At 36.3% G+C, this 144,179-nt stretch overlaps 4 protein-coding genes across 5 annotated transcripts; all 4 read right to left on the reverse strand.

Annotated features, from left to right (window-relative positions):
* Positions 1–11,386: 11,386 nt before the first annotated feature.
* LOC150038821 (GTP-binding protein At3g49725, chloroplastic-like) lies at positions 11,387–43,448 on the reverse strand. The gene is made up of 13 exons (XM_090308298.1): positions 42,851–43,448; positions 31,151–31,215; positions 31,003–31,065; positions 30,725–30,814; positions 18,494–18,606; positions 18,300–18,368; positions 16,650–16,794; positions 16,503–16,558; positions 16,351–16,401; positions 16,191–16,245; positions 16,049–16,105; positions 12,259–12,378; positions 11,387–12,169 (listed from the first exon to the last, which is right to left on the reverse strand). The coding sequence occupies exons 1-13, from the start codon at positions 43,245–43,247 to the stop codon at positions 11,663–11,665; spliced, it is 1,788 nt and encodes a 595-aa protein (XP_090164424.1). The 5' UTR covers positions 43,248–43,448; the 3' UTR covers positions 11,387–11,662.
* A 20,731-nt stretch (positions 43,449–64,179) lies between these two features.
* On the reverse strand, positions 64,180–68,683 carry LOC120087985 (polyadenylate-binding protein-interacting protein 12). Of its 2 annotated transcripts, XM_039045010.2 has the most exons (12): positions 68,377–68,683; positions 68,084–68,216; positions 67,370–67,988; positions 66,929–67,039; positions 66,791–66,835; positions 66,618–66,690; positions 66,429–66,541; positions 65,817–65,876; positions 65,653–65,700; positions 65,472–65,540; positions 64,722–64,783; positions 64,180–64,608 (listed from the first exon to the last, which is right to left on the reverse strand). In XM_039045010.2, the coding sequence occupies exons 3-12, from the start codon at positions 67,937–67,939 to the stop codon at positions 64,551–64,553; spliced, it is 1,209 nt and encodes a 402-aa protein (XP_038900938.1). In that variant the 5' UTR covers positions 67,940–67,988; positions 68,084–68,216; positions 68,377–68,683; the 3' UTR covers positions 64,180–64,550. The 2 variants fall into 2 exon arrangements, with proteins under 2 accessions (XP_038900938.1, XP_090166015.1); XM_090309889.1 differs by lacking the exon at positions 68,377–68,683 and having other exon boundaries at positions 68,084–68,219.
* Positions 68,684–95,464: 26,781 nt separating this feature from the next.
* LOC150038822 (uncharacterized) lies at positions 95,465–97,610 on the reverse strand. The gene is made up of 3 exons (XM_090314569.1): positions 97,166–97,610; positions 96,061–96,210; positions 95,465–95,793 (listed from the first exon to the last, which is right to left on the reverse strand). The coding sequence occupies exons 1-3, from the start codon at positions 97,608–97,610 to the stop codon at positions 95,465–95,467; spliced, it is 924 nt and encodes a 307-aa protein (XP_090170695.1).
* A 35,890-nt stretch (positions 97,611–133,500) lies between these two features.
* On the reverse strand, positions 133,501–134,025 carry LOC150038823 (protein FAR-RED ELONGATED HYPOCOTYL 3-like). The gene has a single exon (XM_090314578.1). The coding sequence runs from the start codon at positions 134,023–134,025 to the stop codon at positions 133,501–133,503; it is 525 nt and encodes a 174-aa protein (XP_090170704.1).
* Between the last annotated feature and the right edge of the window lie 10,154 nt (positions 134,026–144,179).

A 144,179-nucleotide genomic window follows, 5' to 3' on the forward strand; every position in this document is an offset into this window, starting at 1 on the left:
TTTCAATAAAATTAACATGCATATTATCAATCAATTAAAACCAAATTAGCATGTAGAGGAGGATAAGAAAACACACAAAAGTACGAACGTCCTCCCCCACCCCAAACTTAAGAATAAGCATTATCCTTAATGCATAAGAAATATAGAAATACAAGCCTAGGAGTGTATGGGAATCCATCAAATAGGCTTGAGGACTGAGTACTTTTTGTGTTGAACAAAGAACCTGAAAAATATGAAATCTATGAGTGACTCTAAGATTTTAAAAGAAAACAACTAACGCAAAATAATAATAATAACAACAACAACAACAACAATAACAACAAGAAAATAAGAAAAGCAACAAAAATTGGGTTACTTCCATACAAGCGCTTGGTTTAACGTCTTATAGCTAGATGGGGCTTATTTATCATGTCGGATCACAATGGAGTTTTTTCATGTCAAACCTAGAAAATTTTGGAATAAAAAATTTTCACCCACACTGACATTCAAAAAAAACAATCATCATTTAATTTAACATTGCCAGTAAAAATATCATGCACCATTTTTTATCCTTAATCTCGACATTTCCTTTATGCACATAATCAATAACATACAATGGCGTACAATCATTACGAGTATTGACAATAATAGAGACCTCATTCAATTTAGCCTTACATTCACCACCCACTCTATCATTACCACTCACCTTAGAAGGCTCACCATTCAAAGAATCATCATTCAAAGGGTATTTATTAGGAGAAAGGAAAGTATGAACAAACTTACAAGTCTCTTGAGGCTCAATATCCACTTGCTTAAAAGTTTTGTAAAGATCGAATTTTACCTCTTCCTCATTGAGTCTAAATGTTAGCTTACCATCTTGCACATCAATGAGAGCCCTACCGGTAGCCAAGAATGGTCTTCCAAGAATTATTAGAATGTCGACATCTTTTTCCATATCAAGTACCACAAAATCTCCCAAAAATATAAACTTGTCTACCTTAATCAACACATCCTCTACAATTCCATGAGGATGAGCATAAGATCGATCATCTAATTGCAAGGAAATCGATATTGATTTCATCTCTTCAATGACGAGTTTCCTAAAAATAGATAAAGGCACTAAATTAGTTGAAGCTCCAAGATCACACAAAACTCCTTATGATATAAAACCATGAATTTCTAGATCCACGTTCCTGATTAGTTAGAAAATGCAGTGAACTACACACCATCATAGAAACATCGCAAAACAGTGCAATCGGAAAAAAGAGAATTTCAAAAGGATAAGGCATACAAGATAACAAGAAAAGACCTTAGGTGGAACAATGCATGCACTCATGTGTTGGAATCCATGTGATTGAAGCCATGCGTTGAAGGGTGAAAGAAATTCTTCAGTTGAACTATGAACTGAGGAGACTTATTGTTGCACCTACAAGAGCAAACGTACCACAACCAAGGAAGCAACCATATATCCAAAATAACAATAAAAATAAAATAAATAACCTATACTAAGAAAGTAAAGTAAAGATAGAGTGGAAGACATCCCTCGAAAAATAGGAGTGTTGTCACCGCAAGGAGTCTTCCATATAGGAGATGGCTCTCAACTGCTTGGGTCAAGTTGTCCTGACCATTGGAACTTCCAGCAATTGTTGGGCGCATACGGCCATCATGAGCTTAGAATCACCTTCAGCTCTTTTGCGACTGATTGCCCTTCTACCTTGGGGTCAACATTGGTTTTCAGCGCATCGTTTATACTTCAATATTGTTTGCAACCTGGTCGCACAAGCTGCAATACACCCAAGATAAAAAAATTTCTCGCAGAGACACAAAATTTAACAAACATTTAGCTGCAAAGTCCCCGGCAGCGATGCCAAAAACTTGATGGCGGGAAATTAGAAGGTCAATTTTACTCGACAACTAAAATCCCGTGGATGCGGTATGCAATGTATATTCCTAAGATATGCGTTGATAGTCATGCATCGATGGTCATGCGTTGGACTGATAATGCGTTAATGAATGTATGCGATGACCATGTGTCCTGCCGCAAGTTTTCTTACGCTCACGCCAAGTATAACACGAACACAAGTTTCTCGGGTAATCCGAGGTCGAACACAGGGACTTGTAGCTATATGTTTGCGGTGATATGCATGCGACGGTTTAAATAAAAGAATAGAGGGGACGTTGCTAAGTTAATCCTACTCCTACTCCTATCTAACAGACAACGCAATGAGAATATGCATGAAAGGTAAAGATACGAAAAACCTTGACATGAAATAAATGTATGGGAAAATAGATAAAATGCGGAGATATTTTCATTGCAACCCTTAAGAGTGATTGCGAGGGCAACCCTAGTCAACGCAAGCCAATGCGATCATGCTACACTCATGCACAGCAAATCATTTTCCAATGCAAATACGGTGCTCCTAAGTCTAGGACGCATGTGTTGAATGCAAAGGTGTCTATAGAGCTTATTCCTAAGTCTCTACTCTTGTCCTATGCGATGATGCAAAATGCATAAAAGCAAGGTAACCGCATACAATCGTGTCCTATCTCTAGGATGCATGCGATGGGTTAATAGCAAACAGTGCTTATTCCTAAGCTCTTATCTCTTGTATTATGTGTTCTAATCTGACTCTCCCGAGCCTAGATTTTGACCTGACCTTCCCAAGCCTAGATTCTGTCCTTAGACTACCCTCCCGAGTATCCCTAATGGATGAATGAAGCATACATACTACAAGAAAATCGCATGAACTTGGTTGATGCAAGATTGTTACTATCCCTAGTGAACAATGCATACATTGCTTAATGCATCCAACCACTTACCCTCCCGGGTAGTTGATTGTTGTTGACTTTACTTATAGACAAATGCGTTAGCCTATAGACAGGCATTGCAGCAGCTTCACACTAAGAAAATAAGGTTATAACACACTCGCGCAACGCACACCTCTCGGTGGGTTGCTACATGCTTCATATTCCTAATCCACATGATTAAGTATGCAATACTCAAGCACTTCAAGTAAAGATGCTAAGCCAGAAGATGGAGATGGAGTCGAAGGAATAGAGAAAGGCATTGAAAACAGATTGTATTAATTCCTTAATTCAAAATGTCATACAATACAATATAGGAAAAGAAAGGAAAAAATGACCAGCTGGAAGCAAAACTTTGCTTCCAGTGGATGTGCATCAAGGCTGCCGGTGGTGCCATGGATGGGCAGAGGAGCTGACTCTCTCGAGATCTAGCTCCGATCGAAGGCTCCGGTCGTCACTCGGAATGGATGAAGGAGGTGAAGAACTCTCAAGCGTCTCCTCATGCATTTTGTCTAGATCGCGGGGAAAGTCCCCGGTTCACAAAGATCCTCCCCCGGATAACTTGAATTTTAGCTCATCGGCTTCTATTTATAGAGCTTGGGTCGCCGACAGCATTAATTGAACTGCTCTAAGTCTGACGTTTGGTGCGTTAGTCCTTTTCTGAACCTCTGCCACCAACGGCGTGGTAGGTGAAATGTCAACATCATCTTTTGGATTTTCTCGAGGTAGATGTGTTGATGCGTTCATTACACCTACCTTGCATTGATCCCATTAGTTTGCGTTGTCGCATAGCCGCAATCATTCAATGGCCGCATTCGCTTAATACCGCAACTCTACATGATGACCGCAATCGCCTGACGAGCGCAATCCCCATGCGATGGACACATGTGGCTGATCACCGCAACACCCATGCGTTGATCTAATGTGTTTGCCTTGCGATGGAGAGTTTCTCCGCATGCGGTCGTCTATGCGGTGGTCCAGTTTCTGCATTTGCATTCATTTCCTGCATTAGCTACAAAAATAGAACATTGAACGCATAATTAACACAAAATAATGGGTTAGCTGAGATTCGACATGCTGATCGACGCAAACTCTTTTTCTCATGAATTCCTATTATGATTGCCGCATATTCTGCCTAACAACCTTCATAATTCTAAGTAAAACGCCTAAGATGACATGCATTTCTCCATGTCATCAGTTCCCCAGGTAAAAAGGCCCTATCGTCCAAAAACAAACATGGAACCCTGAAATAGCCAAGGGAAACCACGTGTGGAAATAACTGAGTCTTAGGCCTCATTTTTCAACTTTACCACTAGGGATGTCAAATTTTGATGATAGTTAGTTCAACCTTTTGTTAAAAAAAAATTAAAATACTTTCTTGATTGCCGAAATTGGTCATTTTTCTAGGCATATTACTAGGGTCACTTTCATCTTTTTTTTTTTTTTTTTTTGGCGGGGGTTAAGTTGACCCCTTCTAAAGTGCCCCCTCCTCTCCCTTAATTTAGGGTATATTGGCCTAGCCTTTCTCAAGTTATATAACCATGAATTTCTAGACCCACATTTCCAAGGTAAAAAGGCCCTATCGTCTAAAAGCAAAGGTGGAACCCCAAAACAGCCAAGGGAAACCACTTAAGGAAAAACTGTGTCTATGGCCTCATTTTTCAACTTTACCACTAGGGATGTTAAATTTTGATGATAGTTAGCCCAACCTTTTGTGACAAGAACTTTCTCGATGGCCGAAATTGGTCATTTTTTCTTGGCATTAATCTAGGCCCATTTTCGTTCGCTTTTTTTTTTTTAATTTTTGGGAGGGGGGTTAAGTTGGCCACTTCTAAAGTGCCCCATCCTCGCCCTTAAATTAGGGTACATTGGCCTGGCCTTTTTCTGGAATAAAACTATGAAATTCTAAATCGGTTCCCTAGGTAAAAAGGCCCTATCGTCCAAAAACAAAAGTGGAACCCCAAAATGGCTAGAGGAAATCATGTTGGAGAAAAACTAAGTCTAGGGCTTTATTTTTTAATTTTACCTTTTGGGATGTTAAAGTTTGATAATGCATAGGCCATTCTTTCGTTACAAATAATTCTTTTAAAAAAATCTAGATGGCTAAAATTTGGTCATTTTGGAAGGATTTAGTACTAGCCCATTTTCATCCATTTTTGGAGGGTAAAGTTAACCCCTTCTTAAGGTCCTCTACTCGCCTTTTGTTTATGGTATATTGCTCTAGCCTTGTCCAGGGTATAAAATCAGGAATTTCTAGACTTGCATTCCCCATGTAAATAGGCCCTTATCGCTAAAAAACGATCATAGAACCCAAAACGGCCTGGGAAACCACATTAGGGAAAAAATGAGTATGGGCATCATTTTCCAACCTTCGACCCTAAACCCTAAATTCTAAACCCTGAACCCTAAAAACGTAACCCTAAAACCCTAAAACTCTAAGCCCTAAACCCTAAACCATAATTTGTATTTCATCCTCATTATAGCAATGCTTTCTGTCTTCCCATATACCACCATATTGCATGAATAGATACTTCTTGTCCATCCTTTGAAAAAATCATACGAGTTAGAAAATATACAGTTTCTATAAAAACGTCGTTGCTCACTACCTCACTACCCATTACTTGATCCTCTGCACGCTGCTCAATGTTTACTGAGTCATTACCCTTTTTCTTTCCTCTTTGAGACATGTCACTAACAGTTATTGGTTCACTGCTAGTGATCAAAATGCACACTCACACTCACATCCTCACACACACTCATCCATTTATCGTTCAAACGTCTCACATTGGGTCGAAAAAATAAAAAAGAAGTTTGTAAGTGTACATTTACGTACGTGATGAAGGAACTCTTATTCAATACAACCAGTGAGCGGAAACAAGATCGATCCAAATGCATTGTGACAAAATTAAAGACATTCACGAACATACAGAACAATTATGCATCTTAAAACAAATTACAGCATGCTTTGGTAACTAATAACAAAAAGAACGGGAGACATACTTTTGAAGAACTCTTCTTCTGTGAAACTCTCGCTCTCATGAAGACTTGGACAACAACCCCTTGCTCTCATTCAGATTGCCAACCCAATCGCCTAGTGATCACGAACAGTCTTCTCTATGAACAAACACCCTTCGACACCACCACTCGACAACCTTAGTATTCTTGGAGTGAGAATCTAGGAGGTGTGGGCTCTGTTGGATTTGATAGAGGGATGGAGGAAGGAAACGATCAAACTATATGATCAAGCAAGTGGGAGAATGTACTGTTTATCGCATAGACTGTGTATGCTTGATTGTTTGGTAAATCTCGGTTGGTATAGGATCATTTAGTAAAACACTCTTGATCGTTTAAATGATTTTTTAGTAAAAGGCGTTGAGCACGTGATCGTTCAGTAAATCGCTTTGCACGATCGTTTAGTAAATTGTTAGTACACCGTCATTTAGAAAACTCATTTGAAGGCTATTATATAGTCTCTCGTGAGCTAAACGATTAGTAATGCACACAATGAAGCGATATCATGACAAAAATGAAAACTCTTTTCATTTTATTCTTCAGTTATTAAAACTGAACATAACCTCCCACTTTCACGGTTAATAGAGAAAATAACCAACCACAATTATCTCATAATTGTTTAATTATAAATAAATATAATAACTAACTTATCATATTATATTTATAATCTATAGTTTTAATATCACATCATATGTAATATTTAAACCATAGTTCCTTTCTTCTTTATTTAATATAAATCATATTTATATCAAAATCCTCTAATTAATGTATCTCATACATCATATCAATTATAACACATATAATTAAACCGGTTTAGTTATATCATATATAATCAAACTCCCTCTTGTTAATTGAACACTTCAAACTAACCCAAAATTGATTCTCAACTTGAATCCATTGACCTACCAAGGGGACCTTATGGACATGTAGCTTGAAGCTCCAACGATACATGAATAACTGATTAAACTCTTTAATCACGAGATCCACCATCCGTTAATTATCGGGCACTCCACTAAAGACCGACAGTTGCACTCTTCTCACTACAGATATATTTCTGTGTCAATTGGATATAACCAGTCAACAGTACGATAACCCTTCACAGATCGCTCATAAGTACAATTGGGTCAATTTACCATTTTGCCCCTGTAATTACATCTAACTTCTTAAGTACCACTGATTTCTCTAATGAACAATACATCATAATCCTACTATGAGTGAACACCTCTTGGAACATGAAAAAGTGTGTGGCGCCACATCGTTCAAGCCCCAGAATCAGCCTTTAAGGGAGCAATCTATCTACTTACCTCTGCTTCAAGAAAGGAGTGAATTTCATCTTGTGTAGCTAAGTTCCCAGCTCCCCAATCAAACGAATCCCCAAAGTAGTAGGTTTGAGTCAGCAATTTGACCACTCACACCCATGTAAATCAAAGAACCACCCTCATAGGCAGGAGTTCCCAACTCACTCAGGATTAAGGTCATGTTACCTATGGTCATCCTAGTGAAATGAAAGTCTCTGTCATTAACAACATTATATAATGAGACTAAAAACTTTGTGGTCTGATCTTATATAAACTCTTTTGTATAGGACACCCCCACTGGCATGTCTCCACCTGAATGATCAGAATCAGACCATCTGTAGCACTTTACAACACTTGTAACATCTACAAACTGGGTCGTATCCGTAGTGTCACCAGGATAAGGTTTTCCTCCTTTATCCATATACTACAGACCATTTAGTTTATCACTTAAGGCATGATCCACTTGTATGTCTCCACATACATGCTTAAATTATAACAACAACCAGGGATCTTAGTTTATTGGTTTGTGGTAAATGCAACTAAAATATCTCATATTTCATAGACAACAGTGAAGAAACTCGCTCGGTGCCTAAAGCGCACTATGCTCCCCTTCAACAAATGAGAATTCATGGCCTATTTTTTGATGATCTCCCTTTCGTATTCATTCGACCTGAGGCAAAAGAGAAGTCATACAAAGAAAGGTTCTTTCATGCAATGCATAACGGCCGGGCCTCCTATGGGTTCCTCCAACTCATTGAATGAAGGGAGGAGTATGAGGAAGGTAGAATTCAAGTTCTGGATAAGGGATCCCTTACTCTAGCTCGGGATGTACTGGAAAAAAGGACTCAATTATGTAATGAGAAAACTAAAAAATACTATTTACCAAAAACATATGATCCGTTGTTGAGCGGACCTTACCGCAGACAAATCCGTTTTGTTTTTTCATTCTCAATTATAAATGAAACTTCTAGAAAAAATTATAGTGAGAACGTTTGGACAAATAAGATTCATGCTATCTTTCTTAATACTAATTACCCACAAATTATCTCATATTATTACATCATTTGTTCATATAGGTGTTTACAAACTACAGGACCTTACAAGATTTAGGACATCTACCCCAACACTTGAGTCATGTAATAAATAGTCTACGATGATCCAAATACCTTCGAATCTATTGATTTTTTCAAAATATTGCAAGTATGTGATAATGGGCTTTTTGGAGGGAACGTGCGTGAGTTTAATTGTTTTGAGAGTAATTTTCAAATAGTGTGTTGTGTTTGTTCTTTATTAATAGAATAATTATTTCACTTTTTTTTATTAAATTGATTTAAAAGGATCGTGGAAATTATCAAGAATTTTTCCTAATTATGTATGTTTGTACAAGAGCATTACAAAGCAAAAGGAACATGGTGTAAGTCTCGAACTTTTTTCATTTCCTAAGTTTAAAAATTATGTGAATGACTCACTTTGGACTTCAGTAAATTAAGGTAACCTTAGTTAAAGGCAAAGTTTGAAATTTGGGATTAAATGACCTAATTTTAATAAGAGAAAAAGTGGATAAATGGGGAAAGTTGGAAGTTAGGGCTAAAATTAATATGAATATGGAATTCTTGTTTAAGATTTGATGTTGTGAATTGGGTAATGGTCAAAATAGGACCCCGCATACCTACCCATTCAAAGTTTGTTAGAAACTTAAGTTAATTTAGGGATGAAACTATTAAGTAAAGGAAAATTGTTTGGTGTAAGTGAGAGGAAAAATATTTAAGTGACAAATGGAAAAATTAAAAAGGGAAATTGAACTAATATTCACAGATTTCTCTTAAACTAAAAGAAAACGGATGAAAGTGGGCTGAACTCACGTGAGGATGGAGGAGCTGGTAGTGGGAGATTTATTGAAGAATTGAGCCGGTCAGCCAAATATAAAAGTTGAGGAAGACTTAGTGTGAGGAATTTTACATGCAAAACGGAAAATTCTGCTGACATTTGAGAGAGAGACGAGGGAGGAAGATGATCATAGGCTGCTGGTGAGTTTGGAGTATCGGAAGGTTGCTAAACTGACAGAAAATAGAAGGCTGGTTGGAAAATTCAGAAAAACAAAGGTTGTTGGATTGGGAGCTGTTCAGAGGATTTCGAAGCTTCAAATTTGGAAAAGGGTAAGTTTTAAGGTTGATTAAGAGTTTTATATAAGTTATTTGAATACAAATTGGCCGGAATAGAAGAGATCAGTGTTGATATGCTCTCCGCAAAACAGGGGAAAGGCGAAGTAGGTGGCTTTCGAGAGGTTGAAGACGACCGTACGTCGAGCATGGGCGTGCTGCTACCATCTGTGCGCGCCTCATGCACTTGCTGCTCGCACGCCGCGAGTACCAGCCATCTATTCGCCTGCTGCCGCACGCTTGTCCTGCATTCATGCGCATCTACCACCCAACGCGCCTAAATGGGTGTTTTTAGGATATTTTAGCACTAAATCGAATAAAATTGGATACTAAAGTAGTTTTAGGATGTTTTGGAATAATCTAGAGAATAATATACAAAAACCTTAAATTGGAACTAATTAAGGGTTAAAGGGAAGTTAGGGTTAGTATGGGTGTTGTTATGGATCAATTAGGGGGCTATGGCCGAATGATTATAGACTATGTTTCAGGTCAAAGTTGAATTCGAAAAGTTAGTAATCCAAGAGGAGCTGGTCTGAACTTTGAGTGGTTTATTTTTAAGTATTTTGATTTGTAATATATGTACCTAAGGTACTATATATATATGATTTGTGATCGAAACTTTGGCATGATCTGTTTTATTGGTCAATGTTTCATTGTCGATTTTCTTCACTATTTTATACGTGATTTCAACAATGTTGATCCGTTTGAACAAAAACTGTTTTAGCTGGAGTTTATGAGCAAATGTACTCGTAATGAACTTGATGAAAGGTAAAGAATTTGAGGTGAATTATGTTCTTAATAATGTGGTTTATAGGAAATAGATTTCAAACCACTAGATTATATACCCAAAAAATGTCATAACACCCTGTGCACATATGACGGAAAATGTTTAAATGTGTACATAAGATAGGATATTTTGATGTTGAATATATCTGTACCAACGGGGTAATGGGTACATGTTTAGTGTGGTTTCTTAATAGTTACTATGTGTGGTTTTCTAGCAACTTATGTAGGTTTCAATTCTGGATATATTTAAGGGAACTATGATCATGCCATTTATAAGTTTTATATGTCTCAAGATTATTGGCTGATTTGATATGTTCTTAAGGTTTCTCTAATGATAATTATGCTTTGAAACTATATTGAATGTTTTAATACCTTGCTATTGGTTTGAGATCAATTTAAATGAATTCTATAAATACCACTCATTAGGTTCCCAACTCATCCCCCAAATCAGTCTTCTCTACCACTACATCACTATTTTATCTAGTTCAAGTCATTTTAGACTTTTGTATGTGTATAGCTTTATGGCTGGACAAGTAAAAGAAGCATATGGATGAGGGAGATGGATAGTTTATGATTGTTATAGATCTGATGTTGGGGTTGTGAAATATGGCCTTGTTTTAACTTATGCCTATGTAAATTATCAAGTTAATAGAGACAGGTAGACAGTAGATATCACAAAAGAATTGGAATTGGCTATCTTCACAACCTAGGAGGTGCGAGGCAAGTGCAGACAAGCATCGAGGAGCAAGTATTTGACAGGTACGCATTGAGGAATGAGCACTTAGCATATTCTATTGAGACGGGTATGTACTTAATCATTTAAGAAGTCAATAAGTATCATGCATCGTGTGACCTTCTCAGTATGCAGGCACGTAAGTGGATCTCAAGGGGGAATTGGTCAATTCACATGGTACTCATACAAGCAGAATGCCACTTTTAATTCAATTTGAAAAAAAGTGAACATTTTTTGGGTGAAAAGACATAGCAAACTCAAAGTATAAACAACAAATTCTTTTGTAAATATAACAAAATTTAGATCCAACTCTCAAAGTATATCAATGATAGACTATAACGCTAATAGGAGATTTTGACCGAAATTTTAATTTATGTATACAACTTAATTATTTACTTTAGATTGAACTTTACTTTATTAATTCACAAATTTTCATCAGTTGTAAATAATTTTCTAAATTGTTGGATATCATGATTAAAAATGAACATTAATATTCTTCGTTTCATTGATTAACTGAAACAATTTTTAGCGATTTTCATAATTTTCACAAATTTTTCCGACATTCCAGCAACATTTCCATCAACGTCAACCCTTTAAACATCAAACATTATAAGTGAGAACTTAAAGGAGCCAAAAGGCTTTATTATTATTATTATTCCAAGACAATTTATCTGTACAAGACCTGAAGTTGCAAGCTAGATCATCCCAGTATAACGTTTTGCAAAAAGAATTTTTTTTAAAAAGAAAAAAGAAAAATCAACATTGGCTGGAAATGTAAGCAACAGAACAAGACCTGCATAATTTTTAACTAATATTTAGTGCTTCATCGAGATGATTGCCACACACATACATGCTTATTGCAGATGCAAGGAAGCATAATCTTTTCAAAATTAATCTGCCTCTATCTGAGATGGCCTCCATTTACGTTCAAAAACATTCCTCTCTAAAACATTTTGAGCTTTCAGCTTCTCATCCTGAACCTTCAGCTTGTTATCTATGAGTTGTAGCAACTCTCGCAAACCAACTCCTAACGTAGCTGATATTCTGACATGTGGACCAGATTGATCACCTGAAGCCTGTACATCTTCTCCCATCCGCTGCCCTTCATCAATCCAAGGGTTTTGATTTTGATCATCATCATCTGCCAACCAGTCTTCACAACAATCGCTCTCTTGTCCCTCCATTCTGTTTCCAAAATTTTCTTGAGAAATGACTTCAGTTGCTTGCTTTTTCGTAATATCACCCTTTTCCAGTTCAATAAAATTGTTAGTTCCAGCATCATCTAGCACAGATGATAGCTTTCCCCCTATACTATCTTCTCCTGACGAATTGCCAGCCTTCCCATTATCATCATCACAAGACTCATCTATACTTTTGCCTTCTTCATGATAATCAATCTGTCCAAATTATTTCACGCATCATGCACTACACAGCAAATTGCAATATTTCCCTTCTTCTGGAGAAGAAATAAGTAAAATAGAATTACCTTGTTCCAAACCTCAATCATATCTTCAAGCTTCATTTTAGAAACTCCTATCTGCTGAAGTACTTGAAAAACAGTCAATCGGTGCTCATCAAGGTTGGGGGCGGTACAATCCACCACATGCTGCAATAATCAGGATAAAAACATTGACGTCTCATATTAGTACCCTATATCCATCGAAGATCCTGAACGTCTATTTTGAAATTAAATTTTACTATCCATTCGGTATCGTACTATCATATAGTGGGATCGTATGATTTTTTAAATATAATTCAATTGTGACGAGGCAATCATGGTTTCCAGGAACCATTTTAAGACATTATGGCACAACAAACGAGGAAACTGCTAGGAATAAACATTTTCTACAAAATAAGAATTTCGGTTCAATATTAGTAAGGCATACACCATTAAATTAAATTAGTATAAAAAATAAAACTAATTTTTTGAACACAATCTTGAAGAACTCTTTTATTACTCCGATAATTAATGTCTCTTACAACCTAGGGAACCTTACTTAAAAGGCTACAAACCAGCCTTTGAAAGATTGAAACCAACTGTAAGGCCCCTAATTAGGGAAATAGTAAGATTATTAATGGAATATTAATGTAGATATTAGGAGGGCATATTAGTAATTAGCTAGAAGATTTGTTAGGGCTTTTTAGTTATAAATAGAGGGAATGGGTTGAGAGGAAGGCAAGAAGAATTTTGTGGGAATTTCTTTTGGGGCATTGAAGGAGAGAGTAGCCCTCTCGAAAGGCTATGGTATATTGTAGTTTCATTATTGATATTGCAATATAAATCTATCTTTTACGGTTCTTATTTGTTTTTGGTATCAAAGCTGTTCTTTCTTGGATACTGTTTTATTTTGTTGGCAATGAGGGAAGAACCATCGACATGGGAGTGGCTGCATAAATAGACTGCTGATCATAACCATGAGGCAACAGAGAGGGGAGAAACTCCATGGACATGGGAGCAAATGAAAAAATGGATAGCAGATTGCGTGAAAGAATTGAAAGAGAAATCCGAAAGAAGTTGCAAGAAACTCAAGGAGAAGAAAAGAAAATTATTCAAAAAACATTGGAAGAGAGGGTAGATGCTGCTAGAAGGGAGATTGCTAAGCTGAAAGCCTTAACGCAAGAAATGCCCGAGAAAATCGAGCAGTTGTCAAGGGTAGTCAATAGGTATTGGTGCTCAAGTAGAACGCCCAGGGGTGAGATCAAGGGCTCAACCTCAATTGTGGATGGACCTTCACAGACATGGAAATTCCATGAGGAGATTGAGGAAACCAAACGAGGAAGGGAAAAAGCAAACAACTGGCTGGAAGGTAGGGCAGAGAGCGAATAGAGTACTTATTGGGGCCATCGGTGTCGAAGAGAAGGAGAAGAAGGTTGGAAAGTTAAACAACATGAGGGTAAGATTTTTCCATATAGATTTAGATTAATTGTTTAATTCTAGGTCTTTGATTAAGAAATCTTTTGTATATATGTGAGGGTTTTCTCACCACTCAAGAATAAGAAATATCACTTTCTTATACATAGCTTCGGATAGAATGAATGGAAGAACTTCGTTCACTACCGAAAATAAATAAAAGAGATTTATCGTATCTTTTTATTGTGTATCAAATTAATTGGGTGTGCGAGTGTGATTTTTTTTAAAAGGATATCAAACTTCTCATTAAGAAAATGAGACTAATGCCCCAAACTACAAAGAGGTCAATCAAAAGAAGAAGTTGAAAACTGAAAATGAACAAAAGTACAAAAACGAAATAGCAACTAAAAGGAGACAATGAAACTCTCCAAATATATGTTCAGATCTTGAATAGAGCAACCCTTAAAGCATTCAGATAATGAGCACCAAGAAGAAGACTTTAAGTGCAATAAATCAAAGCATTCATCACATGACCGAGAAGAATCCATAAATATGTGCTGATGTCTTCCGTTCTATAACTTGGATAAAAAACCCTTAGCTACATTGGTCCACGAATATTTGTGATTGATGACATAAACTCCCAAATATCTATGGCGCAGATTAGTGAAGACAGAGCTCAATGGTGTATATGGCTAAATGTATGGCGTGTCAGCAAGCTAAGTATCTTTTGCTTCCTCCAGGGGATTTTTTTACAGCCACAACCCATTTCAAAGCAAATTTGTCATATATGGTTAAATTTAATGGCTATTAGAAAATTCTTGTGGTCATTGATTGATTGGTCTACTTCACACAAGTTTTGTAGTTTGAGTCTTCACCTTCATCACTGCTATTTCTTCGTTGTGTGGATTCTTTTTCTTTGTGCACTCTAGGTTGATCACTTCTTTTTCAATTTTTCCCCCATCCTGTTCGCACCACAATTTCAACCCTGAATCTTCAAATGTGTCTTCTGTTTGTGTTGAATTCTTGCCATTTTAACGAAATCTGATCCAAGTATCTTGAAAAGAATGATTCAAATTTTAAGTTAATGGCTATGAGAAAATTCGTGTGGTCGTTGATCAATTGGTCTACTTCACACGGGTTTTATAGTTCCTGATAGTCAATAAAGGTTTCTTGAAAAGAATGATTCAAATTTCGGGTCAAGCTTTTTATAAGAATACCACTTTCATTGAGAAAAAATGAAATAATATAAGGGCAACAAAAACCCGTCCACAAAAAGAACCCTCTATACGAGAGGGGTCCAACTAAGCAAAATAACACCTATGGAATAATTACAAAAGACCTTCGAATTCAAAGCCCAAAGAGAAACATGATAACGCACAAGGGACCAAAACTCACAGGGGTCCCTCTCCACTCCTCTAAAATTCTATTGTTTCGCTGGCCCACAACACCCACAAAATAGTGCACACCCCCGCAAGCCATAGAAAGCGAGCCTTCTCCCCCGAGGCGGGTTGAGAAGGGACCCTCAAGCAACACAACCACGTCTCTGTGATGGGCCCCCAAAAAGCCGAACACCAGGAGAAAAGTCTGTGTTTGGTTGAAGGTGGCATATGAAAAGAAATAAAAATATAATATAAAGTTAATTTTTTGCCAAACTTATGTTAAAACCTCATGCCAACGCAGCCAAGCGTTATCTTATAATTAGATCAACTAAGCCCAAAGTCTATTTAAAACTCTTTCCTTTTTTCTTTCCTTAATGAAAAAGCCACATTCATTGAGAATAGAATAAAAGAATATACGGGCAACAAAAAACCAGCCCACAAAAAGAGGAGACCCCTCTATAAAAAGGGACTCCAACTATGCACCTAAAGAATAATTCCAAAAGGCCTTCAAAATGAAGCCCACAAAGAAACATGATAATGCACAAGGGACCAAATCTCACAAGGGTCCCTCTCCACACCCCTAAAAACCCTATTGTTCCGCTCACCCCACACCACACACAAGATAGAACGCACCCCAGCAAGCCAGAGAAAACACCAACGTCTCCACACCCCTAAAAACCCTAAGCGGGTTGAGAAGGGACTCCTCGAGCACGATCCCGACATCTCTGTGACGAGCCCCCGAAACACCAAACGTTTGAAAGAGATAGTCCCAAACTGAACTGGAAAACTCACACCAACCGAGAAAATGGTGAAGGTCTTCTTCTGCCTTCCGACAGAGAATACAACAGAAGGAGCCCACAACCGTGGGTAACTTCCTCTTAAATCTATTTAAAACTCTTTCTGAAATCTACCAAAAGTGAAATTTAAATTTGGCCCAGAGTCTATCATTCACATGAGATCACAATTCAACGGTACTGAAGATACAAACTACAAAGATATGTGAACTTTCTGCGCATAAAAAAAGAGTCAGAGCAAGCTGATCATACCACTAACAAGTCTGCTTCAACAACTTCTTCTAAAGTTGCATGAAATGCTTCGACCAACTACAGAAAATTTCTCTGTCTTAGCTAGAAAGATTGAAAAGAATAAATTGTAAAGGAGAAAAGTGATAGATCATGCTTTCAATACCTGCACAGGCAAATCTGAAATAAATCCCACCGTATCACTTAGTAGTACTTTTCTCCTGAAAATTATATAGACAGCAAAAGATGATAGAAAAAACCTATGAAAATTAAACGATAGAAATCAACACAGAGTATCACTTCCAATACATTAGAGATCCTATTACCCAGAAGGAAGAAAAACACTTCTTAATCTGGGATCGACAGTTGCAAACAATCTGCATAAATCCAGATTCCAGTGATGAAATCAGATGGAAAATATTGACCGAAAGGTATCCGAACCATTAGTCAGTAACAACTGGAAAGCACTTTAAGATACCTAGAATCACTATAGAGATAGTTGTCTGAGAGTGCACTGACTAATGTTGACTTCCCCTGTTAAATGGATGGTACAAAAGCTGTTTAGATTTTCTTCCCATCATGGAACACAGGAAACCATCATACATAATTGGAACTGAGCACCTACAGCATTAGTGTATCCAACAACCGCAACAGTAGCTAAATGTTGGCCATTTGAACCTCCATGCCTCTTTCGAGAAGCACGTTGCAAAGAACGTGTACGACGAACCTCTTCAATTTGGGAATAAAGATGATTTCTTCGTTCCAAAATTCTGGAAGAATAGTTACGGCACTTAAACTACAGAAAGAAGTGAAAATCAAATACAAGGAGAAAACAAGGGGTACAATACAGCTTCTCCGTTTCCAGATTCTTTTGAAACAATTTTTAACAAAAGGAAGAATTTCATACATGATATGCAATTTCAAAAGTGGGGAGGAAAACAAAGCCTCAAGTCAAAAAGAGATTACAAAAAAAATACTTTTTCAATTGGCCAAAGGCATACTTGCTTTTATTTAAAGGGAAAAATTCAATTTTCACCTTTAAACTAGTCAAGTTGTAACAATTTTTACCCTGAACTTTCAATTTCATCACACTGCACCCTAAACTTAAAACAGTGTTGCAATCTTAACTTTAAACTTGAAAAGATGTTGCCATTTTTACAATCAGATGAAACGGAAATAAGACTTTTTCATTGAATTAGTCTAATGCTCGAAATTAGTCTAGTGCTCGAAATAAAACAAATAATGAAAAGAGAAAATACAACAAAGAAAATGGGGCAAAACAGGAACAAAAAGAAAGTATAAGACATATATATGGGAAAATTTGAAACTAAAATAAAATTTATGAGTTTTGGCAATGTTGTTCAATGGTTAAGTTGTGGATTATTCAAACTTGAATGTGTGTAAAACTTGATATTATTGAAATGGGTGACTTAACATAGATTTTTATCTTGCTTTTTGATAAAATAAGTGGGTGAATTAGTAGCAATTGAATCGAAGGTAAAAATTGCAACATAATTAAGTCTAGGGCCCAATTTGATGGAATTGAAAGTTTATGGAAAAAATTGATACAACGTGACAAGTTGGAAAAAAAATGGATCTTTCCCTTATTTAAACTATAATTGTTGGTAGGTGAGATAAGTTTACACCAAGATAGAGCTTTAAAAAATCTTAGAAACCATCAAAAGAATTCTCCTTGTGGAAGATTCTATAGTTACATTCAATTCAAGCCACAAGCTCACAAGAAAATGCCCGGGTGAATTGAAGCCAAAACACATTTTCTCTCTTGAAAAGGTGTCCACCATTGTCAATAATATAGGGATATTTGTGTCCATGTGGAGGGCAACATACCAACTAAGAATGGAGAGATTATAATTCCAAGATTCCAGCAAGAAGCAATATAAGGACAGATGGCCACTCAGTCTCACAGATTCTTCTTCCCCAAGGGAACGACGTCCTAGAGGATAAAGCACATATTGGGAGTCTATTTTATTTTCTATATAAAATAAAATAAACTATAACACTTGCCAGGTTTTTATTCTTTCACGAATAAGCTTCCAAAGTTTAGTACCAAACAAGCTCGAGTCTCCAGGTATTAAATTTATATTTTTGCACGTTTGTTTGGACAATGAGGTTGGAGTTCCCCGTTGTCCCATTGTTTTGCCTTTATTGGGCTTGAGGACTCTTTATCCTCTAATTATTATTTCATTTTTAATTATATTGTTTGTAAGAAATGAGTTCCAAATAAGTTACGAGTATTTAGCATCACAGATTCAACCTTCGCCGCTGGAGTTGAAGTTCAGTCTCTCCTGCACCACTTATAAAGCCACGCCCCCCACTCCCTCTCCTGCAATTAGATAACTTCACAAATAAAATACTCACTACATCAATTGATGAAAAACCACACAGAAATGACAACTTGGATTGTTACTGTTTTTCTTATTGCAAAGCTGTAAATGCAGCACACTATACCCTCTGGCACTAACAACTTCGGCTTCTCCCGTGGCACCAAATGTATAACGTCCATCAAGGCCACGCACACGAACCAGTCTCGATTTTTTATACATTAAAGCAGCCAGTTCAGCCTATACATAATAAAAAGGAACACAGCAATTAAATAGGTGAGATGATTTATCAATGTGCAGATATTCGTGGTCTTTTTTCTTCCTGGTGAAGCATAAGAAACGGTGAAAATGTTAGTATTGTCCAGGAATTTAAAGATAAATTCTAAAAATCTCTTGATCTCTGGAAAACATAATTTAAAATTTCAAGCACCATATCTCCGACGGTGCTTGTTAAATAGGTTGAAACTAGAAATCCAAGTAGATCAATTGAGGGCAGGAATTATGTTTCCTACCAAAGTTTTGCAACAGAAGATAGAGTTTATGTCAAACTAATGTTGATTTTTTAGCCCTTAATCTTAAATTAATTAATTAATTAATATTTTGATGATAACAAACCTACTTTTATTCATTAAAATTTTGAGTGCTTTAAAGTGTTTATTGCGTAGAACTCGGAACAACGATTCCAACACAATTTGAATTACTCAAATCGGAATTTAAACGAAGAATATATGGTCAAAACAAGCTTATCGGAAAAATCTTGACCTGATGACATGGCAAAAATTTTCTAGTCAAAGTGGGTCAATTGAAAGGTGTCACTTGGAGCAATGGAGGAATGACACATGGTGGAATTTTTATTTTTGGATTGATTTTAAAAAGAAAATGAATTTAATATTATTTTTTGTTTGTGTTTAACGATTAATTTTGGACACATGGTGGACATTTGCTTATTGTTGAGTTTAAAAAAATTGATTTTAAAAGATGTATATTATTATATTATTATAATATTATATTAAAAATTGAATTTTTCTCCACCATTCAATTTTCTTTTACCAACATCCAATGGCCCAAATTGAACTTGGTTTTCACCTACCCCATCTCTTTTTAAACTCTTCTCCAAAATTAAAACAACTTTCATTATTTTTCAATCCTCCATAATTCACTTAGAAATATATTACAATATGCTATAATATCATAGAAAAGTAGCAAGATAACCACTAACCTTTCGAAAGGGCTAGACTCTCCCAAATTCCCACATTAGAAAAACCCACAAAATGCTTCACACCCCAACCATACTTTCTCATACTATTTATAACTAAAAAAAAACCCAACAAACTTAATGTCTAATTACCAGAATGCCCCTTACTACTCATACTAATTATCCCAATATATTTCTAACTAGGGTTCATACTACCTTGGTTCCTAACACCTTCCAACAGAGAATGCAACAGAAAGGACCCATAAGCAAGGGAATCTTCCTCTTAAGATGATCCATAGTGTTAGCACAGTCGTGTAAGACTTGCCAGTTAAAGAACCTCACTTTCCTAGGGATTTTAATCCTCCACAACACCGAAAACACGGACAAACCTAAGGGAGAAGGATCAATCAACTGTAAGGGATCAAGAATCCAAAACCTCACATCACTTCTCCCACACCTAAAAGGGTGACCCTCAAGTAAGGAAAGAAGATAAGTCATCTCCATCGTTTCCCTAATGGAAAGAGCGCGACAGAACCCAAAAGAGAAGGAATAAGAGCTCCCTAACCACACAAGCAAATCACAAAAAAATGGTTTTTAAGATCCAACAAATGATACAAATGGGGAAACAAGAAATAGAAAGGTCTCTCCCCCACCCAGTAGTCATCCCAAAAATAAGTCTCTCTCCCATTCCCCACCAAGCAATGAACAAATTGAACAAAAAAAGGGACCTCCTTAGAAATAATCTTCCATAAGTTCCGGTGAGAGCCTTTAAACCCCTTTAGACAGCCACTCAAAAGGGTGGGTGTAACAGTGCAAAATTTCAATAAACTGTATTTATTTATCTTGCATTATTCGGATTATATTTAGGATTTTAGGGATTTGGAATTTGTTTATGATGGATGGATAAATCAATACAAATTAATCTTGGTGAGAGATATGGATTTAATTCAATTATTGAGAATTGAATTTAAACTTTGGTTTAATTGGATTAATGGTTGAGATTTTATTTCCTTTGGAATTTTATTTGAATTTTGGAGATAATGAAATTGATTGGAGTTGTTGTGATTTGGTTTGATGCGCCGCTGCTCACGCCGACGCTTCCTACTAGCTGTTCTTGCGTCAGACCTAGCCACCTGACATTTTCAACCGCGTCGGCCTTTTCCGCTCTGCCAGAAACTTGGAGTTTGGGTGAGATTTAAGGTTTTTTTTTGTTTTATTTAATGGGTTTGAATGCCCATTAATTTGGTCGGACTCAAGTTATACCCATGATGTGTTGTTGCTCAGGTCGGGGTTTCAAGGTGTTTTTCCGCTTTGTCCAGCAGCTTCAACGGTGAATTTGGGGCTGTTTCGGCACACTTTGTGGGTAAGACAGTAATTCTTGGGTGGTTCTGTTTGGGCTTTAACCTTGGAATTTGTGTCATGCTTAAGGATTGGGTTTTTGGCTATCATTTGGATGTAATTGAGAGTCACTACGATTTGGGTAAATGATTCGAGACGGGTTAAGATAATTTTTTTGGATGGATTTAAGCCTAATAGGTTCAATTGATTTTTGGTTCAGGTAGTAGTGTTGACTTATGGCCTCTCAAGTTAAAGGGGTGATAGCTCTCAAAAAGAGCTATTATTTTGTAGGTATCAAGCAACCAAGAAGTAGAATGGGCGATTTGGAGCCGATTGGGGTTAATTTGAAGCAATTTGGAGTTTATTTGAGCATCCAGGCTTCAAAGGAGTTGAAATTACCAAATTGTCATCGAGTACCATCGAGTATTCTATATATTTATTAATGGCATCGAGTATAATCAAGTAAATTGTCATAGAATAAAATACTTCAATTGAGCGTCGAGTATCGAGTAAAGGATCATCGTGCATCGAGTATTAAGTTTTTGACAGAATGCTCAACGTTGCAACGTTTTCCCCGATGCCCGTGGCCCTTTTCTGTCGACAGCGTTGCAACGCTGCGATGATTTCTATAAATAGCTCCCTTCATCTTTAGGTCAAAGAGTGCTGAATTTTGGAGGCCGAAGTTAAACTTCATTCTTCTTCCTTTCCCTTCAAAATTTAGTGTCTTTAGGTTAGTTTTTCTTTTTGTTTTTGGTTGTAATCGACGGATTGGATGTGTATCTCAGATTTGTCTATGAATTAGGAGGTAACTCCTATCTAATTTCTTTTGAGCAAGAGTCCTATGTTTATTTTCTTGAAGGTTTTCTAATTAATTTAACTGAATTGTTGTGAACTCTTTGGGTGGATTCGTTTTAATATTAATAATAGAGTTTCGACGAATTTTTTTGACAAATTAATTTGTTGAAATTCTTGTTTGCAAAATCATTCTAGCCTATGCATTTTTGATTGATTAAGTTGCATGTATTAGGATCGCATGTTTAGGGTCTAGACTTTGGCCAAACTCATGTATACCCTTATATAATCTTTTCCAAATAAATCATGCTATAAGATATGGCTTTTCCGGCTTGTAGTATGTCTCAACAATTGAACCCTTTCGTAATGCAGTTCAATTTTAACTTGTATGTCGCTAAGAAGGAAGAGTTGTAAATTGAATTAGGGCTAATTTGATTTAATATCGAATTTGGCAAATTGGGCTATTAGATTTTCTAATAGGTTGAGGGATTGACAAATTCAGTGTAATTAATTGATGCCTAATGAAAGAAATTGCATAGGAAACTCTCTTGCTCTAGAAATTAGATAGACACCTATTCTAGATTACATTTACCTTTTGATTTTCAATTTCACGCATACATCTCTTCCACACAAAACCCCCCATTTACCGCTCTAGTTAGAAAATTAACTTAACGAAACAAATCGCGCTTCCTTGCGGATCGACTCGGACTTACCATTTTTGCTACGTCTTTGTAGTGAAAGGAGTAGTTCGGTATATACAAATTTTCTTTTGATCAAGTTTGAAGCTTCTTAACGACATAAGTTTCAGACTCTATCAAAAATGGCATTGGCGGGGAAGCCATTGATGTTTCGTTAGTTAAATTTCTAGTTAGAGTCTTCTTTTGCTTTTGATTTGTTTTCCCTTTTTGTGTCAAGCATGGACAAATATCATCAACAAGGATGGGGACAATCGAGTGAAGCATCTCGGCTTAGTGACGAGGTTCATGACCTTCGAGGTTAACTTGCTGAGTTAACTTCTTTGGTTAGCCAATTGGTTGCAGGTAACCCGCAGCAGGTGCAAACATGTAGGATTGATCACCCTAAGCAAGCATGCCCAAGTTTGTAGTGAAGCCCTATGCCACGAGACTACTCCATGGGAGGGTATCCTAGTTATATGGATGATGATTTTCATTGGCCTAAAAAGGAGGAGTCTTATGGCTATGGAAACCTAGGATGGGGCCAGTTCCACTATGATTCACACCCTATGACATCCGACATGACGATGCATGCTTACACCACCGACTCAAGTATCTCATTAGCAGATATGATTAAGACAACTTGCTATTAACTATATTGCTTTTTAGCAGGAGATTCGCAACCTCCACGAGAGCTTTAGTCTTCAGACTGAGGTTGGAGCTGATCTTCAGAGTTTAATATCTCTGAATCCATGGCAACGGCGCCATTTTTGACAAGTCGGAGATTCGGGCGTCGTTTATTCCCAAACTCCAAACTTGATCAAAAGAAAATTTGTAAATACCGAACTACTCCTATCACTACAAAGATGTAGCAACAGTGGTAAGTCCGAGTCGATCTGCAGGGAAGCGCGATTTGTTTCGTAAGTTAATTTTCTAACTAGAGCGATAAATGGGGGGTTTTGTGATTCATGGGCCCAGATACAACCTAATCCAGGCTAAACCAACCCATGCCCACCTTTCCCCCGCCTTTTCCATAACTCTGGCGACCTCTTCGACCATTCCTCGATCCTAAACTCATGGAGGTGAAAAGTTGTAGCATCGAAGAACATTTCTTCTGTATGTGGAGAGCGAGCAAAGGATTCTACGTAGAATATATGAAAAAAGGGCAGAAAATACAATTCTCAGTGTCTATGGCGCAATGGTTAGATGAAAGCTTGAAAAAGCTACTAAACGGTCCAACGTTTGAATTCTTCCTACTAAAGGAAAGAGTCGATCAAAGTGTCATCCGCCTTTCAAAATATCGTGCTAACAAAGGATGGTTTGTGGAGTGTGCGGTCTGGCCCTCAATAGGAGGAAGAAAGAACATTCACATTCCTTACAGGGATGGAAAGCCCGGTTGGCAAGACTTCAGTGACATGGTTAGCGTTTGTATCAAGGAATCCTTGGCCCTCTGGTTCGTTCAGAGTCTATCCAACCTTCAACAAAGGATGAAAAGTATATCTCTGCGGAGAAGATTGGTAAACATCCTTCAGATAGACCACCTCTAAGTCAGAAAATGAGAAGTTAAAAGGACTCCAGAACCTCTGTTTCAGCACTAGAAAAATAGAGTTCCAAGGTCTCGATTCTCCTGCTCGAAAAACAGAGTATGCAACATCATTGGGTTATCAAGAATTCAGAAGTGTTCGAAGCAGATTTTAATAACTTATGGGTTGTCTCACGCCTCTTTGAGTTTGATACCTAGTTAGATATCAGTAATACGCTCAAATTATACTTTCAATCTAATGTCATTATCAACCCATTATTTGCAGAAAATGCACAGGTGGCTTTGGATAGAGGCGCAATGGATGAATCAATCGAGAACCCAGACAAATGGCAGAAGTTTGGTTCCTTCCACCTCAAATTCAAAAATTGGGACAAATTCATAGTAGACCATTGTATTCAAAAGGCTAGCTCTCAATCAAAAATCTTCCTCTGGACTACTGGAACGAACAAACATTCAAAGCAATTGGTGCCTATTTCAGAGGCTTGGAGAGCATTGCAATTGAAACTTTAAATCTACTTAATGTCTCAGAGGTCAAAATCCAAGTTAAGAAAAATTTATGTGGTTTCATTCCTACAACGATAGAAATTACAGATGAAAAGAGGGGCAAGATCTTCTTGAACTTTGGTGATATTTTGTCGATCAACCCACCAAGCAAGGTTAGAGGAGATCTATTCATGTTCGATTTTACAAATCCAATTGACATTGTCCGTTTAAGCCAAGTTGTGAAAGATGAGGAAATATTAAGTAATCCTTTAGATTCCAAGTTTGAATTTCTCTTCCCTTCAAGGTGTAAAACAAAATACTCCAGAAGTCCAGGCATCAAAATGGAGGAAAAGTTTAAGCACAACTCTCAATTCGATCCAATGTCTAATCAGAAAAGTTGTTGTTGGTCCAGTCATGGAAGTTCACTTACAAAGTTCATTCACTCAAGAAATAGCCAAAGTGAATACTAATGAGGAGAAGAAGAAAGAGAAACAAAAAATACGAACAGGGATCCGTTCGAAATCCGAACCACCTCCTAGAAAACCTCTCGAGTTCCCGAAAAATGAGACCCATTTTTATACTTTATCAGAAGTGTTATTAAAGAAGAGAGAGAACGTTACTAAAAGGAAGTCCAAAAGTTGCAACCGTCCAACATCCCCCCTAAAAGGCGCTAAAGAATCAATTCAAAAGAACTTGTCAAATGACTCTTCGTATTCTCACTAGGAAGACAAAACAGCACCATTCATTAAAGAATTGGATGACTCACGCAATCAAAGTGGTTATTCCAAGCAAGCATCAATCTCAACTTTTGAAGTCTCCAGCCAACCCAAACAATGAAGAAATGATTCCAAACTCTCTCATTAAAGAAAGCATGGAACCAGGCCTCAATAATCTCTCCCTTCTTGTTACCAATCAGGAGGAAATTGCAAAGCAGTAGGATCTTGCATCCCTTCGGCCCCAAGACCAGAAAGTCAACAAATTTCACAAGGCTCTCAAAGCAGTTATAAAAAAATCATTTGGGATCAGACCATTCCCTAGACACTTCGCCAGGAAGCAAACTTCTTTTCACAATCCATGGACTGCCATCACACAAACCCAGACCTACTCGAGTTATGTTGTGCAAAACCCAGACCTTCAACAAAGGATGAAAAGTATATCTCTGCGGAGAAAAAGTTAGGTCAGTATCCTTACCTTCTTCCAACAGTTTCTTTTCTCATTCTTTAAGCAAATCTAATGAGCATTTCAACCCGATTGCACGAGGTTCTCATTGCAAGTCTACTCTCTCATCCAATTAAGACACTGAAGACTTTGAAGACGAATTGTTGGTTAGTGTAAGCAGTGAAGAGCCTGATCAAGAGGAAGTCGAAGAATCCAACACTTTTGAAGACAATCTAGAGGGCATGGACTACTCTTTGAATCAATTATTTCAACCAACAAAAGCTCCTACACAAGTCAGCAGTGAAGTCTTTCCATTTCCTCCTCTAAACCTGATGGATATCCCACAAATTATGCACTCCATCCTGAATGATTGCGATATTGCCCTGGCCTGATCAAAGGGGCAAGAAGTGTCAAGGAAATGCTCCATCCGTAGGGTGTTTTATAATGAAGATATTGTTATGGAATACAAGAGGGCTCGAGGATTTTTCTAAGAGATTGACCCTTAAAAGATTTCTGAAAAAGATCAATCCGAATCTAATTTTGATTCAAGAGAAAAAAAGAGACAGTTTCGAAGGAGTATTTATCAAAAGCCTATGGAGTTCGAAAGATGTAGGATGGACCTTTGTGGAAGCTAAAGGAAGATCAGGAGGTTTGCTGACAATGTGGGATGAAAGTAAAATTTCAGTTGTTGACACAATCAAAGCTGAATTCTCCTTAACAGTCAAGTGTCAGACAATAAATAAGAAAAGTGTTGGATTACGAACGTATATGGCCCCACAGATTATAGAGAAAGAGGAAGATTGTGGGCAGAATTATCTTCCCTTGCTGTAGAGCATGCAGAACCTTGATGCATTGATGGAGATTTTAACAACATTCGAAGTTGTGAAAGATTCCCAATAGGAAGAGCAACAAGATTTTAACAGCATTCGAAGAAGAAGTGAAAGATTCCCAATAGGAAGAGCAACAAGATTTTAACAGCATTCGAAGTTGTGAAAGATCTCCATCCTAATGGCTCGGTGTCGGATCATTGGGATAAAATTACATCTTCTTGGTTCATCTCATTTAGAATACTACTGAAAGAGGAAGAAATCTCAGATTTTCAAGTTTTGTTAAGCTTAGTTGCAACAAAAGATGTGAAGGACTGCTTCTACAAACGCTCATGGTCACTGGATTCTAATGGCTTGTTCACTGTTAAATCACTAGTCATTCATCTTCGCAAGCCCTCCCAATCAATAAATCTTAAGACAAGAACTTTGGAAGTCTAAAAGCCCGAGGTGAGTAAATATTGTCTTATGGATAATGCTATTTGGTACTCTAAACTGTTTTGTTGGATATGATGAGGGCGCTATGGGAGTGTCAACCTAGTTGAGATGCTCGAGTGCGCCTACTGATCCTTTGGTTTCATTTTTTTGTTATATGTATTCGCCTTTATTTCCAAGTACACATCTCTTGTACTAAATCTTAATGATTAATAAAGGCCGTTTCCTTTTCAAAAAAAAATCAGCTTTTAGAACTATCCTCATGTCAAGCTCCATAGGGAAGGAGTCATGGTTTTCTGCCTGGTTATATCTTTTGTTAATCTCTTCTAGGAGTCTTTCTTCCTTTTTTTTTTCCCTTTTTTCATTGCTTTCAAAATCTGAATGACATTTCTTTAGGACAGATTTTAAACTTCTCAATGTTGAGGATATGACAAACCAGCCCAACCTTGGTGAGTATTACAGCTCAGATGTCTTTCTATTACCCAACAACAATCATTATTTAGCAGTCAACTGTTACAAAATCGAAAGGGTGAGGGGCCCCATTCAAAAGACCCAGCTTCAAGTAATAGGGGAAAAGGATCTGAAATAGTGCGTACAACGTACCTTTTTAGTAACTCTAAAATTTTCGAAGGCCTCATCCCAACCATTTAATACTAAAAACCGATCAATAAGTGAACGAGAGACCACCCTCCCATCTCTGGACCATGAGTAACGACCATTAGATAAAGGGATTTCTAGTAGCTATGAAATTATTGAATTTCCTCATCCCTTTTGTTACCTTCCCACAGGGAATCGTTCTTGAACTCGAGTTATGTTAAAATCAGCACCAAGGCACCAAGGTTCTTCACAATATGAGGAGAGGGAAGATAGCTCGGGCCAAACATACTCTCTCTTTATAATTAGTTGGTCCATAAACATTAGTGATCCAACAAACTCTCTTACTAAAAGTTGTACATTTCACCAATAGTGAATATCCTCCTTTAAGTACTTCTGTCACAGTCGGCTTACTTTCATCCCACATAGTTAATATGCCTCAGGATCTGCCATATGCTTCAACACATGCCCAACCCACATCTTTTGAGCACCATAAGGCCTTAATGAATTTGGTATCAAAATGTTCTCTTTTTGTCTCCTGAATAAGCACCATATCTGGGTTTATTTTTCTTAATTGACATTTAAGCACTAATTGTTTAGATGAGTCATTGAGGCCTCTTGTATTCCACGTGATTCGAGTCCTTTTCTCGAGGTGGTTTGATACCAAATTTGATGGAAAATGAAATCTGGAAGTGACTTTTATTCATACGCCAACCGAACCACAACCTAACTGTCCTCTGAACGGAAATCAGAACACGAAGATTGGTTGAAAGACTTAATACTAAATACAAACAATCTTAAAGAATCAAACATAAAGATTCTTGGTAAAAACTAATTACCCTAAAATAATGACTAACCACCCTAACCACTCAAGAAACATTACAAGATCCTCAATAGACAGCTACAAGATCCTCAACAGGCAGCCCAAGATAGTACAAGACTTTCATCAATTTGTTTCAGGTTAGATACTTGGGTTGCTGATTCATTTTCTCGGTTGTTCAATATTGCTTCTCTTCCTAATGATTCAATTTTTGAACGTTAGGATGGTACTACATGCCCTTAGAATATTTTCTTTAGAAGACTTCTTAGAGATGATGAGATTACTAATTTTCAGCAGTTGGCTTAATTGGTTAACAAGTAAAAAAAGGTTTCTAACAGGTCAAATTCTCGATGTTGGTCTCTTGATTCATCTGGAAAATTTACTGTGAAATCTTTAAGAAAGCATTTGACAGAAGCTTCTTCTCCTATTTGTAAGGAGGAGTTGATTGCTCTATCGCAATCCAAAGCTCCTAGAAGATATTTTTTTAAAAAAAAAAAAAACGGAAACAAACTTTTCATTAATGAAATGAAAAGAGACTATCGCTCAAGATACAATGAGACAAAGAAAGCAAAGAACACTTAGAAATTTAGGAGGCAGCAGACGCACCCGGATATTTAAATTAGGTTGACACAACCTTAGCACTCTCATCATATCTCGATACAAAATACATCCTAAAGATCAATTCAAAGTACAAAGCATCATGATAACATTAATACATAGATTGATTAAGAATGAATGAATACATTCCAATTTAAGCTAATATCTTGAATGGAGTAATCTGTATATGATTTGGATAGAGAACACCAAGAGGAAACTTTGACTTGAGCAATCTCATCATGATCCATCCAAGATAGGGCCTTGCTTTGAAAAATTCTTTGGTTCCTTTCAAACCAAATTCTTGAGAGAATCACTTTGACTCCATATACCCACAAAAGGTGAGGAATAGCTTTTAAAGAGAAGAAGAATTAAGAGAACTACTTCTTTAGCCACTGGATTTGAGTGTGTTAATGAGGTTCCTTCATCTTTACCCAATGCTCAAAACTTCTTTCAGCGGACAACAGTGAACTTGCGTGTGGAGCTGGTGAAACATCCTTATCTTCCAACACACGCCTTCCAGTGACCAATGAGCACACCTTCCCAACTGCTGAAAAAGCTGTTTCGGACACGTTGTACACTGATGGACAGTCAGAATTTCTTGACCATTAACAGCCCACTCTATCACCTATCCCATCATTACCTATGGCCTCATCCTACGCCATGTTGGGATCAACTTGTCCTCATTTATTGGTGGGACTAGTCGTAGCATCAAAGTCAAAAGTTTTATGGGGTAATTCAGTGAAAGCTTTATTATCAACGTTCTTGTTTGAGTCAATCAGAGAGTTGTCCCTTTATTATGGGATGATCGGTTTGGTTCTTCCCATCTGAAGGCCTCTTCATGGTGCTCTCCCTCCAAAAGCTTTGCAAGATATACTATTCAAGATATTTGTCTTAACTCGAATGTCTTTATGCTACCATATTAAATTATTTTTTAATTACGTTTATTTTATTACTTGTTTTTCTTTCTTGTTTCCCCTCATGGGGGGTTCTTGTACTTTTGAGCATTAGCCTCTTTTTATTTCATCAATGAAAAGTGTTTGCTTATTTCTTTTTTTTTTTAATTTAAAAAAAATATCTATGATTGCAACCCATGAAGCACGGACATCTCACTTTTGGAGAAGTGTCAATGTTGGACACGGATACATCCGAACATGCTCCAGACACATGTCAGACACGCAAAAATCCATGTCCCCTTTTATTTATTCATCGAACACCTATAGACCAAAACAAAAAAAAAAAGAACTAACTAACTTCCAAACCAACCTGCAGCGTTAGAGAGGCGTGGTCGGCATGCAACTTCCGCATCGGGGGGAAGAAGGAGGGCAACTGTGCGTGCGTGGAAGAAGAGAGTAATGCAAGAAGAAAAAGGAAACATTATTTAGGCTTTGGGCTTTGGGATTTGGGCTTTGGGCTTAGGGCCTTATTACATCCATTCCATGTTATGTGGCCATAGGTTTTTTTCTTATATGGGCTCTTGGTTTTTTTTCCTATTTTAAATGACCTTTTCTATTTCTTCATTAATAAATAAAAAAACCGTTATTTTTAATAACTAAAAAAAACTAGTATTAATTATTTTCAGTACTTATAAAAAAAATAGTATTTTAAATAATTAGAAAAAAAAATATATTATTTTTCATAATTATACATATATAATTAAAAAGTAATGTGTCCTCAAACGTGTCATGTCCTATATTTTTAGAAATTGGCATGTTGCCATGTCGTGTAAGATCATGTCGCATGTCTCTGCTTCATTTCAGAACCAAGTAGAAACAGCAACAACAAAATGCAAATTGAACTCTATCCCTTAATGACTATAAGTATACTCTAGCAAGAAAAAGGCAATGATGCATTTAATTGGGACCATGAAAACAAAAAATAAATAAATAAATAAATAAATAAATAAACCTGTAACTTGGCCTCCTTCGTGTAGGCATGAGCATTGAATATCTCTATTATGAGACCCACGCGATCCAATACAGGTTTATCCCATGCCCGCTGACAAAAATAGTGTAGCAAGCATTCAAAAACAAAGATTATTGCAAACGCACGCGCGAACATATATATATATATCCTATTGAGAACACAATATAACACAACCTAAACTTTTTCCACAAGACCATGAGTATGTAATTGTTCATGGTAGAACTAACAGGCTGGAAGAAAATGAGTATACACAAGCATACCTCCAGATTCCTTTGCTGAATACCAGAGAGAATGGCATTCACAAAAATAGCATCAACTTCACTCTGATAAGATTTTAAACTGATAAGATTTAGTTTAATGATCACACTGTACAGCTATTTGCACGGAAAAAAACCAAATTACCACTACCTTCGACTCTGCCGCATTCAAATGGCATTTGATGGTATCCACAGTCCCTGGTCCAAAGTATGTATCTGACAAATAAAACACCATGAGAAGAAAAAGAAAAAAAAATGACATGATGCAATGGTTAACCATCGGGATCATAGACTATCCAATTAACTTGACATCTAAAAATAAAAAGGTCTATTTCTCTTATAACATTCGATATCAAAAAAGAACTAGAATTACTGGAAAAGAGTAGGGACTAGGGCCAAAGGCCTAACCAACAGGTAGGAAACAGATTACACAAAAGCTTTCAACCAGAGAGTTCGGGATTGAAGGATTACTTCAGAAATTATTGTGGCTATTAATGCTTACAAGAAAACTACCAGCCAGCTATAGATATGCTCCGGAAGTGTCTTTTTTTCTCCCTTCTGGGAGGATGCTCCACGAAAAGAAATTATGAGATATCCCAAGGGTAAAGAAGACGAATCATCTCCCTTTACAGAAGAATTCGAGTGTGTCAATGGAAGTAGAAGAGTTTCCTCTCTTTCTACAGCAAAAGAAACATTTAAATCAGCCGGTTGGTGAACATTTAGATGAAGAATCTGAACAGCCACATTTATTGAGGAAAGAGAAAGAACCAGTGGATTTAATGCCTAACGTTTCCCCCCCTCTTTCAGCGGAAAAGTCCAAAAAGACGGCTCTCCCTCAATTATTATGAGCCGTCACACTCTCTCTCTTCCATTTGAAAAGTCAGGCTCCATCATTTCAGTAACAGCAGGGGAAAAATCATTAAAGATTAATGACATTGAGGCTGGTTCTGCAGCCAGCCCTTCACAAATCAGCCAGCCAAGAGAAGTTAATGACATTGAGGCTCCTGCAATCTCCGAAAAAGGCTCACACCTTTTCAAACCGTTCCCCAATCATTTTGTGCGAAGGCATAAATCATTTACCAACTCGTGGTCCTCCATCTCTAATTCTGATTTAATTGAGGACTATTGCATAAGCCTTCAACTCCCAGAAATCAAATCAAAAAGGTCAGTTTTTTGTTCTACTAATTGGCCTCCCCTTAATCATCCATCTTTCAAGGATTCAGATCCAAATATCTCTCTTTTGCAAGGATCTCCATTCCATGGAATCTCTCATGACTTCGAAGATGCATCAATAACAAGTGTAAGCAGTGAAGAACTTGAAAAAGACATCCAGGAAATTGAACAAACTTCAGCAGAAGACTTAATTAGCAGGCAGTGGGGATGCTTTAAAGTTTCTTTTCCAAATAGAGGAAGATCAGGGGGTTGAAAGGAAGAGTTCCCTGTTTTCACCACCATTTATCAAAGACTGCATACCTCAGGAGCTCAATTCATTAATTGAAGAGTGTGAACTTACTCTGGGTTAATCAACTGTCCGGAATTCAATAACCATAAAAGCAATAATGAAGATTATTTCATGGAACATCAGAGGACTTGGTGACAAAAATAAAAGGTTGGCAATCAAAAGACTCTTGAAAAAAATAAACCCTGACATAGTTCTTCTCCAAGAAACAAAAAGATACAACTTCGATCTACCTTTTATTAAAAGCTTATGGAGCTCTAAAGAAGTTGGCTGGGCTTTTGTGGAAGCTTCGGGTAGGGCAGGAGGTATTTTATCAATGTGGGATGAAGGCAAAATTTCAGTTTCAGAGATTTCAAAAGCATCATACTCTTTGACCTTAAAATGTCAAACAATTTGTAGAAAAAGTTGCTGGATAACAAACGTGTACGGTCCGAATTGCTACAGAGAAAGGGACAACCTATGGTCTGAATTATCTTCCATATTAGATTCTTGTGATGTTCCATGGTGCCTTGGAGGAGACTTTAATCGCATCCGAAGAAGACAAGAAAGATTCCCAATAGAAAGATATTCAAGAGAAATAAGAAACTTCAATAAGTTTATTCGAGAGTCAAATCTAATTGAAATTCGTATGTCCAATGGAAAATTCTCTTGGTCAAGAGAAGGAGTGATGATATCAAGATCCCTCATCAACAGATTCTTTGTTTCTCAAAATTGGGATGAGTTCTTTGAAGATTCAAGAGTGTCAAGACAAGCTCGAACTATTTCAGATCACTTTCCTCTTCTTTTTGAAGCTGGTGCTTTTGAGTGGGGTCCCTCCCCTTTTAGATTTTGTAACAGTTGGCTAAAAAATAAGGAATGTTGTCGGATAATTGAAAATTCTTTGTTGATAAAAGGGCAGCAGGATTGGGCTGGTTTTGCCTTATATTCCAGACTAAGAAGGGTAAAACATAGTGTTAAAAGATGGCTGGTAGAGCACGAAAAAGTCTAGAAAATCAGAGAAGAATCTCTGCTGAAAGAAATCAATGAAAAAGACCTCCAAGCCGACAGCCTTGAGAACTTTTCAGCAGAAGAAGATGTGAGAGTGTCTTTAAAGGCTGGCCTATTATCTCTTTACCCAGCAGAAGAAAGAGACCTAATTCAAAAAAGTATGCTGAATTGGCTACTTCTGGGGGATGAGAATACTTCTTTTTTTCATTGTTTCCTTGCAGCTAAAAGAAGGAAGAATCTTATTGCTGAATTATTCAACGACCAAGGATTGCCAACCAAATCTTGTAGAGAGATAGAAACAATCATATTGGATTTCTTTTCCAATTTATACACAAAATGCACGGGTACTCGTTCAATACCTTTGTATATGGCTTGGTCAAGAGTCTCAACTGAAGATAATACTCATTTGATTGCAAAATTCAATATAGCAGAAATTAAAACTGCTATTCAAGCCTTAGGTAAAAATAAGGCTCCTGGACCAGATGGCTTCACAGTGGAGTTTATTCTTCATTTCTGGAACTTGTTGAAGGATGGATTTAAAGATGTCTTCGAGGAATTCTTTCACAACGGTAAACTCAACTCATGTATTAAGGAGAATTTCATTTGTTTAATTCAAAAGAAGGAGGAAGCAGTATGGATAAAAGACTTTCGACCTATAAGCCTTTCTACTATTGTTTATAAGATAATAGATAAGGTGCTTGCAGAAAGGCTCAAAGTGATCATGCCAAGCCTAATAAATTCAACTCAAAGTGCCTTCATAGAAGGAAGGCAAATTCTTGACCCAATTCTTATAGCAAATGAGGCTGTTGAGGAGTATAGAGTCAAAAAGAAGCAAGGTTGGATACTAAAACTTGATTTGGAAAAAGCCTTTAATAGAGTTGATTGGGAGTTTCTTGAAAAAATTCTCCATGAAAAAGGCTTCCATCCAAAGTGGATCTCATGGATTGTGGGTTGTATATCCAATCCTAAATTCTCCATATTCATCAATGGAAGGCCTAGAGGAAGAATTATGGCAACAAGAGGAATTAGACAAGGAGACCCTCTTTCTCCTTTTCTTTTCCTTTTAGTAAGTGAAGTTCTTACAGCCTTGGTCAACAGAATTCATGAAAAATGTTTGTTTGAAGGATTTGTGGTAGGAAAGGATAATATCCATATTTCAATTCTCCAATTTGCAGACGACACGCTCTTATTTTGTAAAAATGATGATGGAATGTTAGAGATTCTCCGAAAAACTCTTGCATTATTTGAATGGTGCTCCGGTCAGAAAATAAATTGGGAAAAGTCAACCATATGTGGAATTAATATTGAAGATTCCAAGCAAGAAGCCGTGGCCTCAAGGTTAGGTTGTAAATCTTTGCAGCTGCTTTTTTATATTTAGGTCTTCCTTTGGGCGAATATCCAAAAAAAGTAGACTTTTGGCAACCGGTGATAGACAAACTTCAGAGTAAACTTGACAAATGGAGAAGGTATAACCTCTCAAGAGGCGGTAGGGCAACTTTATGCAATTCAGTTCTTTTAAATTTACCAACCTATTATATGTCTTCCTTCTTAATGCCAGAAAAGGTTATTTCCTCTATAGAAAGAATTATGAGAAATTTCTTTTGGGAAGGACATAAAGGAGGGAAGCTAAATCATTTGGTAAAATGGGAGATTGTATCAAAAAAAGTTGAGGATGGGGGACTGGCTCTAAGAGGATTAAAAAGAAGAAATTTGCCACTTCTTGCCAAATGGGGGTGGCGATTTATCCATGAGAATTCTTCTCTATGGACACAAGTTATAAAGAGTATTCATGGTAGAAATTTTGGTGAATGGCACACTTCTGGAAAGTCATTTTGTAGTCTTCGTAGTCTTTGGATCAGCATATCAAAAATCTGGTTGAAAGTAGAAGCCTTGGCAGTCTTCAAACTGGGAAATGGAAGCAGAATAGCCTTCTGGCATGACTCTTGGACTAGTAACACACTCCTTAAACTTAGTTTTCCCTCTTTATTTAAAGTTGCTTCCAACCAAAATGGATCTATTTTGGATCATTGGATTCTCAAACTCTCTCTTGGTCTCTACCCTTCAGAAGACTATTAAAAGATGAAGAAATACCAGACTACCAGACTTTGCTCTTCTTTATTTCCAACATAAAGCCTTCTTTCATACCTGACTCTCGATCTTGGTCCTTAGAAGCAAGTGGTTCATTCACGGTAAAATCTTTGTCCAACCATCTTGCCTTGGCCTCACCTCTTAACACCCACCTTTTAAAAGCTTTATGGCAGACTAATAGTGATCGAAGAGTGAATATTACGGTTTGGATCTCGCTTTTTGGAACCCTAAACAGCGCCTCAGTTCTGCAACACAAGCTGCCCTCCCATTTTCTTTCTCCTAATCAGTGTGTTTTATGTAAATCAGCTGGAGAAGATTTACAACACTTGTTCTTTGACTGCTTCTTCGCAAGAAATTGTTGGCTAGTCCTTTTTAAATCGCATAAACCTCAGTGATACGGGGCCTATCAAATTCCAATGTTAATATGAGTGAGTAGTGAGGAAATTCATCCTTTTTTGGCTTCAATTTTAGAGAAGCCATTTCGGAGGAACATTTCGGGGAAGCTTACTATGCTTTATTTCAACAAAAAGACAGTAATTCCGTGCAAGTGAGTGATTCTTACTAATCTCCTTCTCAAATTCCTTCAAAATTCTCATCTATTTTGTGGATGCTTGTGGTTTTCAATTACAAGAAATTCATCCCCCTCTTCTGCACAGCTGCCTGTTTGAATTTGTTGCCTTGAAACATGATTTTTTTATTGTATTAAGTATGGAGTTCAAAGGCGCTTTGTTGGATTTTTATGGAAGCTTTTGAATAATTGGGTAGTATTCATATCTGGGTTGATATTTTGGTGACCCTTGGATTTCTTAAAGGCAGCTACACTTTTTCAGTCAATTAAATCTAACAAGGATCGTGTAAGCTTTTGGACTTCTAAAGATAATTTGTTGGGTGTGTACTGTATTTGGAGCTACTGAGAGAAGATTTCTTTGGCTGGAATTCATCCTAATGTCTTGAACCTCGGTGTTTTGGGGGGACTTTTAACTTTTCTCAGTGGGCCTAAGTTTGCTCCAACCTTGGGAGTTGATGTAGGATTTTTTTTTTTTTGAAAGGAAACAAGTATCTTCATTGAAATAATGAATTGAGACTAATGCTCAAGATACAAAGAGAGATACAACAACACTAAAACCTAAGGATCAGTGAATGCACCCGGGCATCTCAACTAGGTTAACACCTCCTTAGCACTCTCATCATATCCGGAACATTAATAGAATTAAACAAAACAAAATAAGGCCGAAAAACCTTCCCATCACAACAGTAATTCACTCCTAATACAATGGACCAAAACGTTAAAAAAAATACCTAGCTATTACAAGGGACGGCAACCAAGCTATTACATGATGAACTCTAATACAAGGGGGTGAAAAACAAAATCTGAAACTAGTATGCTGGAAAAATAAAAGCCTTCCAATTTAGACTTAGATCTTGAATGTAACATTCTTCCTTTATTGAATGTTTTTAATATTAGTTGATGAATTAATGTAGCTTTTATGCCTTTGTAAACCGGCTGTGAAAAGAAGTTGTAATCCCTTTATAAACCGGTTACTTCAGGGGGTTGACCTGCTACCTAGCTGTCCAATCACCTTATGTGTATAAATAGGCCTATAATGCCTACAATCTTATTCATTAATACAAGATTACTCTTTAAATTCTTAGAGCATACATCAAGTGGTATCAGAGCACCCATCCAACACGCATTCCTTTTGGATCTCAAACTTCATGGACGTGGAAGCATCCTCATCAACAACAGCCATGGAAGCCCGAATGTCCTCGATAGAGAAGTCAGTCAACGAGATGAAGGTGAAAATGGGAGAAATCTGTTCCATGTTAGCCCAAGTCTTACTCCATATGAACATTTAATCCGGAGAAGATGGTCAAGAACATGTTAACCTACAAAACAAGGGTGGATTAGAGTCCAAGAACCTCAAGATTCTGGTGTGAACACAGCAAAACTTGAAGACCATGCCATTTTGGAAAGGCAAGAACCAGCAAGAAACCCCAGGAAAGCCAAGATTAGTGAACCGCCTTATCAAGAACTTAGGCAGAGCAAGATTTCAGCTCCAAGAAACATGTATCAAGCAAGATTTCGACCCCAAGAAAACTGTGGATGGGGCTATATGATGCAAGACTTTGATTCTTCAAGCGAAGGTGAAAACTATTACTGTGGAATCCAAGAAAGATTGGGAATGCATCAAGGAAGACACCAATTTCATCAAGACGAGACCGAATACAAGATGAAGATTGACCTCCCTAGCTTTGATGGTCAGATGGATGTCGAAGAATTTTTGGATTGCGCTTCAAAGGTTGAAAATTTCTTTGAATATTCCAACATCCCAGATGAAAAGAAAGTCAAATTAGTGGCCTTCAAATTTCAAATAGGTGCACCGGCTTGGTGGGAGCAACTAGAAACCAATCAGGGATACTATGGAAAACCTCCAATAAAACCTTGGCCGAAGCTTTTGAAGATGATGAAGAAAAGGTTCCTCCCATTAAACTACTAGCAAAGACTATACAACCAATACCAACTTTCCAAGCAAGGGGACCGATCTATCTTTGATTATACGAAAGAATTCCACCACCTAGGCACACGAAATAACCTACCTGAAACAGAATAGCAATTGGTGTCAAGATTTGTTCTTGGCCTTTGATCAAAGAAGCTGTCAAATTACACCCAGTGGCATATTTGGCAGATGCAATTATCCTAGCTACTACAATTGAAGAGAGTGCAGAGCCAAAACCGACAAAGACCTACCAAAGAAGGCAACCAACAACCATTCAAAAGAGTCCCAACAAACAAACCACAGCAGAGTACTTCAGGAACAATGGCAAACCAACAACATAAAAAGGATGATGTTCCTCCTAAACAACCGAATGCCACAGGAGCTGAAAACAACACTCCCAAGAGATTCAAATACTTATCAGCGAGCAACTTTGGGCAAATGTTTTCGATGTGGACAGCAAGGCCACCTCTCTAATGAGTGCCCCCAACGAAGAACATTGGCAATCCAAGAAGAAGATGCCTTTGATGAAACCGACTTTGATGAAGATAACATGGATGACCTTGCTTATATTCAACTGGTCGATGGTGACCAACTTTCGTGTGTTCTTCATCCTCAACGGCATGCTCTCTTCTGCACTCGGTGCACAATCAATGGGAGAGTATGTCAAGTGATTATAGATAGTGGGAGCACCGAGAATATTGTCTCCAAGAAGCTTGTTTCTGCTCTAAATCTCACAATTGAACCACATCCAAATCCGTATAAAGTAAACTGGATTACAAAGAAGGGAGAAACTGCTGTCAAGGAAATTTGCACAGAGCCTTTGTCTATAGGCAACCTAAACCAAGATCAAATTGTATGCGATGTCCTCGAGATGGATGTGTAAAAAATTCTCTTGGGATGCCTAATATGACAACAAGGCATTCCACAATGGTCGAGACAAAACATATGAATTCAGTTGGATTGGTAAAAAAGCAGTTCTCCTTCCACTCGGAAAGCAAATTACTATAGGTCCACAAGCAAGGTACCCTCTACCAGAGCTCGACCGGTGGTGATCAAAGGAGCCCCGACACTAGCCCGGATGGAAATCTCTCCTAAGATGTTAGCCAAGACGTGGCAGCCAGAAGACCAAGGGTTTTAGGTTGACTTTCAAGCCCTAGGGATTCCGCGAGAGGATGAGAGTTAGTGGTTACAAAGACCATAGCAGAACTCCAACTAGAGCTCCACCAGTTACAACGAGAGTTTGATGATGTATTCAATATGCCAAATGGGTTACCTCCCGTGCGACAGATAGATCATCGCATTCAGCTAAAAACGAATACTGATTCAATCAACGTAAGACCCTAACGTTGCATGTGCAAACGACGAAAATCGAAAGATCGATTAATGAAATGATGGCGTCGAGGATTATACGACCGAGCGTTAGTCCATTTTTCAGCCCAATGATTTTAGTGAAGAAGAAAGACGGGAGTTGGCGTTTCTGTATGGACTACCGGGCGTTGAATTGTGCCACGGTGTCGAACAAGTTCCCTATTCCTATGATTGGCGAGCTGCTGGACAAGCTATATGACGCACAGATTTTTCGAAAATAGACTTAAAATCGAGGTACCATCAGATAATAGTGCGGCAAGAGGATGTGAAAAAGACAACATTCCGAACGCACGAGGATCACTATGAGTTTCTCGTCATGCCGCTTGGTTTGACCAACGCACCAGCAACGTTTTAGGCACTAATGAACCAGGTTTTTCACCCCTACCTTCTAGATTTTTACTCGTTTTCTTTGATGACATTCTTGTATACAGCATTGATATGGCCACGCATTTGGAACACCTAACGATGGTTTTTCGGTTCCTTTGTGAGCATTATTTGTATGCTAATAAAAAGAAGTGCCAATTTGCGAAGGATCGGATTGAGTATCTAGGTCATTGGGTGTTGGCTAGAGGGGTCAAAGCAGATAAGGAAAAAATTTGTGCCATGGTGCAATGGCCCATTCCACGTAATGTGAAGGAACTTTAGGGATTTCTAGGCTTGACCGGTTATAACAGGCATTTCGTGACGAACTATGGAGCTATTGCCACACCGTTGACGAGGTTGACAAAAGAGAATGGGTTTGTCTGGTCCGACGAGACCACGCAGGCATTTGAATCGTTGAAAAACGCCATGATCACCTTGCCGGTGTTAGCACTCCCAGATTCCAGTGTACCGTTTGAGATTGAAATGGACGCCTCCAGAACCGAGTTAGGGGCCATTTTGTCCCAAAATAAAAGGTCCATAGCCTTCTTTAGCCAGAGCTTATCGTCGGCGGCCGGAGAAAAGTCTACATACCGAGAATTGATGACCATTGTGTTGGCAATGGAAAAATGGCATCATTACTTGTTAGGTCATCACTTTACGGTGTAAATCGATCAAAAGGCGCTCAGACATATATTAGAATAGCGGGAAATCCCACCAGGAGTTCAGAAGTGGGTCACGAAATTGATGGGATACGACTTTGAGATCCTTCATCGGGCAGGGCCTGAAAACAAGGTTGCAAATGCCTTATTCCAAATACCCGACGAGGCCCAATTGAATATCATTTTTGTTCCTTCCCTGATTGACTTGAGTGTGGTGAATAAAGAGGTGTCGGGGGATTCAAAACTGAAGGCCATTTTTGATCGAGTGTCTGAGGATAGTGATAGTGTGCCACAATATACAGCGCGCCAAGGAAAGTTGTTTTGCTAGGAACATTTGGTTCTTTCTTGGAATTTCTGTTTATTGCCCACGATACTCCATACCTTCCATGACTCGGTTATTGGGGGACACTCGGGGTACTTGCAAACATACAAACAACTATCTGCTGAATTGTATTGGGATGGAATGAAATCGGATGTGAAGAAGTATGTGGCAAAGTGCGCAATCTGTCAAAGGAATAAAACACAGTCCTTGTCTCCCCCGGGTTATTGCAGCCTCTACCCATTCCCAGTCACACGTGGGAAGATATTTCCATGGACTTCATGGAGGGCCTCCCTCGCTCGAAGGTGTACGACGTTGTTTTTGTCATGGTGGACCGGTTGAGCAAATATGCCCACTTCATCACCTTGTCCCATCCGTACTCTGCAAAAATCGTGGCCACTCTGTTTGTGAAAAAAGTGGTGCGACACCATGGTTATCCCAGGTCAATTGTGTCGGATTGGGATCGGGTATTTCTCAATCATTTTTCGGAAGGAGCTTTTTCAAATGCAACATTTGAAGTGCAATACGGCATACCACCCCCAAATGGACAAACAACGGAGGTAGTCAATAAGAGTTTGGAACTCCATTTGCATTGTTTGTGCAGTGAGAAACCAAAATCCTAGAGTGATAGCTTGTTGTGGGTAGAATTTTGGTACAACACAACATATGCTTCGGTTAAGACTACTTACTCCTTATCAGGTACTATATGGCCAATCCCCACCACCAATTATATCCTACGAGCAGTCTGAAAAATAGTGAATTACTCAATTGAGCAATGGTCACAAACCAGAGACAAGACCTAGCGGCCGTAAAAGACAACCCGATTCACGCACAAAATCAAATGAAGAAATTTGCTAATGCCCACCACGGCGATGTGGTTTTTGACATAGGAGATTGGGTTTATCTGAAGATTCGGCCCTACCACCAGAAATCATTGGCTAAGAAATGTGGTGAGAAACTGGCCCCCAAATTTTTTGGTCCTTTCCGTGTCATGAGCCGTGTTGAAGAGCTTGCTTATTTATTGGATCTTTCGTCCATGACCCAAATCCATCCGGTCTTCCATGTCTCTCAGTTGAAGAAGGCAATCGACAACCACCACATCATGCAGCATGATCTCTCCCTTTTGAATGATGAATTAGAATGGGTCTTGGAGCCGAGCAAAGTGTCACAGATGCACTGGAATGAGGCTGAACAGGAGTGGGAATGCCTTGTAGAGTGGAAGGGGCAGGTTGATCATGAAGCTACTTAGGAGTCCCATGCGTTATTCCGATAGCAATTCCCAGATTTCCACCTTGAGAACAAGGGGGCTCTTCTAAATAGGGGTAATGCTAGGCCATCCATTAAGAACATGTATAGAAGAACGGGTAAAAAGGGATTTGCACCCCAAATAGAGGGTAGTTGGTTGTGGTCCCATGTTGTACTTGTTGCAAAGGAATGTTGGTATTTCTATTTTTGTTTTGGCTAGGGTTAGTTATCTTGTTTTCTGTGTAGGAACATTAGTTCACTGTGGAGAGAACAGCCCTCTTAGTTGGTTGTGTTGCGTAGTGTTCTTATCTTGTTGTGTAGTCAAACTCATTTCCCCTGTGTTTGGCTTATTACCATATCTAAATATTAAATGGTAAGGAAGAAACCTTACATAATATAAGGGTTGTATGATTACTCTCTTTTATATCTTCCGGAAACCCATCAACAAACCTAGCTAATGGTTCTCGACATCAACTAGGTTATTTTTGGCACAAATCTATGGAACTCTTCTGAATAATCAGCTACAATCTTAGTCCATTGGTTGTAATGTTGATACTGGTAGGAATCAATTCTTCATCAACTTTAGCATCTTCTAACTAATGGAATGCTTGCCATACCATTGTCGATTAGTCCCCGTGTCTTTTTAAATCAAATTTAACATAGCTAGGAAGAATCCTAAAATAACAAGACCTGATTGAGGCTATAAATATTGAAGTGACTAATAAAACATGTGGGAGGAAGGACCCAATTCCAATTTCTACAAGTATTTCACTGGCAGTTAGATAAATAGTGCAATTTATAAGCAAAGAACGAACAGAAAGAAAAGGGTGATTCCTGCAACAGAATTCACATCTCTTTGACTCACCAGCCCGGGCCCCTCTTGCAGAAGGATTTTGAACTACGACGTGAGGGGGTATGTCCTTGTCGAAGAAATCAATATGAAAATACCCATCTCGTTGTTCTTCTAGAGAATTTGCAAGACACAAAGCCTCGTTTAGCTTTGCTTGCAGAAATGCATTAGGACGAAGACGAGGTTGAACCACGAAGAGTTTCGGCGGAGCTGTTGGGTCTCTATTGAAAAGGGAAACAACGTCGTAGCTACCTTCCTTCTGTTTGGATAAGTGGGAGAATGGCGAAGAGAGAATCGAAATCCAAGGAGCCAACAGCCTGGTTGGAGAATTAGATGGCAGTAGATAGCTTGTTGAGGCGGAACAAACAGTGGATACGTAATGGGCGAGAGGCTTGATGATGATTCTCAACATTTGGAAGAATCAGTCGTACGATCTCCTTTCACCAGTATCCACACCTTCGGTGTCGCTAAGTTGCTCTGCCCAGAGTTGCCTTTGCGCTCGCTTAGAGCATGTTCCAAAACTATTCGATCGTACATGGTAAGATTTTTACCCTACCTAAAACCGGGAGATAACCCAGATTGAATTTCATGGGAGGTGGTCGGTCGGTTTATTAGGGTGACTTGGTGCAGAAAAAATATTAAAATATTTAGGGAAAAAAAAACAACAAAAAAAAAATTTGTTAGAACAATTTAGTAGGATCACAATGTAACAACACGATTTTTCAAGATCTCTAGTTGGATTATTACTACCATGCATAAAATTTTGAACCAAAACTAGTCGATCGTGTAAACTCAAAAATAAAGATTTTCTAAATAAATAAAATTTCATTAGAATATTCTAAAGTTTTCTATAACAAAGTTTAGTTCGAGATCCCTAAAACATTGAAAATAAATAAATACATTTGAATTTAAAACATTAAAAACTTCTTAAAAACATGACATTAAGCGGAAGCATGATCACTAGTCCCAAGACCTTGTCATGGATCCTCTCATCATGCGCTCGGTACATTCGTTCCTTTACCTGAAAAAAATATAGAGAAAACGATGAGTATTAGAATACTTAGTGTGACGACCCGAGTTCATGAGGGTATATGAATGAACCGATATCACATCCGAATGAGAGGAATCCTGAGAACATGGAAGTATGAATAAGAAAGGCTTAAAATAATTAAAAGTTACTACCTATACCAACAAGATGTACCTTGGCTCAATCATAAGAACTTCAAAGCATGCCGAAAGATTCAGTGTTACAATTCCTTCTTTAAAAATGGTTTATTATTATTATTACTAAAAATTAAATTTAATAATAAACATTAATATATGTATGTATGTATTTGTGTGTCATAACTACTTTATCATATAATATATATTAAACTATATGTTACAACAAATATAACATATAACATATAGTTCAATATTGTATCCAATACAATATAACTTATGGTTTAATTCTCTCAATAACGATATTTAATATAAATCCCATTATATTAAATTTAATTATATGAATCCAATTCACATAATTAATATTTGAATCATATTCAAATATTAAATTTCTCTCAAATAAATACTTAATAGTATAATGTATCAAATACATTATAGTAATTATATCATATATATAATTAAAATTTAATTAATTATATCATATATAATTAATTCCCTCAATTAACCTGAACAATTCAAATTAATCTAAAAACTGATTCTCATTAAATCTCGTTGAGCTACCGAGGGGACCTCGTGAACCTATAGCTTGAAGCTCTAAAGGTACATGAATAATTAATTAAACTCTTTAATTAAATTATTCATCGTCCGTTAACTATCGGACATTCTACTAAAAACCGACAATTGCACTCTTCGCACACCAGATATATTTCTGTGTCCATTGGATATAACCAATCAATAATACAATGAACCTTCACAAATTGCTCGTAAGTACAACTGAACCAAAATTACAGTTTTGCGTCTGTAGTTACATCTAACTTCTTAAGTATCATTGATCCCTCTAATGAACAATAAATCATAATTTAGCTATGACCAAACCCCTCCCAGGCCAGGAGAGGGTGTGACGCCACAATGTTCAAGCCCCGAAATCAGTCTTAAGGGAGTAATTTATCTACTTGCCCCGACATTGGGGAATGAGTGAATTCCTTCTTATGTAGTTATGTTCCCGGCTCCCCAATCAGACAAATCCCCAAAATAGTAGACTTGTTGAGTCGACAATCTAGGCACTCTCACTCATATAAAAAAATGACCGATTTCATAGGCAGAAGTTCACAACTCACTCAGGATTCAGGTCATGTTAACTATGGTCATCCCGGTGAAATGTAAGTCTCTATTATGAACAACGTTATATAATGAGACTAAACATTTCGTGGTCTAGTCTTATACAAACTCCTTTGTATAGAATATCCCGCTCACATGTCTCTATATGAATGATTAAGATCAGATCATTTGTAGATTTTACAACAATTATAACATCTATAGAGCATGTTATACTCGTGGTGTCACTAGGATAAGGTATCCAACCTTGTCCATTTACTACAGCTCATTTAGGTTATTACTTAAACATGATCCACCCATATGTCTCTACATATATATTTAAACTATAAGATAACCTTGGATGTTAGTTTATTGATTTGTGGTTAATGCAACTAAATTTGATAGAAAACATCATATATTTTATTACATAAATAAAATGTTTGTACAATACAATTACAATCTATAGGATCCTATGAGATTTAGGACATCAACCCCAACACAAATCCTTAGAGTCATACACGAGCATGTAGTCCCTCGTTCTCAAAATATACTTAAGGATGTTCTCGACAACAATCCAATGACTATATCTAGGTTAGACTGGAATCTACTGACTATTTCGACTGCAAAGCATATGTCGGGGCATGTGCACAACGTGACGTACATTCAGCTCCCCTACTGATGCATATGAATTCTTTTCATATTCTTAATCTCTTGAGATGTTTTAGAACATTGTTCCTTAGACAAATGAATTCCATGTCTAAAAAGTATTAAACCTCTTTTGGAATCATGCATGTTATATCTTGGCAACGTTTTGTCAATATAAGATGCTTAAGATAGTGCTAGCATTTTATTCTTGCGATTTCAAACTATTTGGATCCCAAGAACATATTGTGCATCTCTTAAATCTTTCATTTGAAATTGTGATGTTGGTCATCTCTTTACGTCGGCAAGGAATCTAATTTCATTCCCAATGAGAAGGATATCATCAACATAAAGTACCAGAAAAGCTACAGTCTTGTTGACTATTTTCTTGTAAACACAAGGTTCTTCAACATTCTGTTCAAAGTCATAAGATTTGATCGCAGTGTCAAATCTTATATTCCAGGACCGAGATGCTTATTTTAACTCATAAATGGATCATTTAAGTTTGCAAACCTTCTACTTTTGACCTCGTTCAATGAACCCTTATGGTTGAAACATATAAATACTTTCTTCAAGATAACCATTCAAAAAGGTTGTCTTGACATCCATTTGTCATATTTCATAATCATAAAAAGCAACGATAGATAAAAGTATTCTAATATATTTAATCATGGTACCAGGAGAGAAGGTTTCTTCATAGTCTACCCTCTCTCTTTGGGTAAAACCTTTTGCCACGAGTCTAGCTTTATAGGTTTGTACCTTACTAGTTTGGTCTCGTTTTCTCTTGTAGATCCACTTATAACCAATAGGTTTTACCCCATCTGATTGATCTACAAGTTCTCAAACATAATTGAAGTACATAGATGATAACTTGTAGAAATACAAGTTATTGTCTCTTGAAAGTTCGAACAATCAGGATTCTTAATGATAAAATCTCTTCTTTCTTAAAGGAAAACACATAGAATCCTTCAAACATAATTAACCTTTACAAAAACATTCTTTTTGATAAAATTGCATCACTAACACATCTTATCATAGGATTTCAGTAAATTTTACTAAGTGTCATAGGCGGAACTAATGCAAAGGCATGCATTTGAAGAATTCCAACGCAGAGCAGATACATTAGTTCGAGCTATTCCTGTCAAATCACCACTTGCAAGTATGGATATCTGAATGTCGGTGTTTGAAAAGCAACTGAAATTGCAGGCGATTGACCAGGGTATGAGAATTAATGATATCATTTTCGAGGTTGATGTCCTAAAGTCTCGTGTCCTGTAGTTTGTAAACAGTATATATGAATACCTGTGATTGTTAATATATGATATTTACTTCACATCTTGTTGTTTTGCTCATTTATTTGTTTTATTTGCTTTACCACAAACCAATAAACATAAAATCCCTGGTTATCTGTATGTGACTCAAGTATGTATGTGGTGACATACAAGTGGATCATGTATTGAGTGATAACCAAAATGGTTTGTAGTATATGGATATAGGAGGGAAACCTTATCTTGGTAATACTACGGATGCGGCCCGCTTTGTGGAATGGTCACAAGTGTTGTGACTTGCCACAAATGATTTGATCCTGATCATTTGTGTTGGGGACATGTGAGTGGGGCGTCCTATACAAAGAGTTTATATAAGACCTAACCACGAAGTGTTAATGTCTTGTTATATAACACCGTTCATGACAGAGACTTCACTTCACTAGGATGACCATAGGTAACATGACCTCAATCCTTAGTGGGTTGGGAACTCCTACCATTGAGGGTGGTCATTTGATTTGTATGGGTACGAGTGGTCATGTCTCTGATTCAAACCTACCATTTTGGGGATACGTCTAATTTGGGAGTGGGAACTCAACTACACAAGATGAAATTCACTCCTTCCCTGAGGCAGGGGTAAGTAGATAGATGGCTCCCTTAAGGGCTGATTCCGAGGCTTGAACAATGTGACACCACACACCTTCTCTTGGCCCGAGAGGTGTTCACACATAGTTGGACTATGTTGTATTGTTTGTTAGAGGAATCAGTGGTACTTAAGGAGTGAGATGTAACTATAGAGGCAAAACGGTAAATTGGTCCAGCTGTACTTATGAGCATCTGTGAAGGGTCATCGTACTCATGATTGGTTATATCCAATGGATACAGAAATATATCCGTGGTAAAAATAGTTCAACTGTTGGTCTTTAGTGGAATCACTGACAGTTAACAGATGGTGAATCTCGTGGCTAAAGAGTTTAGTCAGCCATTCACGTACCGTTGGAACTTCGAGCCACAGGTCCATTAGGTCACTTGGGTAGCTTGGATAAATTCGAGAACCAGTATTTGGATTAATTTGAAATATCCAAATTGACAAAAGGAAGTACAATTATATATGATATAATTGGAATGATTAATTATATATGATATAATTGGCTAAATGTATGAGATACATTATTTTGGAGAAAATTAGATATAAATATGATTTATATCAAGTAGAGGAAAAATACTATAGTAGATATATGATATCAAACTCTAGGATATAAATATAATATGATTATATTTATTAAATAAATTAATTGATTAATTATTTAATGATTAACCAATTATTTCACGTATGAACGTGGGAACGTGGGGGCCACGAAGGTTAAGATAACCGGCGAGTTGAAATATGAAAATAGTTTTCATTTTGAGTTTTTTTAATTCATTTGTGCAATCGATATCATGTGCCCCAAAAGAAACCGTGAAAGAGCGATCGCCGAGAGCCTATACGATAGATTCTCATTCGTCTAAACGATCGTCTAGTTCACGCGTTCCCTAAACGATCGTATACCACTTTCCTAAACGATCGTCCAATTTTTCCTAAACGGTCGTGTAGTTCTATTATACGATAACAGAGTTCTTCTTGTGTGCGCTTGTCGTCTACACGATACCCTTTCCTTCGTCCTCTACCAAACTCACCAGAGCCTACACTTTGGGTTTTTGACGCTAAGGATACCTGGGTTTCCCTGGTGGTTGTGTTGTCCCCACGTTCAGTATCGTGCAGTAACAGTCAAGAGACTCGTCGGGTGCTGGTAGATCGGTGGAGTTTTCCACTACTGTGGGTTCACACAAACGAAGAATGTCTTCCTTTGGTATGAACCCCTTTTACTATGTTTTATTGTATTCTGAGCATGTTGTTGATGAGTTTAATATGCATAATTATTAGTATAGAATGTATATCATTTATGTTTCGGTCACTGTGAAATCGGAGCGATCTAAGCCTACTCATGGAACTCTCGTATTGAGATCCTTCAGTCATATCACAAGTTGCTGAGGGAAAACGCCTATAAATAGAAAACTTGCAACCGAAAAATTCAACATATAGCATAGAAAGCATAGTATTATTGGGAATGTTCTAGAATTCATAGTTCGTAAATTTCGTGTTAAACACTCTATTTATCAATAAATATTATTGAGTATCTTATTCGATAAAGTTGTTGATATTACATTCTATTATGAAAATCCAATAAACATATCGATGGCTATAGTATAAATACTTTATCTCTATAAAGTGACACAAACAGGATCAAGTTAATAATATATAGCCTAAATGGTCTATAAGTATATGGATGAAATTGGATATCTCATCCTAGTAACACTATTGGATGCGACCAATTTTGTATAGGTAATATAAATGATGTGATCCACAGATCATTCACGTAGAGACATATGAGCGGGGGCATCTTATGCAATGAGTTTTCATAAAAACTGGACCACGAAATAGTCACTTTTCTTTATAACGACCGTTTATTGTTAAAACTGACTATTTCATAATAAAGTAACCTAGGATAACTCGATCTTAATCCTAAGCTAGCGATGAACTCTTGTTTATTCAGGATTGTCCTTTGATTTGCATGGCTGAGAGTAGTCCAACAACACTGCTCAATAAGCCTTCCATTTTAAGGATAAGACTGGATAAATAATTGGGGATGTAGTCTTGCGAGATGAAATTCACTCTTATCCGTTTTAGGATTAGCAGATAGGTTGTTCTCTTAAGTGTTGAATCTTGGTCTTGAACAATCAAGGCTCCGCTCTCTCATGGTAGGGAGGGACATGATTCATAAGTGGTGTTATGAATCATTTGTTCATTAGAAGGTCAGTGAAGATGTATTTACAGGGTTAAAATGATAATTTTGAGACAGTTGTAAATACGAATGACCTGTGAATGATTGACTTACTAATTATGGTTAACATGGACAGAAACACATCTACAGTGAGGAGAGTGCAACTATCGAGCTATAGTGGTGTGTCTTGATGGTTAACGAAAAGTAATTAATTCAGTTTAAAGAGTTTAACCAATTGATTACAAATCGTTGGAGCTCATGATCTGTAGGTTCAATAGGTTTCTCTACTAGCTCATAAATTGGAATAACAAATTGAGTATTAATTGGATGAATTTTGAATTTAGGGTTATGAATTTGAAATGTTCAAATTCAGTTTTAGGGTTTGCAATTAATTGTATATGATGCAATTAAAAACGTTTAATTTAGATGAAATTAAAATGAGAATGGAGAATCAATTAATATTTAAATTATGATTTAAATATTGATTATATGAATTTGAATCATATTGGTAAAATTTATTTTTTATTAATTTAATATTAAAGATATTAAATTAATTAAATTAGTTTATTTAAAGTAATTTTGAATTAAATTTTATAAAACTAAATTTTAAATCAAATAGTTTTATTTAAAAAGAAAAATCAATTTCATTGAAATTGATTTAAGTTAGTGGATTTTTCCCAAAATTGGAAAAATCCACTACATCACTCTGGTGCTTTATCACCACATTCCACCATGAGTTATTCAATCAATACCAAGTAGGAGTTACCCTACATGCAGCATGTTCTAATGCATGAAGTGAGTCTATATAATGAAGCTTTATGCATGAAATTTAGGGAGATCTCTGAGATTTTTATCCAAGTTGCTACAAAACTAAAAACCCTAACACCCTCTCTCAAGTTCATCTTCAATTTAGCTTCTTTATAGTGTTTCCACCATATATTTCTTCTTAAGTATAATGGAGAAGATCTTGTTGATGGTTTATCTGAAGAATCCAGCTCAAACTTGTGAAGATTCTACTGATATCGTGAAGAGAACTACAAAGGTAATGTCTTATTCAAACCCTCTTATGAAAAACTCATGAGTAGCATGTTTAAAACTCAAATTAAGTTTAGTTTAAGTGCTTATTGATTCTGAATTCTTTCGTTGCATGTTATATTACTCCTTCAAGTATAACATAGAAAGAGCTTAGAATAGAGTAGTGTTGCTGCTACAAGAAGATCACAGGAGGAAAAGAACCATCACTATTGTTCATCAAGGAGAATTGAAAAGAACCAAGCTCGAGAGAGAACTTTTCTTCATTTATTTAACAAATTGGATGTACACACATTAAGATCAAGCTAAAGAGAACAAGAAATTGAACTCTGCGGCTTGACTTTTTTCTTTTTACTTTATTTCCATTCATCATTCATGCAATTAAGTGTGTTATTGTAAAGATAATTTCAATCATTATAAAATCGTGCATTTAATCCATTCACTTGCCACTACTTACAATCTACTGTGTTAAATGCATTTGTGACTTTGTGCCTGCTAAAATTCTAAAAGCGTTAATCATTCAGATCATTTGGTTGAAGTTATCTCAGCTAAACTATTCAAAAGAATAGGATAGCTAGAAACGCATCAAGTCATAATGCACAGTAGTTTTAGAGAAAAAGATACTTGTGGTTCACTGTTTTCTGTATCCAACGTATGCACCCTAAAGATAGGAACATGTGGCATTTGCATTGAGAAATATTAAATGATTAGATAGACAGAAACCCAACGCATTGACATACACCTGATTGTAAACACGTATCCTTCATCTTCATTCTTACCCCCTATTTCTTGTCCATCTTACTTGGATCAACGCATTCACTTATCACTTAGCACCGTTCCTTCATTGAATTTTATATTTCACTTGAACTTGTTTTCTTCTTGTACGCATGTCGTTAAAGTAGTGAAACTTTTTCAACATTTATTTAGAACCCCTCTACATCAATGCAACGCAAGACTTGCATTAGTCTGACCTAAATCCCTAGACTTACCAGGAATCTGAATGAGATTTATACTTGGATCTATCTCAGGTAAAGCTTGTACGCATGCATCATCCATTCTTCTCACCTAGAGAAGCCATTCACCATTCATCTTCATTCACATAGATCTTATCTTCCATTTCTACTCATTATACACTTTTAGCACACATCACGAAACCACGAACAATAGACTTCATGTTAAGGTCCATAGCTTTTATCCATTGATCTCTACCTATATTTTCCATTGCTTGTATAAAAGTCAATGGATCCTCTAAGCCATCATCAGGTATGATGGCTTGAGTTTCTGTTAAACCCATATATCGGTCAGGCTGTTGAACAACCATCCCACTACGTCAAGGCATTCTCAATTCATGAGAAGAATGTGATGGACCAATTTCATTAACAACTTTTGTTGAAGAACTAGTTTGATCAACAACTTTTGTTGATTTATCTATAGACTCTCTAGATATCTCATTTAATACCAGTTTACTGCGAGGTTGATGCTTTCTAATGTGATATTCCTCTAAGAATGTAGCATTTGTTGATACAAGTATTTTGTCTTCTTAATGATCATAAAATAGACCACCTTTTGTTTCTTTATGGTATCCTACAAATAAGCATATTTTTTTAACATCGTTCTAATTTCTTAGGATTTTGCATCAACACATGTATCAGATATCCCCAGATTCTGAAGTGACATAAATTACCTTTACGTCCTCTTTACAACTCGTAAGGTGTTTCTGAAACACTTTTTGAGGGAACCATGTTCAAAATATATATAGCAGCCTGCACTGCATACCCTTAAAAGGACTGAGGTAACTGAACATAACTCAGGATCAGACCATCTGTGACAAGTTACAACACTTGTGATCATTCCATAAAGCGGGCCGCATCCATAGCGTTACCAGGATAAGGTTTCCCTCCTATATCCATATACTACAGACCATTTTGGTTATCACTCAGGATACGATCCACTAGTATGTCACCACATACATGCTTAAGTTACATACTGATAACCAGGGATTTTATGTTTATTGGTTTGTGGTAAAGCAAATAAAACAAACAACTGAGCAAAAATAAGAAGTGAAGTAAAATATCATATATTATACAACACAAACGTTCGTACAAACTGTTTACAAACTACAGGACACGAGACTTTAGGGCATCAACCCCAACACTTCTTTCATGCGGGAATTATAAACGTATTTTATAGTATCATGTCGTACTGATGAGGACGACTGTCTAAACATCCCTTGTAACGAATCCATGATCTCCCGAGCGGTGACCATGGTTTCATGCTTTTTAGTAAGCACATCAAATATGCTTGCTAAAATGTAGGCTCAGACCTTTTCATTAGCCCTGACCCATATGTTAGAGGTGTTCATGGGTTGAGTTGAAAGACTTTTTAGACCCAACCCAATTGTTCGAGTTTTAAATTTCTTCAACCCAAATAACCCTTATTAAAAAATGAACCCAATCCAACCCAACCATGAAATATTTGGGTTGGGTTGGTTCGGGTTAATCGGGTCATTTACTTAAAACTTTGTTCTAAAAGAAGCAAAAGATAAATATGTAAAAATCTAATTTAATTATTTTCATATATTGAATTAAGATTAACAACTCAATTTCAATTTATATGGTAAAAAATTTCTTTCTAAAATGCAAAGAAACTATTTTAAGAGTTGTTGAAAAATAAATTATTAAAAAAATATTGGAATTAAATAAAATTAAAATCAATATATGTATAAATAATTAGGTTATAAATCATAAAAAAAAAATATATTTTAAAGTCAATAATAAATTCGGGTTGGTTTGGGTTATATTAGGTGAATCCATAAACCAACCAAATCCATAAAATTTTCATTTATTTGAACCCAACCCAACCCAAATGAGTTTATAACCCAACCCAAACTGCACGGGTTGGGTTGGGTTAATCGATTTTTTCGGGTCATCGGATTTTTTGAACGCCCCTACCATCTGTCATAGGCATCCCGAACATTTCGGTTTGCATTTGAACTGGGAAGAGGAGGACATTCCTCCGTTAATACGAACCCCAGGTCATCAACAAGTAGTATCATATTTATGTTTGATTTCCAGTTCGAGTAACACTCGCCATTGAATTTACTGGAAGCTAAAAATTGAATTATCGAGTTCGACATGCTGAAATATAAACAAATTCTATGAGAAAATTACATCTAAATTCAATTTTAGCAAAAGTAATAAAGTACCCAGATTTCTTTATTTATTCGCAATGATACTTGAGTGAGTAAGAATAGATGCTACCGAGGGACAGTCAAATACTCATTCACTGAAGTAAGACATTCTTGACTAAATACTAACTCCAGAATAACTCTTTATTCTATTAGTTATTTAGTTACCGTTTTCGGTCAAGAATTTACTAGCTTTTAATAACTCTTGTAAGTGTGACCCTCAATTTTCAGATTTCATTAAACAGTATGAACAAACATAAGTCATTGAGTAGCAAAAATTGAGTCTTACATGCTATGATTTTTAAGTCTAGTCTTTGATCGTAAATTGTTTGATTTGATTTAATTCAAGGAACTAAGTTAATCAAATTGGCTATCCAATTAATTAACTTCACAATAGAAACCTAGAACTTAGTGCAAGTGTTAATTGGTTCTTCTCGATCGCTATCGAATTTGGTTGAATTGATTGCACTTAGTTAATTAAGGCCTCATTAGAAGTTTTAGTTTAATTCATGTCACTTGTAAGATTTAGTCTTAATTAGTTGTCCGCCTTTGTAGATGCTAGTTAGAGGTTAGTCAAACAAGTGTTGTGTTAAGCATAATCAACATGAGTTAATAAAAACAATCCGATGACGGGAAATTACATAGGAATCATTTACTCTCAAGAGCTAGAATATCTAATCCTTGATATATTTACCCACTTTATTTTACTTTCTTGCACGTTTATTCTCATCCACACCAAACCTCCACCCATTTACCGCTTTAGTTAGTAAATTGGCTTAACGAAACAAATTGCGCTTCCCTAACCACTATTGCTACGTCTTTGTAGTGATAGGAGTAGTTTGGTATCATGAATTTTCTTTTGATTTGTGACTCTTTTCGAGAATTAAACGACACCGGAATAGGACCGATCAATGGCTTTTACTCTATTTGCAGTTTTAGATATAGGGCAAATGTGCAGGTTTTTTGTGCATATGAAAGCTTTGTGTAAACTTTTTTATAGAACAATTTGATGGTGCCCAAGATGTAGGCCATTAATTTAATTGTAATAGACTTTACTTTATTGACCATTGTGGCCTTTTGTTAGAAATGATAAACAACTCACTTTAACTTTATTATTATTATTTTTTTGGAAGTGATTATATAACTTTGTTCTTTGTGGCACCACTAATGCACCATTCCCATTCCTATGGCAATTTCCATTCCCATTCCTATGGCAATTTCTCAACAATGAGATAACGTCTCTATGAACTGAGTGGCCTGAGAGCTTTTGAAACAATCAGGATCTCATTAGTTCCTTTTGAGGCCTTAGTTTTATGTTTCTATCTTTCCGATGCTCCTTTGATTTGTAGCACTTCTGTGCTGCTTATTTTGCAACGTGGTTGCTATTACTACACATAGTAGATTCCAAAATTGAAGCCCAAATGTGTATACACATGTTAGAATCGGTAAAATTCATTCACACAAGACAATATACATTTCATTTCATTTCAATAAATCCACCTTCCTGAAGTATGGTTTTACATCAAATAATCAAACTTGGAACAAATAAAATGGTCAATCAAATCAAAATCTTGAATGGTTTAACTGTAAGAGTATACAACGTACGTGTAGAAGCAATCAGGATCTTAAACACTCTAATTTCATTAATTTTAGGATCAACCATGCAAGTTCACTTAGAAAATTAGGGTTTGAGATACAAAATTTGTAGAAATACCAAATTGATGCAATCCCTTACATGAATCTGATCACGAACACTTCGTGAATCACCATTAATGTCTTCACTGCTATTCTCTGACCGTAGAATAAATTGTAGGCTCCAATTTCTGGTGAGATTGAAGGAAATTTAAAACTTGGAAGAGTTTATGTGTGTTGAACTTTTGAGAAAACAATACTCTCTTTTTTCTATTTAAAGAAGATTTCATGCAATCAAAATTACATTACCAAGTGATACCTAAATCAAGCATGCAAAGCGAGATTTTGAGGTGTTTAGAGTTAGTGGGAAAATTTGGATTTTTCCACTAACTTGATTTTTGTTTTTAATTTGAATTTCAAAAATTCAATTCAAAATGAATTTTGATTTTAAATAAAAGTAATTCAAACAATTAATTTTAAATAAAATTTATTAAAATCAATTTTTAAATAAAATCAATTTTAATAATTAATATTAAATAAATAATTAAACAACTTAATTAATTAAAAATAATTTAATATCAAATATTAAATTATTAAAACACCAATCTAATCATAAATCCCTATTCATGTATATAATATTTAAATCATATTTAAATATTTCTAACTCTCCAATTTGTTTGATTCGATAATTAAACTATAAACGATTACATCAATTATATCGCATATAATTTAAAGTTTATTCCCTAAACCGAATTTGAACGTTTTAAATTCTCATTATACCGTTCTAAGTTTTAGTCCGATATGAGTTAGCAGGGAACCTAATGGACTTACAGATCATGAGCTCCAATGATTTGAGATTAACCTGCCAAACCCTTTAACCTAATTAACCAATATTTGTTAACTATCGGGACACTCTACTAAAGCCCAGTAGATGTACTCTCCTCGCTGTTGATATATTTCTGTCCACTTGATTTAATCATTATTAGTAAGTCAATCTTTCACAGGTTGTCAAAATTACTGTTTTACTCTTGTAATTACATCTTGCTCCTTAAATCTCACTGATCCTCTATTGAATAATTGGTTTGTGGTCCAACCACCAAACCAAGTTCCTCTCGAGTCAATGAGAGGACGGGCCCCTTGTTCAAGACTTGGAATTAGCATGTAAGAGAATAACATATCTACTATCCCTAGAATTTAGTAGGAGCGAATTCTATCTTGTAGGACTATGTCTCACGCATGCAAATTAAGGGATAATCCCGAATAAAAAGAGTTCATAGTTAGCTTAGGATTAAGTTAAGTTGTCTAGGTCACCGAATTGAAATAGTTAGTCTTGACAATTAATGGCGTTATAAAGTAAAAGTGACTATTTCGTGTTCCAGTATGGTCTTGTATTATGCAAATTCATTGCATATGATATCCCACTCACATGTCTCCACATGAACGATTTAGGATCACATCGTTTGTATCAAATACAAAATGGACTACATCTATAGTGCTCCCAAGTTAAGGTACTCAACCTTATCCCTATACTATAGACCAGATCGTTTTAGCTATATATTCGATTCGAATTTGATCCACTTTTATGTCTCCAAATATAGTTAAAATATTCATGCTATAGCCAGAGGTTCTTAATTTATTAGATTTAAGGTTAAAAAGGGGCAATTCACATATTCAATAACATCTTTACTGAATAACTTTAATAACAACTTTATTGTAAAACATAATATGTTTAATATTTACAAATCACGAGTTTTAGGACATATAACCCAACATTAACAAATCGAGATATTCATCCTCTCTTTTACCTTCAAGAGTGCACTTTTGATCCAAAGAAATAAAGGAAATCCACTATCCATCAACCCCTCTTTCCCAACCCCACAATCTCCATTTTTCTCTTGAAAACAAGAAATCAATCTACCATTTTGTATATAAGAATATGCAAACGTTTAAATAAGACAAATGAAGCAAATAAAAACTATATGTCAAAGAAATCAATTCATCTGAATCTTTGGTTCAACAATTCCAGCCTGCTTGATGAAGTTAAAAAAAAAATCACTTCCAAAGAAACTATTAATGAAACTAGATAACTAAAATCATTCAGCCGCTTCCATATAAAAAACTTCTTGTACCTGTTTTATGTGATGACCATTGCCAGAATCAGATGAATAAATATTACGAAAAACAATCACAAAGCAATCATAAAACATTATGAGCCCTAAATCTAGGCCTAACAGAAGAAACCCATAAGTTTCGAAGTTCTAACTCTCAATCAAATTAGAAAAAAAAAAACAACCACCTTCATTTTCAATTTTATGCAATTGTTAAAAAAAAGGGGAAAAAAAGCCTCCAATTTCAGTTTTCTGCAAGTTTAAACGGGGGAAAAAAAAAGAGAACGGCAATCGCCAGAGGAAGTACAAAGCCAAAAAAACATTCAGAATTCCAACTAAAAGTGGGAGAGTTTGACCCCAAATCAAAAACCAAAAATAGATTTTCTTCCCCCCATCTGTTTGTTTGCACTGGTTACTTCACCAAACTTCTATTAGACAAAAAACCAAAAAAAAAAAAAACAAAAAACAAAAAACAAAAATCGAAAGGTTGTTTTGATTGTGGGGGAGAGGAAAAAGGAAAAGCAATCACCAGAGGCTGTTTTGAATTTGTGAAGAATCTGCAAATCCCAAAAGATTTGGAACTTTCTATTTTTACAGGTTGCGGTTGCATCTCAAATGCAAGCAATTTTGACTCTTCCCAGCTACTTTGGACTCTGTTATCTAAAGGCTTGCTATCACATCTCGGACACATTTCAAACAGCTTTCTACAAATAACATGGAAAATTTCACGAAATGATCCACAATATTTTTTTTTTTTTTTTAATGAATGACCTCTTACTCAAGACTTATCTATGACTGAAAATGTAAATTTCTCGAACACATTCTTCACATCCTTGTCATTTGGGTCCTTTGGTCCAAGAATGAGTTGTAACAGCCTCTCATTGCTTGTTTCTTTTTCTACTATTTCGACCAAAATCCAGTTATTAAATTAAAATCATCTTGGGTGATTGTTGCCTTCTTCCCCAGTATGTTAATGATATAACGCCTGGGTTCGCATCAGTTACATCCCTCAATAAAAAATGGTAAAAAAGTTACCCATTAAAATACAAGATCTACGTCCAACAATGGATCAAAGGCCATTGTCCTAAACATTGCCATTTGTCATTTGTTCTTCAGTCAACTTATTCTTAATAATTGGCATAGTTTTGTGGACTTGGCAAGAAACTGTAGTAGCGAAATATTTCTCAACAGGGACGACCATCTCAACAACTTGTAACAACAAACGTATACATTAGTACAAAAACTAAACAATCACATAAAAAAACTAAATATCGAATAAAAAAACAAAACAACCACATAATAAAAACTAAACGATCGCATAACAAATAATTAAACGATCGCGTAACAGAAAACTAAACAATCAAATAACAAACAACTAGACGATTGTGTGGCAAATAACAAAACGATCGCATTACAAATACCTAAAAGATCACGTTATAAACAACTAAATGGTCACATTATAAAGAACTAAATGATTGCATAAACAAAACTAAACGATCACACATCTTTATCTAAACGATCGTTTAAAGAATACTAAATGCTCATCTAAGATTATCTAAACGATCGATTAAGAACGAATACATAATCATTTAGCAAAAGTTGAGAGATTGTTTAACAAAAGATAGACGTGAACCCTAAATGACCAGTGAGAACCCTAAACGAATATCAACATGTATTCAAGGAGAAGAGTCATATATCTTTCAGAGATCGATGACGATGGAAAATATGTACAAACGACTGGCGAGAAGGTGGTCAAACGCTTAGATGAAGATGAGAAACGACAAGAGAAAACGAGAGAAACTTGAGAGCCAAAATCGCACTGTGAGAGATGTAAGTGAAAAAGTGGGGTGATGGATCCTTCGACATGCATTCGTAAAGCGGTCTGAAGAATTTTTTTAATTGGAGGTAAAATTGATATTTCACATGGACAAATAAGTTTTTAGGAAGAGGTCATTCATAGGATAGCTTTTGAGATTTGGGTCATTTTGCAAAATTTTCAAATAATATGAACACAAGAATAACTAAAAAATGGACTCTGTTTATAGATAGCATACACTATTTCACTAATCATGGGTAAGACATACCTGACTTATTTTTGCATACAATCACTCATAAAACTATCAAATATAACATTACTTGCGTACTTTTTACATGGTAACTTAAAGCCTTTTTCTTTATTGTGGCTTACCGCTGGCCCACTAGATAAAGTGACAAATTTCATAAGAAAATTGAACGGTGGAAAAGATTTACCCTTTCATGGGGAGGTCGTTTGGGTTTGTGCAGCTCGGTTCAGTCAAATATCTATACCCATTACATGCCACTCCTTCTTATGCGTTGTTCCGTTAGTATGGAGATTGAATAGTTGGTGCACAATTTTTTCTAGGAAGAAAACGATGACAGCAAGATAAATCACTTGGTTAGATGGGATTTGGTGTTGAAAGCAAAGATTTAATGGTGGGCTCGGTATTGGGTCTTTTCATTTCAGGAGCCAAGCTCTTCTCGCCAAATGGGATTGGAGATTCATAAAAGAACCTAATGCTCTTTGGAGACAGGGTATTATTGGTATTCATGGTTATAATGGATTTGTTTGGCATACAAAAAATAATGGGCTTGTAGCCTCCGGTGGCCATAGATTAGCATTTCCAAAGCTTGGAAAATGGTAGAAAGTCTTGCGCTTTTAAAAGTTAGAAATGAAATGGTACTCAGTCTTTTATTTTGGAGGGATCATTAGCTTTGTGATTCTATTCTTAAGGTTAAACTTCCCAAGATTATGTCACGATGCTTGTTTTTGGGCTCTTTAACCTTTAGGATTGTTTTAGGTAAAATCATTACCTTGCCACATTTCTTCTTCAACAATGATGGATAATGCCTCGTTTAAAGCAATCTGGAAGTCAAAAAGTCTCAATTTGGATCAATTTGGAAAGTTAAAGGAAAACCAATATACTTATTTGGATCATGCTCAATGGCAGTCTCAATTTGGCTGAAATGTTGAAGAAAAAGACGTCATTAGAGTGTCTTTTACCATCAATGTGCTCTTTATGTTTCAAGGAAGCCACATATATTTTAGCGTGTGTACTTGCAAAGTTAAGGAAAATGTATTTAAGCTTCTTTGTAGCATTCAGTGGAATTCACAACCATATTTAATTTGGGTTAATATTGTGAAGGTCATTCTTTCGGAGCTTTGGTTGGAAAGAAACTAATGTCTTTCAAAATTATGTGCAAACTCCTTATGCTCATTTTGATCTCGAGGGTTCTCAATTTAGGATATATAGTGGTTGGAATGCTTTTAGGATGTGTTTGGTGTGTGATAAAAGTAAAGAGCTGAGTTGAGTTGGTAATTATTATCTAGAGAGTTAAATTATCTATGTTTGTTGTAGAGTTGAGTTGAGTTAGTAATTATTGTCTGTGTTTGTTGCAGAGTTGAGTTGAGTTAATAATTATTATCTGTGTTTGTTGTGCAGAATTGAGTTGAGTTGAGTTGGGGGTTCTGATGCAGTTTTTTGTGAATGAGATTAGTTTTTTTTTTTTTTTTTTTGTTTTTTTTTTTTTTTTTTTTTCTGTTTGTTTTTTATTTCATTTTTTTTTTAGTTTTATGTTTTGCTATTGTTGATCAATTTTCAAATATATACGTATTTTCTTAAATCATTTATGACATAGACGGGACAATCTCAAATTTTTTTCTCAATTTGTAGAACATAATAGATTATTTTTCATATATTATTTTAAAAAACTGTAATAATTCTAATTCAAACATGCCAATAAAATACATTTAATATTGTTGCTCAATTAATTGGTATATTGTATATTGTATATTGTATATTGTATATATATATATTGAATCTTGCTAACATTATTATTTCACATATCATATAGTTTATTTTTATATAATATGGATAGTATATTTGGAATTGAAATTGTACATAGGATAATTACCTTTCATTTGATTATGATGGTGAGAATGTGATGTAGTACAGTAACATTTTTCATAAGATCACAAAAATAATATGAACCGACCGAACATGTGGCCGTTTCCAAAAAAAATTCACAAAATATATATTCTTTTCGATACTTATAATATCTGTGTCATAATACAAACACAAAAATTACATGTCATGACGTATGCACAAGTTATCATTCTTTTCGACATGATAGTCCATTGTCCATTTGCTGTTATCCAAGAGAACTATAAACAAAATATAGGGGTACTGGTTCAAATATCAGAGGTCAGTCTACATGTTTCTTCCTAGTAGACAGAGGCAGTACCTCTTCCGTGCGTGTTCAATATATATTTGGTCTGTAAGGAAGCAATCTGTCTTTTAAATATATGTGACAAGGAGGTCAATAAGGGTGACCCGATCATCCTCATGAACCAAATCATCATATCAAATTTTTGTAAAACTAAAAAGTAAGCTGAAAACAAATTTAAATGAACCGGAAAAAAATATTTATGTAATATAACACAAAAAATCTATTAAATTAGCTACCAAATTTGAAATGAAAATCATATTAGGATGTATAAAGAAAAAATAGATGTAAACAAAGTACAAGATAAATATAAAAACATGAGGAAAGAAATCAAAAAATAGAACAAAAATCCGAAATAACAGCCGTGGAAAGAAAATGGAAGAAGAAAAGGGACGCGAAGAGATAAGATGAGGGAAGAAACCAAACCGTGAGAGAAGAGAGAAGATGATGGAAGAAACCGAACAGCGGGGCATCAGAAGAAGAGAGAAGGAAAAATGACGTAAAAAAACACCAGAAGATTCCTGGGGATGATAAAAAAAAAAAAAAACAGATCTGGGAGAGAATCCAAACGACAAAGATGAGAGAAGAGAGAAAAAAAAATGAAAAATATCACTCGTTTTTAGGGCTAGTTTTAAGTGGATAAAAAATGTGGTTTTAATAACTCACAAATTTTCTTTATTAGTTTAACAAACATGGATATTAAATACCCACCCAACCTAACAATTTATATCCATTTATCAAATACCCCCTTAATATTCCTTTCTAATATTGGAATTTGGTTTTTTAGTTGTCTTTGTTTTTTTATCCACCATCAACTTGAGATTGAGTAATTGACTTCCACATCACAAGATGGATGATTTTGCCTCCACTATTCCTTATCCAAAAGTTCCTCACAGAAGGTGGCTAAGTCACATTTGAGATTAAATAGATATGTGCCATATTAAAAGAGAAAGGAAGGAAAGGACAAATACGTTTTTTTGAAGTACAATATAAAGATGAGAGAACACAAACATCTTTGTTGTTAAAACATATTTTATGTCAATTGAGCGAAGTTCACTTCGATAAAAAGACAATCACTCATTACGCGAAAAAATTGTAAAACGAATAGAACACATTATATTTAAAACAAATCTTATCCATTATATTTCATTCTTATCCTGAAAGAGTGTGAATTGGGAAATGTGGTATTTCTTTCTAGCCAAGACCTCAAAAAAGTGAATAATACAAAGAATTTGAGAAAATTGCCAAATCGCTCAACAACAGAAAATAAGGACTTCTAATAATATAACCCAACCTTTTTCCTCGTTACCCTCCCTGCTCACTAGGAGCTTCTAAACTTGCCCCACATCCCTTTTTGTCTTTTTTGCTTTTGTCTTCTCCCCTCTCTGATGGGTTCTCTTTATTCCTTCTTTATTCTTTATTCCTAGAGACTCATTGTTCCTGTTTTTCTCCCTCAAAAAACCTTCATCAAACTCAAATTCTGACTCTGTTTATTCGTCTTCCAAACATATTCGAGAATCAGAGTTTAGTTTCTTCTATTTTGTGATTTCCCAAACTTATTAAATGGATTGTTTTGGTTGAGTTGAGAATAAAACAAAAACATTGATAATTACAACTATAGTCTCACAAACAAAAGATGGATTTAAGGCATAATTAGTAATGGATAAGAAGAAACCAACCAAAGAGCCTCAATAAATTATGAAAGGATTAGTCTTGTGGTAGTAACGTAGAGTTCCGTAGAGCCAAAGAGACTTGCCTGAAATAATGCATAACCTGCCGACATTGACCAAACTCTTCATTTTCTTAACTTCAACGAAGATAAAAACGATTTCAACTATATATTCCTTTGACCAAGCATTCAACTAAAAACAAAGATCAAGTTTTTAATATCAACACACATCTCCACATACTCCAAAACACCAAATGATTTCAGCCGTTTGAAAGGGAAAAAAATAATGGAAACTTTCAAAACGGGCAGGCTGACTATCAAAATCTATTCGCATGAGTGGGTTATTTTACCTCTAGCTATTTGGAACTCAAAGACAGTTGTACAGAAATCTAGTTCGAGTAAAGGTCACATTCTATATACTATCTATGCAGCAGCAGAAGAATGAACAAAATAAACAGAGCATCCAGATTGCAGGTGACAATAGACTCGAGAAAAAGACTAAAGAGCGGAGAGTTGATTAAGAGTTTCCAGTTAGAAACATTGAAAGAAAGATCCAAGTGTACCCAGGGACCAACCCTACAGAATCCACCGGTGCATCCACCATAACATCATCAGAGATAAACGACTAAGAGCCTCAAAATGCCATCCACTCTATAAAAAACTAAACAAATATCTCATTCACCAACACCTAGTTCAAGGTACAAAAAGGTACCGACTCCACTGCAGAGGATCCATGCATCACCAAAGCCCACAACCCCTTCTGAACATATCTCTATAACCATAATATATATATATGCAATATATATAAATATATCTATCGAGCACCAGACCAACATGGGACGGATGCAGGGCCGCATTCAGTTCAGCTGGGCACGAGGAGAGCGAGGACGAACTGGGGTCTTTGATGGGCTCACCCTGAAAATGAACCCATAAGAATCAGAATTGTTATACCTTTCAGAACAAAAAACACAACACGTGTTTCAAAATATCCAATTCCAGAAAGGGAAACGAGAATGAGCTACAATAACCTTATTGGCAGGGAACCCAACACCACTCCACTGCAATTAAGTGCAGCAATTGCACTCTCAGCCTGCAAATTAAAAACAAATGCACACTTTCATGCAAGCTGTGGAGAGGTTTACAGCCAAAAATACAATAACGTTCACGTGACTGCACGAGTAAACCATAAAGATTCGTGCACCTACATGGGTAAAACACCACTGTTCTCCAAATAGACTTTTAGGGCATAGCTAATGCTTTGTTATTCACACAAACATGAAACACTGAAGTCACTCAAATGAAAAGGATCATATCTTAGATGATTTTAACAGATGAAACATGCATTGCAAGTTGCAACAATATTTTACATTGCTCGACAGCAGTGAAGTGAACCTTAAAGACATCAATCAAGTGTTGTCCATCATTTAAGTTTACCGATAGAAAAAATAAGAGAAGCAGGTACTCTAAACATATTCTTTACACGACAAAAACAAAGATGTATTGGTGAGTGGTAAATAGAAGAACCACAACAGACTGGTTCATAAGGAAAACCACATCCATTATTAGGTCTACCAATAGATATGAAAAGTACAGTAGGTACTGTAGATGCATTCCATACCCCACCAACGCAAAGATGGACTGGTGAGGGAGAATGGTAAGAGTAGAAGAACCACACACACACACACACAAAAGAGAGAGAGAGAGAGAGGGGTATACCCATGGCACGAGAAAAGTTACAAAGAAAGCAACAAAATCAACGGAAGAGAACATAAGATTACCATTGTAAACTCAACAAATGCTATACGAGTGGAATGATGATAATCTCCAAGTAACCTAAGGCGCTGAACCTAACAGATAACATGGATTAAGTCAACTAGAGAATATAAATAAAAGCACTGTAAGGAGAATCTAATAAAAGTCTGAAGAAATACGATATCTGTTATAGGAGAAAGTGCAAACCTCTCCACATAGTGATTCAAAGAACAGCTTGACCTCTGCTTGAGTAACCTGCAGGACATGAAACAATCAATATAGCAATCTACAATATTGAAATTCTTTCATCTTTCCTCTTCCAAAAACACAGTTCGCAAATACATTCAGAGATTTCTCACTTCCAAACCTACCTTCTTGTCAATATTTGTACAATAGATAGTTCTTGAGCACATCTCACGTTCATCGTCCGACTAGAAACAACAAAACACAAGAAAGTCAATTTCAAGAGAAGTAGAATAAATTAAAATGAGTTGATAGCATCGCTAACAACCTAAGAAGCACAAATATAGATACAAGACACAAATACGACATGACATGGACACGACGATACGTCATTTTTTAAGAATCTAGGATACGACACGGCAAGGACACGTTTACTCAAATTTAAATATATATTTTAAAAAATATATACCATTTTTATACCAAAAGAAAATTCCAAAGTAAATGGGTTGATGCATTCATATGTTTAAAAAACTTAGTTTTATGTATTTCACACTCAAAATTTATTAATATTGCCATATATGTGTCTTTTTAGTCTATTCAACAAGTGTTCCATGCATGTCTAACGAATTTGTTCTATTAACAAGTGTATGATACGTATCTAATAAGTGTTGGAGTGTCCAAGTGTCCGATACATGTCGGATACGGACACGCTAACCAAACTAAAGTGTCTGTACTTCTTAGCTAACAACAAATTAGAATGTAGTAAAAATACATGAATGCCATTGAGGGCAGTCAATTACCCTGGGTAAGAAGTCAGGATTGACCGGAGCTATTGCAGTTTTTGAGGGCAGCACTCTGACTGGATAGAAACCAAGCACGGTCCCTGAAAGATTCAAGGAAGCCCTTGCACCCTCTGCTAGCATGAAGTAAATTAAATATGATAGCAAGTAAGAAATGCATCTATGAATATACTGAACTTGGGATTGTACCTTCATCAGTGAACTCGATGAAGGCAAAATGAAGAATGGAGTTGGGATCACCACAGATACGACAGTCAACAACCTATTGAAGAAGACAGCATTAAGCTAGCAGTAAGATGCCAAAAATCATATCAAATGGGGAAAAAAAAGAACAAAAAAACAAAGAGAGAATAATCAGTCACCTCTCCACAGCTAGCAAAGACAGTAGCAAGTAGCTCTTCAGTCACCTACAATCCATTTCCATGATACAAAAATGAATATGTAAAAAAAGGACAAGGCAAGGCACATAAGCAGGTGCGTTTGGGGTGGAGGCCTCTTACCTGCTGATCGATGTCTGATACATACACTGTCCTACGGGTCATCTCATCCCGCTTCACTGCATTCATCTTATTATTCATCCTCCGTCTCCCTTGACTAAAACCATTCTTCTTCTAAGCAAAACGAATAAAGAGAGAAAAGGAATACAAATCAATATGATAATTATGCAATGTGAACAAAAGAAATAGAACAGATTTCTCAAATGTCCACTAGCACTAAAATGTGCAATCAAGTAATACTCTTATAGCAGGTTCACAGCACTTAAAAAAGAAGACCTAAAAATATATAAATTCCAATACTTCCACCCTACAAAACCATCAGGCATGTTAAGTCTGAGGGAATTGGTTCTCCAGAAATCAAACAAAGTGCACATCATTCAAAGATTAATAACAAATGTAAATAAGGTTTCCACATCTTTCAACAGAAAAAACATCCCCACATACCCTTCGACTATTATTCCCTTCGTTGTTGACAGAATTAGCTTGCAATAGAAAGTCGCTAGTATACCCAAGGCCAGCACCCCCGAAGTAACCAGAAAAGTTCTTGGCTAGTGAAGGAGGGACAAATTCCTCAGCCATGGGATTCAATTTGGACAGTAACTCCTCCAGATCCCTCATATCTCTCTTAAAGGTGTCCCCTCCATCGGCTCCATTTATGACTCCATTAGGCCTCTGATTCATCCCATAACCAGAAGCAGACTTCACCATCAACGACTGGCCATTAGTTTCAAACCCGTTCTGCATCTGACCCATTTGGGCCTTGAAATTGGGCGAAGGAAGTGAAAAAGAAGTCGCAGCAGCAGCTCTCTCCTGAAGATGTACCTTCTTTTGCATATTCTGATCATTGGCGTTGGGATGAAAGTCGGGTTCTGCATTCATCGGAAGCGTAGAATCGTTCTTAGGCTTCTGATTTTCAACATCCTTGGGGTCATTAGAATCGGAGGAAACCATAGTGTTTTCCAAACTTTGACTTGGAGAGCCGATTTTGGGTCCAACATTCTCAGCAACCGCCATGATGAGAGATAGGTTTATGCAACAAGATCGTTGTTTTTGCAATCTTATTCTGAAAAATCAAATGAATCGTATGATCGAGATATCCGTCGGGGTCGAAAGAAATAAAGAAAAGAAAAAGCGGTCAAAGAAGTGGTTGCCCGTTACCTGAGGGGGGAGGGGGGGCTTATCAATACATTTCCATTGGTAAACGAGGAAACCCAGCAGGAGATCGTGGAGTGGCAGAAGTAAGAGAGCAGAAACGAAATTGAAGAGGATCGAAATGAAAACGAGAAACCCTCTGTGCGAATTAACAAAAGTTAGAGAGAGAGAGAGAGAGAGAGCGAGGCAAAGTCTCACTTTCCTCTATTATCAAAAAAAGAAAAAAATATATATATGTGAAGGGCGATGATGGATTGGTAATTAGTGTAGATAGAGAGAGAAGGATTAGGAGTGTGTACGTTGGTTAGGCCGCCGTTGAGATCGTCGGATTGCGGTGGAGTGGGTTTGGCTTTGCCTTTCACAGCATCCCAGAAGAAATGACCGATGAGATGAATCTTTTCGTACGACCCCTTCCCCCTTCCTCTCAACATATTTCAGGGACACCAAACCCAGTCATCCAAACCAAACTTTTCATAATTCCTAAATTACCCATCTCCTTCCCATTACCCCATGCATGAATGAACAATCACCATGCATCATGCATTTCCTTCTTTCATCTTTTCTCTATATGACCCTCTCATTAATTTCATTATGTATATCTCTCTCTTTATCCCTTTTTATTTTTCCCCATTATAAATGGAAATATCATTCATCACCCACTACCAACTTTTCTTTTTACCATTTTTCACTTTTTTTTCCTTTAATTTAAATTACATATAAAATTACAACACATATTAGAGACTTATTATCACCAAATCCGTTGTTCGGATCTCCAACCACCAATTATACTATAAAAAAATACATATTAAAATTATACTTTGTCTACTACACCCCCTTTTTTTTTAATAAAACTCTCTTCCAACTCTTTTTTTAATCGTTTTATATGTCAAAACGAATATAACTCGACTATATGTTAATACACTTATGTTTCAATTCATCTCCAATAACTAATCTATTAAACTTTAAACAAAATTTGAAGTACAAAAATGTATTAGACATCTTTCAAATTTAGATACCTATTAGACCAAAAATCAAAGTTCAAATATCTTGTTGAATAATTGATAATGATATCTTCATTGATCTAAATTGAGCAAGTTCTTGTGAATTTAATGTTTAAACGTGCTTTGAGACAGTAAATTGATCATAAGAGGTTGATGGATGTTCCAAATGCAATTCGGGTCAAACACAGAACATTTAGGAGTCAAATGGAGCAATTGGGCTCAAAAAGGTGTAAAAAACCAATATACCGTTGAAGAACAACGTCGCAAATGCTACAAAACAGTAATTTTGACACCACAACGTGGTTCAAAACTGCAAGTCGTTGGGCCATTGTGAATAGAGCCGTGACGCTCTCGAGCTAGTTTCAATAGTTCCTTTTCATTTCTGGGTCATTTATCTTAGGCCTTCAACCTTTCTCCTTGATTCCCTCTTCCATTTTCTTAGTATTCAAGTTTTGTCTTCAATTTTTACTTGCAATTGAGTTGGACGATAGCAGATTTTAGCTTCCTCGTCACCATCGGGAGATAAGCATGTTTTCTAAAAATTTGTGCAGAATTTGTGCTTAGCTCCACTTTTTTTACTATAAGTATCTTTAGTCCATGTTTGAATTCTTTACCATGTGTTTATTGATTACATTGACAACCTAATTGTGATTACATTAAAATTATCCTAAAACTCACCGTTCGTATTCATGGAAACATACTCTATTTATCAATAAAAGTATTATTGAAGAATTTATTCAATAAAAGGGTTATTGAAATTGAAATTGCATTATGTTATAAAATCCAATAAACTAATCCATGACTATAGTATGCATATTGTAACATAATGTAGAGACATAAAAAAGGATCAAGTTATGGTATATAGCCAAAAAGATCTATAAGTATATGGATGAGATTGGGCACCTCATCTCGGGGATTATGAATACGACTTACTTTGTATACTGTTACAAACGATGTGATCCCGAAATCGTTCATGTGGAGACATGTGAGTGGAGGCATCTTATGCAAAGAGTTTTGCATAAGATCGGACCATGAAATAGTCACTTTCTTTTTTTTTTTTAATAACAACCATGTTAAAACTGACTATTTCAATTCGATGACCTAGGGTAACTCAATCTTAATCCTAAGCTAATTATGAACTCCTCTTTATTTGAGATTATCTTTTGGTTTGCATAGTGAGAGTAGTTCCACGACACTGCTCAACAAGCCTCCCATTTTGAGATCAGCCTCCCATTTTGAGATAAAATCAGATAGATAGCAGGGGACATAATCTTGCAAGATGGAATTCACTACTACCCAAATTAAGGTTAGTAGATAGGTTGTTCCAAGTAGTCTTGAATAAAGGGGCCCCACCCTCTCATGGCCAAGAGGGACATAGTTTATTAATTGGCCTATAAACCAATTGTTCAATAAAGGATAGTGGTAGGATGTATTTACAGGGGTAAAACGATAATTTTGACCTAGTTGTAAATACGAAGAACCTGTGAAGGATCGACTCACTGATCATGATTAATTCAAGTAGACGGAAATATATCTACAATGAGGAGAGTGCAACCATCGAGTTTATGTGTCTCGGTGGTTAACGAATATTAATTAATTTAGTTTAAAGAGTTTAGCCAATTAATCTCAAATCATTGGAGCTCATGATATGTAGGTCCATAAGATTCTTCTACTAGCTCGTAAAATATTACATCTTGGACAATAATATTGAGTGAATTTGGAGTGTTCAAATTCGAAATTAGGGTTTGAATTTGAAATTTTCAATTTCAATTTTTAGGATTTGGATAATTATATTCGATATAATTAATGTTTAAATTTATCGAAATTAAATGTAAATTGGAGAGTTTAAAATATTTAAATATTGTTTACATGAATAGGGATTCATGTTTAAATTAGGTGTTTTATTAATTTAATATTTAATATTAAATTATTAATTAATTAATTAAATTGGTTGAATTAATTAATTAAAATTAAATCAAATTTTCATTTTTTAAATTCAAATTATAGAAATTGAATTAATATTTAAACTATTCTTAAAATGAATTAATTTTAGTTGAAAAAAAATGAAAATCTAAGTGGATTTATCCTAAATTTGGGGTTTTTAGTGGATTTTTTTCACAAATCAACACCTTGCCCACTCAGTTAGTACTAATTGAAGTGCTCAAAGACTAAGTGCTTACATGCAACTTGTTAAATACTTCAATTTCATAAACTTTAGGGGAGATGCATGCTAATTTATTGAAAATTCTGAAACTCTCTCCAATCCCTTATCCAATTTCTTTTATTTTTAAGTTTCCATCACTCAATCCAAGACTGAGGATAGTAGAGAAGATACTCTTGGTGGTCTACTAAGAATTTTAAGGTCAAATTCATAGAGTTCAGAAAGGATCAAGAAGAAATCAATAAAGGTATATACATTGAAATCCTTTTTCTGTTAAAATTTGTTTTAAGCATGCTTTTGATTCAAATTAAATGTAATTAGAGTGCTTAATGATTTTGTTTACTTCCGTTTTATGCACTTTTATTCTATCAGATTGCATGTCTAATCCCTAAAAGTCTCTACATAATCCGTAATTGTTGTGTGATTGGCTACCAAGTAGCAATAAAAAGTGTCACTGGTATGTGTCTTACACGACATTACTGAGGGCGCATAGTTTGCTCAATCAATTTAGGATTGAAGAGAAAGTCGATTAATTAATTATGAGTTACCCATTAGTTAATTGTCACGATACTTCCTTAAACCTTAATATTGTTTAATTAATTTATAATGCATAACATTATCAAATTAATTGGAACTTAGTTTAACTAGGATGCAAAACTCGATTAATGAATTAAAAAGCTTAATTCTACATTTTCACATGATGTAGATCGCATGCTTGCAATTGTTTGAAACATAAATAATGTGATCCAAATTGGACTTTGTTCCTCTAAGCTAGAACGTTAGATTTGATTACACATGTATAATTTACTTTTATACATTTGCTCTATGCACTTTATTTTCTCTCTCCTCCCCGTCCCTCTCCCTCACTTATCACTTTCATTAGGAAATTAGCTAGTGCAAAACTAATTCTGTGCTTTCCTACAAATCGATCCGGCCTTACTGCTATCACTACCTAGTTTTAGTAGTTTTATAGATCAGTATTATAAATGTATTTGGTTGATTGAAGGCCTTAACTACCTTCGGTCTTTCAATAATAAATCGAGGCTATTCTCAAATTGTGTGATAAAATATACATTGATAAATTTATGATCCATTACAAAATTAACTATGTTCTCTATTTTAATTAAAAGACACGATTAAAATGGGTAAGTTAAATAATATCAATTATTGTCCACAAAAAAAAATGAAGAAATCGAATCTTGAGTGGAAGTGTGTGAACACATTTCGATTTTTTGGTTTAAATGAAACAAAATCAGCATAGAAAACAAAACCAAACAAGGGATAAACATGTAATAAACCAACATGCTAATTGAAGAGTAAAAAGAGAAAGAAGAATATCACACACCTTTGTTGATTCCCTAACTCTTAGCGATTTCTTCGTCGTATTCTCTGGAATGATTCTCCAACAAATAATGGACACTACCGTAAGCGAAACCTCATTATTCTTCTCCATGGATGAGATTGGATACCTCATCCTGGGGAAACTATGAATGCGACCACTTTATATATTGATACAAATGATGTGATCCATAAATCGTTCATGTGGAGACATGCGAGTGGAGAGCATTCTATGTTAAGACGTTTGCATAAGACTTGACCACAAAATAGTCACTTTTCTTTATAACAACCGTTTACCATTAAAATTAACTAATTCAAATCAATGGCATAGGGTAACTTGATCTTAATCCTAAGCTAACTATGAACTCTTGTTTATTCGGGATTATTCTTTGATCTGCATAGGTGAGAGTGGTTCAACATCACCACTCAATAAACATCTCTCTTTAGGATAAAACCAGATAGATAGACGAGGACATAGTCCTGCAAGATGAAATTCACTCATACCTATCTTAGGGTTAGCAGATAAGTTGTTCCCTAAAGTATTGATTCCTGATCTTGAACAAAGGGGCCCGACCCTCTCATGACAAAGAGGGATATGATTTATTAGTTGGACTATAAACCAATTGTTCAATAGAGGATCAGTGGAGACTTAAAGAGCAAGATGTATTTCCAGGGGTAAAATAGTAATTTTGACCTAGTTGTAAATACAAAGGACCTGTGAAAGATCGACTTACTGATTATGGTTAAATCAAGTGGACAGAAATATATCTACAGTGAGAAGAGTGCAACTCCTGAGCTATAGTTATATGTCTCGGTAGTTAATGAATATTGATTAATTCTATTTAAAGTGTTTAACCAATTAATTCATCTCAAATCATTGGAACTCATGATCTGTAGGTCCATAAGGTTCTTCTAGTAGCTCGTAAAAAATTAAACCTTGGGTAGAATATTGAGTGAATTTGAAATGTTCAAATTCAATTTAGGGTTTAGATAATTATATTTGATATAATTAAACGTTTAAGTTTATTGAAATTAAACATATTTGGATAGTTTAATATATTTAAATAATGATTTAAATATTGATTACATGAATAGGATTCATGTTTGAATTAGGTGTTTTATTGATTTAATATTTTATATTAAATTATTATTATTATATTAATTAAATTTGTTTAATTAATTACTTAAAATAAAATCAAGTTTCAATTTTTAAATTCAATTTCAGAAATTTAATTTACATTCTATTTAATTTTGTTTAAAATTAAATTAAATTAATTTAATAAATTGAAAATTGGTTTTAAAAGTGGAATTATCTCAAATTTGCAATTGTGAGTGGATTTATCCATCTTCAAACACCTAGTCCACTTTGCTAATGCATTTTGAAGTGTCAAAATGCTGAATGATGAAGTGCTTGCATGTTGAAGTTGAATAAATACATGAATTTATTCATATTGAAAGGGAGGCACTCAAAATTTGCAGAAATTTTAAGCTTCTTTCAAAACCCTCCCTAAACCACTAAAATTCCCTCTCAATTTAGCTACCACTCAATCCAAGGCTGAGATTAGTAGAGAAGATACTCTTGGTGGTCTATTGAAGAAATTGAAGTCCAATTTCATGGAACTTGCAAGGATTTAGAGGAATTCTACAAAGGTAGTAAATTGAAACCCTATTGCTTTGTAACTACGAGTTTGCATGCTTATTACTTAAATTAATGTAATTAGAGTGCTTAATGATTATGTTAGCTTCCGTTTATTGCATGTTTACTCTAACAATTGGTATTAGAGCATGATTTAAGAGCTCAATTAACGTTAATTTGAGTATGGTGGGTCGATTTCATGAGATGCATGTTATGGTGACTGATATGGTTGTTCATCCAGTTTTGACATTAGATTCTTCTTTGATTATGTTGTAATTATTGGGGTTGATGCCCTAAATCTCGTAGAATCCTGTAGTTTGTAAACACATGTATGAACAAACATTTGTGATGTAATAATATGAGATATTTTATTCACTACACTCTATGAAATATGAGATATTTTAGTTTCATTAACCACAAACCAATAAACTAAGATTCCTGGTTATTGTTGTAACTTAAGCATGTATGTTGAGACATACAAGTGGATCGTGCTTTAAGTGATAACCTAAATGGTTTGTAGTATATGGATAAATGAGGGAAACCTTATCCTGGTGACACTACGGATACGACCCGCTTTGAAGATGTTACAAGCATTGTAAAGTGCTACAAATGATCTGATCTTGGTCATTCATGTGGAGACATGCGAGCAGGGGTATCCTATACAAAGGAGTTTGTATAAGATCGGACCACGAAATGTTTAGTCTCGTTATATAATGTCGTTCATGACAGAGACTTTCATCTCATTAGGATGACCATAGGTAACATGACCTTAATCCTGAGTGAGTTGGGAAATCCTGCTTATGAAGGCGGTCATTTGATTTGCATGGGTGCGAGTGGCTAGATCGCCGACTCAAACCTACCACTCTGAGGATTCGTCTGATTGGGGAGCTGGGAACTCAGCTACACAAGATGGAATTCATTCCTTCCTCGAAGCAGGGGTAAGTCTATAAATTGCTCCCTCGGGGCTGATTCCAAGGCTTGAACAATGTGGCGCCACAACTTCTCATGGCACGAGAAGAGTTCACTCATAGTAGGACTATGATGTATTATTCATTAGAGTAATCGGTGGTACTTAAGGAGTTAGACGTATCTATAGGAGAAAAAAGGTAAAGTGGCCCAATTGTACTAACAAGCGATTTGTGAAGGGTCATCCGTAGTGTTGATTGGTTATATCCAATGGACACAAAAATATATCTGTAGTACGAAGAATACAACTGTCAATCTTTAGTAGGGTGTCTGACAGTTAACGGATGGTGGATATCGTGATTAAAGAGTTTAGATTCAAGTTGAGAATCATTTTTTGGGTTAGTTTGAAATGTTCAAATTAATAAGAGGGAATTTGATTATATATGATATAATTAAATTATTTCAATTATATATGATATAATTGATTTGATGTATTAGATACATTAATTGGAGGAATTAATACAAATATGATTTATATTAAATACAATAAAGAAGAAAAAGGACTATGGTTTAAATATTACATATGACGTGATATTAAAACGATAGGTTATAAATATAATATGATAAATTAGTTATTATATTTATTTATAATTAAAACAGTTAAAGATAATCATTTGGTTAGTTATTATTCTCTCTTTTAACCGTTGCAAGTGGGAAGTTTTTATCATTTTTGATAATTGATGGATAAAAATGAAAAATGTTTTCATTTTTCATTATCGAAGGCATTTCCAATCGTGTGAAAAAAAAGAGCTATACGATAGCCATTGAGAGAGTGAATGATCAAGCATCAAACAATGAGTTTGCTAGACGATCAAGTACCTAGTCTATATGATAGACTTAGCCATTCTCTTACTTACTCGATCGTTGAATTCTTCCTTCCTTCTACCAAATTCATACAGAGCCCACACCTCCTCGATTCTCATACCGAGAATGCCAAGGTAACTGAGTGGTGGGGTTGAGTTTTCTGTTTGAAGGTTGAGGATCAAATGTTTCTCGATTGGGTTCGAGGATCTGATAGTTCGTGAGTTACACTGGTTGTTCGTTGTGTTCATGCGTTTGATCGAGTTTGTGTTAATGAGTGACTGGTGTTGATCGAGGGATTACGCGGAGAATAGTTCTCCAAAGGTATGTCACTTGATCCTAGTTAGTTTTAACTTGATAGCATGCTGTAATTTACTCGATGATGCATAAGCATTCTTGTATGTTTGTAAATTTTTAGTTCTTTCACAATGGGTTTGGAACGATCTTGCTTTCGCTTAATGGTTCTCTTGTTTAAAAGTTCCTTCAATTGATAGCAGAGTCAGGTTGTTCTGATATTCCAAATCCACTGATGTATTGAATTGCATTTACATTCTTGGTGGGTTTTAAGCATATCTACATTGCGTTTAAGTGCTAGATGTAGTTGTGGATGTGAATTAATGGTTGTTTCCGGGATGATTTCCTCTGTTTATTGCTTTCTTTTACATTTTAAAGTTAATTTGTAAGGGCCCCTATGTTTTTGGGCATTATTAACTTGCTATCGAGTATGTATTCCAAGTATTTGAGTTTGTAAGAGTCGTTCGTGATGAAGCTTCAAGGCATGGAGATGTAGTTCATATCGAGGAAGAAGATACCAAGGGTTGGTCGGATCGTGTACCCCAGGTTAAACGATCATTTAGAGTTGGCTAGACGATCGTGTAGAAAAGTTTTATTCGATCGTGTAACATTTGCTAAACGATCGTATGGCTGATGCTATGCTATCGAATAAAGAGTTTACTCGATCGTGTAAACGGTAGGGGTAAACGATCGCTGAGTATAGAATACTCGTTGCATGTTAGGCGTGCGCACTAAACGATCGAGTAGGCCATCATGCTCATTGCATAGTCACTGGTTACTCGATCACTCGGTATGTAATACTTGATGCTCACTCTTCGATCGTTTAGACGATCATGCTGCATCATATAGTTGTTGTCTACACGATCATTTAGGCATGTGTCATACTCGGTGCACTACACGATCGAGTGGCCTTCATGCTTCATCGCATAGTCAAAGGTACTCGATCCATGCTACACGATCGTGGTTACTCGACCAAGGTTACTCGACGATCACAAGGAAAAGCTGTATTAGGGAGCGAGGCTTCGCCTGGGCCGTTCAAGACCTGGTTCGCCTGTTTAAACCGGTTGATTCGATGGTTTGTGTAATAGATAGATTAATTTCCGATTTTTGAGGCTAATCATTCTGATCCATTAATTTTTTATGAATATATATGTGATGTATGTTTAAATTATATGTCATATAGTATGCCATATATTTTTAAATCCCACTATAGATTATGCATCATCTTTATATTATAAGTGTTAAATATAGTAAATTGCAGGATTAAATTACATTAAAGCATGTTCATGCATCATATAATGTAAGAGTTATATTTATTCATGCATTATGCATATTCATCCATCATTTTTATATTATAAATGTTATAGTATAAGGATGTATGAAAGCATGTATACTTGGTTCATTACAATTTATATAAGAGTTATATATAGTAATGAATGAACATTGCATGAGGCATGACACATAGGTTAATTTATAAGAGTTATAAATACCTAGTCTATGTGAATGGTTTTAGTTGTTTCCTTTTTATAAGAGTTATAATTGAAATGATAACTAAAATCAATGAGAAAGATATGCATACAAACTTAGGTTTAATCATGTTTTAAAAGAGTTTTAAAATTTGATTGAGATAGATCTAAGATCATGGTTCTAATGAGATTAGAAACCTAAGTTTAATCTTTTAATCAGTTTAATAGGATTAAATTGACTAATAAAAGATTAAATATGTACCAAATCTATCTATAAGAGACCTTTTGTCTAAGGTGGGTTCTGTCTAGGCTGGGGTATTTAAGCTGACGAAAACGGAACACTCCTACTTGGAACCTACCTGGAAAGGTGAATTAGATAGATTTGTTGCATGCATGCAAATTTGATGATATTCTGTTAAAGTGTTTAATGGGACTTGATTCGAACTTGTTTAATTATCAAAAGCAAGAGTTTCTTTTTAACAAATTAAACTCTCACTTAGATAAAATCAGTAGCCGAATTGTCTAAGTTAATGAATCCCTAGGTAGAACTTTCAGTGGGAGGTAATTGGGGTATATGATACTTCACTTAAACCTCTACACATTTCTCCCTAAAGTTCACACCATGAGATCTATCCTCGGCCTCGAGGCACCCTGGGAGTGTCCCCCTAAAGGATGATGTTTGAGTAGGTCAATACTAAGGTGAATGGAGAGAATGTTCATAGTAAGTGGGAGTGGGATGTGTGACAACATATCCCATGGTCTCTCTCATTAGGTTGGATTACGTTTTCATGCATCGCCTCGAGGCACTCTAGGAGTGTCCCTCTAAAGGATGGCAGTTTTGCACAAACTCTTTATCTGATCTCCTGAAAAGGATAGGTTTGCTTTAGTCTCTGATCCTAATCTGCTTTTTCCCTACGGTGGGTGCATTAGGGCGGAACTCTAGGGCCTAAAATGAGGGGATACACTTACGCGGAATTGTTAAAGGTTAACAAATTATGGACCGAAAAATGGTGACTGTTAGAGTTGGTTACAAGAGTTGTTTCTTTTAATGGTTGAGAATTTCTCATCTCAGTGAAAGGGCACTTGATCACCCCAACTGTGACTTTTGTCCTGCCTCGCTGGGTATCATTGCAAAATAGATGTCATTTCACTTAGGGTACATTAAAACTATTTTGCTAAAACTTAAAATTAGTGTTAAAAGTGGTAATGTAAATAGACTTATTAAGTTTGTTCATGTTTTTCAGCAACTTTAAAAATGGCAACTGTCACTTTAGCTCTATTATCTGCCGACAAACTGGCTAGTGAAAACTATGCTAGTTGGAAAAACATGATTAATACCATACTAATCATTGATGACCACTGGTTCGTCCTTACGAAGGAGTGTCCTCCTATTCCAACTCAAACCACCGCTTGAAATGTTCGAGAGGCATACGAGAAATGGACACAGACGAACAAGAAGGTCCAAGCTTACATCTTGGCCAACCTGAATGATGTCTTGGCCAAGAAGCATGAGCCTATGGTCTCTACTTGTGAGATCATTGAGTCCCTGAGGGGAATGTTTGGACAACCGTCCTGGCACTCAAGCATGAAGCTCTAAAGTGCATCTTCAACTCCAAAATGGAGGAGGGTACATCTGTTTGAGAACATGTTTTGAACATGATGGTCCACTTTAATGTGGTGAAGATGAATGAGGCTCGCATCGATGAGGGCAGCCAGGTTAGCTTTATTTTCAGAAAGCTTCCTATACTTTGTCAACAACGTTGTTCTGAAAAAAGTTTATTACACCCTTACAACTCTCCTCATGAGTTGCAGACAATCCAAACCTTGCTGAAAAGCAAGGAGAAGAAGGTTGATGAGGCAAATGTTGCTTCATCATCTAAGAAGTTCCACCGGGGTTCGATCTTAGGAACTAAGTTTGCACCTTCTACTTCCAACACTTCCAAGTGGAAGAAGAAGAAGGGTAGTAAGGGGAAGTGGAAGGCCCCGACTAACCCACAACCTATCGCTTAGCGGGTAGGCGACTAGCGCAGGTTGAAAAAGAAAAATATTTCCATTGCAACTAGGATGGGCACTGGAAGTGGAACTGCCCATGCTGGTTAAAGGAGAAGAAGAAGGCTAAGGCTAAGGCCAAACAAGGTAAATGGGATTTACTAGTTTTGGAAACTTGTTTAGTGGAGAATGATGATTCTTCTTGGTTTATAACTCTGGGGCCACTAATCATGTTTGTTCTTCTTTTTAGGGGGATTAGATCCTGGTGGCAGCTTGAGGCTGGTGAGATAACGATGTGAGTAGGCATTGGGCATGTCATCTCAACTGTGGCAGTGGAGGCCTCCAGTTGAGTTTACAAAATAGATTTATCATTTTGAATGATGTGTATATTGTTCCCGAGTTAAAGCGGGACTTGATTTCTGTAAAGTGCTTGATTGAATGTAAATATACCCTTAACTTTTCAGTGAATAAAGTATTTATTATGAAAGATGGCGTTGAGATATGTTCAGCTAAACTGGAAGATAATTTGTATGTGCTAAGGCCGTTAGCAATAAATTCCCTCCATAATATAGAGATGTTTAAAACCATCGTAACCCAAAATAAGCGACTTAAAGTTTCTCCTAAGGAAAATGCTCAACTTTGACACCTTCGATTATGGCACATCAATCTCGATATGATTGAGAGGTTTGTAAAGAATGGACTTCTAAGCGAGTTAGAGGAAAATTCTTTACCTATGTGCTAGTTGATGACTAAAAGACCTTTTACTAGAAAAGGTTATCGAGCCAAAGAGCCTATAGAGTTAGTGCATTCAGACCTTTGTGGTCCGATGAATGTGCGAGCCAGGGGAGGCTACGAGTATTTTATCATTTTTACTGATGATTATTCGAGGTATAGGTATGTTTGTTTGATGCAACATAAGTTAGAATCCTTTGAAAAGTTCAAGGAGTTCAAGGCTGAAGTTGAAAACGCATTAGATAAATGGATTAAGTCACTTTGATCTGATTGGGGTGGAGAGTTTTTGGATACTGAGTTCCAAAACTATATGATAGAATATAGAATCATTTTCCAACTCTCAGCACCTGGTATATATCAGCAGAATGGTGTATCGGAGAGGAGAAACAAAACCCTGTTGGACATGGTTCAGTTAATGATGAGTTACGCTTCCTTACCAAACTCGTTTTAGGGTTTTGCAGTAGAGACTGTAGCTTATATCCTCATCTGTGTTCCCTTCAAGAGTGTTGCCAGAACACCTTTGGAGTTGTAGAACGGGCGTAAAGCTAGTTTGTGTCACTTCTGCATCTGAGGTTGCCTAATACATGTGCTTGTGGCTAATCCTAAGAAACTAGAACGACGTTCGAGGCTGTGCCTGTTTGTAGGCTACCCCAAAGCGACCCGAGGAGGTTACTTTTATGATCCTAAGAAAAACAAGGTGTTTGTATCGACAAACGCTACCTTCCTTGAGGATGATCATATACGGAAGCATAGTCCAAGAAGTAAAATCATGTTGCGTGAGCTTTCCAACGAAACTACTGAAACTTCAACAAAAGTTATTGAAGAGCCTGCTATATCAACAAGAGTTATTGATGGAAGTTCATCTAGTCGGTCAAATCTACTTCAAGAGTTGAGGGAACCTCAACGTAGTGGGAGGGTTGCAAACTCACCTGTTCGCTATATGGGTTTAACTGAAATCCTGGCTTTGGTAGTTGATGGCAAGGTTAAGGATCCGTTGTCTTACAAGAAGACAATGGAGGATGTTGGCCGAGATGAATGGGTCAAAGCCATGGATCTCAAGATGGAGTCTATGTACTTCAACTCAGTATGGGATCTTGTAGATCAACCTAATGGGATTAAACCTATAGGTTGCAAATGGATTTACAAGAGAAAACGGGGTGTTGATGGGAAAGTGCAAACCTTTAAGGCTAGACTTGTGGCAAAGAGTTATACCCAGGTGGAGATAGTTGACTATGAGGAGACTTTCTTGCCTGTTGCCATGCTTAAGTCCATCTGCATCCTCCTGTCCATTGCCTCATATTATGACAATGAGATATGACAAATGGATGTCAAGACTGCCTTTCTTAGTGATAATCTCGAGGAGACCATTTATATGGTGCAACTCGAGGGATTCATAGCCCAAGATCAGGAGCAAAAGGTGTTCAAGCTGAATCAATCCATTTATGGACTGAAACAGGCATCTCGATCTTGGAACATAAAGTTTGATACTGCAATCAAATCTTATGGCTTTGACCAAAACGTTGATGAGCCTTGTGTCTACTAGAAAATCATCAACAATTTAGTAGTTTTCCTAGTGTTATATGTAGACGATATCCTACTCATTGTGAATGATGTAGGTTTACTGACTTCAGTTAAGACCTGGCTAGCGACCCAATGAAAGATTTGGGAGAGGCTCAGTTTGTTATTGGGATTCAGATCTTTCGGGATCGAAATAACAAAGTGCTAACACTGTTTCAGGCATCGTATATTGAGAAGATGTTGATAAAGTACTCGATGCAGAACTCCAAAAGGGGCCTTTTTCCTTTTCGACATGGAATTACATTGTCTAAGAAACAGTGTCCTAAGACACCTTAAGAGGTTGAGGAAATGAGATGAGTCCCCTATACATCTGGCGTTGGCAGTTTGATGTACGCGATGTTATGTACTAGACCTGACATCTGCTACACTGTGGGGATAGTCAGTAGATATCTATCTAATCTAGGACAGGGTCACTAGACTGCCATCAAGAACATCTTCAAGTATCTTCAGAGAATGAGGGACTACATGCTTGTGTATGGATCTAAGGATTTGATCCTTATCGGATACACAGACTCTGATTTTCAGACTGATAAGGATTATCATAAATCCACTTCAGGATTACTGTTTATTCTTAACGGATGAGCTGTAGTATGGCGAAACACTAAGTAGGGGTGCATCGCTGACTCCACCATGTAGGCTGAGTATGTAGTAGCTTGTAAAGCTGCTAAGGAGGCCGTTTAGCTTAGGAAGTTCCTGACTGATCTGGAAGTTGTTCCAGACATATCTAGGCTCATCACCCTTTATTGTGATAATAGTGGTGCTGTGGCGAATTCCAGGGAGATAGGAGTCACAAACGTGGCAAGCATATAGAGCGGAAATACCATTTCATCCGCGAGATTGTGCATCGAGGGGACGTGATAGTCACGAAGATAGATTTAGAGTACAACATTATTGACCCATTTACGAAGGGTCTCACGGTTACAATTTTTGAGGCTCACCTTCAGAGCATGGGTCTATAGGACCATCCGCGGCTGGACTAGGGCAAGTGGGAGATTTTATACTAGGCCTTAGTGCCTTAGTTTATTATTTTGTACTTGTTTTTATCTTGTACACCCCACTAGCTTAAGGACAAGTGGGAGATTGTTGAGGTTGATGCCCTAAATCTCATACGGTCCTGTAGTTTGTTAATACATGTATGAACAAACATTTGTGATGTAATAATATGAGATATTTTATTCATTACAGTCTATGAAATATGAGATATTTTAGTTACTTTAACCATAAACCAATAAACTAAGATCCATGGTTATCATTGTAACTTAAGCATGTATGTGGAGACATACAAGTGGATCGTGCCTTAAGTGATAACCTAAATGGTGTGTAGTATATGGATAAAAGAGGGAAACTTTATCCTGGTGACACTACGGATACGACCCGCTTTGTAGATGTTACAAGTGTTGTAAAGTACTACAAATGATCTGATCCTGGTCATTTATGTGGAGACATGCGAGCACAGATATCATATACAAAGGAGTTTGTATAAGACCGGACCACAAAATGTTTAGTCTCGTTATATAACGCTATTCATGACAAAGACTTTCATTTCACTAGGATGGCTATAGGTAACATGACCTTAATCCTGTGTGAGTTGGGAACTCTTGCCTATGAGGGTGGTTCTTTGATTTGCATGGTGAGAATGGCCAGATCGTAGACTTAAACCTACCACTTTGGGGATTGGTCTGATTGGGGAGCTGGCAACTCAGCTACACAAAAGAAAATTCACTCATTCCCTGAAGTAGGGGTAAGTAGATAAATTGCTCCCTTAACGGCTGATTCCAGGACTTGAACAATGTGGCGCCACACCTTCTCATGGCCCGAGAAGAGTTCACTCATAGTAGGACTATGATGTATTGTTCATTAGAGGAATCAGTGGTACTTAAGGAGTTAGATGTAACTACAGGGGCAAAAGGGTAAACTGGCCCAACTGTACTTACAAGCGATTTGTGAAGGCTCATCGTAGTGTTGATTGGTTATATCCAATGGACACAAAAATATATTTGTTGTGTGAAGAATATAGTTGTTGGTCTTTAGTGGAGTGCCTGACAGTTAATGGATAGTGGATATTGTGATTAAAGAGTTTAATTAGTTATTCACGTACTGTTGGAGCTTCAACCTATAGGTCCACGAGGTCCCCTTGGTAGCTCAATGGATTCAAGCTGAGAATCAGTTTTTGGGTTAGTTTGAAATGTTCAAATTAACAAGAGAGAATTTGATTATATATGATATAATTGAATTATTTCAATTATATGTGATATAATTGATTTGATATATTAGATACACTAATTGGAGGAATTAATATAAATATGATTTATATTAAATGCAATGAAGGAGAAAAATAACTATGGTTTAAATATTACATATGATATGATATTAAAACTATAGGTTATAAATATAATATATAAATTCATTATTATATTTATTTTTAATTAAAACAATTATAAGATAATTGTTTGGTTGGTTATTATTCTCTTCTTTGACCGCTGCAAGTGGGAAGTTTTTATTAGTTTTGATAATTGACGGATAAAAATGACAAATGTTTTCATTTTTTTATTATCGAAGGCATTTCCAATCGTGCGAAAAAAAGAGCTATACGATAGCCATTGAGAGAGTGAATGATCAAGCATCAACCAACGAGTTTGCTAGATGATCGAGTACCCAGTATATACGATAGACTTAGCCATTCTCTCACTTACTCAATCATTCAATTCCTCCTTTCCTCTACCAAATACATACAGAGCTCACGCCTCCTGGATTCTCATACCGAGAATATAAGGTAATCGAGTGGTGGTGTCGAGTTTGCTATTCGAGGGTTGAGGATCGAGTGTTATTCGATTGGGTTCGAGGATCTGATAGTTCGTGAGTTACACTGGTTGTTCGTTGCCTTTGTACATTTAATCGAGTTTGTGTGGACGAATGACTGGTGTTAATAGAGGGATTATGTGAAGAATAGTTCTTCAAAGGTATGTCACTCGATCCTAGGTTGTTTTAACTTGATAGAATGTTGTAATTTACTCGATGATGCATAACTATTCTTGGATGTTTGTAAATGTTTTTGTTCTTTCACAATGAGTTTGGAACGATCTTGCTTCCGCTCAATGGTTCTCTTGTTTAAGAGTTCCTTCAGTAATAATTGTAATTGGCTCTTGATTCATGAGCCTTAATGTGTGCTTAAGGGTCTGTAATTTTATTGGAGTCAATAGAATTCAAATTAGGTTATAATTAAAGATTCAATCAAGCAAGGTCAGTTGGAGAAAACTAGAATTGGTGCTTCTGCTAGGCAGCGTTGCAATGTTGTTCTTCCTGAAGCCTAAGGTGTTGTAATGCTGGGATGGAGTGTTGCAACACTACTCATCCCAGCCCAGAAATGCGCGCGCACGAGGATTGGTTCACGAGAGTGGTCCAGTTCAATCGGTTTGGCTGTCTAGGGTCCGTTCATCCTTATTTGGTTCGATTCAATTTTTTTGGAGCATTAGAGGGCTAGTTCAAGTGGTTCGGGTCTAATTCGGGTTGGATCGAGTGGTACGGAGGCAGTTTGAAGCTTTTTTGTATTAAAATTATGTTAATTAGCTTATTTGCTTGCTTAGGATGCCAAAGTTAGTCCAAATATTTATGCATGTGATGTATATTATATTTTAATTATATCATGGATGTGCATATTGTATGCCATGTAGATTTAAAATCCCATCATATAAAAGCATGTTTCATGTATTAACATATGTTATAAATTAGTTATAATATATAGTATGCATGTTTAGGGTTTCATTAATTTAATATAATTTTTATATTAAAGTATGGAATGCTTAAGTGCATGTTATAACATGTCTATAGTTTTATAAGAGTTATAAAATGAATTGGACATTTAAAATCTATAACAAAGATAAGCTGCATGCTCACTCAAGTTTAATAGCAACTTGTTTTAATAGTTAAAATAGGTCGTTATTATTGGTTTACAGATACATGAAGTAGAAGAAAACAGATCATTAAGCATTGTAATTCATTAATTTTGACATCAAAATAAGCATGTTCACAGAGAATTAAGAGGGTTTCAACATATACCTTTGAAGAATCTCTTGAATCTTGATCTTCAGCTGCAATCTCCTTTTCCTTTAGTTGTGACCACCACACGGTCTTCGCTATTGATCTCTTGGAGCCTTAGATTGAGTTGTGAGACTCAAAATAAGCTTGAATTAGGGAAAAATGGAGAAGAGGTCGGTGGTTTACCGAGGTTGAAGACCTTCTTCAACCTCCAGAATTTCTCAACAAATTCAGTCAATTGCTTGGGAGTCTTTCAACTGAAGCTTATGTGATATATTCTGGAATACCACGCAATCTAATTGCATCGAATTCTGCCAGTTCTAACTCCAATTTTTGGTAGTGAGAAGTGAATAAAATGCTTGGTTAGAAAGTGAAAAAATCCCACTTTTTGTGGGGTTTTCCATTTTCAAAATTCTCATTTTCTTTTAATTTTGAAACTATTTTCAAAATTAAATCTCAATTTCAGTTTTCAATTTTACAATTAAAACTGAAATTTTATTAATTTTACAAAAATTAATTCAAAATTAAATTTTCTAATAAAATCAATAGTTAATTAGTTAAAAATTTTAATTAATTTTAATTAATTTAATATCAAATATTAAATTAATTCAACATTAATTCCACCGCCATGAATCTGATTTAAGTATTATTCAATTCTCCTATTTTGTTTAATTCCAAAATTAAACGTGTAATTATATCACATATAATTACTAATTCCCTTAATTCTAATTTGAACGTTTCAGATCAACTTATCACACTATTCTAAGAGTTATCCATTTGTGAGCTAGTATAGGGATTTAATGGACCTATAGATCATGAGCTCAAACGATCCGAGATTAATTGGCTAAACTCTTTACATCAAATTAACCTCCATTCGTTAACTACCATACTCCACTAAAGCCCAAAGTTGCACTTCCTTCACTGTAGATATATTGTGTCCACTCGATATAACCATGATTAGTTAACCTCCATTCGTTAACTACCATACTCCACTAAAGCCCAAAGTTGCACTTCCTTCACTGTAGATATATTGTGTGCACTCGATATAACCATGATTAGTAAGTTAACCCTTCACAGGTTGTTCGTAATAACGACTGAGTCAAATGATTGTTTTACCCCTCGAGATTAGCTCTTGTTCCTTAAGTCCCACTGATCCTCTAATGAACAATTGATCATCAAATCGAGTCCCTCTCGAGTCAATGAAAGGGTGGGGCCCCTTATTCAAAACTCGGAGTCAGCACTTAAGGGAGCAACCCTCTACTATCCCTGAAAGCGAGTAGGAGTGAATTCCATCTTACACCCTATGTCCCCAGCTATCTACCCAGTCTTACCCCTAAAATGGGAGTCTTATTGAGCTGGTACTGTTGAGCCAACCTTTACCTATGCAAATCTAAGGATAATCCCGAACAAATAGGAGTTCATAGTCAACTCAGGATTAAGGTTAAGTTTCCTAGGTCATCGTTATGAAATAGTCAGTCTTAAATAGTAAACAACGTTTTAAAGTAAGAGTAACTTATTTCTTGGTCCGATCTTATGCAAACTCATTGCACAGGACGCCCCCGTTCCTCATGTCACCACATGAACGAATTAGGATCACTTAGTTTGTAGCACTTTACAACTCGTTGTAATAACTACAGAGTGGACCGCATCTGATAGTGTTACCAGAATAAGGCACCCAACCTTATTCGTATACTATATATCATTTTGACTATTTACTCGAACCTGATCCACTCTTATGTCTCCACATAAAGTTCAAATACTCATGTAATAGTCATGGATCTTTTTAGTTTATTGGATTTATTTCTAAAACGAAAATAGTAATTCATATATTCAATAACAATTTTGTCGATTTACAGAATGAGTTTATTGTTTACAAACCACGACTTTTAGGACATAAAACCCAATAAACTTCCACTTGGGCTGAAATTCCAGTGGTGACATACATATGAATATATTGAGTTTTTGAGTTTTATAGAGAAATATAATAAACTAGGGCATTACATACCCATGGTTTTAAACAAGATAAAGTTTGGAAAATAAGTTATTCGAGCTCAAAGTTGAAATTGTGTTTTAGTTAAACAAGCAAGTAGCTGCAACTGTTGAGCAAGTAGGCTGCTCAACCCAGGCAGGTTGTTGGCGCGAACGAGAAGCTGGTTGGGTGCAAGACGTGTGTTAAAGATGTGCGGGAGGGGTGCGTTGTGCTGAGTGGGCGCTAAGCTGTGCGGGCAGACACGCAGGCACAAGGGCCATTAGGCTGTGCGGGCAGACGCGTGGACACAAGGGGCGCTGGTTGTGCATTGGCCTACGCTGGACGAGCGCATAGGACATGTGATGGGCACATGGGTTTCTATGTTGAGCGCATGACTAAGGCTTAGTTACTGAATTTTTTCCTAAGTGTTGGATGCATAAAAGGTATGCATTGAGAGGGAAATTGATGTTTAAAGCTGAATGTTAAGTTCATTTAGGTGAGTTAGTCTCACAAGAAGACTTATGGAACTAGTTAAACATGTTATTCATTTCCACAGGGTTAACATCAGTAGGAAGAGCTTATCAACCCTAGGAGGAACGCCCAAGGCCGTGAGTGACAAAGTTGATGTTTTCCAAAATGTTTTAGTAACACATGTTTTAAATAAATGTTTAGACTCATGCTTGCTTATGTTAAAAAGAATGTTTAAATGATTTCCAATCAAACTATTTTCATGAAGCCATTAACGCATGCTAGTTTTAAAGAAGTTTATAAGCATGACTTAAGTATTTCAATGCTTATTAGTCAAGAAGCATGCATTGAAAGTTGATGCTTTAAAGTGAGCATGTTTAAGCATATGATTTACGTTGCTATGCTTTCAAAGTATGATTTACTTCAAAGTATGAGTATTATGATGATTATTAAAACTCGATACTGAAGAACAATGAGAAGGTATCTAGGCCATATTACCTAAGGTATGATAGTACTTAGTGATAACCACGTGCACGTAGGTAAAGTCGACGTTGGTTGTATTGAGAATACTCAACACCAACTAAGGTTTAATGTTGAGGGATTGAGCAAAATGGTCCTCTCTCAACTAAGGATTATGTTAAGCTATGTTTTAAAGCTATGCTATGTTTTAAAGTTTAAATATGAGTTTGTTTGGCTGTTTCAATTTAAAAGCGTGATGTTCATGAATTTTTAGTCACTGACTAGGCTAGTAGCTCACTCATTTAAATATTTTCCTTCTCCCAGGTAGTGGTCATCTCCCAGAGGATAAGTGCATTACTACTCTACCACTTAAAGACTCAATTGAAGAGGAAGTTTAGGTGTCTACTATGTATATATTTGTACACACGTGTCTTAATATTAGGGACTAGTAATGAGTTAGGGACCTACTGAACCTTGATATGTATATATGTTATAAGTTTGCTATGTGTAGAGCCCTGAGGTTATTTTTAAATGTTTAAAGTTTCGCTTGCTCTTGAATGTTATTTATGTTATTCCACAGTTTCCTAAGCAGGTTAGGTTAGTTAGGTAGTAAGTGCCACAAAAGGGTTGGTAACTACTATGGTCACATTCTCTTATGAATTAAGAAGGTAATCTGGGAAGGGGTGTGAGAAGTTGGTATCAGAGCATAAGGTTTTGGGCAAGGAGAAAGAGATCATGCATTAGTCCAGGTCTCTATTATGAGTCCCTAAAATGTATACTTCATAATTAGGTAAGAATGCCAAGAAGAAGTGGCAGGTGGAGCAAGCAGATGACAGACGGGGATCCTAACCCTACCGTTAGAAACTCTGAGGATAGAAGGGATCCAGATTCAAGTAAAAGAAAAGGTAAGAATCCAGTTATTCAAGAAAGTCAAATACCCTGCAGATGGGACCAGATCCTCATATAGAGGAAAGAGTATTTGACAGGATCGTCCAGAGGCTAGCGATGTATGTAGAGTCCGTGCAGGCAGAGCCAAAGAAGAAGTATGGCATCGAGAGGCTTAAAGTCTTCGGTGTGAAGATGTTCGAAGGAGCCACAGATCCAGCAGATGCTGAGGTCTGGCTAGACATAATTGAGAAGTTCTTTAATGTGAGGAGATGCCCTAAAGACTGTAAGGTCGGATTACCGGTGTTTCTATTGTAGAAAGAAGTTGAGAAATGGTGGAAGATCGTAGATGCCAAAAGGAACCAATTAGAGGTTATGACTTGGTCAGAGTTCAAAAAAGTGTTCCAGGATAAGTATTATCCTAGCTCCTTCAGAGAAGCCAAGAGAGAAGTCCTCAAATTAGTTCAGGGATCGATGACATTAGCGCAATTTGAGCAGAAGTTCACAGAGTTGTCTCAGTACGCTTTTTCGATCATAGCTGAAGAGAAAGATAGATGCAGAAGGTTTGAGAATTACTTAAGAAAGGAAATCTGTACTCTAGTCACTTTACAGCTAATTGGATGAATTTCACTTAACTAGTGGAGATAACCACTAGAGTTGAGTGGAGCCTACTTGATGTCGATCAAGGGCAATGAGGAAAAGAAGAGCAATAAAGGATTCTAGCAGAATTTAGAGGTAAGAGTCTTAGGCCTCCATTCTTTGGACACTCAACTATGGAAAGACAAGGAGCTATGAACCAGCAGAGTTTAAGCAGGAAGAGATCAAAACCTGCAGCTGGTTCAGTTAGTAGATCAGGGTTAAAGGATTCTAGCAGAATTTAGAGGTAAGAGTCTTAGGCCTCCATTCTTTGGACACTCAACTATGGAAAGACAAGGAGCTATGAACCAGCAGAGTTTAAGCAGGAAGAGATCAAAACCTGCAGCTGGTTCAGTTAGTAGATCAGGGTTTGGATGTATTAGTGAGTCCATAGCTTGTACAGGCAAAGTAACGATTAGGAATAAGTATCCTTTACCTCATATAGATGATCTCTTTGATCAGTTAAAGGGAGCTACAGTATTCTCTAAGATGGACTTGAGGTCAGGATACCATCAGTTAAAGATAAAAGAAGCGGATGTTCCAAAGATTGCTTTCAGGACTAGATATGGGTACTATGAGTTTTTAGTAATGCCATTGGTTTGATGAATGCCCCTGCAGTATTTATGGATCTTATGAATAGGATATTCCATCCCTATCTAGATCAGTTTGTGATAGTCTTTATTGATGATATTCTGGTTTATTCTAGTAGTAGAGCAAAGCATGTGGAAAATTTGAGGTTAGTGCTTCAAACATTGCAAAACAAGAAATTGTATGCCAAGTTTAGTAAGTATGATTTTTGGTTAGATCAAGTTGTATTCTTGGGGCATGTTGTATTTGCAGTAGAAGTTACTATAGATCCTCAGAAGATAGAAGCAATCGTTAATTGGGAGCGACCCTCTACGGTATCTAGGTACGTAGTTTCTTGGGTTTAGCAGGTTACTACAAACGATTTGTGTAAGGCTATTTTAGGATAACTCTTCTATTGACTAGTCTGACTAGGAAAGATGTGAAGTTTGTTTGGTCTCCTGACTGTGAGCATAGTTTTCAAGAGTTGAAATGGAGATTGGTGTCAACTCCAATACTTACACTTCCTACTCCAGGTAAGGAGTTTGAGATTTATTATGTAGCATCCCGACAGGGACTAGGCTGTGTTCTAATGTAGGAAGGTAGAGTGATAGCCTATGCTTCTAGATAGTTGAAGAAAAATGAGTTTAAAGTATGGAGACATTACTTTTTTTGTGAGCGTTGCCACATTTTCACTGATCATAAGAGTTTAAAGTATATCTTTGATAAAAAAGAGTTAAACTTGCGACAGAGAAGATGGTTAGAGTTGATTAAAGATTATGATTGTACTATTGAGTACCATCCAGGGAAAACAAATATGGTGGCAGATGTTCTAAACAAGAAAACAGGAACAATGAGAGCTACTCTCTATTCAGTACGAGGTTTAGTGTTGCAAGAGTTGAGATATACTAATATTAATCTAGTAGTTGATCAGGCAGAAGGCTTGCTAGCTTCATTCCAGGTATGACCTACCTTAGTTAATGATATTTCACGTCAAGAGTCAGGAGATTCTAGTCTTCGAAAGATAGCTGAAGAGGTAGGTAAAGGTTTGAGGACAAATTATGGTTTAAGAACAGATGGAGTTTTACTCAAGGAAGGCAGGGCTTGTGTACCCAATGCCTTAGTGTTTGGAGGTCTGTCGCAGACCCCGAACAAAGGAAACTTTTTTTTTTGTTTCACCGACTCAACGCTTATACCACAAATGCAGTAAAGTGGTAAGATTGGGGTCGAATCCACAGAGAAACTAATGATTAGCTAGGATAATCAAAGATTTCCATGTAATGGGGGAGGGGGGTTGGTTAGATTTGTAAATCAATTAACAAGCAATCAAAGAAAATAAGAATGAGTGCGAAAAAGGGATTAAATTCAATTGATGGAAAAACCTTGGGATTAGTATGTATGCTTTTTATTTCTATCATCAAGCACTAGCTAATGGTACTAATTTCATGAACCCCTCAACCTATTAGAAAATTTAATAGCCCAATTAGCCAATTTTGATATAAACCAAACTAGCACCGATTCAATTTAAGAATCTTCCTTCTTAGTGACATACAAGTAAAATTTGAATTGCTTTACGAAAGGGTTCAATTGTTGAGACACACCACAAGTCGGAAAAGCCATATCTTATAATATGATTAATTGGGAAAGAATATATTAGGGCATACACGAGTTTGGCTAGAAAAAGTCTAGACCCTAGACATGTGATCTTAATATGCCCAACTTAATCAATCAATATATATAGGCTATGATGATTTTGTCAGATCAATTCATAGAAATTCTATTAAGAATCAATTAAATCTTCCCAAGGGTTCATAACAATTAAATACATCAACTAGTGGACCTTCAAGAATCAAAGCATACTACTAATCCCAAGAAAATTTACCTAGCCTCGCATCCGCATAACGAAATTACAATGAATAATGGAGAAATGAGGCTGACTATATAAAAAATTGCTCAACAATTCGACTGAAATTGCTCCAAAAAACGTCTAACTCTTAAATTTCTTCACACCTTCAGCTGGAACCCCAAATGCTATATTTATAAGTTCGCCATAGCGTCGTGGCGCTAGGAAGAGCGTTGTAATACTGTAGTGGCACCGTGCAAAGCGTTGAGAAGCATCACAATGGTAGCCTGATGCTCAGTTGTGTGTGCACAGAGGGAAACTCTGTCAAAGTCCGTAGCATCACGACGCTCTAGGGGAGCATTGAAATGTTACCTATTATGCCTTATAGCGTTGAGTAGAGGTGTTTGGCTGGCGTTGCAAGGGTGGCATTGTCAATCTTCGAAGCGTTGCAACGCTCGGAGTGGCGTTGCGACGCTGCCCTACACCTAAGTCTACTACCTTCAAGCATCGAGTGAGCATTAGACTTAGGCTATTGATGAGTGTTGCGACGCTGAAATAGGGCAGTTTAGTCTTTTGTCATCTCAGCTACATTTGGGTGCGTTTGACTCTCGATTTTCCGTCCTTTTTTCTTGATTCTTCAACTTTGCAATGTAATTGGTCCATGGGATCAATTCTCTTACAAAATAAGATAAATAGACACAAGAATTAACTGAAAATAGTAAAGTTAAGGTCATAAACTTAGCTTTTTTCGAGAGCTATCGAAGACCCTCAACTTAACTCTTGATCTTCCCGAGCAAGATCATAACACTCAATCATGAAATCGACAAGAAAATGTTCGCTCCATTCATCGAAGCCAATCTTAAATATTGATAGTCTTTTGGGTCGCATAATAAATCACATAATAATCACTCAATTGAGATTTGATATAAAAAGGAATTTTGCAATAAGGGTTATGCATAAATGAAACATTAAGGCATGAAAACTTTTCCGTACATTGAAAAGTGCATGGAAAAGTATTATCCTGCCCCCATCTCATCTTCCCTGTACTTTAGTTCGGTCATCAGCTTAAGACATACTGTTATTGCGAATCAAAGAGCAACACTAGCTAGGAGTGCCAAAAACTTACACACACCAAACATAGAGGGCGTTGGTTTTACCTAGAGGGCTAGCTTTCACACCCAACTGCCAGGAACCTATCACTTTTTTCTCACAGGCCCTAACTAGACACAACGGAGGTAGCTTTTTTCACCTCTATCCATGCACACACACACACATTACTTTTTGTAGGCACACCGACTTATGCCTCATTTTTATGTTGTTTTTTCAAATCAGAAAAGCAACTAGCTTGATTCACTTTGTTTTTCTTTCTTGCACACTAGGCTACTTTTTTTCTCATTATCTAATTTTGCTCTCAGGCACTAAGAGTTGCTCCCAAGCTAAAAGGGGGCCTTTTGAGGTGACAATAAAAATCCGAGATGGATAATCCATTTCTAGGACTTTTAAGGGATTTAAAAAAAAAAAAATTCTCAACCTAAGTTCATTATGCAGAGATCTCATAAAAAGATTTTTATAAAAAGCTCAAAATCATGAAAGTTTCTCCTCTTTAAGCACAAACAACCTAATGAGTGCGTCATCAATCTGTCATTGAAAGGAAACGACAAATAGAACGAACAATCATTCAAAAATTCATACCAAAATGTTTAGATCACAAATCAAATATCACGAAGCATGCTTCACCCACCCCCAGCTTAAGAGTTATGCATTGTCCTCAATGTATATCTAGGTTATTATTCATGCTAAGGACAAAAATAGGGGACAAGGGGAATAGAAAAACTCCCCTGGAATTGGGCACAAGCAAAATCAATTGGGAAGCCTTCCTCCAAGGAGCCAAAATTGTAATTCTCCTGTAAGGAATAGTAAATGTAGTCAGCCATTATTTCAACTTAATCAAAAAGAAAATAAAAGAAACAAAATAAAAGGAAAAAGAAAGCGAATAAGATCTTAAACGTCTGATTGCCTTCAAGAAGTGCAACTTTTAACATCTTTTACTCAACGTCTAGTGATGCGGGCTCAAGTGATAGAGGGCGAAGTAAAAAAAAAACTTGAGTAAACTGGGTTGACTTCCTCTTCATTGAAGATTTTAAGACGATGCCCATTCACCTTGTACTCCTTCCCTGTCTCAAAGCTCTTGATCTCAACTGCACCATAGGGTAATAAGTTAACAATCTTGAAAGGACCAAGCCATTTGGACTTAAGCTTACCGGGCATAAGTGAGAGATGTGAGTTATAAAACAACACTTTCTGACCAATCCTGAATTCCTTCGTCAAAAGACCCTTATCATGAATTAATTTTGACTTTCCTTCTAGAGACTTAAGTTCTCATAGGCTTCAAGGCGCAATTCCTCTAATTCCTGTAGTTTCAGAAGTCTCTTTTCACCGGCTTGGGCTAAATTCATGTTGTATTACTTAACCACCCAATAAGCTTTGTGCTCGACCTTTACCAACAAATGGCATGCCTTGCCATAGACAAGCTTGAAGGGAGTCATCCCAATCGGAGTTTTGAAAGCTATTCTGTAAGCCCAAAGAGCATCATCAAGCTCCAATCTTTCCTTGTTGGATTAACAGTTTTCTCCAGGATACTCTTGACTTCTCGATTAGATATTTTTGCTTGGCCATTCATTTGAGGATGGTATAGAGTAACAACCTGATGGTGGACTTCATATTTCCTCATGAGTGCCTTGATGGTCCGGTTGCAAAAGTGTATACCCCGGTCACTAATTATGGCTCTAGGAATGCCAAACTTGGAAAATATATTAGCCCTTAAGAATTCTGAAACAACAGTAGCATTGTTAGTCTTAGTGGGGATAGCCTTAACCCACTTTGATACATAATCCACTGCCAATAGGATATATAAGTACCCATAAGAAGAAGGAAAGGGTCCCATGAAATCCATGCCCCAAACATAAAAAATCTCAAAACAAGAATGAAATTAAGTTGCATCTCATTTCTCCTAGACAAAGAACCTAACCTCTGACATCTCTCACAAGATTTACAAAATGCAAAACAGTAAGCAAACAGAGAATTCAAGATCAATCCACTATCCAAACCTTCCTAACAGTCCTCCTTGGGCTAAAATGCCCACCACATGCCATCTCAACAAACGTATTGACTCAAACTCTTCATCTGGGACACACCTCCTAATGATTTGGTAACAGCAAATCTTCCAAAGGTATAATGGGTCCCAAACAAAGTACTTCAAATCACTCCTCAAATTAGACTTCCTAAAACTAGACATATCATAGGGGAATTTACCTGTAAACAGGAAATTTACCATGTCAGCATACCATGGCGTAGATGTGGTGATCTGGAAAAGGAACTCATCTGGGAAGTTCTCTTGAATAGGTGTAGGATCCCCATTTTTCACAATCCTGCTTAAGTGGTCTACCACCGAGTTTTTTGTTACCTCCTATCCTTAATGGTCAAGTTGAACTCCTGAAGGAGAAGCATCCAATTCATTAGGTGGAGCTTAGACTCGTTCTTGGTCCTGAGGTACCTAATAGCAGAATGATCAACATAAATAGTAATAGAAAAGCCAAGAATGTAAAAGCGAAATTTATCTGAAGCGAAAACGATTACCAAAAATTCCTTCTCAGTCGTGGTGTAGTTTATCTGGGTAGGATTAAGGGTTCATGATTTGAAGCATATGACATGGATTTTCTTATCGACCATTTATCCTAGAACCACCCCCACTGCTAGATTTCTAGCATTACATATAATCTCGAACGATATGTCCTATCGTGGTGAAGAATTGGGGTGGTAGTCAACTTTTCCTTCAAAGTGTCAAAGGCCTCCTAACACTCCTTGTCAAAATTGAAGTGTACATCTTTCTGTAAGAATGTTGATAGTGGTAATGCTAGCTTCGAAAAGTCCTTGATGAAACGCTTGTAAAAATCTGTGCTACCAAGAAAAGAACGAATCTCCCTCATACACGTAGGATAAGAGAGGTTAGCAATAACATCTATCTTTTCCTTGTCTACCTTAATTCCCCTTACAGAAACTAGATGTCCCAAAACAATCCCATGTGAAGCCATAAAAGTGACACTTTTCATAACTTAACACAACATTAGTTTCAATGCAACGTTTCATTACCAAACCAAGGTTATGCAAACAATCATCGAAAGACTTTCCATATATTGTAATCATCCACGAATACCTCAATGCACTATGAAATCGGGAAAAATACTCATTATACACCTTTGGAACATACCTAGGTCGTTGCAAAGCCAAAATGGCGTCCTCTTGAAGGCGTAAATCCTATAAGTGCAAGTGAAGGTAATCTTTTCCTGGTCTTCTTGAATGATTGAGATTTGGTAGAACTTGGAGAATCCATCAAGAAAACAAAAGAATGACTTTCCGGTAAGCTGTTCCACCATCTGGAGAAAAAGGATAGTAAAATGATCCTTTTTAGTTACCTCGTTGAGCTTTTGGAAGTCGGTGCACATCCTCCATTCATTCTGAATGCGCATCGGCACCATCTCACCCTTGTCATTCTCCACAATTGTCATGCCGGTTTTTTCTGGAATCACGAGAATAAGACTCACCCATTTGCTATCAGGAATTGGGTAGATGATATCGACCTCATCGAGCTTAATAATTTCCTTTAGAACAACGTCTTTTATTGTGGGGTTGAGTCTCCTGAGGGGTTGAACCATGGGCTTGGCTCCTTCCTCCAAAGTGATCTTATGCATGCAAAGAGAAGGACTCACTTCCTTGAGATCATCGAGAGTCCACCTAATGGCCTTATTGTAGGTTTTCAGAGTCTCAACTAAGGATTTCTCTTGAGTGGGTATCAATTCCCTGGAGTTATGACTAGAAGGGTGTTCCCTTCGCCCAGGTACACGTATTTCAAATGACTCGGGAGAGTCTTTAGGTCAATCCCTTGTACCTGCAAATCAACAAAATCAAAATTAGAAAAAGGTTCCTCAAGGTTATCAACATCAATAGCAAAGAGAGAAATTACGCAAATTATGTATCAATGTAAGGAGCAATCAATTTTTTAGAGTCATAATCACCATCATGCAAAAAAATTTCATATAATAAATCATGTGCTTCAATCATACACAGAGACAAATATTCCATGGGAAATTTCATGGTATCATTGTAGTTAACAGATCATTCCCTCACTTACCCTCGTGGTGTAGTAGAGGATGTTCTGGTTAAAGTTGGTGATTTCATCTTCCTAGTAGATTTTGTGGTCCTAGATATGGAAGAAGACTATGAAATTCCCATCATCCTTGGAAGGCCATTCCTAGCCACAGGCAGAGGATTGATTGATGTATATGATGGCAAGCTTACACTTCGAGTGAATGATAAGGAGACGAAGTTCAACATTTTTCGATCTTCTAAGCCTGAGGAGCTTGTAAGTTCATGCCAAGAGATCAATGAAGTTGTTTGCGAAAATTCTAGACAGTCTCTTGGTAAAGGAAAGGGCAAGGAAAAGGTAAGTAGTCCTAAACAATCTTCCAAGGAAGGTAAGGTAAATTTTCTAGATTATATTCACAAGGGAGATATAGAACTCATGGACAAAGGGAAAGAGGATAATGCATTTTCTGGTAATTGTTGTTTGACTAATCTTCTATGTGAATGACAATGTGGAAGAAAATTATTCATCTTAGGTGCTTTAGTGCATGGAATTATGAAGCCACCTTGAAAGTTTGATTGAATAGGAGACTAGATCTAGCTAAGGACGATAAAACTAAGCGCTTTTTGGGAGGCAACCCAAGTATTCCAAATATATTTCAGTTTTATTTTATTTTTTATTTGAGTATTTTGCTTGCTTTTAGGATAGAGAGCTACCTCATGATTTTTTTATACCCAGGTTAGAGATGATGCTCAAGTATTTTCAAGCACCAGATCGCCATCCAAATTTGTGGATCCCCGTTTATACTCAGGCTTGTATCACTCATCTGTTTTGTGATTATTTTAGATGTTATGCATTAAGGACAATGCATCTTTTTAAGTTTGGGGTGGGGGGCATACTTTGTTCTTGAGATTTGAGCTGTTATGCATATTGTTTTTTAGTTGATTGATATATGTATGTTATTGTTGATTTTAGGAAAAATTTAAAATTTTTGAAAATTTGTGTCAAATTTGGTTAGGAAGAATGCTGAGACTGATTGATTTGTATTCTTTGGTTGTTTTCTCTTATGATCATGGTTGATAAGTCACTCATGATGTATGTCATACTTTGAAGTAGAAATTGGATAACATTGTCCTGTCTTGAGTGTTCTTTGTTCTGAATCCCTCTTTCTATCCTCTGTTATCTTGAGCACGAACCAATTTAATATAGAACCTCTAACTGAACAAAGCATTAAATTAAGTTAAGTTTGTTGTCACCAGGAAAGGCCCCACTGGTTAGAGAGTGTCTTGCATGATGGTTTGTAATGTTAGACTAAGAGGAAAGAAATGAATACTAGTATTACCTTAGAAAAAAAATGAGTGTGCACTCATGTGCTTAAAAGAAATGTCATTTTATTATTTTAAACTTGTAATATGTATGCGTGGATGGGGGCAAAAAGAGCTGCCTTTGCTGTGATCAGATAGGACACCTGGGAATTGACTGGGTATGGTTCCCTACAGTGGTTGTCTGAAAGCTAGTGTCTCTAGGTAAAATGATTCAAGTTTAGGGCCCTTTTGTTGTTGAAAATAAAAATAGAAATAAAGCACCTTAGTGGACATATTACTTACTTAAGTGTGTTGATGCTTGATGATTGGTACTTAAGCTAGATTAGGGGGAAAACTGATCAAGCTTAATTAAATCTTAAATCAATTGTTGAGTTTTGAATTAAAGGAGGAGTCACACACACACAAGGGATAAAAAGTTTTGGCTTTAAAAACTCTCAATATTTAGGATGTGTATGAATTTTTCTATGGAAGAATATTGTATATGTTGAGAAGCTGATGAAATCGAAATAAGAGAATGCATGCCTAGAATCTTTTCATTTCAGTATTCATTATTCCTCCTACTTTGTGTTTCTTTCTTTTCTTTGCTCGGGACTAGCAAAGTTTTAAGTTGGGGTGGTGAAAAGCATCTAAAAAGTGCTTTTATTACCTTCAAATTTAGAACTACTATTGCTAGTTTTGTTTAGTTTGATGTGGATTATTGAGTAATTTCCAAAAACTAAGCATCAAGAGCAATTTGTGTGAAAATGATAAAAAAAAAAACCAGGGCAAAATTCTAAATTGGAGCAATTACGACTTGGCTATAGAATTATGAAGAAAACAATGACCCAAGATCAATATAAGAGGTAATATTGGAAGACAATTTGGGGGAGCGTGAGTTGGTTGAGTGTTACAACGTTGCTTCCTGTTGCTGCAGACTCGAGAGCAGTTGGAAATAGGGCAACATTGTAGCATTGCAAAGCTATGACTTCTATGCGTGGCTGGCATGATGGCAGCGTTGCAACACTGACTTGCAACATTGCAAGGCTACGAGGGCGAAAGAGAGCGATTCTGAACTGTTTCGACTGAAGACTCAAGATTTCAATTGAAGGTTGATCCGAGAGTGGTTCTAAGCTGACTGTGACGGTAATAATTGATCGAGAACGTGTGTTGTTGAAGACCAATCTAGAATTCATGGCGAGAATCAAGGTGATCGTGATTGAGATTCGGTCCTATTGAGGGGAGATTGTTCTTTTACGTTTATATTATTGTTTTCCATGATGACTGATTATTTGTTGGTTATTGTTGTTAGAATCATGCGTGGCTAAACTCTTTTTCTAGGGTGTTTGTGAATTTTAGGGATGTTACTTTGAGTATTTGAATTTACAATTGATTGATTTTGCATAGATTTCTAAATTGTTTGTGCTTAATGCTTTGGATTAAGTGGCCATTAATTGAATAAAGTTAAATTAATTAGATGTCTCGAGAGAGAATTTGATTTTTATTATAAATTGCATGAGAATGAATTTAGAATAATAATTTAGAATTGAAGGGTCTTAATCCTGTAACTAATCAAACGATAGAAGAGATTCGGGTCGATAGTTAGTTATTAGGAAGGTTTGAGCTCGAGAGAGGATTTTCTGATTTTAGAACTTCTAGCCTCAGTCTATCGATTTCAATCAATTGCATGTCATTACTCATTGTACTCTCTAAATGAAACAACACCATAGATAAGTTCGCTCTGAATTGTAATTGTGTGGATTGAAATTTTGTTCTTTTTAGTCATTGATAAAAAGCCTTTTTTTGTTGCCTAGATAAAATTGACAAAGAACTGCAATAGCTAAGCCGAGGAATAATTGCTCACGTCGGTCCCTAAGGACGATGCCTGATTTTGGGATTTATTACTTCGATAGTACGCTTGTGATAACGCATCATCCCTATGTTCTTGTTTTGGTCTTGCCAACCTACTAGGAAAAAGGGCTTTAGGAATATAAGGTTCAACAGACGGTAAGGGAGAAGTACTTACCTTAGGTGTAAACGGGAGTGTCTCAGATTCAGTCTCATTTTTCTCATCTTTTTCATTAGACTTTCCAGGTAGAGGTGGGATGTCTGAAGAGGTCGTTGATAACGGGTAGAAATGCACGTTATCACAACGCAAAAAAGTAAAATTATGAGGGATTACGATGGTAGAAATATATAAAATCATGTCCAAAAGTGTTAAATTGAGAAAATTGCGATCGCATGCGCCCATCGCATAAAAGTAACTAATTTACTTATTTTGTGCAGGAAAAATGCGTTGGCGTAAGTAAAATTGCAATCTAACGAATGAGGCGTCCGCGCGCATTGAAAGATTGCGATCATGAGAAATTTCTCAAGAAGGTGGCTGCATAAAGATTGCGCATCAAGGTGATAACATAATAAATCATGATGGGACGGAAAGCTGATGACGGTCGAATCCTGTTGGAAGGAAAATTTAGGGACGGATGTGCATGCAATCATGCGTTAGACATAGTTTAAGCTATGTGTTTACGCCCATGCGTCTGAGGTCATGCGTCAGAATGAAAATGCGTTAATCTAGTATGCAATGACCACGCGTTCCTATCATAAGTTTTCTTACACTCACACCAAGTATAACGCAAACGCAAGTTTCTCGGGTAATCCAAGGTCGAACACAGGGACTTGCCACTCAATAATGCTCGTGAAGCAATGCGTTTGAGGAGATGATAAAAATAAAAAGAAAAAAGTTTAATGGATTTACACACTATTCCTACTCCTAATTAAACAGATTGAGCAACCATTAACGCATAGTGATGTTTATTATCTTAAATCGCTCGAGTAATCCTAGTTCGTCACACTAACGCATCGCACACCTCTCGGTGGTCAGCTGCATTACTATATCTCTATAGTGCATGATTGTGTCGAGCATAAGATTGTGCCTATCTCTAGGAACAATGCATACTTTGCTTTAGTGCGTTGCATCTCTTACCTTCTCAGGCAATTAGACGCAGCTATTTAACTTATAGACAAACATTGCAACATCCCATAGACAAGCGTTGCTACAGCCTTTCACCAAGCAAAGAGGATTAACTCACTATACTTGCACAATGCACACCTCTCGGTGGGTTGCTACATGCGTCCTATCTCTAGGCTACATGATTAAGTATGTGATCGCTTTTAATAAATAAACGCTGAAGATAAACAATGATGGAGATATAGATGATGAAGAAGACGGTAATGAAGGAATCAAGATATGCATTGATTTCAATTTTTCTTAATATCTTAAACTAAAATGTAATACAATATAGAGGTTAGAAGAGAAATGAAGGACTCTGCGTCAAGGCTGCCGGTAGTGCCATGATGAATGGTGGAGATGTCTCTCTTGAGCTCTATCTCCAATGATAGCTCCAGTCATTGATAACTTGTACAAATACAAGTTATTTATGCTGCCTTATTCAGATATTGCGGCCAAAAGTGAGTAAATATGTGTCGTTTGTATGAAAATTAACTAGGAAATACAATAATTATAAATTATCGCAATTACACCCACTAACATCATCAATATGGTAGAAGAAGATATTTCTACTCTAATTTGCAAGAAACCTAGTCACCGCTTGCGATCAAGGCTCAACGAGAAACTGAACAACGCGTCTCTATCACATTACGCCCGTCAATCAACAATGAAGAGACGATTAACGCAATGACGGCACAATGCGACAGTCAATCCCGAGTTAAATTTCAACCGCATGCGTTAATAAAAACAACACCGCATGCAAGCACCCGATCGAAAGATACAGCTGAGCATCACAAATGCAGAGGATTGTGACACGTGTACAACTAACCATTGTGCAGATTTGACGGTCTGATTGCATAACAGAAGGAATATTTATTCCTCCATCTTCGAATTTCTATAAAAATAAGTGGGGTCCATAAGTCAAGAGTCAAAGCTTTTCACCTATAAATACCTCCATAGAATTCAAAAAAGATATACTTGTTACGAGGGTTAATTGATGCTAGATTATTGAGAGAGAGGCTGAGCTGAGTACTGATCGGAAGAAATCTGGGAAGAGAAGAAACAAGGCCGAAAGGTGAGTGTCAGTGCAATTCTGCCAAATCCCTGCCATGAAGCTCTGTGCTTAGATCCCTGCTACCGATTGAGCAAGCCTAAGAGAGAACTCATCCTTCCGCACGATCCATCCACGCCGGCAAGCAAATCTCCATTTAGATCGACGCTAAGACATTGGCACTTATTTGTATTTGTTTCTAACTCTATTTCATCAATTATATTTCATTCTAATCTCTTTATTCACAAATCATGTATCAGACGCTAAATAGTTTTATTGAATGTCTCAATTATTTCCATTTCCACTTCTCTGTCTATTTCCATTCCTCCGTTAATCATTTTCTCCATGAAGTTTTCTTAATCCCTTGGTAACTAATATGAATTAAACGAGTAACTTAATTTGTGTTAAAGAGATAAATGTGTTTAGGTAAGGCATGCTAGACGACATCTTCACTTGTGAGAGCAGAAGTGAAGATGTCATTCTGATATTTTGAGAGAAGGTTAGAAGAATGCATTAACTAAAGTGAGTAGTACTTCCAGAGATGGAAGCAACCTTGCATTCATTACATTCATCCCTGTTTCACCACAGAGATGTGGGAACACGGTCGATCACTGAGAGGTGTACGCCAAGGGAAAAGTAGAACCGTACTTGTATCTTTAATGTAATTAAGGAACTTGTGCTATTTGTATTAATTATCTTTTTTGTTTCTGCTTTGCACATAAGACTTGCCACCGCATAACACGATCTTTGTATAATCTTCACAGTTAGCCTCAACCTCGGTATTTTGTATCATGAAACCTGTATCTTGTATCATCTTAGTTTAGATTTACTTTATCATAATTTATTTTATTATCGCATCTTTACCGCTTTACTTTACTTTATCGCATGTTTAAATAATTGTACACCTCTTTTATAAATTGAAAAAAACCCTTGGTCACATGTATCACAAACATAACGTAATAACCTCAAACAGTCCCTGTGTTTGATCTCGGATCACATCGAGAAACTTGCGGTGGAATTACACTTGGTTCCAACGCAAGGAAACTTGTGACAACGCACAACATACTAGAAGAACATTTATTATTAACACATATCTTGAAGTAGTATCACATAGACTAAAATTTATGTGATACTACTTCAAGATATGTGTTAACGGGGACATGGACTTGTAGCTTAGATTAAAATTTATGTCAACAAGTTTATGGCGCCATTGCCGGGGATTGGTTAACAGTTTATTGTTTGAGTATGTTTGTGGTGTTTTGCAGGACAGATCTCTTTGTACTGACTGTTCAACGTGGAGAGCAGTCTGATGGCTTATGAGTGTTGGAGTGATCTGAAAATTCTAAGCGGACCTAGAGATCAAGTGTATTATTCACACAAAAGTTCATCAAGGCCGAATTAATTGGTGAAGAAGTATGGCTAATGAGAATGTGGCACCTGCAGGAAACCAAAGGGAAAATTTGCCACTGCAAGATCCAATTTTTCTTGCTGCTGACGATAACATCCCTTTAAGGGATTATGCGGCGCCAGATTTCTATAACTTCTCACCAGGAATCGCAAGACAAACGATTGAGGAGAATGTAAGCTTTGTAATAAAACCAATTATGCTGCAGATGATTCAGAATATAGGTCAATTTGGAGGATTACAAGGAGAAGACCCACATGCGCATTTGTCGAATTTTTAGACATGTGTAGCGCATTCTCCATGCCTAATGTGACTCAAGAAAGACTTAGGTTATATCTTTTCCCGTATACACTACAGAATGAAGCAAAGAGGTGGACTCAGTCATTAGAGCCAGATGAAATTGACGCATGGGAACAGTTGGTTGATAGGTTCATGAACAGATTCTTCATTCCAGCTGTCAACGCAAGGAGATGGAGGGATGTGTTGAATTTTGAGCAAAAGGGTTATGAAACCTTGAGCACCGCCTGGGTGAGATTTCGACAGTTAGTGAAAAGATGTCCGCATATCGAGATTCCCGATAGTATTCTGATGGAAACCTTTTACAATGGCTTAGACCAATCAACGCAAGCAGTTGTCGATGCCTCCGCAGAGGGAGGATTAATGAACAGATCATATACGGGAGCAAAGAATATCTTGGATCGCATCTTGCGACATTCTTATTAGTGGATTGATACTGGGCTCGAGGTAAGAGGTCTAGAGCAAGAAAGAGTAGAAAGTGTCGATGTGTCAACTGATACAATGAGCGCACTGGTCGATCAAATGACCATAATGACCTCACTTCTCCAGACGGTAGCCCAGGTAATTCTCAATGTATACCACCTTGTGACCAATTATTCTTATGTGATACCTCTTGTAGCACCTCGTCTCTGGAGTCATCGTTAAAACATTACATTGAAAAGAGCGAGGCAATGAGACAATCACAAGCTGATTCCCTTAAAGAACTAGAAGAGTAGATAGATCAGCTTACGAGGAAATTAAAGAAGAAAATGCCTGGTACGTGGCACAACAATTCAACACCGGAGCAACGAGGTAAAGAACAATTTCACGCAGTGACAATAAGGAGTGGCAAAATAATAACCCTTATGCCATCAGTACTAGATGTGACAACAATACGAGTAGATCTAACTGTCGATGATGACCAATCAAATAGTAGTGGAAAAAGTACCAGTTCAGAAGCAAGTTCACCTACAACAGATGAAGCTCTTCAAGACTTGAATTCTCAATCAACGCAACCTCCAGATATGAAACACAGCAAGAACAAGACCTCAACAAAAAACCAACTAAACAAGAAGAAAGGCGGGATCCTCCACCTTTCCCACCCAGGCTGAAGAAGAAAGATGATAGCAAACAATTTCAGAGGTTTCTGGACATTCTCTGACAGCTACACATTAACATTCCCTTAATAAAAGCACTAGAGCAGATGCCGAGTTATGTAAAATTTCTCAAGGATATCCTTGCCAATAAAAGAAAGATTGGGGAAAATGAAACAATTGCGTCAACATATGAATGCAGCGCGTTGTTTCAAAACAATATCCCTACTAAAATGAAGGACCCTGGGAGTTTTACATTGCCTTGCATGATAGGAGGGAAGATGGTTGGGAACGCATTGTGCGATTTAGGGGCAACCATAAATCTAACGCCCTCGTCGATTTTTAAGAAGTTGGATATCGGTAATGCAAGACCAACCACGATAACATTACAGTTGGCCGATAGATCAATAAAGCATCCTGAGGGTAAGATAGAGGATGTACTCGTGCAAGTGGACAAGTTTATATTTCCGACAGATTTTGTCATATTGGATTATGAAGTTGACAGAAAAGTCCCTATTATCCTGGGTCGCCCATTTCTCGCAACAGGGCGAGCACTGATTGATGTGCAAAAAGGGGAATTGACCATCGAGGTCAATGATTAGGAAGTAAAATTCAACGTGTTCAATGCGTTGAAGTACCCAAGTGACATGGAAAACTATCAATATATTGAGGAACTGCGGGAAGAACATTGGCACGAACCCCTAAAGGAGCTGGAGGAAGAAGATTTTGAAATCGGCGTAATGTTGGAGAAGGACTACACCGCGATTCATGTTGAATCAAATTTTGAACACTTAAGTTATCTGAATGGACATCACAACGCATTAAGCCATCTTAAGAACCACCTATGCTAGAGTTAAAGCCGTTGGCCGTGCAACTTAAGTATGCTTATTTAGGAAGTAACAACACGTTATCGGTTATCATTTCTGCATCGCTGAGTAAGGAGAAAGAAAATGCGCTCATACAGATCCTAAGAAATAACGCAAAGGATTAGGGTGGACCTTGGCGGACATTCGAGGAATCAGTCCCTCGTATTGTATGCACAAGATTCATCTGGAAGAAGGAAAGACAGGATCAGTAGAAAGTCAACGCCGCTTGAACCCGGCTATGAGGGAGGTCGTAAAGAAGGAAATTATGAAGTGGCTGGATGTAAGAGTCATCTACCTGATATCTGATAGTAGCTGGATGAGCCCAGTGCAGTGTGTTCCAAAGAAAGGGGGAATGACAGTTGTCACTTGACAAGAATAAATTAATTCCTATAAGAACGACTACGGGGTGGAGAATTTGCATGGATTATCGCAAGTTAAACTTGGCCACTAAAAAGGACCATTTTCCACTCCCATTCATTGATCAGATGCTAGATGGACTTGCGGAGAATGAATTTTTATGTTTTCTTGACGGTTATTCAGGTTATAATCAAATAGAAATTGAGCCGGAAGATCAGGATAAGACAACATTCACATGCCCATTTGGTACGTTTGTATTTTGACGCATGCCATTTGGACTCTGCAATGCGCCAGGCACTTTCCAACGATGCATGATGGCGATATTCTCATATTACTTGGAGGAGTCCGTTGAGGTATTCATGGATGATTTTTCAGTCTTCGACAATAATTACGACTCCTATCTATCTAACCTTGAAAAGGTCTTGAAGAGATGCGTGGCAACAAATCTTGTTTTGAACTGGGAAAAATGCCACTTTATGGTGGAAGAAGGAATAGTTCTGGGTCATAAAATCTCTAAAGCAGATTGGAAGTTGATCAGGCAAAAATTGACGCAATTTCCAAGTTACCCCCACCAGTGAATGTGAAAACACTTAAGAGCTTTCTGGGACACGCTGGATTTTACTGAAGATTTATTCGCAAATTCTCCTAGATCGTAAAGCCTCTAAGTGCGCTCCTTGAAGCTGACCGAGAATATAATTTTGATGATGTGTGCACCAAAGCATTCAACACATTGAAAGATGCACTTATCACCGCACCCATTTTGGTTATGCCAGACTGGACGCAACCGTTTACGTTGATTGTGACGCTCGCGGATATGCTGTGGGTGCAGTATTAATTCAGCGTAAGGACAAGGTATTGCATCATATTTATTATGCGAGTAAAACATTGAATGATGCACAGGAGAACCATACAACCACAGAGAAGGAAATGCTCGTAGTGGTATATGCACTGGAAAAATTCCGAAAATACTTAATCGGAACAAACATTGTAGTGTATACGGATCACTCTGCAATCAAGTATTTGATGACAAAGAAGGATGAAAAACCAAGGCTTATACGGTGGGTGTTACTACTGCAAGAGTTTGACCTAGAGATCAAAGACCGGAAGGGCACCGAGAACCAAGTCGCGGATCATTTGTCAAGATTGGAGAATTGCGAGGTTCAAGGGAAAGAAAAAGATATTGAAGAAAGATTCCCCGATGAGCTGCTGATGTTAGTAGGCATTAATGTTCCCTGGTATGCGGATTTCGTGAATTTCATTGTTTGCGGTCAAATACCAGATGACTACACTTACCAGCAGAAGAAGAAGCTAAGACATGATGTCAAATTTTATTTCTGGGATGACCCATTCTTATATCGACTTGGTCCTGATCATATATTACGTCAATGCATTCCTGAGCACGAAGTCAAGCACATTCTGGAGATGTGTCGTGAGTCCCCTTATGGAGGACACTTTGGGGGGCAGCGGACTGCCGCAAAGGTCCTACAGTGTGGCTATTTCTGGCGAACACTATTCAAGGATGCCCAAGCCCACGTTGTGCAATGCGACAGATGTTAGAGAACGGGGAATATGTCAAAGAGAAATGAAATGTCATTGACATCAATCTTAGAAGTGGAATTATTTGATGTTTGGGGGATTAACTTCATGGGCCTGTTTTCACCATCAGAAGGTCATCATATATCTTGGTTGCGGTTGATTACGTATCAAAATGGGCTTAGACTATCGCATGTTCCAAGAATGATACGGCCACAGTGGCAAAGTTTCTTAAGAAGAATATTTTTGCTCGATATGGGACGCCACGAGCCTTAATCAGCAATGAGGGCTCTCACTTTATCAACCGCATAATTGCCAACTTGTTGACTAAATTTAACGTCAGTCATCGAGTTGCGACTGCTTATCACCCACAGACTAATGGGCAGGCAGAGATTTCTAACCAAGAGATCAAAACTATCTTGGAGAAAGTAGTCAATACTTCCAGGAAGGATTGGTCACCCAAGCTTGATGAAGCACTGTGGGCATACAGGACTGCCTATAAAACACCAATTGGCATGTCCCCGTATGCCCTGGTCTTTGAAAAGGCTTGTCATCTGCCACTCGAGTTGGAACATAAGTCGATGTGGGCATGCAAGAAGCTAAAGTTTGATTTAGCAAGTGCGGGGAAAGTCCAAAAGCTACAATTGAATCAATTGGTCAAATGGCGAAGGGACGTCTATGAAAATGCCAAGATCTATAAGGAGAAAACCAAGAAGTGGCATGATGACCGCATAAATGATCGGACATTCACCGAAGGTCAACAGGTATTACTATTTAACGCTCGTTTGCGATTGTTCCCAGGAAAGTTGAAATCTCGCTGGTCTGAGCCATTCAAAATCAAGACTATCTTTCCTCATGGCGCAGTGGAACTATCAACCTTAGACGGGAACAACGCGTTTAAAGTCAATGGTCAATGGATTAAGTCGTACAACAGAGGCGACTTCGAGCGATGCATGGACACCATTGACGTTGGCAAGCAGGATTAAACCGCTTGCGGGGGAAGCGATTGTGGTAATTCTGAGAACTTCTTTCAATCAGCATTGCTATCTATGTTTACTTGTTTTCTTTATAGTTTTCTTTTACTGCTTTCTAAATCACATTATTTACTACTTTTAGAATTAGCAATTCTCCTCAATTTAATTTTTCATGTCATGTTTAATTCTTTTAGTTTGTATACATTAGTAGCGTTATTCTTTAATTTTTGTGAATGATTGGATGAAACATTAGATACCGCAAAGTCTTTTCGACCTGCATTTTTGATGATTTAAAAAGAAAAATTAAAAATGGGTATGTAACGATGATGGGTGCATTATGTGTTAACAAGAGACACCTTGCGTCCATTACACCCAAATGCATTGTGTTGAGGGGTGTGTTGCGCACGTATGTGTTCTTTGCCCGTCCTTAGTGAAAAGGCACTATGTTGAGGTAGTGATGCGCTGGTAGAAATATCGTGCGCCCGATCCTCCAGAAATGCATTGAATTAAGGGGTGTGTTGCGGGAGTGCATGCGTTGTTGCCCGTCCTCAGCAAAAATGTATTTGCGTTAATAGAAGCACGGTGTTAATTTTTAGCGTGCACCCATCTGAATAAAATTCAACAAGATAACATCTCGATTCTTTGATTCTTTGTACAGGCAACAATTTTGTATTGTGATAATTTTTCATTATTTATATACTTTGTTAATATTCAATACAATTGAGTACATATTCACTCCTTTTTGCCTGTGCCTTTTTCTTTATCATTTTTTGTCGATATTTGCGATGTTCTTAATCTTTTATTTTCTGTGTTCTTCATTCCGTTGCTATGATGTAATATATGTTTATACTTAGAAACATTTCTCATACTTTGTAAATTCTGACTAACACTTAGTTAATTCTTAGTTTAGTAGTACTTTATCTTTTATCTTTCAAAGTTCTGCTCAAACCTTCTTTTTGATTTTTTTTCTAAGTGTTTGTCTAGTCTATCCAAACAATGCAATGAGGACCGTGCTCATCTTTAAATTTGGGGGTGGGGAAGGTCTGAGCAGATAAGATCAAGAATATGCGATGATTAAGAAAATGCGCTCATTATCATTCCAAAAAAAAAAAATGATACAAAACTCCAATGTCAGCGCAAAGGAAAACCTCAAAAACAATCCCAATCTGATAAGAGTTTAGTTGTGAAAGGAGTCTGCTTGTAGTTGGATGTTCGTATGACACCCGTAGGAGCGAGTCAAAACGAAGGTGGGTTTCCAAGAATAACGCAGTATGACAATAAATAAATTGAAAGAAAAAAACAATAAAATAATGCAAGAGACAACTCCTCTGAATATCATGAGTTAAAGTTGAGATTGGGACACAACCTTAGTTGGATGTTCGCATGACACCCGTGAGAACAAACCAAAACGAAGGGTGTAACCATGACCAACAACCTCTAATAAATGACGCAAAAGTTTTGACCACCGCATATAGACGCATCTAGTTGTTTTGACAAAGAAGAGATAAACATTCTATTTTAAAAAACTAGAAAAGCATCTTTGAGCAGAATTTTGTTATGTAGAAGAATAAAGTAGGGCTTTGTTAAGAATTAGCAAGGATAGGAGGAAATTGCGTTGTAAAGAAATGTGCCTAAGTGTAACATTCGAAGCAACCAATTGACGCAAAAATATAGGATAGGAATTAAGCATTATTGCCTTAGTAGAAGATATGCTTGAGGACAAGCATATATCTAAATTTGGGGGTGTGATAACTTGTAGAAATACAAGTTATTTATGCTGCCTTATTCAGATATTACGGCCAAAAGCGAGTAAATATGCGTTGTTTGTATGAAAATTAACTAAGAAATACAATAATTATTAATTATCGCAATTATACCCACTAAAATCATCAAGATGGTAGAAGAGGATATTTCTACTCTGTTTTGCAGGAAACCAAGTCACCGCTTGCGATCAAGGCTCAACGAGAAATTGAACTACGCATTTCTGTCAAATTGCACCCATCAATCAACAATGAAGAGACGATTAATGCAATGACGGCGCAATGCAACAATCGATCCCCAGCCGAATTTCAACCGCATGCGGTAATAAAAACAACACCGCATGCGAGGGTTAATTGATGCTAGATTATTGAGAGAGAGGCTGAGCTGAGTACTGATCGGAAGAAATCCAGGAAGAGAAGAGACAAGGTCGAGAGGTGAGTCTCAGTGCAATTTTTCCAAATTTCCGTCGTGAAGCTCTGTGCTTAGATCCCTGCTACCGATTGAGCAAGCTTGAGAGGGAACTCATCCTTTCGCACGATCCATCCATGCCGGCAAGCAAATCTCCATTCAGATCGGCGCCAAGACGTTGGCGCTTATTTGTATTTGTTTCTAACTCTATTTCATCAATTGTATTTCATTCTCTTAATCTCTTCATTCACAAATCATGTATCAGACGCTAAATAGTTTTATTGAATGTCTCGATCATTTACATTTCCACTTCTCTGTCTATTTCCATTCCTCCATTAATCGTTTTCTCCATGAAGTTTTCTTAATCCCTTGGTAATAATATGAATTTAACGAGTAACTTAATTTGTGTTAAAGAGATAAATGCGTTTAGGTAAGGCATGCTAGACGGCATCTTCACCTGTGAGAGCAGAAGTGAAGATGCCATTCTGATATGTTGAGAGAAGGTTAGAAGAATGCGTTAACTAAAGCGATTAGTACTTCCAGAGATGGAAGCAACCTTGCGTTAATTACGTTCGTCCTTGTTTCACCACAGAGATGTGGGAACACGGTCGATCACTGAGAGGTGTACGCCAAGGAAAAAACAGAACCGTACTTGTATCTTTAACGTAATTAAGGAACTTGTGCTATTTGTATTAATTATCTTTTATGTTTTGAAGTAGTATCGCATGGACTTGAACCTTGCATTGTAGTTTTTATATCTAAAATTTGCATTACAAGTTTATGGCGCCATTGCCGGGGAACTGGTAACGGGGACATAGACTTGTAGCTTGGATTAAAATTTATGTCAACAGCCGTCACTCGGTCTGGTTTGTGGAGGTGAAGAATTCTCACTGAAAATCTTGTTCAAGCTCTCATCTGTGATTGCAAACCTCTACCTCGAGGAAGAAGTTCAGATGCTTTGAAATGAAGGTCGAATGGGCTATTTATAAGGTTTAAACACCGACAGCTATCATGATTGCGTTACGTCTCACTGCTGCCTTTGTCGTGATATGGGTAGTGTCACATCGTCTTATCTTGTTAATACTCTCAAGGTATGCGTCCGAGCTTGATTTAGTTGAAGTATTAACGTATTCTACCCATCTTGCGATCGTCCTTCTATTATGGTTGTCATTTCGTGGCCGCAATTTCCAATTGATCACTGCAACTTCCATGCGAGGGGCACATTCGATCACCGCAACTTCCATGCGATGGATGCATTCGATCACTACAACTTCCATGCGATGGACGCATTTGATCACCGCATACATTCGTCTATGCAATAGCTCGGTTTTCAGCGCATGCGTTTGTCTTTGCGTTGACCTGGCTTCAGCGCATGCGTTTGATTGCGAGTGCTTATTTTCGACACATGCGTTTGATTCCTGCATGGCTACAAAAATAGACACTTTGGCCTAGAATAATGCATAATATTGGGTCAGTGAGGATTTAGGTGCTAATCGACGCAAAACTCAAATTTTCACAAATTCTAAGTATTATCACCGTGTTTTCTACTTGTCAGCCCTCAGAATTCTAAATAAAAGGCTCATAATAACTGGCATTTATGCCAATTATCAAATCTAAATTTAGTTGACAACCCGTTAAAGCCACACTGTAGCAAGTACACTCAACTTTCGGTGACCATTAATCGGCGCATCAGAGTAGGAGATTTAATGACGGCCCATCATTGCAATCATTAGAAAGAAAAACTTCTTCACCTTGAGCTCTATAAATACCGAAGGCCACCTCGTTAACGGGGAGATCATATACAAGATAGGGAGCTGTTAGTCTGATCATATTCATACTTATACTTAGAAGACGGAGACGAACTAAGAGACGAAGAAGCTGAGAGATCATTCTCGGACAGATCGAGAGACTGTCGGGAAGCGTTACAAAGGGAGAGAAGGCCAACACTTGCAAAAACAAGGATATTCATCTGGACAGAGCTGGAGTGAAAAAGATAGTGTAAAGGCCACGGGAAGCAAGACATTGCTATCGGACTTCTTATCTATACATTCCATTGCCATTATGTATTCTGCATTTTATTTATGAAAATGAAAATCTCATTTCAACTTATGTTCAATCTCTCCATACTTTGCATGAGTAGCTAAATTTCCGAATGGGTTGAGAAGTACTTAGCAAGCATGACCTAAGATTTACACTTTATGCGATCATCTTGTCTTATGTATGCATCATTCACCCTTTAGAGATACTTGAGAGAGTATTCTAAAGAAAGAATCTAGACTTGAGAGAGTCAGATTAGAATCTAGGCTAGAGAGAGTCAGATTAGAATCATATAAGAAAGAGATAGAAACTTAGACATAAGTTCTATTTGCTATTACGCATCACATGCACCCTAGAAATAGGATATGAGAGTATGCGGTCACCTTGTGTATGTGTGCATCATTCATCATCGCATAGACAAGAATAGAGGTTTAACATAAGTCTTATCGACATTTTGGTATACATTGCATGCGTCCTAGAAATAGGAATTATGGCATTTTCATTGAGAGATGACATGCTATTGTTTGTGTGTAGCATAATCGCATAACTAGTACGCAATCTTAGGAAGTGTTAGCTAAACCCCTTCTCAACCCGTTCATCGCAACTCATTGTAACTCTCGATTTCATCAACTCTTTATTTGAACTCCGTCGCATAGGAAATATACTTAATCAAAACTCCGTCCAACTTATTTGTTTTCACCACTGCAAGATAATCAAATTTACTATCACATATTCACTCGGTAGTCCTTGTGTTCGACCCTGGACTTACCAGGAAACCTAATGAGGCTTATACTTGGGTCTTATTAGGAAAACTTGCATGTGCAATGCATAACACATCACCGCAACTTCACATCATAATTGTGTCACATTTACAACGCATCAAGTTTTTGGCACTGTTGCCGGAGACTACGACAGTACATATTGCACTAACAGTAAATTTTTTTATTTTCTTTGCAACTTTCAACCTCTGTGCATTGCCATTCCTTCTTTAAGGGAAGAAGCAGGTGTCGCCTGAGCGACAGACACGTTCCTGAGCCCAACTACGATGTAGAGATCGAAAGAAATTTCCGAAGAAGACAGAGAGATAACCGCCGACAACAACAAGAGAGAAATCCTAGAATGGCGAAACAACCGGAAGAAAGAGCCGCAAACGCGAACAACATCATTGGAAACCCCATTCTCATGGCAAAAAACTGCAATAGACCCATCCGGGACTATGTGTCGCCTAACCTCTATGATTTCTCCCCAGGAATCATGAGGCCAGCGTTGGACGGATTGAGGTTTGAGATGAAGTCGGTTATGTTACAGATGATCCAGACAGCCGAACAGTTTGGTGGAAGGCATGGCGAGGATCTACACGCCCATCTCCGGAGTTTTATTGAAATCTGTAACACTTTTGTGTTCTTAAATATCTCAACTGAAGAAGTTCGACTAACGCTATTCCCATTTTCATTATATGATCAAGCAAGAAAATTGGCCTATTCTCTCGAACAGGGGAGATAACCTCGTGGGAACAAGTTGTAGAAAAGTTCATGAAGAAATACTTTCCTCCTACCAAGAACGCAAGAAGAAGGAAGTTGAGTACAAATTTTAAACAGGAAATTGATGAATCGCTCAGTGACGAGATTGTCTGCACAATGGATTACCTGACTATCCAGATGGAGATATTTTATCACGGTTTGAACCCTGCATCACAGACAGTTGCCAATGCGGCAATAGCTGGTGGTTTGCTTGATAAAACTTATGATGAGGCGAAGAATATCCTTGATCGCATATAAAAGAATCACGAAGATTGGTAGGAGAGCGATCAATGACTAGAAATTTGAGAAAGTGACGCAAACAATGGGGCCATCGCATCTCTACAAAATCAAATAAATGCGATGATTAATCTGTTACAGGGCATCGCAATCAACAACCTTGGAACGCAAAGAGGGCAGTTCAATGCAATTGATCAGACGAGCACGAGTTGTGCCACTTGTGGAGAATCACATCCGATGGAAGAATGTTTGAGGAACCCGCAGTCAGTATACTTCGTAAAGAACAATCCTTTCTCTAACACATATAACCCTGGGTGGAGAAACTACCCCAATTTCGCTTGGAAAAATACCTAACAACAAAATTATCAACCTATGGTGCAAAAAGAAGGGCCACAAGAATTTTTCCAGCGAACGAACGGTCAACCGCAACATCAAGCCAACAGCTCACAAGCACTGCCATCTTCCTCTCTGGAAAGCCTATTAAAGCAGTATATTGAGAAGAACGAAACAATCCTCCAGAACCAGGCGACTTTTATCCACAATCTAGAGATCCAAATAGGAAAAATTGTGGGAGAGCTTAAAAATAGACCGCAAGGGACGTTGCCGAGCTCAACTGAGCTCCTTTGCAACCTAGGGAAAACAGGAAAGGAGCAATGTCAAGTAATGAACTTTTGAAGTGGAAAGACGATAGTGGAAGAAAAGAAGGAGCTGAGTAGGACCAATCTAGTTGCGATGGAATCCAAGAACCCGTTGACGCAAAATGAACCAGAAGAGCTTGAGACGATTGAACCGGAAGTTGCGTCACCTCTAAGCCTTTAAAACAAGGAACCATGAAGGTACAACTACCACCATTCCCATAAAGACTTAAGAAGAAGCAAAATGATGAAGTGCAGTATCACCACTTCATGGAAACATTAAAACAGTTACACATCAACATCCCTTTTTCAGAAGCGATAGAACAAATGCCAAAATATGCTAAGCTTTTAAGGACATGGTGTCAAAGAAAAGGAGCACAGGAAAGTGAAAAACGGTGGCGTTAATGCAAAAGTCAAACACCATAATTCCACCAATGATGCGCGACCCTAGAAGTTTCACGATACCCTGCTCAATTGGCGAGATCTATATTGGTCAAATGCTATACGACCTTGGGGCCAGTATAAATTTAATGCCCCTTTCAATCTTCAAACAGTTGAATGTGGGGTAACTAACGCCCATGATGGTGACTCTCCAGCTCGTGGACAGGTCCCTAGTTCACCCTGAGGAAAAATTGAAGGATGTCCTGGTCACAATTGATAAATTCATTCTATTTGCTATTACGCATCGCATGCACCCTAGAAATAGGATATGATAGTATACGATCACCTTGTGTATGTGTGTATCATTCATCATCGCATAGACAAGAATAGAGGCTTAGACATAAGACCTATCGACATTTTGGTATACATTGCATGCGTCCTAGAAATAGGAATTATGGCATTTTGCATTGAGAGATGACATGCTATTGTTTGTGTGTAGCATAATCGCATAACTTGTACGCAATCTTAGGAAGTATTAGCTAAATCCCTTCTCAACCTATTCATCGCATACTCATTGTAACTCTTGATTTCATCAACTCTTTATTCGAACTCGTCGCATAGGAAATATACTTAATCAAAACTCCATCCAACTTATTTGTTTTCACCACCACAAGAGAATCAAATTTACTGTCGCATATTCACTCAGTAGTCCCTATGTTCAACCCTAGGCTTACCAGGAAACCTAGTGAGGATTATACTTGGGTCTTATTAGGAAAACTTGCATGTGCAACGCATAACACATCACCACAACTTCACATCATAATCACATCACATTTATAACGCATCAGTCATTGGTGGTGGAAGCTCATTATCACTCTTGAGTGTGATGGCACTCACATTGGCATGATTTGGTTGGGAAGGTAGCTTCCCTGAACCCTTGCTCTCCATTCGACTTACCGCAGCAGCTAATTGTGTTACCTGAGTGCCCAAATTTGCCATACTTGTCCTGGTTTCTTTCTTAAATGCGTTGGTGTCCTGTGAAAATTGGAGAAAGTTCTGTTGCAGCTGCTGGATTTCTTGTTGAAATTTTATGGAGTTCTTAGCCAAGGATTTGACGATATCCTCCAAAGAAATTCCAGAGGAAGATGGCGACTGCTGATTGGAATGATTGGAACTATCATGCCCTTGTCCTTTTCCCCAACCTCCCTATTTGAGATTGGGTGGTCACGCCATCCTGGATTATACACTAGAGCATGGGGATCGTATTTCCTTTGGTAAACCCTAACTGCATTAACTTGGGCTTGAGGACATGCTTCAAAGGTGTATCCTAATATTCCACAAGCTCCATCAGCCTTCACCTAAGCGACTTCTCCTTGGGCCATCTGCGTCACAAGGGAAGTTAAATTAGATATTTGAGATCTTAATTCTTTACTTCAGAATTAGCAATTGAATCATATTCAAAAGCCCCGACTCCAAAATTATGGTTGTTTTCAGCCATGGGTGAGATTAATTCCTCGACCTCCCTAGGCATCTTATTAGGAAGAGCGCCTCTAGTAGTTGAGTCAATGGAGCTCCTTTCACTGGCAAGTAAACCACTATAAAAATATTGAATCAACAATTGGTAAAAAATCTGGTGATGGGGAAAACCGACACATAAATATTGTATCGTTCCCAATATTTAGATAATGATTCATCAACAAATTGTTTAGTCCCATAAATATCCTTTCTTATTGAATGGGCTCTAGAAGCAGAATTTTTTTTTTCAAGAAATTTCTTTTTAAGTTCATTCCAAGTAGTTATCGACCCTGGAGCTAAGTAGTACAACCAATCATTAGCGTCATCTTGTAATGGAAAAGGAAAAGCCCTAAGGTTCAGATGTTCTTCTATAACTCGGGATCACATACTTACACAGACCATATGGAAGTCCTTGATGTGTTTATGGGGGGTTCTCTGCATTTCTGTCAGGTTGTATGTCCTAAAACTCACAGTTTGTAATGTTAAACATATTCTATTATCAATAAAGATGTTATTGACGTTTATTCAATAAAATTGTTGTTGAATATGTGAATTGCACTTGTAAAGTATAAATCTAATAAATTAAAGATCCATGGCTATTATTTGAATACATGAACTTTATGTAGAGACATAAGAGTGGATCAAGTACAGTAAATAGCCAAAACGGTCTATAGTATATAGATAAGGCTGGGTACCTTATTCTGGTAACGCTATCAGATGTGGCCTACTTTGTAGTTGTTACAATTTGTTGTAAAATGCTACAAATGAAGTAATCCTGATTCGTTCATGTATTGACATGAGGAGTAGAGGCATCCTATGCAATGAGTTTGCATAAGATCGGACCAAGAATTAAGTCACTCTTACTTTATAACATTGCTTACTGTTTAAGCTTGACTAATTCAAAGCGATGATCTAGGTAACTTGACCTTAATCTTGAGCTAACTATGAACTCCTGTTTTTTTGAGATTATCCTTAGATTTACATGGGTGAGGGTTGGCTCAACAGCGCTAGCTCAATAAACCTTTTGTTTCAAGGGTAAGAACAGGTAGATAGCTGGGGACATAGGGTGCAAAACAAAATTCACTCCTACCCGCTTTTAGGGATAGTAGAGAGGTTGTTCCCTTAAGTGCTGACTTCGAATCTTGAACAAGGGGCCCCACCCTTTCATTGGCCTGAAAGGGACTCAGTTTAATGATTGGATCATAAACCAATTGTTCATTAGAGGATTAGTGAGACTTAAAGAGCAAGATGTAATCTCAGGGGTAAAATAGCTTTTGACCCAGCCGTTATTACGAACAACCTGTGAAGGGTTGACTTTCTAATCACGGTTAGACATAATATTTCTACAGCAAGGGGAGTGCAACTACTGGGCCTTAGTGGAGTGACCTGGTAGTTAAAGAATGGTAGTTAATTAGGTTAAAGAATTTAGCCGGTTAACCACAAATTGTTGGAGCCCATGATCTGTAGGTCCATGAGGTCCCCCTACTAGCTCATATCAGACTAAACCTTAAAACAGTATGATGAACGAATTTGAAGTGTTCAAATACCATATTTGGAGTAAAGCGTTAAATATATACGATATATTTAACCTAATGTTTAATTGTGAATTAAACATAAAGAGAGAGAAAATAAGAGATATTTAAATAAGATTTAAATATCAAGTTTATGAATAGAGATTTATATAAATGGGGATTATTATTGGATTCAATATTAAATTAAATTAATTAAATTGTTTAATTAATTAATTAATATTAATTTAATTTTAAAATTGAGTATTATAATTAATTTTGAAATTAAATGAAATTGGTTAGAATTGCATTAGAAGTCAAATTGTTGACTTTTGACTTTTAAAAGTCAAAAAGTCAAATTTGTTGACTTTAGATTTGAGAGTCAAACTTTGACCAAGTTAGTGGAAATATCCAATATTTGAAACGATACATTGTCCTCAACGTGTCTCAAATAAAGCTAAAAAATGAAAAGAACAAGAGAACAAAAAGCCTCCGCTGAAAATATTATCGCGACGGGATGGTGGTAATAGGCCCGCCTCTCAAAAAGATTCTTCTCTCCTCTAGGTCGTCCTACAAAACAAAAACAAAAAGAAAGCTAATCTAGAAAACAAATAAAGAAAGCAGTAATTTTTTCACTTGGCTCCCTTCAGGAAGGGAAAATTTTTAACGTCGATTTCTTGACATGACCTATCCCCTATCAAGGTACGAAAAAATTCTCTTACTTCTTTGGTCCCTTCTTGGATGAGTTAATATAGCCCGGTAAGGCTATAAGGCTCTTAATCTTTTGAAGAGAACCAGACAGGTCTAATTTGGTAATTTTATATTAGACAGTAAAGGTAAAAAGAAAGAATCAGAAGAAAAAGAACTGACTCTTCAGAAAATAAAGACTTTAACTCAACTGACTCAACTAACTTTTGAGAACAAGAAGAAAAAAGTAAAAAATATATGATATACCAGACGACATAACAAGGCAAGGTTTTCAACCTCTAGCTCAATCACCTGGAAATTGACGGGTTTAGGCTCAAATTCTCCATAGTCCTCACAAACCAGTTCTAGACATGGCATGTTATCTTCCACCTCATCCTCGATGTTGACATAGGTTACCTCATTGTTGCACGCCTCGGTATTGTCATAAGATATGAGCAGGGGGGATTCACATCCTCTCTCAACTAAATCAAAAGATTAAGTGATTGAGTCTCTAAAACTCTGAAGATCAGCTCCAACCTCACTTTGAAAACTAAAGCTCTCTTGAAGGTCGCGGATCTCCTGCTAAAAAACAAGATTGTTAATAGCAAGTTGTCTAATCATATCTTCTAGTGACATACCTGAGTCGACGGTGTGAGCATGCATCGACATGTCGAATGTGGCAGGGTGTGGATTGAAGTGGCACTAGTCCCATCCTAAGTTTCCATTACCATAGGACTCCTCCCATCTAGGCTAATGGAAATCGTCATCCATATAAATAAGATACTCTCTCATGGAGTAATCTCGTGGTATAGAGCTCCATTACAAACTTGGGTTTGCTTGCTCAGGGTGATCAATCCTACATGCTTGCACCTGTTGCAGGTTACCTGCAACCAATCGACTAACCAAAGAAGTTAACTTAGTAAGTTGACCTCGAAGGTTACGAACCTCGTCACTAAGCTAAGATGCTCCACTCGATTGTCCCCATCCTTGTCGATGATATCTGTCCATGCTTAGAATACTGACACAAAAAAGGAAAACAAATTAAAAGCAAAAGAATACTCTAACTAAAACTTTAATTAACGAAACATCAATGGCTTCCCCGGCAACGATGTCATTTTTGACAAGCCCAAACTTACGTCCTTAATAAGCCTCAAACTTGATAAAAAGAAAATTTGTTAAATACCAAACTACTATTGCTACTGAAACGTAGTAATAGTGGCAAGTCCAAGTCAGTCCACAGGGAAGTGCAATTTGTTTCGTTAAGTTAATTTCCTAACTAGAGCGATGAATGGGGTTTTGGTGTGGAAAAATTAAAACGTGAGAAATTAAAATAAAAAGGAAAATGTAATCTAGAATATGAGTCTATTTAATTTCTAGAGCAAGAGAGAGAATCCTATGTAATTTCTATCATGGAAATCGATAATTAAACGAATGTTCAATTCTATGCATGCACGACTACCAAATTGCTTCTACTTAACTAATCTCTACAAAGGCCGACAATCAATTAAACCGAAATCAATCAAGTGTCCTAATTATTAATTAAGGTGGGAAAGACAATACCCTAATTAAATAATATGCTCTCAATTCTACTGGGATCTTTGCATTCATATAGAATTAGAAAAACATATGCATTAAGAATAAGGATTCAATTGCATCGACTAAAAGTTAGGAAAAGTCATATTCAATTAACCAATTTATTCTTCGAATATGGATTAAACATGCAATGCTAAAATTCAAGGACAACCTATAAATTTCAAGCATACACATTCAACCATTGCAACTGGGTAAAATCAAGCATAAACGAACTAGGAGAAAACGTGCGAGCTTGAAATTGACTAGCGGAGATATGAAATCATGATAGGGTCATCGGTCCAACACACAAATGAAAATCTAAATTCATCAAGATTTTAAAAAAAAAAAGAATTGAAGAACATCACAATTTAATTACTGAAAACTCAAGAAATTAGACATAGGGCTCTTGCTCAAATAAACAAGATAGAAGTTACCTCTTAATTCATAGACAAATCCAAGATACATATCTGATCCATCGATTACAACCCAAAACAAAAAGAAAAACTAACCTAACGACACTAAATTCTGAAGGGAAAGGAAGAAGAATGAAGGTTAACTTCGGCCTCCATCAGTTCAACCCCCAATAGTTAGCATATTTTGACCTAAAGACAAAGAGAGGTATTTATAGAAATCATCGCAGCGTTGCAATGGTAGAAACAACATTGCAACGCTCAGAAAATAAAGCCATTAGTGTTAGAGAAATGTTGCAATGGCTTTCAACGTCAGGCGAGTGTCGAGGCTTCATATAAGGTGAGTGTTACGACATTGAAGTAGGGGCATTTTGGTCTTTTTGACTCATTTGAAGCTCGAATTCTCAAATCACCTCCAAATTGCTTCAAATTAACCCCATCTAACTCCAAATCGCCAATTTTACCTCTTGATTGCTCGGACCTACAAAATAGAAAAATAAACACATAAAATCCAATAAGGAGCCCGAATTAAGCTACGTTTTGAGAGCTATCATGTAACCTTCCTTTTTACCTGAGTTTAGGTGCCATGACCTGACATGCACCCAAAGATCAAATCTCACTGGATCCCTTATCATGAAAAACATGTTTACTAAGGCATTAAATCAAACAATTCCCATGCAATACATACTAAAAACTTTTTACTTGTAAAACATACCTGACGATGACAAATAATTCATTACTGGGTCATACGAACTATCTAGGCTTACTAGAGATGGCAATGGGGCTGTGGTGGGGTGGGGCGAGGATGCACACCCCATCCCCGTCCCCGTGGAGATTTTTAATCCCCATCCCTGCCCATTCTCGTCACGGGGAAAAATTCCCGCTTTTTATTTTATTATTTTATTATTTTTAGTATTTAAAATTAACTAAATTTAATATTTATATTGAAATTGTAAATTTTATATAGGAAATTAGTATTATTGTTACATATAATTGTTTAAATTAAACATTACATTTTTTTTATTATAAATTAATAAAAATTAAATTTATTATATTAGATTTTTAAAGTTAAAAAAGAAAAAAGTTGAAACATATTGTTTTAGTAATATATATATATATATATATATATATATATTAATAATTAAAAAAATTGGGGCGGGGACGGGGATAGGGCGGGGTCCCCTCCCGTCCCCGACCAGGGACCCGATTTAAATCCCCGGTTTGTCCCCTTCCCCAGTCAAACCGGGGATTCCCCGAGTCCCTGTCCCGATCGGGGAATTTTTCCATCCCTAAGACTTACGTAGTAAGTCAGTATTCAAAAGCCAAAACATGGGCTCTGATACCAATTATAACGACTTGGCTCCCTAGGACTTATTACTACATGCATGCATACATATCAAGTCGACACTTTTCATGATTTGCAAAAAAGCCAACTAAAAACAATGAAATAAATAAATTTATTAAAAGTAAGTAACTGAAATTCATTTAACAAGGTACCCTTAAAACCATAAGACAAAACTAGAAAATTCTCATAAAAAGTTTAAAAGCACAAACACCAAAAATTCAAATTTAACCATCAAAACTAAAAATTTTAAAGCATAGAATCTTGAAAACATGAGCGGAAGCATATGAATGGTCCTAGATCATGGATTCTGCTTGTCATTTGCCAACATGTTCTTACCCTTACTTGAATAAAATAAACATGAGAAAGAATGAGTATAAAATACTCAGTAAGTAACCCTACTACCAGGGTCAGACTAAGCATCTATGTCTTCTAGATGCCACTCTCTATTGGGATGTGCATAGACCTTTATTTTCCATGGGATGGTTAACTAGTGAATAGTTGAACATACTCTACCGTAGATTAGGTGTACCCATAAACCTCTGGTGAATTCCAAAGGAAACACAATCCTCTGGTCAAGTCTTGAAGGAGATCACCACCTCTGGTGAATCCTAAGAAACACGAAACTCTGGTGAATCCCGAAGGAAACACAAAACCTCTGGTGAAATCTCGAAGGAGATCACCACCTCTAGTGAATATCGAAGGAAACACGAACTCTAGAGAATCCAGAAGGAAATACAAAACCTCTGGTAAGATCCCAAATGAGATCACCACCTTTAGTGAATTCCAAAGAAAACATAAACCTCTAGTGGGTATCTAATTATGGGGAGGGGTAACTGCCACTATCATAAATATAACATGCATCATAAAGCATAATCCCACAACATGCAAATACATATCATCATGCTTAATGTTCGTTTAAATCATAATAACAAAATAACTTAGTTCATGCTAGCACTTATAACATGCTTCAAAACATAATCAAGATCAACTTATTTATCCTCATGCATCTTGATGTAAACAGTCTTAAAATCCTCAAAATTAATCTTCAATTTATCGTCTGGCACATAGGTGATTCCAGTAGTAAGATTACATGCCTCGAATTAAAATTCCAAATTAATCCAAGCAATTTGTCTCCAAAAAAAAAATCAATCTTAAATTAATTCCCTAACACAAAACATAAACACTCAATTTCAGACCTTGGGGCCAATTACAAAACATACAAAATTTATTCCAACGATCCCCAATTAGTTTACCCAAAACGAAGCTTGATCAACAAATACTTCCAAGATTTCAACTCCAAGATCTCCTCTAAAACCAGGTTTTAATTCCAATGGACGACGACTTTAAACCTTCAAAATACAAGAGTTAAACTAACATTTAATCCAATAATTAATGGGTGCCCAAAAGACCAACAACCAGGACCACAAATCTTACCAAACTTTAACAGAAAATTGATTTCTTCCTTGATGAGAAACATCCCAAAATATTCCAAATCTAGAACCTAAAGTCTAGAAGAGGTTAACATTTTTTAACCCAAACAAAATGGGTATACCCCTTAAAAGATCCAAAAACTCAACTCTTACCTAAATAATTCAAGATTCTGATGAAAAACCAATAGTTCACCGGTGGCTGGATGACAGATCCAGGTGACGAACAAGCTGGGCTACGAGTATTGGCGACTGACCCGATGACCAGACTGATGCGTGGTGGTGATGGATGGCGTCTGGAAGAGGTGTGATGACGACAATTGGAAGCAGATGGCTGGGCTTGGCGTTCGACTTCAGATCTGGGCAGCGTGGTGGTAGCTTGACTCGTTGGATGACTAGGATGACAAAGAACAAGCAGTGATGGACTTTGACGATTAGACGATGGGTGGAAAATTTCACAAAATGACCCAAAACCCAAAAACTTTTCTACCAATGACCTCTTCTTAAAAACTTTTCTTCCACTGACCTTTTACCGTGCGAATTCCAAAATCACCCCCATTTTTTAAAAAAAAACCTTCAGACCGTTTGGTGAACATGCGTCTCTACTAATACTTCACAACAATAGGGTCTCCCTCCATTTCGTGCATTTTATGCTGAAAGCATTGCTCTTCGAAGCGTTTTCTCTTGATTTTGCTCCCATTTTCTCTCTAAAGCCGAGCACTCCTTGCAAGTTTCTTACTGATCGTCTTTACGCACTTGTCACCATTGTCGTGATCTGAAAGGTATGAGACTCTTTTCCTTGAAGAATGCATGTTGATATTTGAGGTTTGACTATCTTTTAGGGTTTAATCGTGTGTTCGTTCGTAATCGATCGTTGAGAGAATACTAATCGATCGGATAGAAAATACTAAGCTAGCATTTAGAGAATATTAAGCAAGCATTTAGATATTATTAAACGATCGAATAGAGATTACTAAACAATCATATAGAGAATACTAAGCGATCAAATCGCTTAGGTTTATATCATGCGATCGTTTAGCTAACTATTACGCGATTGTTTATATATATGTTATGTGATCGTTTAGCTAACTGTTACACGACCATTTAGATATTTGTTATGTGATCATTTGGCTAACTGTTATGTGATCGTTTAGACATCTGTTATGCGATCGTTCAGCTAACTGTTATGTGATAGTTTTTGTTATGCGATCGTTTAGGTTTTGTTATGCGGTTATTTAGTTTTTGTTATGCGATTGCTTACTAATTCTTGTAATGTACATGATTGTAGAATTGGTAAGATGGTCGTCCCTATTGACAAAATATTTTCCTGCTACAATCTCATGCCAAGTCCATAAAATTGCCCATGTCATTAAGAAAAAGTTGACAGAAGAACAGATGAGACTGTATAGGCAAACGACCTTTGGTCCTCTGTTGGATATAGATCTTATTTTCAATGGACAAATTTTGCACCACTTTATGTTAAAAGAGGTAGTAGATGCGAACCCAGACGTTATTTCATTCAACATTCTAGTGAAGAAGGTAATATTCTCCCAAGAGGATTTTAACTTGATAACTGGGTTGTGGCCGACCAAGGAAGCAGTGGAAAGAGAAACAAGTGGTGAAAGGCTGTGAGAACTCATTCTTAGACCCAAGGACCCAAATGGAAAGAATAGTTCTTGCAAGGATGTGGAGACCACCTTCGATAATTTCAGTTTTACTAATGACGAAGATGTTGTCAAGCTTGCATTGGCACTATTCATTGAAAGGATGATGATTGGAAAAGACAAGAAAACCAGTTTGATAGCAATATATTTGGGATTGTCGATGACCACGACATCTTCGTACATTATTGATGATCTTCCCTCAACTTAATGGCCTTTCCTGGCAACGACGCCAAAAACTTGATAGACGAAATTGATCTTTATCTATATCATTAAAATGAATGGTGATGCGCTAAGACTCAAGTTGCTTTGTGATAAAGATATTGCGATACTACGTTCTAAATGTATGCGATGATGATGATATGCTTCGTAGTATGCGTTTGTGTAGTGCATGTCAAAAGTTTTCTTGCGCTGGAACCAAGTATAATTCCAACGTAAGTTTCTCAGATTGACTTGAGGTCGAACACGGTGATTGTTGTTGTTAATGCGATACTAATGTGGTATATGCAACAGATTTAAAATAAAGAATAATGAATTGGGTGTGCAAAAAAGTAAATTGCAATGAAAAGTAAATTGCATTAAAGAATAAAATTGCGATGGTAAATAAAGTGCAGTAAAGTAAATTGCGATGATAAGATAAATGAGTAAACTATTAATGATACAGGTTGAGGAGTGGCTGTGAAGTTGTGCAAAAGTGTCTGGTGAATGCGGTGGCAAGTCTTGTGAAGTGAATCAGAAAGAGAATAGGTTGAGGGAAAGGAAATCGCAAGTTCGTCAATCTTGTTGAGGACACAACTAAGGTTCCGCTTTCCCTTGGCTTACACCTTTTAGTGATCGGTCGCGTTCCCATACGTCTATGGTGAAACACAGATGAATGTGATGAATGCAAGGTTGTTTCCATCTTTGGAAATACTTCTCGCTTTAATTAACGCATTCTTCCAACCTTCTTTCAATAGGCGGAATAACATCTTCACTTCTACTCTCACAGGTGAAGATGTCGTCGAGCATGCTTTAGCTAAACTCAGTTGATTTCCTTAACAAAGATTAACTCACTCGCTTAATCCTTCCTCTTTACCCAGGGAATTAGTGACACATGATGGAGAAAATGGAAGATGAATGTATGGAAAAGAACAGAGAGATAACAATGATTTACAATAATGATATTTAAATCTTGAGATAAGCATTTGATATAGATTGTGAATGAAAGATTAAAGAAAGATGAACACAGTAGATGAATGGAAAAATAAGAACAAATATTGAAAGAGTGTCAATGTCTTGACAAAGATCCCGATCGAAGACGTTGTGCTTGCCGACATGTGGATGAAATGGAGTGGAAAGCTTCCCTCTCAGGCTTGCTTTCTAGGTAGAAGTGACCTTTCGCACAGAGCTTCTTCTTTGGGAATGGAAAGAATTTTTTGCTCGGAGACTTACCTTTCAATCTTGTCTTGTCGTTCTCCAAGATTTTCTCTGGATTGTCTCTTCAGACCAGCCTTTCCAACATTGAATTTGAGGAAGCTATTTATAGACCTTGGCTCTTGTATTAGTGGTCCCACTTTGAGAATCTGATAATTCCTGCCATGGCGTAGTGGAAATGTCCGCTCTGTTCCACGATCAATTTGTCAGAATAGTACAATAGAAAAGTTGTACACTTGTCAAAAGCCCTGCGAATGCGTTGCTCTTCTCATCTTCGATCGATCGCCGCATGCGGTGGAAATGCGTTGATTGCTTGAATCCATGATCGATCGTCGCATGCGCTGCAATTGCGTTGATCTTTTTCGTTCTTGATCGATTGCCGCATGTTGTGTAAATGCGTTGTTCATTTTGTCCTCGAGCGATTATTGCATGCGGTGACCTATTTCCTGCAAAACAAAGACTTGGACATTCCATTTCACCATCGCAATGGGGTTAGCAGGTGTGTTCACGACACTTTACAATTTTCGTATTTCTAAGCCAATTTCTATGCTGTCAACACAATTTTTCCTTCTTTTTGCCGCATAATCTAAATAAAACGGCATAAATAACTTGTATTTCTACAAGTTATCAGTTGCATTGGCACTGTTCATTGAAAGGGTGATGATTGGAAAAGACAAGAAAACCCAGTTCGATAGCAATATATTTAGGATTGCCGATGATCACGACATCTTCGTACATTATGAATGGTCTTCCCACTTCTATGGACGTACATTGAATAGCATGAAGACTGTCATGTAAGGGAAGAAGGAGGCATATGATTCAAAGAAAGCAAAAGGTGATCATCATGCCTCACATTACTGTATAAAGGGATTCGTACTTGCTTTCCTTGTAAGTACTTTTGTTTCTGATTCACTTTAATATACATTGAACCTATGTGTTTGTACATGTAACAAAGTTTCCATATCGTAGGTTTGGGCTTACGAAATCTTATCCACATCAAGTAAGTTCATAGCCACCAAAGTCAACAAGGATGAAATTCCTAAAATTCTTAGATGGACTTGTTCTCATGCTCCATCTTATAAATCATTGAGCAATAAAGTTTTCCACCCAAAAAAAGTAAGTAACCAATCACTTCTGACTTGCTCATTTATTTATAGTTTCATGCATTCTGATTTGCTCATTTGTTTATGTACAGACTATTATTGTGTCAAGACTTGTACCTAACATAGAGGAGTTAAGGTACAAGGAGGACTGACTTGAAGGACTTAATGTAGTTCCTTTTGTTGGAGAAAAGAAGATTGAAGGGATTGAACACTCCGTCGACACTCGTGAGTCAATTGGGGGGCACGAAGAGCATGAACCCCATGTAGAAAGCTCTATAAAGGTGCAACGTATAGAGCCAGAACCACGTATGCCGGTTCAGACTAACCAAAAAGAGTTGAAACCACGTAAGCAATAAAAGTCCTCCAAACATGGTCATTCCAAATTGTACAAGATTCTTAGGGAGGAAATAAAAGAAGTTTGGAAAGATTTGGTGAACTTGACTACCATGATCTATTAGATGGGAGATACATTTATCTGTCCAACATTATCTGGTGGGCCAACAACTGAACGAGATAAAGATGATGGTCCATCATCTGAGTGAGGTATGTATTTCTGTACAACCGTTTAGATATTCTCAAATAGACGATCATTTAGAAATTCTAATCGATTGTTTAGAATATCTATACGATCGTTTAGATTTTCTAGATGATCATATAGATTGCCTAAATGATCATTTAGATTTTCTAGACTATCGTATAGATTGTCTAAACGATCGTTTATATTTTCTAGACGATCGTTCATATTGTTTAGACGATCGTTTACATGTTCTAGTCGATCGTTTATATTTTCTAGACGATCGTTTAGATTTCATAGACGATCGTATAGAGTTTCTAAATGATCATTTACATATTCTTAGACGATCGTTTACCTCCCTTGATATAATAGTTCGTTTGATTTGTTCATGATAGTAATATACAAGAAGTCATCATGATGAGGGACCTCATGATGATAATAATGGTGATGGTAACAATAATCAGGAACCTCATAATGATGATGATCCCCCACAGACCGATGCACAAGATCCCCCTCAGACCCACCAAGAAACCCACAATGAACAGCCAGTTGGGACGATCAGTGAGTAGTCTAAAACTGTCAACGATTAGAATCCAATATCTGAATTGATGGACACCTCTGTCAATGAACCAACTTTCAATGATCAGCCAGTTCCTCAAACCGCTGATGAAATATTGGAGCCGGTTGTAGGGACATCAACTGAAGCGTTCAGTGTTAGAGTCCATTTCAATTCGGGGACGTCAACTGAAAATGATGCCACTAAAGTTGAGATACGACTATTGCCTGAATTATTATTCTTATAATTGTATTGCCATTGATTTATAATTTAAATATAGGAAATAAATGTCTGAGAGCACTAGAAAGGAAAAAACTAGCCAAGTTCACACCTCAGTGTTTCAAAAGAGGGAAGAAGTTTAAAACTCAGCCCCAATCTTCTCAGCCCCAACATTCTCAGCCCCAATATTCTCAGCTCTATTATTAACCACATTCAGAAAAAAATCAACCTCATTCACCTCCAAGATCTCCTCAGCCCCAATCTGAAGAAGCTGAACTACCTATAGTGGCACTAAAATCGGCCACTGGTGTTATCAATCTCAACCCCTTGGTCCCTATACCTGAGTTCCCCATAAGGACCGTTCGTTCCTATGACCCATGCTTCCCAGTCTCTGATGTTCTGTGGAATGCATACAATAAATGGAAAAGCCATCCTAAAACAAAAAACAAGGAGTAGATTATAGTATATACATTCAGGACCAAGGATTTCTTCAAAACGTTTGAGCAAAACACAAGAGTGCTTGGAGATGTGAGTATTTATGTTAATTCATTAACCAAGATCGATCGTTCAAAAAATTCTATATGATCATTCAGAAAATTCTAATTGATATTTAGAAGTTTCTCAACGATCAATTAGAATTAGAATTCTAATAAATGATCGATTAGAATTTTCTAAACGATCAATTAGAATTAGAATTCTAATAAACGGTCGACTAGAATTTTCTAAATGATCGCTTAGAAACTTCTAAACAATCATTTAGAAAACTTTAAGCGATCGATTAGAAGTTTCTAAACAATTGTATATAATTTTTTTTAGTAACTTTTAAGCTCAACTTATACTTTTCTTTGTTGTACCAGACTATAGATCTCCTTTTGATGCACATGCATCAAAATTTGCACTCGAAACCTGACCTCTGTATGATTCGATTCACGGTCATTGATTCGAGCTTCATAGTATGGAAATTTCACATATCTACTGAAACTACTATTAACTTAAGCATGTATTTACATCTTGCCTTTCCCAGGATGCTTTGATGGAGCCAGATGGTGTTGCTTCTAAGATCCAGCTAGACATCATTGAAATAGAGGATGGAAAAATGGCTGGCTGGTTAGATTAAAAAGCACACATGAGGTTTTGAACGGACTCTCACTTCTTCCTTGACTACATGCTTAGACAGTACAAAAAATACAAACCAGCATGGACAGACGTTGACTTCGTATTTGGGCCAATCAACATCAAACAACACTGGCTTATGCTTGCCATCGATCTACAGAGGTGCACAATCTTTGTATTCAACTCCATGTCGAACTACATCGGTGGTGACATAGTTGAAGGTCATTTGATGCTCGTGGCCAGAGCAATACCGTCCATGTTGATTTCTGTCAGATTCGACAAACAACATAAGAAGTTCAAGTATGGACAATGGGAAGTTAGGAGATCGAATGCGACCCTCTAAGAGGGCAAGTCTCTGGATTGTGGAATATTTTGTGCTCAATTTATAGAATATTGTGTAACTTGAGTTGATAGGGCTAACTTAACACAAGTGAATATGGGATTGTATAGGAAACAATATGTTGCCCAGTTGTGGGCAAATCAATATTTATGGTAATTTCTTTTTTTTTTTTTTTTGTGATAAATTTGTGCTAAATTTGTAGAATATAATTGGTGTTGTACATTTAACTAAGCAAATAAATAACTGAGCAATGGCCCAAAACTAAGTAAAAGATCATTTAAAATTATGTGCAAGGTCGGTTTAGAATATGTAAACGATCGTCTAGAAAATCTAAACAATCGTTTACAAAATTCTAACCGATCGTTTAATACTATCTAAACGATCGCGCATGATTAGCTAAGTGATTGTACATAATTAATTGAGCGATCGTGCACAAATAACTAAGCGATCACGTACAAATAACTAAGCGATCACGTACAAAAATAACTAAGCGATCGCCCAAAAAAATTACATATCGTTCAGTCTTAGATGGGCCAGTGCCAGGTTTATCAATGTTTGTCTGCATGTTTTCTTGTTATGTCCTCTTTGACCACATCATGTACACCTATGTATTTGTTATGGCTCTTCTCCAATTGAAGGTATCCTAACGGTTTGATGTCGACCTACACTTGCTACCTTTCATGGTGGTAGAATTGGTTCAAAATCTTCAAAATCTGGTCTTCGACGCCATTCTTGTCTGTCCAATTGGGAAGATAGGTTTAGCATAAGCAACAAGCACATACTCAACTATAAACCATTTTGCACATAACGTTTGAACATTAATGTTTCTTAGGGTTATTGCAGATATTGCATGGGAGCACGAGATCTTGATACAATTAAACTTCATACAAGTACATGTTCGTGAATGAAGATCAACCAACCCCCTCCCCCCCCAAATATCCATCGTCCACATGAATTATATGCATATCGACTAGGGAAACACAATATGTTCTAGACATCAATTCTGATTCCTTAAGAATACTCATGCATAATCAGTTACAATGTTTGTGCATACCATTGCATGTGTACATCGGATATAGAACTAACCTTGTAGCCACTCGCAGATATCCTCTAATAGCTTCATGATTGGTAGTTCTCGTGTATCTTTCAACACTCCATTGAAGCTTCTACTATATTTGTCGTCATCTTGTCATACCTACAATGGACTTGATAAATCCTTGCCCACCGTTGTAATCAAACCTCCTTAAGATAGGTCATCACATCAGGATATTGATGGAGCTTAGCCCAATACATCTGAAACTCAGACATTCTGTAAGCTTTCGCCACTAGGTAGAAGTGTGGGATTATGTCCTTATTCTTGAATTTGTCAACCAAATTGTTCCAAATATGGTATATACATAGGGCATGAAATACATCAGGGAATATACTTGCAACAGCCTTTGCAATTGAGATGTAACGATCTGATATAATCATTAAATTGGGAATGTCTCCTATCGAAGCCTTCAAATGAGTCTTAAACCAAGTCCATGATGCATCGTTCTCGCCATCTACAAGACTGAAGGCAATAGGATATATGTTGTTATTGCCATCAATACACATTGTTATTAACAACATGCCTTTGTATTTCTCGTGCAAATAGGTCCTATCAACAACGATTACTGGACGGATGCAGTTTAGAAAACCCTTGATACACGGACCAAGTGCCATGACGACGTACATAAAGTATTGTCCATCCTCTACTTCAACCTCAAATGTCATACCTGGATTTGCAAGCTTAAGTGCCACACTATATGCCCTAACAATAGTATATGGTCCTTCTAGCAACCCTCGTGCGAATACCAATCTGTACTCTCTAGCGCGATAAGTTCGCCTATAACTTATGTTCACTTCATAATCTCATCGGACGTCCTCAATTATACCCCTTGGGCAGTATATTCAACCAACTTGTTTGTATTTGGACTTGATTAAGTGTCAAATAACCCAACTTTCTGCTTGTCGATGATTACCAATTCTCATTTCAAGAGAACATGTTCTCTTGGATATTTTGTCACTTTGAAGGAATCACTTTCTTTTATTTTTCTTTTTTTGCATAGACCTTCCACTTGCATTCCTCCACCGAATGTCAGATAGTTAGCAAGCTCTTTGTTGATTTTTTTACACGGTAGTCAAAGTTATTTCTTATTGCAAGCATCGATATTAACTGACAAATCATATTTCAAAAATAAAATTTGACCGACCTTTATATCCTCGTCATTCAGATAATCATAAGGTATTGTGATGAGGTTGTCATACAATGGGCCCTCTGATGGTCTTGGTATATTAACAAATGGTTCAGATGGAACGGTGAATGCATTAGAACTGAAGGCATCATAACTGGTGGACAGGAGCATGTGAGGTTGGAACATAGATGTTAGGTGTTGGAGAAGTTTGTGGTCCTAAAGATTGTCCATATCCATGCTCAATATCAAATTGTTAAGTACATCTGGGTTCATTGTTATGACCAAACCAAGCTTCACTTAGGTCATCCCCCAAGTTACATGGCTCAATATGATCATCAAATGAAGACATGGTATGAATATTGCATGTCAGAATGGTTACAAACCCACAATTTTGACTGGTTGAAATAGGTGATCTGTTAGATTGCAATATTGGTACATATTGTCCGTGTGTACTCCATGACTTTTGCAAGGTGTAACTGATACAAATAACGACATCTGGGATGCATCACTGCCTTCTAAAAAAAACTAAGGTCTTCATCATCGATTATGTCAATTGGGGGAGCTGAGACCAATAAATTGTAACAACATTTGATGTGTATATCAAACATATCTGATTCGATATTCAGTTATTGGTGCATCATACTCACTAATTCATTAACTGTTATATCATTTTTTACTTTCAGACTTTTCATATAACCACCAACATAAATTTCTTATGGACTCATCCCAATCCCCACCAAACCGTACAAAGATGCGAAGTAGTGTCATTGATCTACAATGGTATAAGCAAATAATTGATAAGTGAACGATCGTTTATACATTACTATGCGATCGTTTACAAATGTTTACACGATCGTTTATAATTTACTAAACGATCGTGTCTAACTTACTATACGATTGTTTATAACGTACTATACGATCGTATTGTAATTTATGAACGATCGTCTATATTGTAACGAACGATGATCTAGTAATTTATGAACGATCATTTATGTTGTAATGAACGATTTTGTATATATTACTATACGATCGTTCATTTAATGCTAAACGACACTTATTATGAAAGAGATCTTGGACAAGAAATCATAGAATATCATTTACATTCTCTCCATTTCTGAATCTGACAATGAAAGCGATCAACGAAGATGTTGGACTGAAACTCTGAGAGAAAGCTACGAGAGAACAATGAGAGAATTTCGTGGGGAGTTCGACAGAAAGTGAATACTGAGAGTGACCTTCCATTCTCTTCATACCAATGTTATTCAATGTTATTGGTAGAATATTAGTTGGTAATAAATGTTTTGGTAGAATGTTGGTGTTGTATTGAATGCACAATGAAGGGCTGAATAAATCATTGAAGGAAGAAGAAATGTGGTGCGGTTTGAGAAATTTTAAAAACTGGGGATAATTTTGGTATTTCGCATGTGAAAAAAAGTCAGTGGTAGAAAAGTTTTTAGGAAGAGGTCATTGGTAGAAAAGTTTTTTGGTTTTGGGTCATTTTGTGAAATTTTCCACGTGGGTTGTGAAGGCCGATGCTAGGGTTTAGAACCTGCTCCCACGTGTGAAGAAAAGAGAACAGAGAGGGGGGCTTCATGCATGTGCTCGAGGGAGAGAGGGAGAGAAATTATAAATTTTTATTTTATTATTTTTTTTGTTTCTTTCATTCCAAAACACACACACACATATATATATACATTAATCTCATTCCTTTTCCTCTTAAAATTCCAAATTTTTTTTTGGATTTAAAATCCCAAATCCCTTCTGGGAAAATAATTTCAAATAAATTCTCACAATAATTGATTTAATTCCAATTATCTTCACCAAAAATATTTTTTTAAAAAATCAATCTCCCAATTTTAATTAAAATTTTCAAATTAAATTAAAATTGAAACAATTTGACATAAATCCTAAATTTTTCTTTAATCAAAAGTAAATTCCAAAATTCTTCTCTGAGAAAAAATTAAATTTGAATTATCGTTTCACAATAATCCAATTTAGCCTTAAAAAAAACCCCAAGATAATTCTCAAATACTTTAAATTACATTAAAAAAAAAAAAAATTTGAGATGTCAAACCCCTTATAGAGTGTCCGACCTAAGGATTTAGGAACTAGGGAATTGATACTTCTTGTTTGGCCCAATTAGTTTGTGGGTCCCACTACTAAAAATTATCAATTTTATGCATTATTAACTTCTTACATTGTGGTTCTATGAGTTCACAACTCTTAAACTTCACAACTTCACTTTTTATCCAAATACCCTCTTCATGTCAAATTTGGTATAAGTTTTCTAAAATTCCTTTCGGATTTGTGAAATCTCATAAAAAAGCCTAAAATATTCTCTCTTTTTTTTCATTCTTTTTTCTAACACGGGATTTGATTTTAAAAAGAAAATATTGCCTTTATGGGTTTTGAAGATAAGTCTCTTCTTTGGATAAACTTGTTTTTTAAAGGGTGCTATTTTACATCTAAACTTTTAATATTTTATCATCAGCGATAATTAGGAAAACTAGGTTAAGAATCTCCGATTGGACGGTCTTAAATTATCGATTGACAAAAAATGTTAAGTTATTAGGTGAAGATACATTTAATTACATCATCTATATATATATATATATAAAAACATCAATTTTATACATTATATCATCTAATAGACGAAAAATGAGGAGACAGTAGGTAGAATTTTCTCCTCATTGGCTAATCGAGGAAGGGGATTACATTTTTCGTCCCTATCTCAGTTCCTGCCCACCCTATATATATACACACATACGTTCTAAAAATCATAACTTCAACAATTAGCCCTCTTTTAAATGTCCTCCAAACTTTTCATACTCAATACTCCAAGTTAAAGATTAAAATGTCTTAAAAGTGAGAAAGTCTTAAATATTAAAATATCTTTAATATATTTATGTCAATATAGGTAATTCTAAAATAGAAAACAGGGTCGTTGTCAAGAACTACCCTCCTAATTTTACTCATGTAGTTAACATAATCTTTATATTTTATTATTATTTTAGATTTTATATAACAATTTTTCGAATTTATCTCACCCTAATAAAATATCTAGATTTTCTACCAAATTTATATTTTAAATATCCATATATTATTAGAACTTCTTTTATCCATATATTTTATTCAAATCTCTATATTGTTTTTCATAATTATATACATACATTTTTAATGAATAACTATATATTTCTCACATTTTTAATAAATTAGTTGTATATGCTACTTTTTATATTATTTTAACTTTTTGGAAAAAGAAATATCACTTCCTAAAAAAAATATCGTTGGTTTCTTTAACAAGCTATGGTTTTTGCTATAACTTTATAAACCAATCTCTTCCTATTTTTCCTCTTTTGAAATTTAAATTTATTTTTAATATAAAAATTAAAAATAAATATTTGATTTTGATAACTATTTCACGAATTGATTTAAAATAAACCAATCTCTTCCTCATTTTTCTCCATTCAAATTAATTATTTTTTTTGTTTTGATTTAACCACTCCTTGAAAATATTCAGAATTAATCAATGTTTAATTTGTTTATCACCATTTGAATTTGAATTTATAATATATCTTTAGATTTTAGATTTTTTATTTATTTTTTATTATTCTAAATTCGGATTAAATTTTTTTATTTTAATTAGGATTTTCCTCAATATTTTATATGTATAATCTAATAAAATGTATATTTCATTTAAATTTGATATTTTTTGTATTTTTTAATTACCTTTTATTCATTATCATCTTATCATCTTATTATATTATTATATCATTAATTTTTCTTTTTTACAAACAAATAAGTATTCACTCTTGCAATCTTGTTGTTTTTGCTATGCCTCTACAACGAGTTATGCCTTTTCATAGGTTTTTGTGGTTGATGAACTCATAAATACTTTGAATAAACGAACTCCCTGATTTTTCTCCCCGAATTATATTTTAATTTATATTTTTTTGTCAAATTAAATTTTATGAATTTATTTTTTATTATCAAATTTGATTTTATCCAACTAACTTTTGATTTGTTTATATGTTTGTTACAAATTCAATTGTATCTAAATATTTATTATTATTATTTTATACATATTGTTATCCAATTAATTTGATTTTTTTCTTTATATTTTATATTTTTTCAGTTTATTATTATTATTATCATCATCATTATTATTATTTATTAAAAGAAGATAACAAAAAAGCCTAAATCTTATCTTCTTCATCTTCTTCACTTAGAAGCCCCAAAATCTCATTTTCTCCTTTACAATCTCATATCTTCGATTGTTTGTTCAGCAACTCGTTCTTGAATTCCATCATCTTGGCTAGCTTTTAACAACTACACTCACCAGGTTTATAGGATTGATAGTGTTTAAATTTGGCTTTCAAGATCCAATGGGCAAAATAGTCACATGGAATGAAGATGATGGTCTAATGCAATCATACTTCCAATGGTCACAACAACTTTACTACTAAAATCAACTTTGCTCTTTTTCATCTTGGAGGGAGTCCATTGTTGTATACATCCATAAGTTTGGATCTGAAGGTGTATTTGTGGGTATCTCTCCATTTTCATTTGTACTTAATTTTGTTGTTTTATGGTAGTTTTGTCATTTACTAATTAGTATTTTTTATTATATAAAATTGTTTTGCTATTTTTATAATTTTAAAACTTTTTTTTGCCATTTTTCCAAATGAAACTTTGAAACTTAATTTGTTGTTTCTCTTGTGAGGCCGTTTTTATATTAGTATAAAGTAAAACTGTTTTAGTTAGAGCTGACAAGAAAAATAATTTTAAAGTTTCATTTGAAAAAATGACAAAAAGGTTTCAAAATTGTAAAAATAACAAAACAAACATATATAATAGTTATACTAATTAGTAAAACAAAACTACCCTTAAATAAACAAATTAAGTACAAATAAGAATGCAAAGATGCACTACTTCAAAAACAACTAGAATACAACAAATACACTCTACTTAAACATTCTAGAACCACAAATACATTGTATCTAATCATTCCAGAAGAAAAAAAACATTAAAAATCACCTAATATGGTCTTTAATGCTTTGAACACGTGTATGCGAGGCGAGGGAAGTCGACGACAAGGCGATGGAGGTCATTGAAACTTATGAATGTCCACAATGATGGACATCCTCCAAGGTGAGAAAAAGCAAAATTGATTTTACCTTATTTGGCAAGTGAGTATTTGAAAAAATTGCAACTTAAGAACGTTCATTGTTGAAAACGATATTCAACATAGAAACAATAATAATGATATATATATATAACACATGTATTTCAAACATTTAAAGTTTAATTCATATTTATATGTTTTTTTATAGTACAACAACTCATTTCTATGTGCTTCTATATGAAAAATTGAAAACATAAAAAATATGAAAAAATCAAATTAACTTGAAAAAAAATATGTATAAAATAATAAAAAAAGATTTAGATATTATTGAATTTGTAACAAAGATTTAAACATATCGAAGATGAAATCAAATTTGATAATAAAGGATAAATCTGAATATAAATTGGAGAAAAAAAGCATGAAGTTTTTGTTTATTGTTATTATTCGAAAATAGTTAGATAAAATCTAATTTGATAATAAAATATAAATTTAGATATAATTCAAGGGAGAAAAATTAGGAAGGGAGAGTTTATTTACAATTATTCATAATTTCATTTTAATTTAAGCTTTCACAATTATACTATATTTATAACTTCAACAACCACAAAACTTATGAACTCATAAAGAAAAAAATAAAAAATAAAAAACCTAACTCGTTATAGAGGCATAACAAAAACAATAAAATTGCAAAAGTGAGTACTTATTTGTTTGTCAAAAAGACATATTAATGGTATAATAATATAATAAGATGATAATAAATAGAACGTGATTACAAAAAGGTACAAAAATGATAAAATTCGAATAAAATATAAAATTTGTTAGATCGGATGCAAAATATTAATTTGAATTTAAAATAATAAAAAATTAATAAGATAACGTAAAATCTAAAGATCCAGTATAAAGTAAAATCAAAATGGTGATATACAAATGAGAGATTGATTCATCAGTTTGAATATTTTCAAAAAATGGTTATATCAAATCAAATATGATGTTAACCAGTCAATTCAAAATTCAAATTGAGCAAAAAATTTGTCCCTTTATCTCTTGATTCTGTTAGATTGGAATCTCATAACCGATTCTTCCCATTTACATGTATTACACGGTATAGCAATTATACTTATTCGAAAATGTTATTATCCGACTACACCAGGGGTAACTTTGGAATTATAAAATTCGTCAATGTGCGTGGCACGCATTTTGCCAAAATTCTCATTATTTTTTGTTTTTGACCAAAATCAAAAGGACCCCCGAATTTTGTCATTTCTTCCAATTTTTCTATTAGTGAACAAAAAGGCTATCTAGAATAGTAATAAGATGCCCAGGCTCTCTCAATAAGCCCACATTTGAATCTTTTTGCACTTTATTTGGTTCATGAACTTTAAAAGGTGTAAACTTAAATTTTTAGGATCTATCTAAGTCATTGAGTTGAGTTTTGATATTTGAAGTTCATATGATTGTGGAGTTAGGAAGTCCGTATTTTCGGGTGTAAATTTGTTTAGTCTAAAGTTAAAAAGTTTGTGTTTGGTGTACAAAGTTGAGTTATTAAATTAGGTGTTTGTGGTACAATTTTTTCTTATCTAAAAAACAAAATTTTTCCAATAGTCACTTCTGTTTAATCATTCAATTGCACGCATATTTTCCCTAAATTTTAACACTTGATTGAGTTGTCAACTTAAAACCTTCACAAATATTATTCAATTTTTTACATGTAACCTTTATATTTGAGGTAGACAACATACTTTTCTCATATAAACAACAAAGGTACAATATACTTAGACAACAGTGGAGTGTATGGGTGTAATATGCACAAAAGGAAAAAAGAAAGGTCATCATGGGGTTTAGAGTTTTGTTTGGCATCTTGTATAAATTGTAGGTTAGGGTCTATCATGCTTGTATGTTGATATTGAGAATGCGATTAAAATCTCATTAACTAGATAAAGGGATTATCATTGATCTACTAAATATAAAATACAAAATATAAATTTCATTAGACATAAATTATGAAACATGAAATTGAAAGTTTAAAGGCTTAATAGACATTTTTAAAGTTTAATGATCTATCTAACACAAAATTGAAAGTTGACTCATTTGAATATTTTGTAATGAGTCTCTCATAAAAAAAATTCTAAATCCGCAGTTGATACACGAGAAATATAATTTTGTGGGGGTTATTATTAAAACTTAGGGACAAGAAAATGATGAGTTAGGAGTCCACATATTTGTTTTTGGAATTTGTTTATTAGGAAATGCCCAAAGATGAATTCTTATATTCCGTTTGATAATCATTTGGTTCTTATTTGGTAATCATTTTATTTTTTATTTTTGTTTTTAAAAATTAAGTCTATTGACACTACTTCAACCTCTAAATTTCTTTTTTTGTTATCTACTTTTCACCAATAGTTTTAAAAAAACACAGCCAAAATTTGAGAAGTAAAAAAAGTAGCTTTAAAATTTTGTTTCGTTTTTTAAATTTGGCTAAGAATTTAACCATTGTAGTTAAGAAAAATGCACATCATGGTATGAAATGTGGATGAAATAGGCTTACTTTTCAAAATAAAAACAAAAAACAAAAAATAAAATAGTTACCAAGAGGGGCCTTGATTTTTGGTTTTTAGTTTCTTAAAATTGCTTATCAATACTCCTTTCATCTCTAATTTTCTTGCTTTTTTAATCTACTTTTTTTCCAATATATTAAAAAACCAAGCCAATATTTTAAAATTGGAAAAATTGTTTAAAAAACCTTATTTTTAGAAATTGGAATTTGGTTAATAATTCACCTCTTATAGTTAAGAAAGATGAAATAATTCAACTCTGGTACTTATGTTTAGGTTGGAAGTTGTTGGACTATTTTTTTAGAGATGGTGTTGGGTAAGAACGCATTAGTAACCTTAAATTGAGTTTTAGGATTGATATGACTGAGTTTCTATTTTTGGATTAATATTTTAGGCTGATTCAAGTATTTTTGTTGGGTAGATTTTGTTTGTTTATTTGGATTTGTCAAAAAGTTGGTTTCTCTTCAACTAAAATATAGTAGTGGCTTGGTTGGCAAATTGAATGATGAATGTGTCTGAATTTGCAACTAACAGTGGGCTTTGTGACTTCTCATTGTTACAATATTTTTTGTTTCCATCATAAAGTACTAGTGAATTTTGTGCCACAAATAGAACATTTCAGTTTATCGTTCGGAGACCACTGGCGAAGGAATAAGTTTATATATAAATTATAGATTGTATGCAAAGTTCTTCTTGGCAGCTAATTGAGGTCTAAGTAAGATACACAAATCGGGCGCTGATTTGATTCTCATAGCTAATAGTTATAATAGTCTGTATGTTATAATAGTATGTATTTGAGGTGTATATTATTTTATTCTAGGTTATAATAATGTATTTGAAGTGTGAATTATTTTAGTTCGGATAGAAAATCGTAAACATTATAATAGTCTGTTGCTAGTGCTTGGGAGAGTTTGCGTCCGAGGCGTCCTAGGGTAATAATACAAGGCATTCCGGTGAAGGATAGATTAGGTACTCGGGATTTGTTGAGGAGGTGGGATCGAACAGTGGATGTTGCATGTCTGCTTTGTATCGATGGGGTGGAATCTCGAAATCATTTGTTTTTTGACTGTGTGTTTGGGAGTGAGGTTTGCGAGATGTGTTGTGTTTGTTGGGTTCGTCTCATCAGGTTGCTAGGTGGGATGTGGAGTTAAGTTGGGTGTGTCGGGTGGGGTCTGGTAAGCGTGTTCAGAGTAAGTTATTTCGAGTCTTCTGGTGTGCGTCAATTTATTATATTTGGTAGGAGAGGAATAGTCAATTGCATGGCGGGCGTCCGAAAATAGTGTATTTTGTTACAGCTTATTGTCTCTATGGTTCGTGCGTGTGTTGTCTCTTGGTGGATTGATCTTCATGGCCTTCTCTAGCCTGTTTGTTATGATTACTATTTGTTTCTGGTTGGTTTGTTCATATCACTTTTTATGGGTTGTGCTGTATTGGGTTGTTAAGTTTGATCCGTTTGTGCATTGTTTATGTAGGTGATTTGTTTGTTGTAGTGTCTTGATCCCAGGCTGTGGGATCCCTGGAATCCCTTTTGTTGTTGTTTGCCTATTTGAAAAAAGGAAATAGTAATGTAGTTTTTTTAAATAATTAATTATAGTTAATTAAAAATAAACGGTGATTAATTGTATATTATAATAGTTGGAAACACCAACAATAAAGTTAGGGACCAAACACCCCTATCGTATGTTGAACTTTAAATTTAGCTGTTGATAATTTTAATTTAGTGAGCTATTGGCTTTGTTTGCTCTAGGTGCTTTGGGCCAGATTGTGAAAAGTGGGTTAAATTTGGAGGCTACTTGTAAGTGGAAATGGGTAAAAGTTTTTGATACATCATGATTCCACCTCAATCATGAAATTTGATTGATAATCACGGGTATCAATCTCTCAGATTTTCGGAAGAGAGAAAGAATAGATCTGATTTTTGAGCTAATGACCTCCCACAAGGTCATTCCCACAGGAAACAATCAACCACTAATCAATGCCAATTACAACCACTTTAAAGCCTCACTTGGGCTACAA

This window comes from Benincasa hispida, chromosome 1 (genome assembly GCF_027475165.1).
Source record: "Benincasa hispida cultivar pf3 chromosome 1, pf3_genome.v1.1, whole genome shotgun sequence".
In the NCBI taxonomy this organism is placed as follows: Eukaryota; Viridiplantae; Streptophyta; class Magnoliopsida; order Cucurbitales; family Cucurbitaceae; genus Benincasa; species Benincasa hispida.

Bases quoted from the DNA above. Each gene is read 5' to 3' on its own strand.
- LOC120087985 (XM_039045010.2), bottom strand. From the start codon at position 67,939: ATGGCGGTTGCTGAGAATGTTGGACCCAAAATCGGCTCTCCAAGTCAA. The intron at 66,836-66,928 runs GTAAGAGGCCTC...AATGGATTGTAG, and splicing joins TATCAGACATCGATCAGCAG to GTGACTGAAGAGCTACTTGC. The intron at 66,691-66,790 runs GTGACTGATTAT...CTTCTTCAATAG, and splicing joins TCTTTGCTAGCTGTGGAGAG to GTTGTTGACTGTCGTATCTG.
- LOC150038821 (XM_090308298.1), bottom strand. From the start codon at position 43,247: ATGTTGAGAATCATCATCAAGCCTCTCGCCCATTACGTATCCACTGTT. The intron at 30,815-31,002 runs GTATGCTTGTGT...TATTTTTGTCAG, and splicing joins TTCAGCAAAGGAATCTGGAG to CGGGCATGGGATAAACCTGT. The intron at 12,170-12,258 runs GTAATTCTATTT...TAATTTGGACAG, and splicing joins TGATTGAGGTTTGGAACAAG to ATTGATTATCATGAAGAAGG.
- LOC150038823 (XM_090314578.1), bottom strand. From the start codon at position 134,025: ATGACATTTGAGGTTGAAGTAGAGGATGGACAATACTTTATGTACGTC.
- LOC150038822 (XM_090314569.1), bottom strand. From the start codon at position 97,610: ATGGTTCAACCCCTCAGGAGACTCAACCCCACAATAAAAGACGTTGTT. The intron at 96,211-97,165 runs GTATGTTCCAAA...TCCTGTTTACAG, and splicing joins TTGGCTTTGCAACGACCTAG to GTAAATTCCCCTATGATATG. The intron at 95,794-96,060 runs GTTTGTTGAGAT...TCCTATTGGCAG, and splicing joins TGAAGAGTTTGAGTCAATAC to TGGATTATGTATCAAAGTGG.